Source organism: Polyodon spathula, chromosome 18, assembly GCF_017654505.1.
Source record: "Polyodon spathula isolate WHYD16114869_AA chromosome 18, ASM1765450v1, whole genome shotgun sequence".
In the NCBI taxonomy this organism is placed as follows: domain Eukaryota; kingdom Metazoa; phylum Chordata; class Actinopteri; order Acipenseriformes; family Polyodontidae; genus Polyodon; species Polyodon spathula.
This window is the reverse complement of record NC_054551.1, coordinates 28892806-29008864: the sequence shown is the minus strand read 5'-3', so window position 1 is coordinate 29008864 and position 116059 is coordinate 28892806. Positions and strand designations below refer to the sequence as shown.

General features: G+C 38.6%; 2 protein-coding genes across 8 annotated transcripts in view; one reads left to right on the top strand and one right to left on the bottom strand.

The window, feature by feature from the left end:
* Positions 1–3178: 3178 nt before the first annotated feature.
* On the bottom strand, positions 3179–69230 carry LOC121294085 (ERI1 exoribonuclease 3-like). The gene is made up of 8 exons (XM_041217639.1): positions 69197–69230; positions 68022–68260; positions 64314–64430; positions 61948–62007; positions 60992–61083; positions 55646–55718; positions 38514–38613; positions 3179–3383 (listed from the first exon to the last, which is right to left on the bottom strand). Exons 2-8 carry the CDS (start codon positions 68250–68252, stop codon positions 3295–3297), a joined length of 762 nt encoding a protein of 253 aa, XP_041073573.1. The 5' UTR covers positions 68253–68260; positions 69197–69230; the 3' UTR covers positions 3179–3294.
* Positions 69231–76017: 6787 nt separating this feature from the next.
* Positions 76018–116059, top strand: part of LOC121330749 (E3 ubiquitin-protein ligase RNF220-like) — a 127799-nt gene continuing 87757 nt past the window's right edge. For all 7 annotated transcript variants that reach the window (XM_041277474.1, XM_041277472.1, XM_041277473.1 and 4 more), the window contains exons 1-2: positions 76018–76329; positions 86842–87642. In XM_041277474.1, the coding sequence (XP_041133408.1) occupies positions 87000–87642 (643 nt within the window). In that variant the 5' untranslated portion in view covers positions 76018–76329; positions 86842–86999. The remainder of the gene's footprint in view (positions 76330–86841; positions 87643–116059) is intronic.

Genomic DNA, 116059 nt, shown 5'->3' with positions numbered 1-116059 from the left:
CATAATAAGCAATAACGAAGAGGTATCGCTATTGTAGTAACAGTTTAAAACAGAACAGGGTAGCAGTTTAACCTATTCCAAGATTCACCCTTATTAAGGCAACAGTAAAACCTGGAATGGCTCAAACTACCATGCATCAGTACATGTGCAATATATATATATTTGTATGAGCTTAACATGCAGCCTACAGCACTCAGTATTCGCAGGTGGTCTCCCATCCAAGTACTAACCAAGCCCAGCATTGCTTTGCTTAAGCATTACATGGTAAGTTCGAGTTGAAGAGTTTTTTGCCGTCAGAGACGTTGCCCAGGGGTCACTACAAGGAAGTAGCTCTTCTTGACCCCCAGTACATGTGGTAATATAATATGATTGAAAGTTATATGTACCTACCTTCAACTTAATTCACGTAATACATTTAAAACGGCAATTATATCCACAAAGTACTACTGATGTTGTCCTTGCTTAATTAAAAAAAACAAATTAAAAATGGTTACCTGTCAGGAATACATGTAAAACTTTCACCAACGTATATTTTAAAATTTAGGACGTGCTTTTGAGTATGTATTTAGTTTACATTGCAAATCCACAGGTTTGTATGTAAGAATCAACGCAGAGGCCATTCAAGTATTCAAGGGCAGGATTTCAACAATGCAGAGCACAGCTGTTCGTTCTGCTGTTCCAAGCCATTGTTCCTGGTTGGTTTTTTGTGCCGCCATCGAGGCAATTCCAAGGGACGCTTTTATGCCAGAGCCGCCTCCTTTCCTCCAGGCTGTTGGAAAAGCCTGATAAACTGTGGCCAAAGCAAGCTGTGAAATGACATGCGTCAGCAGGCCCCCGTGCCCTGTCGGGACCTGAAGATCACTCCTTCAACATACTGGCTCAGGTTTCCACCCGGCTGTCTCCTGAAGGCCTTCAAGACAAAGCAGAGGCCTTCTCTGCTATCTCACCTTTGACCCAACCCATGCTTGTCACAGTGGTCAGTACAATTCACAATCACCAAATGTCTTTATAGTTGATTTCATAAAGTGTCTGGTATATAGCACAATGAATTACTAAAGTATTGAAAGTGAAGCATAAGATAAAATATATGATTATTAATATATTAATTTTACTTATTAAAATATGCCATCTTCTCCACCTAATGAAATAAGGTTTAAGCACAGCACAATACTGAACTGAACCGAGTCTGCATCGTGTACATCCCTTTTACTCATGCGGCAGTGGTCCAAATGGGGTCCCACAGCTCAGTTGACCCACAAAATAAACAGGCTTAAATTATGTGGCTTGCATGCAAACTCATACCAGTCACTGCTTCATCTTACTAAAGTCTAAGCATAGATGTACCCTATTTACATACTATGAAAATAAGTGGCTCATTCAAGCCTGTATAATTCTTAAACAAATAAATATAGGACCTGAAAAAAAATGTGTTAAACAAAAAAAAACAATTTTCCTCTTGGAGCAGTCTCTGGGATAGGGCAGCAATTGCCATCTCTAAGTAAGATTTAGTAGCATTTGGCTGCTTGAGCCATCAATAAAATAACCCCTTCTTAAGAAACTGTTAAATAGAGGCAAATTATTTATTTTTTCTTAAATATTTTATACCAATTGCATTTCTTTCTATTCCATGTTATTTCTCATAACGGACAGTCAGGCCAATTTGTGCTGAAAACGCTCATGCTCCCCCCTCAGCCATCATCCCCTGAAGAAGATTTAAAACAAAAAGGCAGCAAGACTAAGAGTGAGAGGGATATAGATAGCAAAGCTTGTTTTCTTACCATCAGGTCCTTAATGATTATCAAGCTCCATTTTATTAGCGCAGAGCAGAGCGGTGCTAAAGGAGCCAGGTTTTAAATTAGCTGCCAGCGCCAGCATCAATAATGGAGAAAATCCACTGACATTGTGAAGTCTGCCACCCATCAGCAGTTAATGAATGGATGAAGTTAAGACAATTTGTAGTAAATGAATTACTGTATTGGGCTTGACAGGGCAGATTAATAATTGGTTTGTCAAATTTAGTTTTTCCCCCAAAATGACTAATATACCTATTGATTAGGGGCCCGTAAGTGTTGAGATAAATATTGAGAAAAATGCATGCACAAGCAAGAGGACACTAAAATCAAACGGCCATTTCTGAAGCTACCAGTGGTCACTGACACAACCGTCATGCTACACAGCCAGAGGCAGACAGACCACCCGGGTGCCACAATTAAGGAGACTGTCACTATATTTGTAATTAAGATGTTCTGTTTCCTTTCTCTCTACTTGTTTGTCATGTGTATTTACCTGAAAATAAAGAGTGACAGGATTAACGGTTCATTTTTGTCTACCTACACTTTGCTGAAACAAAAGCACCAGCAGTTGACCAAATGCTAAATCAGAGCTGAAAGAAATCAGATATTTTTTTGTATACCTATAATACCCATATCCATAATACTTTTACCACTCTTTAGAATAAGTCTATTTATTTACCTTCATGCACTTCAGATATGATTATTTTCAAATAGCACACATTGCCACCAAGTGGCTAATATTGTATGTGTACGAAGGCACTGAAACTCAAATTGGACTTTTCTGCACACCTCTAGCTCTGGGGCTTAAAGTCCACTGTACCCACTGCAATTTATTTCTTAATCTGTTCTCTTATTCTTCTGTCTTCGAGGCTACAGCCTTGTCTTCATATCACTGATAAACTTTCCTGTACAGCGCAATGAAAACACCTGCACAGCAGAAGAAAGAGCTGCAAGATCCTGAATAACAGCAGCATCCAGTCAGTCAAGCGCAACCATTCCTTTCTACTACATTTCCAATAACAGGGCTTAATAACCAGAGTTCTGTGTTTTGGGTTTGACGTGTTGTGCCGTGTCAGTGTAAAAGATTTTCAAGGAAGCCGGTAAGTAGAAAGGGTGATCCCGGTTTTGTAGACTTATACAGAATTAAGTTTTGTCTTCCCCTTGAGGCAGGGAGAAAAGTGTGGGTCGCCAGAATCGAGACTTTAACACATATAAAAGACAAGGCTTCTACTTTCAAGTCCTCCTCATTCTCACAACTGAGTGAGGTATCACTTTTAAAACATAAATGCTGTACCTTCAATGTGACTAACAGCTTTACACCAAAGCTGATAGTTAGCAGTAAAAAGTTAAAAGAATAATAAAAAAAAGACATTAGTTTTAACCTGAATTTTACTTTGTTTTCATCAATTTTTTATACAAATAAGAAACACATTTTTTTTTTTTTTTTACCATCATTCTAACAATAATTGCAAATGGACTGATCTTCTCCGTCCGGATTCCTTTAGGTCTCAATCCTGGGTGAAGTCTGCTTGAAAACAAAGCCTCGTCGGGCCATCTCCTTCATGATGTTAGCGATGTTCCTGCAATCGTCTGTCGAGAAAAAAGAGAAGGGCTGAAAACAATCCGATCCCAGTGTCCTTCGGTCGTGAATTTAGTCACAAACATGATTTTTCTATTTTTACTTTTTAAAGGTTTGTTTAAATCGTTTCTTCATGATGGTGACACTGAATCACTGTGATATTAACATAGAACTTTATTTCAGGTCACACCCTTTCTCGCTAGCTTAAGGAAGTGGAGCAGAGGGAGACTGTTAGGAGAGGGTTCCAGCAGCATGTTTCCTTGAGCAACTGAAACATTAAGACACAACTGAAACCTTTAACTACATAACAATTAGGAAAGTGGTTAATACTTCTATAAACACTGGAAGTAGGCATGAAAGTAATCAACCCTATAATAAGTGTTTCAATTGCTGTAGCATGCTGTGGCTCTAAAATTAAACAAAAAGACAGAAAATTGGCCTTTGTAAGAAAAGAGACAATGCAGACTATAAAAGCCCTGTTGTGTAAAAGGAAAGAAAAAAAAAAACAGGTAAAATTGATTCTTGGTGTCTATATTTCATGTTGAAAATTGGCTCGTAAATCCAATGTTTTTGATCTATGAGGGCCGTTGTCTTAAGAAAAAAACCTTAGTAAATGTGTAATTTCTCCCTTGACGGAACACAGGCGAAAGGCGATCCTTCTTATTCCTCTCTCACTTTCACTCTGTATCCCTCTCTCTCTTCTCGCCTGTTCTGCAGACAGCTTCGTTCTTGTCGGATTACTACCCCCCCCCCCCTTTCTTTTCATGCTCCTTGATGTCTCCATTTCATTACGGCACACCCATTTATCAACCTGTTACTATAAGGGTGACTTTGCCCATATGTAGTTTTTTGGGGTGGACTCTGTACCACACTTTTAGGGTTTTCATTTGAGAAGTGAGATGAGGGGGGCTGCATGCAGGCAAGATTAAAAAAAAAAAAAAAATCACTGCTTAGGTATTAATAAAAAAAAAAGGAAAGTCAAAATAAATGGGCTGGCCAGGGGAGCATTGCATTGCTACTGATGTGTAAATGATAAAGATGCCCCAACATCTATCTGCAGCTACTGTATAAAGAAAAAAACAGGGGAAAACATGGGAGAGCGTTTTATAATCAAGAGGTGGCGATAATAATGTGAAATTAGTTCTCTCTATCAAAGGTAGGGGAGGGAGGCCTTTTAATCATGGTTTAAAGGGTGTGAATGCTGTTTATCATAATTGAACTGTAGCCGGGCTAATTGTGGCCATATTTCACTGTCCGGGAGATGCCCGGCGACGGATGCGGGTTGCTGGAGCGGATGCTTGATCGAACGGAGATAAAGTTAAGACAGAGGATGTCTCTGCTGGGAGGTAGAAGGAGACAGGTACTAAGTGATACAGAGGGGCTTTTCAATCTTTCTGCTAAATAGTATGGATTCCTCCTTAGTTCAATCTCAGCTGGGGGTAGCGGGAGACATGCTTGCTGCGTGCGCTGTGGAACTCTCTCTTTTACTCTTCCCTCAGACGGCACTTCACTCTGAGCCCTGGTACTGAAATGTCCAGTTGTCCATTCCTAATCTGATCGTTTTTTGGTGGTAACTCTAAATGAATTCCAGTGAAACAGCTGCAGTCAGAACTTCATTTCTTTTAATGGAACTTACTTAAAAGTTACCTAACTCACACACATATACACACATGTACTGTACATCCTATACATAATATATTTAACACAGATATTCAGATGTTATTTCTATCCTATTCCATAGCCATATAAAAGTGCGGCCATTATTTAAAATGTTACTAATATTTGCAATGGCTTCTTGTATTCCAAACAACCTGAAATCAGTGTTCAGACCTGAGAAACTAGTATGTCTGCTATTTACCCCATGGGTGTTCCACATTTACATTTCATGGTTTAAAAAAGGAGACAAAAATGACTACTAGGAAAATGTTAATATTACAGCTTAAATTGTTATATTAACAGTACAACTAATGACTAACGGCTCCTTTGGAATTACAGTTAAAAGGCAGGGAATTGTCAAGCAAACAGTGTATTTTATTGGTACAACTGTCAGCTTTTTTTCAACCCAATAGTTCCTTTTTGTTTATAGAGCTGCACATTTCCTTTTATTTCCTAAAGGTCCCTCTTGCATTTATGCACATACAACTGAAAGGTTCCCTGCTTAAAACAGTCAATTTATATTGTACTCAAAGGTGTTGAGCTGTACTCTCCACAACTACTCTATTACAGTAGGTAGCCTCCATTATCTAAACTATTATATTACTTTCTTTAACTGAATAAATACAACTGTCTTCTTAACCCTGTATATGTAATGTTTATGAACAGAGTCATTTCAAAATGAACACATTTCTATTCACATTTCCTACTGGAATCTGCAAGGCTGACTTGTGTCTTTGACATGCTTTTCTTTGCAGGAGCCAACCATCAATTTATGGGAAAGAATTTAGATTTGGAACCCCGAGACTTGTAAGATTTATATATAAACATTACACAGTGCATTAATCATTAATAAAGCACGAGTAATGTGAACTAGCCACTGTTATAAATTATTGATCGCACGCCATTAATAGTTCTAAATAGCAAATATCTTATTGTGCCTGAATTAAACTATTAAATGACACCTAAAATAAGCAATTATTATTGTCAGTTGTTCAGCTTAATTTTATTTACAAAGCTAAAGCTGTTCCATGTGCACAAAAAGAAACACCACAAATATAGACCCAAGAAAAAAAGTTAAAAAGTAAACCAAATTAAAGATATTAATAGTTTGTTATATGGCTTTCTACTTAGGTGTACTTCATTTTAATCTGATCTTCCGCTTTACAATCTTTGCATTTGTTTTGTCTCTGTCCTGGGCTGTTCAGTACAGTAATTTAGTTTTGTGTAAGTCTCTATTGAGTCCACAGCTCCTATTCCGATTAAACAGCCACAAGGCCACCCTGGTCCTCTGCAGGCAGAATGAATCACTCGAGTGCTGGTCCTCTGTAGCAGCGCTGCTATAATAACTTAATGAAGAAGAATAGTGCACCGGGGCTCATTTCCACATGAAAACAAGCCCATCTCTGCTACTCCCTGTTCTTCTAAAGATCATTCTGCTTTTTATTTCCTAGCCGGTAATCAGGATTGTTTTCAAACTGTCTTTCCTGGCTGAAAAAAATAGGCCACCTAGAAGGAAAAATTTTTAATTAAACTTAAAGCTTTCCGAGTGGCCTGGAACCCACTGGCGCTGTGCGGGGAGATTTGTGGAATTCCGAGAGCCTGTGTCCCTGGGAACCGGCTCCAACCACCCCCAAGCAGGTACGAGAGGGAAGTCATTTCTGTACATTTTAGCTAAAGGACGATGTCCCCAATAACTGTCGATGGATTGAAACATGCTCCCCGAAGCCCGTACCCCTTGCAATGGTATGTTTTCTTATTAGAAAGTCTACTGAAACTTTGCAAGCACACACAGGAAGAGGATGACGTCTGATACTAATTGTGGCTACTGCAGCTGCCACTTCCATACTGCAAGGAATCGGTTTTATTTAATAGTAATTTCTTCAATTCCAAAAAATAAACAGCACACATCATCCTTTATATATATATATATATATATATATATAACCATTAAAATATACAACAACAAATCTTGTCAAAATCACTATGACATACTCACAATGCAATATAAAAAACTACAACTTTCTAAAAAGGTCAGTTACAATTTCAAGTTTTACCAGAAAATAAATAAATCAGGTACTTACTCATTGATTGGATCTATAATATATAATTTATCATAAAAAACAGACAATAGTACGCTACTATAGCCAGCAGGCAGCCTGCTCCCAACTTTCGAAGTCACACGTCTGAAGAGGGAACGATACCACAACTCGTATTAACACATTAACTGTATTATTATGAACAGTATTAAAGAGATACATATGTAACAATCTTTATTTTTATATAGAGCCTTTCATAGTGGCCCACCATCACAATGCGCTTTACAAGATACGAGACTAGGGTGTGTGAACTATGCATCAGCTGCAGAGTCACTTACAACAACGTCTCACCTGAAAGACAGAGCACAAGGAGGTTAAGTGACTTGCTCAGGGTCACACAACGAGTCAGCGGCTGAGCTGGGATTTGAACCACTGGTTACAAGCCCATTTCTTTAACCACTGGACCACACAGCCTCCTATATAACTCCATAGATTCCCAAACAGCATGTCAGCGACCCACCAAAAAGTGGTTGCAAAAAAAAGATTCAAGCTGGTAAACATAGGACAATGGTCGGTTTTGTATAAAAAAAACTACTTGAGAAATGTTACCCATTTGATTGATAAAAACTGTTAAAAGTATAATTTGCGGCATTTATCTTCTAATGCAGTTCATTTCCCTATAAAACCTATGCATGCATTAGAGTGTTAATTATGGAAGCCAGTGACCTCACTGGGAAAGCTCTGTCTCTAACCTTTCAACCAAAGCATTTAAAGTCTCATTGAAAAGTTGAGGCAGCTTGTGAAAGGCTCTTCTGTCTGAACGCAAGCAATAGGCAGGCAGTGCCCAAGAGCTGCAGAAACACACAGACCTACCCAGTACTCTAGATAAATGGAAGAAATCCCTGCAAAGCATCAACAATCCTATTAAACGTGCTCCATAAAGATGTCTGGTCAGGGGCTGTTGTCATAACTCACTTTATAACATTGATTTTATTCATCTGAAATGTAAACACGCGTATTATCATTATCAATACAGAAAATAACTTCTTAATATGCAACTACAGCCTGGCATTGATTTTTCAATGTAATCATCCCCTATTGATTTAATAACGCTGATACAGGCTGGCTTTGCTCGTGGGATATTAGAAACATAGATTTCATACATTTCAAAGACCTAACAGCTCCTTTTTTTTTTTTTTTTTTTTTTAAGGCATCATGCGATCTCTGTTTAGGGGACCATTAACAACGGAGGCCCACTAAATCAAGCTGTCTGCACCTCGTCAGAGAGCAGCTTTATACAGGCGGCAGCAGCTCCTTCAGTTCTGAGCTAACACACAGCGGGGGGTGTTTTGTGTACCCAGTCCTCCATTTCAGGTAGGAGAGAAACACATGTGCGGTTACTGGCTTCCCCACAGCTTTTACATTTGGAGCCACAACACCTTGAACTGTAACCTGATTGTTGCCAAGGAACAGCATGCTCATTGAGAGTGGGGTTTTAGGCAGTGACAATGCAGTGCTGGATTGCTGCAGGTGGCTAGTGCTGGAGACCACAATCCAAATCACGACGGAGAAACCTTTCTCCTTGATTGCTGTTATACTGGGAAAAGAGATGAACAGAGAGACCGGATCCCAGTTTTTTAAAATAATGTTTTGGGCATTTTAGTATAGTCGAGTGGTATTTACAGAAAGACATGAATAACAGAAAGACCCAGTAAAAACAACTAAACACACAGCCAGGTGAATTAAACAGACTTACTGTACAGCTGACTGTGCTAACACAGAGTGCCCCAGCAAGTTATTTGTGATCTGCCCTCATTACAGTAATATAAAATGGTTACACTGACATTTTTCAGGGGAACTTTTCATTTTCTTTATCAAGACACAGTATACTATACCATCACAAAAATAAAACTTCTTTGAAAGAAAGATGATAGGCATTGGGCACTACTCAAATAACTTGCACTTAATATAAAGAGTGTTTGAAAACGTTCCCTTAGGTTTGGGTGTGTATTAAATAGAAAAATAAACCACAAATCCCTCCTTACAAACAATACAATCAGATGAGTCAAATCAATAGCATTTAGCCATTTAAAAATACATATAATTTGGATAATTGTGAACTTTGCTGACCTGCCATCTTCTACTTGTCTTTTTGGTACAATTTTAAACCCTGCAAACTGATCAATGAACCAAATCAAATGAAGGCATGAATGTTATGAATGCGGTGAAAAGCTCTTCGCTGGCATGCAAAATAAAAAATGAACTGGACAGACCACACTAAAAGAACATCATTTTATTTGGCCTGTGTGCAGTAAGATCTAGATGTCTTGAAAGTCACCAATACATTCAGTGTCAACTCTCTTGAATAAATGAACATTGCAATAGCATGCAGAGGTGCTGGGAGATTCTGTTCATGGATAATTATTGAGGCGCCTCCCATACCCTGGTAGAGCTGGGAGGGTCGTCTTGTCTTTACTCAGAGAGAGGCTGTCCTGAAAAGCTGATGTGTTTTCTATGCACATTTTTCTTGTCAAGTTGACATGTTAAGTAGATTGATTTTCATATACATGGCTAGGTTATCAGATTACACCGGTGTCCAACACAAACATGTTACTTTATATTCAATAGGGCTCTAATGAGAACAAACTACCTTATGAAGAACTATGGATTTTCTCTGTATGAAACAGAACCCTCATATTAAAACGAGGCTGCAATGTGGTCGGACTGTGCCATCAATCCTCATACCCCTAGAAAATTGCTTATCGCTGTGGTAATAATTACCAGCTTCGGATTTAAGGGATACTCTGAGGTTACAGGACTTAAGAATAAACAAGGCATGTTGGCATTACTGTCAAAGTGAGACCTCCAGTATGAGGACCTCACTACGATCCTCCGCCTGTGAGGATTAAAAAGGTTCTGCTCATTCAATTTTCAGAAAGACAACAGTTCATTCAGTTACAGTTTAGAAATCCACACAACCACTAGATAATACAATATTCAACAAACAATTCACCAAGCTAAAGAACAACTGACAGGTACAATACAGAAACTCAACTAATATATTTTATATATATATATAGGCACCCAGTCAGGCAGAGCTCTGCTCTGTGGTTCTTTTCCATACAGGGAGATGTTCCATTATCTCCTCGCTGACACACTCCTGGCAGATCAGGCTGCTTTCTATCGACCCGTCAGGAATCATAGAGCCATCAAAGCAGTAGGGCCGCTACAAATGTGTTCATTTGCGGAGCGTGGCGTGGCACCTGCGCTCTGGGGGAAGCAGGGGGAGGGAGGGGAAGACAGATCACTGCCAGGCCCCAGCCCAGCAGGTCCATATTTAAACTGTCCCTGTGTTTTATAGCTGAGGACATGAACCAGCGGCTGGGCGCCTGGGGGCCATATATCAGTGTTAAAATGGCAGATTACTGTTAATGAATAATATTTGTGTTCACTGTGTATGTCGGACAGAAGGAATAACCACAAAAAACACGTTCCTCTCTCTCTTTCTCACATTGTCGTATTTTCTCTCCTCTCCTATTTTCACCCCCATCACTTTTTATATTTTTAAATTTGAAAAGGAAATTTCATTTAGTTCAGGGTGTTTAACTGTTCTTCATACCCCAGCTGTCGCTTTGCCTTACAGGATCAGCGGTATTATAACGTGAACACGAGTGACAGCAGTTTGTAAAGAATATGGGCTTACGCTTATTTTGGCTTTTAAGTCTTCAGCGACACTATCTCCTTCTAAAACATCTTCTCTAATAAAAATATTTCTCTCTATCTCTTCTTTTAAAAGAAAACTCTAAACTACACTCAGTCCTTAAATGTCCTGTCTGTGTATTAATATTGTGTATAATGTTCCAATTTCAGAGGTTTCTATTCTGTATAAAAATACCTGCATATTGAGTTTGGGTGGCAAAGTGGAAATGTCTAGCTGGGACACTAGCATTCTCCCTGTGGTTTGAATCTGGCTTGTGTCCAAAACTGCAGTTTCTATGTTTGGGATTTTAGCTATGCAAACAGTGCCACCAGGTGGTAAAATGTCATCACAACTACAGAAAGGCTCTTAAGGGAATAGGTTACATTTTCTCCCTTGCCCGGATGGAAACACTAGGCTTCATCAACCACAGCAAAAGATCCTCGGCAATATTTTTAAAAAGCTTGCAGCAGAGGGTGCTGCTTTTCAGCGCTAGCTTGCTGCTTTCTTCCCCTTCCTCCCATGAGCAGGCAAAAGGCCCGGGGCAGCCCTTGGCAGCCCATTAATCCAGCAGCACACCCAGCCTCCTCAGGGGTGCTCTTTATTTAATGTTTCACACAACCTGGGACGCAGGGACTGGCCGATCTATAGGAAGTGACAATACTTGGGCGCAATATGAAGAGTAAGTTACATTATTATCCAGAATTGCGTTAACGCTACTTACAGATAATTTCCTCATGAAAACAAAATGTATTATTGACTACTCCATGTCAGTGCTAGCCTCACCACTGGCTAGGTGGTGAGGATTAAGGCCAGGTCAAGCTTTCTGGCTCATTACATGTGACTAAACAGATTCCTAGTGCAAAGAGTTTTTTATTTACTGTGAACATGCTGTGGACACCCTGGGGGTCAGGGAGGGGAGCTCAGGGTGTTGGCAATTGGATCGAATACCTTTCCCTTCCAGGTCACTAGCTCATTTGTAGTCTGGCTGGTTGTTGTTAAGGGTGTGCACAGAATACCAAATGTTGCCTTTTAAAAACAGTTTCATTTTTTTCCACAGGATAGTGCTGAACAATGCATCAAGTTCTTAAAGGGGAACACACAATCCTTTCTGGCTTTACAAGCTATTAAGAGCAGGTTACTGCTTAGCTCTGGTTTTATTCGTGTTTTTTTTTTTTTTTTGTTTTTTTTTTTTAGTAGCGAGAGCAGTGACACTCATTAATGTCCACCAGGTCGTTGTTTGTGTGTAATGAGTTCTGGTGGGTCTCAGGTAATTCCCCATCTGCCAGGACTCTATACATTACAATTCAGAACACTGGACTGAAGAACATCAGCATTGAATACAAGGCAAAGCTCTATACTATAGCTGCCCATGCAGCTTAATAAAACAGTCCACCTGTACTGGTAAATCATGCAGATATGCTCACATCTGAAAGCTGTACTCAACTAAAGAGAATTGATGCACTTCCAGAACTAAAGCGCTTTTAAATCTATTTTACGGGATCACATAGCTCCAGTACAGTATGTCAGTGTATATAACTGTGTAATTGGTACTCCTCTGTAATTGTGTTGACTCTGTGTTTTATTGTTTCTTCTGCCTACTGGGACGCCTTTCCAAGAAGCAAGATGATTTAATCTCACTTTGTATATTCCCTTTTCTGGGCTTGTGTTGCGCAGTGTCCCACCCCTTTGTATATTTTGTTATGATTAGTATGATTATGATTTATGTAAATATCACAGCGAAAAGCCGTTTTGTTTAAATGTATGCGGGCGGACGAAAACCGCCCACTATTTAATATTGTGGTGATTCAGCAGGGAGAGGGTTAACTTCTTCTCCCTGCCTTCATGTGTGGAATGCAGGTAATCAGGAGATAAATGATCGGCAATTGTCTCATTAGCTCCTGGCTGCCTGCTATGTAAGATCTCGCTCTCAGAGTGTGGGGTTCTGAGATGGAGAGAGACGGGTTGCATGTAAACTGTAAAAGAACCAAAATGATTGCTACTTACTGTGAACCATCCCTAAGGTACTCGTATCTGTGGTTTGTTTGTGTTTGTTTATTTTAGCCTTCGAGCCGTTTACTTTGTGTTTTGTTCTGTTGAAACTTTTTATTTAATAAAGTACTGAGCGCCGTAGGGTCTCAGTTTCTCCGCCATTCCTTGTTTTGGTTTGTGTTTCCTGGTCTGACATCACCCTTGCAAAGCTAATCTTTCACAGCTTGTTAAATACAGTACAAGTGCTCATTTTCCAAATAACATTAAAGGAATGACACAAAAAAGTGCCATATACTTGGGACTGTGCACAAAGCCAGAACCTGATTTCTGATATCTGAATAGAGGGCTTGAGACCACTGCCAGCCAACAGCATACAAGAGATTCATCGATCTCTTTCACTGGACTTACTGGCAACTATCTTAATCTCTTTAGTAGGTATGTATGTTTATTTATTTATTTTTTATTTTTACACATAATGCACAAATAACTTACTACTGGAAAATATGAAACATGTGGCCAAGGTATAAACACATTTGTTTTGTAAACGGTAAAGTTTTGCCTCTGCTGGATCACTTAGCTGATCATTAAGTTTGCAATCCCCTTGGCAATATTATCTACCTCCATCCCAGTCTTCTGAATTCAGCACCTGTGTCCTAGTGTCTAATGGAATGTCTGCCCAGTCTGGCACTGGAGCAGGATACATCTGCCTGATTAGCAGCTGATTAGGAATTTGGGACTCACCCGTGCAGATCCCGGAACCCAGCTTGCACCTGCTTCCTTCGCAACATTCTTTTGTTGCAGCTTTATTCCAGTAAAGAGGAAAGGTGGCTTCCTTTAATCATGCATTCCTGTGGCTTGGTCTGCTAGCCTAGTGTCTTACACCATAAATGGGTAGCTAACAGTGAGCTAGCTGGCTCGCTCTTAGAGGTATTGGTTTCAGCTTAGGCAGTGCACTGGCATATTTTTTGATCCCACCTGAGATGACCTATTACTGTACATCGAAAACACCCCAAACAAAAAAAAACAGAAACATGTGTCCGTACTGAACTGTTGAACTGTAGTGGCATTTCATATGAAACAAAAGATGATGATGTACTGCCAGGGTCTGCAACATCGCCACAGTCCAGCTATTTGCTCCAACCAAGTCCTTCGTCATTAAATTGAACCAAAAACTCCATGGCCAGGTCCTAAAGCCCTTAATCATTATTTATACAAAATCAACCTGAAATGAAACAATGCATCTATCTGACAGGTTATAATGTGCTGGTATGATCTTGCAGTTGGAAATGACTAAACATTTCGGTCTTGACTCACCTAAATCTTAATTAGACTCTTACTTAATAAAGGGAAATGCGTTTTTCAGTGTTGGTTACCTGTGGGCCAGACAATGCTCCCTTAGTATGTAGATAAAATGTCAAAATGTGACACACTCTTGAAAAATGTTCTTGTTTGTTTTTGTTATAAAGTGTGCTTGGTTCCTAAAACACTGCTGAAACACTTACAGGAACCGCCTCCTTTTTTGTGGATCAGTTGAATTCTCAGGATGCGAGGTGAGCATTGTTATGAATTTCCGAAACCATGCTGCTAAATGCAGTTGAGTTCCAACTAGCTAATCCTCACAGTAATATCTACAGAACCTTAATTAAACAGAAACTCACAACAACAGTGCTGCTGAATAGTGTGTATGGTTATTGCTTTTTTTAACCCCTCTGGCACACACTTGCTGCCAAACTTGGGTAATGACTGCTAATTTGTGTGGACTAGTAAAAATGAACAGGGTTTATGCAAACATTCTCTGCTCTTTTTGTTTTTATTAAGGACAACAACAGTTTGAAATAAAAAAGAGGAATTGCAAGTCAAAGATTTGACCTTATCCAGAGTGGAGAGGCTCTGTGCACCTGGGTTTCTTTCCAGTGTGGTTAATATGGCTGGAATATGATCCCCATTTAGTAAATTGATAACAACATTCATAGGATAAGCAGGTTGATATGTGATTTAAGCACTGCATAAGACTGTGATCTGGTCAGTTGGGTTAGAAACTTCCGAGGAATATCAGGTGGCCTAAAGGACTAAGTTATGGATCACTCAGCTGATTTCTAATAGGAGCAGTGTTGATAATACAGGTTTCCAGGCCTACACACTGGTATCAACTCATTTCGTACTGAACAAAATGTAAATTTCAGGAGGCCTAGAACTCCAGCCCATGCTATTGAAACGTGTTAGGAAGGGAAGTGAATTCAACTGAATGGAACTACTGTAGCTCTGTTGTTGGGAGTCTTATGGTAGCAATAAATACCCCCCCCACCCACCCACCAAAAAAAAAAAAAAAAATTGCACGTAGCACCCAAGGTGTGTTTGTGACCTTAAAGGGGTGAATGTGGGTTTTAAGGAGCCCTTCTGTCTTTTAGTATCACTGGCTAACTTCTCACTTAGAAGTGAAGGAGCGCTCAAGCCAGCCCATCACTAAAGGCCAATTTCATCTTTATTAGCTGAAGATTTCTCCCCAGTTATGTGCAGACTTTCAAATAATTAGTGTGTTTTACGTAATAATGAAATTATGGAAATAGAGAACACTTATTCAAACAAGTCTACATTACCATATTTTTAAATATTTGACTTAATTATGCTTACGAATCAGGGAGACGAGAGCTGGAGACTTTTAAAAAAGCCTCATAAAGTCCTTATTAAGAGTGGGCCGAGGTGGACCTAATGATGTGTTTGGAAATTAAGGCAATCAAACATTTAATGCAAGGCCCTCCTGTAGGCAAAAAGCATCGAAATGAGTCAATTAGACATCCATTATCCCCTGCGCTCGGAAACAAGTGGAGGCTGATCTGCACAGCGTGTTTGTCAAGAAAGCCGTCCACTTAAAAGGAGCTAATAAAATACTAAACTAGTTAACAACAAAGACCACTAAAAAGAAGTGCAATATGTTTGGGTAGGGAGGGAAATCTAGAAATGATTTAGCAATATCTGCATAAGGTTGCATCATAAATCAAAATAATTGAGTTAACATGTAAAATGGATTTCTCAATATTCCCTTAAATTAGGCATCTGCATATTAAAACTCAAATGAGGTAAGGGTGGAATGAAAAATAGAAGGAGGGCAATAGTATAATATAATATAGTGATTCTTTCCTTTGTTAATTTTCCTTTAACCTTAAAACCCTAAAATGATTCATTAGTATGTGAATAACTCATTTACCACTAATTTAGCAATTATTCATTTTGTTTTTGAATTTGATTTTCTCTTATTTTGTTTAACGGTATTTATGTCATATACACTGTATACACATTTCCTTTCCACACTCTCTACTGAAAATGACTGCTGGTATATTTAAGGTGGTTATTTTCAACTTAAAATCCTTACAATGACGCAACAGAGCGTGAAGAACTAATTTAGTTAATTTAGCAATTCACGACATTGGCTGTCTTTTCTTCTTTTCTTCTCGTTTTCCTGGCTGGGATTTATGTCACACACACACCCCTCCCCTCTTTGCTCGTAATAGAAGGTGAGCGGGGCTTGTGCAATACAGGCCTGGAATATGATTCCTCTGCCATTTGCAAATGGTTATTAATTGCGGACTGGAATTTAACGTGCATGGGATAGTGGGGCAGTTGGCCTGGACAGCCAGATCAGACACACTCACACATAGCTCTTCATCAGCGCTCTGCCAGCAGGTCTGAAAAGACAATTACAGCCCCCTGATTGGTGTCAGATAGGGAGGGAATTTTTACAAATTAGGGGATAAATAGAATTTTCCACATGCCGAATGGCAGGGTTAGGAGAGCTGTAATGAAAACCTATACATCACAATCAGGCGGGCAATCCCATTCATACGTCAATGCATTATGCTCACTATTCATAATAATGGTGAAATGACAGAGACAGCCATTGCTGCTGTGTCTGAATAGTGACACCCCCCCCCCCCCCCCATAGCTTCTTTTACGAGGTTCTCCCCCTTATTTATCAGGACAGAGTTCGTGTACTTAGTTTTTACTAAGTAAACTGTGAAAAACATTCTAAAACTTTACTGAAAGCCTAAAATAAGCAATTCAACATAAAAAGCAGTTCATATGTTGCACAATATCTGTTGAGGTAATATTGAGTAAAATATTAATTAGTAAAATATTCCAGCTGCAGGCAGTTGTAAAATACAATATTCTACTACAGTCAGCACTCAGATATCCAACCCTATAAAATTGTGACTTCAGTGATGGTTAAACACGTGTGACGCATATCGATTGTTTCATTTTGGTTTTGTTGGTACAGTACTATATTTTCAACAGAAGTAATATTTTAATTCAGAACGATATGATTCTGAAAATATCACTTACCAAAGAGACGGCTGGACACATGAACTGTAATACAGTACATACTTTGAAATCCATACGGTATGTAAAATTTCCCATTAACGACCCAACAGCAAAATTAAATCTAAATGTTACCCATGCACAGAACTGCGTAAAACATAAAAGGCAATACAATTTAGCAAAAGCAAAAAGAAAAAACACAAGTTTCCAAAATTAACAGTATCCCAAGTCAGTATTCAAAATTGCAGAATATATTGCTCGATAAGGCACTAATGTCACCGTTCACTTGCAAATGAAAATGCACAAAAACAACAAAAGACCACAGATGGTAGTATAAGTGCATTAATTTGTTACATTATATATGTAATCATATATATATATATAAATAAAATGGGAATTGATTTTATTCTTAATACAAGGGGAGTAAAATGCGACTGACGTGTATCTGGGCAACGGGTCTCCGAATGCTGACTGTAGTTAAGTCTTGAGCTGAACAAACATAATTTGTGAATGCATTTATTTTTTATTTTTGGAACAACCAAACAAGTCCTTATGCATCAATCATGGCCTGTAACTGCTGCGCTGACAACTGCCAAATGTACATCCATGCAGAGGCATCTAGTCCTTTCCTGCTTTATGAATCGACAAGAAAAATATGTGGTATGATAGCTTTTATTAGACCCAGTACAAAACAGAAGAGGTCCACAAGTTCACACAGGAGCCCTTCTACAGGTCATAGCAATTCTAGCAAAGGACTCGAAGTAAGACATTCAATAAAGCACTGTAACATGTTCACACTATATGTTACTCCTTTGATTCTTTGAGGACCAATGTAGTTACAAACATATCTACGTATAAAAGTTTTAAGCTATTCTAACACTTAAAGCCATCTCAAAATCGAAAGACTTTTGATAGTGATATAGTCCAAACAATACTGCTAGAACATAACTTAATATTGTCGTTCCAAGACTGAAATGCAGTTTCGAAAAGAAAGTCTTTCGCAAAGTTGATATGTTTAACATTGAATTTAGAAAGTTCCTTTTAGTAGTAGAACTACTGCCAGTAGTTGTTTTATCGTTAAGAATGAAGTTCAGAATGTGTGTTAAATATGAATGAAGAACAGCATGACAAGGAAATTGTACTCTCCCAGGCCGGCACTGAAGAAGGTTTTTTGAATTGATTATACAGTTAGAAAAAAGTACTAGGTTGCACGTAGGAGTTCCTTACTGATTTATTTGTGTTTTGTTTTTTTAATATGATTTTAACTCTGTGAACATGGCCCTGATTATCGTGTATAATATCTTCACTTCCCTCAACCAAGCATGGAAACGGGGCATCTTTGTGAATGTGAAAGCCTGATTATAGCAATACGTTGTATAAATATAAGTATCTTCACTAGCCTAGACTACCCTAGCCAGGGGACCAAGCTTCATTAGGAAGGCACATGTATTGCTAAACGGCTAACCAGTATAATAATCTTCACAACAGATAAAAACAAGCTGGCTAACGACTCTTCAGGGACCTGCGGACTTCTTCTCACAGCACTTCTTGGTGGAAAGAGTTCCTGTGTCCTGACGCAAGAGCTGCCACAGACAGCAGCTTCATTAGTTCTGCTGTACAGAGATTAACAACAGCTCTGACATTTGGAGCTTTGGTGAGAAATAGTCTATAAAACCAGCAAATAAGGACAGAGGGGGAAAAAAAAAAAGAAAAATCTCAAAGCTTTATTTCAGCTCATTAAATATGTATATCTTATTACATGGCTTCTTCGAATATTGAGTCCTATTTACTGACAATAAATTCCTTCCAGCGACAAGGCCAATATATTCATCTGAAGATGAGGACTCATTAACTAGCCAGGCACATTAAAAAAAAAACAGACGAGACTGCCTTACTTCGTCACGCTCCGATCTGCCCACCTACCAGCCAATCTGAAGGTAAATGTGTGTCTGGGAAGTGAAGTAATGTCACCTAATGTCAAACTCCAATCATGCTATCAAAGCGTCGCCGCGCTCCTATATGCATACCTTGCCAGCTTTGAAATCAATCTCAAGTTTAATTTTCCGCAAGCGGCGAGCAGCTGCCAGCACGACCTGGGGTGGGAGTTTAAATCCTCCAGATTATAGTGTTTCCTTGTGTTTTACCTTCCTTACAGCAAAACAACACAACATTACTGAGAGTTTCTGGAAAGTTTGAAGAAAACCAAGAACATTTGGACTCTTCTTGCTTGATCCACCAGCCAGACCTGTGATTGAGATTAGTGAGTTGTTAACGTGGCCTAGTGGCTGGAGATGAGAGACTAGGAGAAAAACTGTGGAGTAGCAGAATTTAGGAATTGTGAGGGAGTGTAGTCTAATGGTTATAGCTGAGAGGCAGTGTGGTTAAGTGGTTGTATATATATAACAAAAGTTGTTGTATTAAAATCCACTACCATTGTACCAAATCGTTATATGTAGCAGCTCTGTATGGCGCTGCTGCTGTGTATGGAGCAGGGTATGCCAAAGCACTGGGGCGGTACCTATAGCGATTACAATGTTTCAGTAAAATATGTACTGAACACTTAATGTACAAGACAGTGTAAGAGAAGTGCTATGGCAGAATATGTTTGAAACATACAAAATATACGCTAACACTAATAATTTGAATTTCAAAAACTGAACACCGTCCGCCCCTCCCCGCTCCAGCTATATATATATATATCTATATATATATATATTATATATATATAATATATATATAGGTGCATTACAGAGTGTATGTGTCATAGACATTTTCCTTTGTATATCATCCTTCATGTACCCTCCATTTTTCACAATGCATTGACAATGTTGCGCAAGTTACAAATCACACCATACTGCAAATTCACTGGGACAAAGGCCACTCTCTATAAAGACCCCTTTAGACCCTTGAGTGGTCAGTATGAGATTTCCAGCACTAATGTCGATAGTCATTGGGAATTCCCAGCTTTAAGCGATGACTAGTTCTAATTGCACTGTGCTCAGAGCCCCGTTAAATTGTTGACTTCAGAATCCGCCATTCATAAGAAGCATGAAAGGAGATAAAATAACAAAAAAGTAACCCCTGTAATTGAACCTTTGTAGCTCCTTCCAAGTGGATTGTGCCTCTCTTCAAGTCTGCTTGTCTCCCTTTGTTCTCTGAGACCAAGAGATCAATCGCTTTAAAGGAACACAGCGGTGACCCCCCACTCCCCTACCACCAACAACCAACACAGAGATATAGAGAACCAAGACTGCAGAGCAAGGTGACAAGCGTTCAGGCGAAACAGCGATCGATGACAGGAACAGGGATCAGCGATGGAGAGAAAAAAACCAATCGTCTATCAGATTGGAACTGACTTCTCCTTGTATCTTTAGCAGGCCTGCTACAATAGATTGGCTGAGAAATCCGATGGCACGATGAGACAAAAAAAAAAGAGATTGCTAATACTCACCAGCCGCGGCATTTTAATCTGTGACAGCAAGGGGATTTGGTGAAAACCATTATCACGTACTCCCTTTCTCTGATAAGGCCCCCTCTAATCTGTTTGCTGAAGGTATTGAACTAATGCAAGTGTGAAACAAGCCCACCTCTGTCTAGGAGGGGCGGATTAAAAACAGAGCGAAAGAAAACTTTATGAGTGACATGGGCAGTGTATGGAAGGAGTGACTGACACCTGAACTAAATATGGATCATAGACAGGCACTGAATGCCACAGGCAGACACCAGCCAAATGTTAATAATTAACAATATATTAAACACAAATATTGTGAACACACTGTATAAAACAAAAACCTTTCAAGTCTTATTTGATTGGCGTTTAAGATGCCCCAATGCAGTTACATAATTTGGCCCAGCAGAAATCAACAGTCATGCAATAATATAATCAGCCACCAACCTAGACATAGAAAAAAAAAGTTTTACAATCCTAGCCTGACCACCTCAAACATCGCAAAGAATGCATCTGAAACTGTCATGCAATCTGATGGCAGTGGAATAGCCACTGGGTATTGATATTGAGGAAAGCAATAGTTAATTACGTAGGAGTTCATGTTTAACATTCCCAGATGTTTATTTTGCTTGAGGCCAGGAGATCATGCATAACCCTGGAGGGTGGGAGGAGGGGGAATAATTTGCTTGACCTTCCCGTGTCCTAATCCTACACATCTGGACAGCTAGATAGCTGGATGCAAACAGGACCCTAAACATACCCAACAGCCAGAAAACAAAATGTCCAATACCTACTACAGTGCATAATAAAACACTCAAATCATCATTCCTTTGTGACAGATGCAGACGGCTAAGAATCTGACATCATTTTACTGTTTCTACTTGGGTCTGGGTGGTCAACTATGTTCAAATATTGAGAGATTAGGAAGTTTACTATCTCCCATGCAATACAGTTATATCATAAAAAACGGTACAGTTGTACTGAATACACTGGGGTCTGTTGTCTTGGTCTTACAAGTTTGTTTTAGTAAAAAATAGGAATACAAACAAAAGAAAAGTTCCTGGTGAGTTCAGATGTTAGTGACAGTGCTGTAAGCGACTGTCGATCTACACCTTATGTCAATCTACACCCACCACAAAACACATACAGTAGCTACACATAAGGAGAGGGCTACTGAGCACTGAGCACGTTGCTGATCAACCCATTCCATTCCACTCTCACCCCCCTTCCCCTTTCCAATTGAGTCTCCCATTTGTCACACTGAGTTCTTTTAGCCCCTGGCTACTAGTTAACCTGCACTCGAAGACCCTTCTGTGAAATGCTAAAGATTGCAGAACCGTAAAAAAGAGAAGCGACATGCTGTGCAATATGTCAAACAGAAGGACATTCTCTCTCTCTCTCTCTCTCTAGGGCACAATCCACCTACATCCAATCTCTTAACCCTCATACACGTTTCCAATTCCAGGATCCCGGATTATGATTTATTTATTTATTTTTTTTTAAATTTATTTTATTTTATCGTTAAACTATTACTGTGCTGATAAGATGGAGATGGTGATGGACTGGTAAGCAGGTCCTTGACCCTTTTCTCACTACAAACCCCCCTCCTGCAGAAGAGTATGTCTCATGTAGTCAGCTGAGATGTACTGCGTTTTAAGTTAAATGTCAGTGGAGGTGAAAGGAACACCCGGGGCACAATATTCATCCCTGGCCATCGCAATCACAAGTGACAGCGAGCGCAGCACGGATATTAAAGGGCTGGTCAGGTAGGATATTCTGCAATCTATTGAGGGGGGGAGACTGAGCTCTGCAATATAGTCAACCAGTAGAGGGGGATTTTGACCACTCATGAAGTGAGTATTAGCAGTCTCATTCCTTTTAACCCTTCACTGTTACTACCTCAGTCAGTACAGAATTTGCTGCAGTATATTTACTTGGCTTGGCTTTCTCAGTTTGTGAGCCTATGCTTTTATATTTTGTTCTGTTCCTCTTGTATTGGACTCAAAAGTGCGACAGCCCCTCACAATGTCAGAAAGTGGCGAAGCTCTCCTGCCCAGCCAGGACACACACCACAGGAGTGAACAGAAACACAATGTGGACAATAAATAACACAGGGGTCTTTCCCCTATTGAACCAGGGACTGGCCGAGGGCTGCCCTCGCACTCTAGTGTGCTTTCTTCCACTCAGCAGAGTTCAAATACAGCCCGTGTCTCTTTAAATGTCGCGTTGGCCAAAGCTGGCATCACACTACCCATGCTTCATGAATAGCAACAGGCCACTTCTTCTGCTGCACTGCATGCATTACGCTAGCTTCACGGAACAAACTTTCCTTATAAATATTTTAGCAATACGGCAAATAAATAAATAAATGAAAAATCCCCACATGCTCTCTACAGGGTTACATTCCTAATTCCTATTAATTTAAACAGCGCCCGAGCAGCTATATAGCAAGGCTATTCATTATTTAGCAGCTTTTGTTTATTCATAGCTAACAGGTAGAGAAGCCGGGCACACATTGCTGGGGCCTGCCTGCAACCAGGGCTGTAAATCATTGGGGGGCTTGTTTCTAAGATGTTGTCGATTAACCTTGCTTTTTCTCTGCCCCTCTTACTCCTCTGTGCTTAATTAATAATGAGGAAAAATATTTGTTGTTCTAGGAGCTGGAGAGAAAGCTGGCCTCTCTCTCTCTTGCTCAGTATTTCAAACAGACTTATGGACTTCCACCGCTTGAGTTGAAGTGTAAAATAAATAAATAAAGGAAACAAGCAGCAGGAGCTCCAGGTGCCTCATTTATCACCCCCTGTGTACAAGATTTACTGGAGTCATTTTTTATGGAAAACTGTACAAAACAACCCCATGCTGTTTAACATAGTCCTTTAGAAATAAGCACACCAACTCCACCACGACGACAGATCCCCTTTACAGAGTCTCACTTGTAGCATTTTTGAACCCAGAGTGTAGTCCACTCTCTGCACTCGCTTTGTGCATTATGACATACAGACTGGGGAATCAGGTCTTCTTCTTGCACAGAATATATATATTCTGACTAAATATATGACTAAATTCCTGTTCTCATGCAAGTATTGCTTCCTGCTTCTGTCACATCAGGTTCAATTACTGGAATTCTCAATCTGACAGGATTCATTCCACTTCCTCTTCATTTAAAATAGAAACTGTGTCCTGTGTAAAAATCTTATACTTTCACCCCATAAATTCCATTATTTGATTTTTATTTATATTTTGGGGCAGTTTTGCTTTATCCAGGATATAAAAATGCACCTATGAACTAATGCACAGTTATTTAGTAATAACTATTGCAATAATTCTTCCCCAGAGTTTCTTTTTAATTTATTTTTTGATAAGTATAAACACCTCTAGAACCAAAATTACAATCTTTTGGATCTCGAGCCTCGTCAGAAAATCCAGACAAACAGGCCCATCAGTTTTGGTCACACAGAAATGTCTGAAGCGGTTCATTCATATTCAAAAGCACTAAATAGTTTGTTTATTCATTCTTCTTAGATGTATAATGTATAAAGCATTGCATAATGTGATTCAACTTGCCATTTTTTACACTATACCATTTCAAGGTCTGTACAATGCACTTGTAAGACCTCATCTTGAATATTGTGTGCAGTTCTGGTCACCTCGCTATAAAAAAGATATTGCTGCTCTAGAAAGAGTGCAAAGAAGAGCGACCAGAATTATTCCGGGCTTAAAAGGCATGACATATGCAGACAGGCTAAAAGAATTGAATCTGTTCAGTCTTGAACAAAGAAGACTACGTGGCGACCTAATTCAAGCATTCAAAATTCTAAAAGGTATTGACAGTGTCGACCCAAGGGACTTTTTCAGCCTGAAAAAAGAAACAAGGACCAGGGGTCACAAATGGAGTTTAGAAAAAGGGGCATTCAGAACAGAAAATAGGAGACACTTTTTTACACAGAGAATTGTGAGGGTCTGGAATCAACTCCCCAGTAATGTTGTTGAAGCTGACACCCTGGGATCCTTCAAGAAGCTGCTTGATGAGATTTTGGGATCAATAAGCTACTAACAACCAAACGAGCAAGATGGGCCGAATGGCCTCCTCTCGTTTGTAAACTTTCTTATGTTCTTAAATGAATGTGTGTGTGTGTGTGTGGTGTTTAAAATAATTAAACGAATATGCAAATAAATAAAAAAACAAACAATGAATAAAGAAATGCAACAAACACAGTGGCTGAGGTATGCTGGCGGGCGCTGGGTTGTGAGGAAGGGGGCATGGCTCTCTGGAAGCTGCCACTTCGCTAGCTCGCCGGGTGTCTTTAGGCCTTGTGTTCATCATCATGTCGGCCCGCTGAATTGATACATCCATCAGGCTGCTCAGCTCATAGATCAAGGAGCTGTGATGAACAATGTGAATCGTTCAGTGGACCGCTCAAGAAAAGAAATTCTTCCCTCAACAAGTACTTCTCTTTCTGAGATGAGGTTTTGGTAGACGACAAAGTAGTGCTACAGCATCAGTTCTAGGAAGAAAATTGACACCTACTGAATCTAACAGATTAGATGGTATTATTTAATACTGTCGCATACTGCATTTCTTTTTTATTTTTATTGTAAAGTGGGAAACCAATTTGGAATGCTGTCGTGGAAGAAGTTTGTCTAGCAAGTCAGTGCGAAAAATGTTTGTGTTACTATAGATGAACTTCAATTAATTGATTCCAATGATATGCAATCACTGACTGGGTAGTATGGTGGATGTGCATGTCTCCAGTGCAAACTTTACCTCACTTAAAAAAAAAAAATACTACTGAATGTTTCACATAAATATCAAGGTAGCTTTTACATGTAACACAGATTTTTTTTTTTTTTTTTTATGAGACAAAAAACAAAACAGAGAGGAGCAAACTTGGTGCTGATTAGCCAAGCAAACCTAACCATAAAACTTATATAAGTGCAATCTACTGTTGCTGAAAACAAAAAGGACCCCAGCCCACCTGAACTGGGAAGCCTGATGTGAGCTGCAGACAGTCAGGAGTGTCTCCAGGCAGTGTAGCCTGTTCCTGGCTGGCTGGGCCGTGATGTAATCCAGCGACCTTCCCCATGCAAGGATCAATACACCAGTGAACCGGTCTGCTGAGCCACAGCACTGGCTAATTCACTATTGATTTCTGAACATCTCCCATTCTTCTTTTTTTACTTTTCTTTTTTAGTAACTGTGCTTGTGATCTGCTTGAGTTCATCCACTTTTGAGGCAGTTGGATAATTTACTAGAATGATCTCAGATCTAAAACAAATACATAAATAAATAAATAAATAATGATGCAAACGGGTGTAAGAATACTAACAGAGATAATAGTAAGAATCTTATCTCTGGGACAGAAAACTGCTTGTGGGGGCCCAATCTATTGTGTGAGACATTCAACTGCAAAAATCAATTTACCCAGAAATGAAGATGGGACATTCCTGTCCTGTCTGTTTCTTTTTTGTGTTTCAAGTAAATAAAATATATTTTATACCTAGCTAAGTTAATAGCGACCACTCTGTTTCTGTGCTTAATTCTGCCTTGCTTCGTGCTGCCCATGTCAGGTGTAGTCTATAGTATCACTTTAACAAAAAATAAGAAAGAAAAAGGATGAATGATATGCAGGACAGGTAATCACTTGTATAAATGTGAAGCTCTATAAGCAGCCGCACATGGAATTGAGATTTACATTTTCAGTGGCTGGTATTTACAGCTCCCCAGTGGGAAACACAATATGTCTCTCCCATAACGCTCTGATGGCAATTCAGTTTATAATGCTCAGCATAAAAAAAAAAAAAAAATTAAAAAAAAAAAAAAACATTACATTACAATGAGTAATAAAAACAGAAGTTGCTAATGAAGAACTATTCTGAATAGAAATACTCTGTAAGCAACTGAATAAGTAATCGCAGAAAATGTATCTCTCTCTCTCTCTCACACACTGTCACTCCCCGGCTTATCTTTCACACCATTCAGGTGCTGAAACAACTTGTTCCAATGTTAAATAATCAAATAAACCCTGAAACAATCCTGAAGATGTGAACCTTTTTGTCTATAGCACCTCTCTGGAGCTTTGTTCAGCATGCTCAGTCCCCCCCGTCCCGTCACCCCCCGTCCCAGTGGGGGGCCAGGACTCACCCCCCGTCCCCCACCTAAGAGACAGTAACCTGATAGGTGGACAGCTCCTTCTCGCTGCTCCAAATGCCCCCCCGTCGCCGCTTCCTTGCTGCCGTCACTCCAGCCGTTAGGAAGTCTGGCTCTTCGTTTAGCCAGTAATTACAGCTCATTCTGAATCGCTGCGGCCACACGGGAGGCAACTAATTACTTAAGAAATGAACTAACATTTGTCTCTGTGCTTGTCTCTTTCTTGTCATGCATTGGTGTCTCTCCGCAAGCAGATAAACTACCACAGGCAATGTGTCATGCTGGGATACAGGATAGGACTGTATTTTTTTGTTTTTTTGTTTTGTTGTGCAGGTTTTACTCTTATTGCTGACTTTCGTGATGTGTACATCATTGTGCCATTACTGTTTCCTTTAAGGGACACCTCACTCAAAATGCAATGCTGTACATTAAACTGTATTTATTCAAAATGTTCAACATTTATAAGTTATACAAGTGGGGAATCAGTAGAACTTTTATAAAACAGGAATTCTAAGAAGCTGAAGTTTGCATACCAGGCAAATGTTTTGTGCTTACAGTATGAAAATAAAAATTGTTGATTAAATTAATTGTATTTAATTTGCAAGTTAAAATTGCCATTGTTCCCTCTTGCTGGAGAGGCCGTAGCAAGTTACAGACACAGATACGACCTAAAAAACACCAAAATCTTCCATTTAAAATTCTCAAATATCAGTACATTTAATGTGCCGTACATCTGTGTGCGGAAATGCATGAGAAATACCCAACATGGATAATGTAATAGATCTGGGTATAATCTAGGGGTTAAGGAGATGTTATGTATTTTGTCACACTGATACTGTGGATACACCCTGTCAATAGCTGCATGTAATGCTAAAGCATATACTACAGGCATAGTATTTGGTAAAATTGGAAAGAGGGCTGAAATGCTGAAAAGTGGTTGCAAGAACTGTTGGCTGATCTCTCTAAGGCAATTTGAGGTCAGGGGTAAGTTGTTCCAGCTCAACACTAAGGGGTGCTGGCAAACTAATCAATTACTGATTAGTAGCTGATTGGAAGCAAATTACATTGGTCGCAATCACAGTATAATACAAAGTAGACATTCACAAGAAATACTCTTTCTTTAAGTGTTTTCACACAAGAACTGAAATGCAGATGATCTGACTTATCATACTTTGGCATGCCTGCACAAGGACTGTGGTATGATCTTAGCTACATGATGCAACGACAGCTTACTGTCAATACATTTGATGAGTACTGATAAATGTAAAAAGTAAATTTCAAGGGAATTCACCAAGTAATAATTGACAGACGTTAATTAAAAAGACAAAAGCAATATTCAGTTTGGCCTTTTGCAGTAAGTAGCTGGACCATATGCAATGCAACAAACTTCAGATATCTTAAAAAACCCAAATGAAATCCAGTAATTAGACAGGTAATGTATTCATAACAATTAAGGAAATTGCACAGATCTCCTCCCTACACAAACAACCCGCTACAATTAACATCTCCTTAGTGTGTGTGCCGTCTCCCTCAGCCTTGACACGAGCTCAGGCTTAAAACCTAGATATCAAAGAGCAGAGAGGCGGACGCTCCCTGGACAGAACTGTGCTGATCTTTCAACCCCACATCAAATCAGCATCATTTACTCGTCTCCTGTGAACGCAGGGCACACTCCCCTCCACTAACAGGCTTGCACTGCTGCCAACTTCTCATTAGAAAACCAGGACAAGAAAAACAACTGCATCTTTTACTGGAACATGTGTGCTTTTGAGAACCTGAGGTCTGTAATTTTGATTTGGAAAGGGGGGGTGGGGGGGGGGGGGGGAGCATAAAACACAAATAGTTATCTGCGTAACTCAACTGAGTTTTTTTTACACTTCTAATACAACACAAAACCAAACAAAAAGGAAGGGGAACATTATTCAGTTAGTCAAGGCAGGGGAAATTAAACGACACCTGTACTGGAATTTGGGATAAAACCATTTTTGTGGTATATCCCAGTAAATGCTGAGCAAATTGCAGTTAAGTCTAGTGAATAGCAGGAGTCACATAGAGAAGCATGGGTATACAGTGTGGTGCAAAGCCATTGTGTAAAACTCCAAGTGCTCTGTCCAGAGTGCTGAAATTTGACTTCAATGTCAGTTTCATTTGATCGGTCCTATCAACGAATTATATCAGTTTGGATATATTTCCCTAACAGTTTAATTTCTTTACAGCTAAAATGCAGTTCTAGACTGATTACTGGCGCACTGGAGGTATTGTATAGAAACGAGATAAAGAGGGGTTCACTTTTTCAACAGTGGATATTGCTATGGGATGTGTAGAAGAATCACTCCTGAGATCTAACTCAATTGGCAGGCTCTTTGTTGTGGAAGGCATGTTAATGACCTAGACCTACTTATTAGATACTTCTTGTTAAAGTACTGTAGCTCTCTCCAGCCTTACTCGCCATCTATACTTGAACAAATGGCTTTTTTAAAATAGATTTCATGTTAAATCAGTGAAGAGGCCCTTGCTCACTCCCCATTCTGCTTAAACTTGGTGGCTTAGTAGCAATCTTTACATATATACACCACTGCCACCTGCTGGAGAGTTACCGCAACACAGCTGAATGACATTATAATATGCTAAGTGAGCTTGATCTAATCCAGGTCTGTGAGGTTCACGTAGTATGAACAGACAATGCATCTAAGAACTGTTGAAAATGACTTTTAGTAAAATGCTTTTATTTCAAGAGTCAAGTGTAAACTGAGAATAGGGCAACTGCTATGGAATCCATCACTGTTTTAAAAGGCAGAAGACCACAACGATTGAGATGATTAATATTCTAACAGCGCCTCTCTTTTTTGCTAACCATATTTAAACTTTCACCTCTGTTTTCATCCTTGGGTTGTAGACTTAAGCAATCCATGCTTTTCAAAAGTATAGTGCAATAAAAAAGGAAAGACATCCTTCCCCTTCACTAACTATCAGCCATATTCTCCTCATTAGAAAAAAAAAACCCTCTCATTTTGTTTCAATTTAACTGATATTTTAATTTGCACTTTCCATTATTCTATTATTGCCTTTATCTCTTTCTCCGGTGACTTTGTTTCTAACCTTGAACCAGCCGCCGGTCTGCTAATGACTTGCATGTATTGACGAACGAATGGGGGGTGGGGGGTTACAAGTGCAAATTAAAAGAGAGAGAGAGAGAGAAGGAATACAAGAGAAACCCTTTAAATGAGGTTCAATTATCTCCCATCTCTAGCCTTAATCCTTCTGCAGAAGCACAAATGAATCCCGGTCCATCACCTTATCTTGCTTGTCTAACAGATTGCCCCCCTTCACACGCATACACCATTATCCCATCCGCTCATGTCTTTGGGCGGCAAGTCATTTGCATAATGTTGCTGGCACAATCGCTTGGTACGGATCAAGCGGGGTCAGGCTTCGAACTGCCATTGCTGTGAGTGTTAATTCGACCCACGTTGATCTCGCCTCTGATTTCCTTGTCATTATGTCGGCTGCGCTTTTGATGGGAAAGTGGAAAGTGTTCAGGGCATATGGGGGTCTGAATTGAGATTGCACATGCAGATGGCTTTAAGTAAAAACTAATTCAAACACACTGGCAACAGGTCTTGACACTGAGATATCCTAATTATCTTATTCTTATGAACTCCTACACTCAGCAAGGGAGGGGGATCCTTGTCACCAACAGCTAATAAACCCACTATATCCCCTTTTGTGAAAAGCTAGGCCAAGGCTACAAGCTGAAAGAAAGTGTAAGCAGGTCCAAGTCTATAAAGACCCTGGGTTCAAACCTGGTGACACACAGATCAGCTAAATTAACTGAAAAAGAGAGAGAATATTAGTATCTGTACACATGTACATGTGTAGTAAAAAAGCTGATAGAGTGTAATTACATAGGTCTTATTTGCAACTGCAAATAATGCAATATGTTCCAAATGGATTAGAAATTACAAGGAGACTGTGCTTAATGATTTAAATGTAAGGCTGTTTGAGTCATTGATATGAGCCCAAGATTTGTGTGATGATGGGTCTACCCTAACACCGAGAGATGGAAAGCACTTTAAATTACTGTACTTTAAAGTTTTTGTTTTTTTAAAACAAGTTTTTTAGAAATGTAAAACATCATGATTTCATAGCGGCATGCTTTATGAAGTTAATGATAGCCATTGACTTCATACAGAAAAGCCACAAACAAGCTGGCTACTGGCAAATAATGGCGCAAGAGGTAATGAGTGTAGCTGAGCAGGTCCACGCCTTTTGATTACTGTGTTTGCGGCTGCTGAGTTTTAATGAGGAATCCAGCTATGCATAGCTATACTGGGTTACAAAATCATGTGCCCTTTCATCTACTCAAGCAAAAGCCTCTGTCATAACAAGGGCATGCAAATCGGTGCACACGAAAGTCATTTGGAAGATATTCATACAGCATTGGCATCAAAAACGTGATGTCAATAACTCGGGGTACCTTATCAAGTGCAGACAGCGAACGCACCTTACAGAGACGAGACAGTGTTTAGAATGGAGGCAGAACAAGACAAAAACAAATTTCAAAAGTCACCAAAAAATATTTCTGCTTCTTGCCTCTTTTCATGTTTCAGCCTGTTTGTCTCTATTCTATTTGTCTTTTAGTCCTGCCAGACAATGCAAACAACGTTACTGTGACTAGAGGATAGAGAAGTAGATCTGCCTCATAACAGAAACAGTGAATATTGATCTCGTCACAAGCCATTGCTTCTGGCATAGGTAGAAACTAGTAGGCACTTTAAATGTATACAGTTATTTGATTTGACATTACATCTTATATTATTAAAGAGTAGTCAATTCTGGGATATGGAATCAGCAGATACCAGGGGTTATTTTCTGCTGGTTATTGCTCTAAGGTTGCATGTACTACAACAGAACCCAGTGCTTATTGTCCTTCTTCTCCAATGTATTTTCAGCCACACAAGTATGGCTGTAAGGCAGCACTCTTCGTTTTGTAACATGTTGTTGAAAAGACAAAGGTGTTGTGACAGACATGCACTCCTGACACTGGACCAGCAGGCAGGAACAATCTCTGTGCCTGACCCTTTTAACTCAGGGGAGGGGGGGGGGGGGGGGGGGGTCAGGCAATGGTTATTGGGAACCCTTGATAGGCTCATTCTGTGAGCTCCATCCTGAGAGCAGCAGGAGAGATGGTGAAGAGCCCTGCTTAGCACTGCTCCCTGTCTCCTCAAAGGCACTCCAGCCTCGCCTGGAGCGGTCGTGGTGGGGGGGTGGTGGTTGGGGGGAGAGGGTATTAGCCAATTCAAGGTGCTGACCTCCCACTTTCAGGGTCACTAAAGGGGCCTGGATGAACTCTTTAAGTGGCTTAAAAGCCTCTTTCTTCATGTTTTTACACCAGTGAGAGACCAGAGTAGCAGTACATTGATGTTTTTTTTACTCGTTCTTCTAGGTTTATAACAGGAGCTGGAGCCCAGGCCTATTGTACAAGGAAAACCAGCTTCTGCAGTGTAGGAAGCAGTAATGCAAGACATGGGTCGCATCCTCCTTAGCACTGAGCTGGAGGTTCCACACTTCAGATAAGTGAAACAAAACTGATTAAACGTCTTACAGCCCTGGCAGACTTAATTTTTATTTACTGCTTGTTTTTAGTTTTAAAAGAATTCTAAGTGTATAGCTGTCACAAAGACGACCGGAGTGGGGGATGTCAGACCAGAAACAGGAACCCGGAAATAAACAGAGAGAGAGAGGTGGAGTTTGGTGGAGCTGAGCGAATGGTCTCGCTCAGCATTTAATGAATTAACAGAACAGTAAATACAAAGGTTGTAACAAACAAAAAACACACGATACTGCACATTCGCCAAAACAAAAGAGACAAACTTAATGGACTACACATGCAAACACGGTGAGCTTCTATTTTTTTAACTACTATTTCTTCGTATTATTATTACGTCCGTCTCCAATTCCGTTCTCCACTCACCGAACACACAACCCCGAGTGGGTGAAAACATGCAGCTTTTATGCAGCTGTTCCGGCACTCGATTGTGAATCATTCAATTGGAGTCGTGGTACAACTGCGCATGAATTAATCAAGTGCAATTCCCTTTGCTCACATATTATTACGTTTTACTTCCACGTGAAGTGCTGTGCAATCCTCGTGACAAAATATAAATATACATTTTAAACACTTGTGTTACACAGACCCGTTCATATCCCGTGTACCAATGACTATGCACCAACATTAACACACAACATATAACACAAAATACACACAGGGGTGGGCACTTTGCCACAATAGCCCTTTAAAAAAACAAAAACAAAAACAAACAACTGTTCAGTAACAAAACAGTAAAAGGGTTTTTCATCAGATGGAAGTGCATTTGTAAAGAAAAACTACAGTCTGTAAAAAAACAAACCAGAAAACAAAGTTAGACCTTCCCACAACTGGGAAGAAAAGCGATGGATTTACAAAGTTAGAAAGTGAGGTTTTGTTTCTAGGAAACACCTTATACTTTAGCATTGGTTAGCTCTAAACTGGAATACCCTTCCAGTGTTTCTTTTTTTTTTCTGTTCCAGCGAGAAAGAGAAAGCCTGACAGTGGTGTCCCTGTGCCCCTGTCTCTCTCCTTCTCTCTCTAGCCCTGACACCATGCTAGAAGCTAATTAGAATTCTGTCACTAAGTAAATGCATTGTGACCGGGCAGTGACAGGCACGCGGTCCTTACACAGGATTGGGAGACAATCAACATCAAAACACTCGGTGCGGCAGACACCCTTTTAACAGCAGCGGACTTCATCGCGCTGACCTGACACTCATTTAAATTAACTGGAGCGGGAGAGGCCAGCTAGTGCGGTGGAATAATGCACTGGCTGGCTGACTGACTGACTCGTGCTTACTAGAAGTGTTCTACTTTTACTTTTCAGTTTCTATTAACTAGTCACAGACAGTTTTCTCTGTTTAGATGTCTTCGTCCTTCTCATCTTCTTCAGTTAATCTCCTGTGGTAGGCAGTTATAGCCACCCTGTCTCTTAGAGCAGAACATTGATCACAGTCACTAAGACACCAGAACTGTTTCCCAATCACAGTACAGTGCTCCTTTTATAAGGCGGACCTTTACACTGCGGAACAGGTTATAAGGCGGTACGGTCACGGCTCCCATTTGCTCCACAATGCCATTACGCTAAACCTAGTATTCTCGTTATAAGGCAGAACACAAACAGCACAGTCTCTTAACAATGGTTCCCGACTACAGCGATATAAAGGGAGAGCACTGTATTATACACATACAGCTATAGCCAAAGGTTTTGCATTATACGTTAACAAACTGAATTACATACCGCTTTGTAGTTTTCCATATACTTAATGAAATACTGCCAAAAATGTTTAAATCTAACATTAAATACTGTATTATTATTAGGGTTTCCGGTAGACACTTGCAATATAATTTTTATAGTTTATTTGACTGCATGATGTTAAATATAAGATCTTAATTATGTTCATTATATATATACATACATACACATATATACACACACACACACACACACACATATATATATTTTTTTAATTATTCTAAAATTCTAGGTGACTATTTGGCCATAGCTGTTTACGTTGGACCTGGTTTTTGGCACGGCAGTTACCCTGGGAGGGCCATCGCAGAGCAGCTCCTAATTGAGGCTGTCATCTGATTGAGCCGTCCTTGCCATGGGGAGACAATCAGCCGAGACCCCCAATCTGACAATAGCTCATGTACACTGACATGCAGATGTCCCCGGTAATGCTGTAATTAAGGTTAAAGTCTTACTCCGGGCATCAAATAACTGTAAACACTTGGCAGAAAGAAGAGCACTTCCACAGCCTGCTAATTCCAGCCAAGTCTGAATCCTCTCCTCCCAGCAACTGTCCTCTGAGCCACCCCACCAAATCCAGCCTTGTAAATTGAACGATCAAGTTCCAAACATTGCACTGTATATAAAACATGATGAAATTAAGAGCACTTTCTTTTCCAGTTTGAGTGGCCATCTTTCTCCCAACATACGGAGTGTGTGGTGTGCGGAGGGGCAGACTGTCTCTGTCTCCATGTTAAGTTGCAGCACGGTGACAAACGCTCAGAGCGAGCGCGTTCAGGCTGTAGCACTAGAGCGCAAACTGCACTAAATTCAGCCCTGGCTCGCCTATGTCAGCGATCCTCCAGCATATACTCCTGAAAGACTCCAGTGCCACGGGGCCATACCTGCTGCTACAGACTTCTTTATTTAGCTAGGCAGGGCCCACAGAAAACAGGTTCTCGTACCAGTGATGACCTGGGGAATACAGCTTAGTGCTCTCTAGCATTTACACTGTGCTGGGGCATTGGTTGCGCTCTGGCTCAGAAGGAAGAGAGATCCCTGGTAGCTGTGCACAAATCTTCTTAGAGATCTCCTTGTATTCATATAAAAGCATATATGAACATGGGAACGTAGGAATGTGTATTTGTAACATAAGAGGCTCCAATACCTACAAACAACTAAGAATACTGGTAGCATAATGAAATTCAGGAGGAGTGTCCAAATTGACTAATGATTCATAATAGTGTTTAATAAAGAACAAAGTGCAACTGAATGCCACAGCACATTACGAGCAAATGTATGCATTCTATCACCGTCTGTCGCTCTCTCAGATTTACTCGTTTCACTGTATCATGTCATCCTTTAGGTAATTTTTGTTCTGTTTTTCAAATAGATGTTTCTAGAGATGGAGGAGGTGGCTGGAAGAGGGCAAAAAACAAACAGCCTCTTCCTTCTTTAATATTCATCAGTGTAAGTGAAGACCGGGCAAGCTAATTTACCCCCTTCTGTGTGCTTTTAGTAATTACAAGAGATGATCAATAGTCCAACTGAGCCTGATAAACACTCCCTCAGTATATAAATAAATAAACATAGGAGCAAGCCTAGGGCACTCTTTTAGAGATACCGTCTCAGCTCTTAAATTTTTTTAAAAGGCAAAGGGTTAACACTTTAAACTTAGTTGCTTTTAGAGTCCATGATTCTAGATCAATTGGGACCTAAAATCAGGGACTGTCAAGGTTGCTTACCCCCTTGTGCTATTACTTCAAAATACATGTTTAATTGGGGGCGAACAAAAAGTGAAGACCAAATGAACAAACCTTAAAGATGTTAAAACCAAAACCAAGAATATACGCTTAATACCAAGAATGATTGCTCCTGGCTGTGATTCAGTAACGGTAGGCCCCCTTTTGTCTGAAAGAATCAAAGTTCTGTGGTTGAAAACAAAACAAAACAAAAAAAACCTGCCTCCAATCCACAGATAAAGCTAGACTCCATCAATATTGTAACAGAATCCACAGTTCAGGAATAGCTAACTAATTAAAAGGTGGTTTTAAATAATTTATCTCCTTAACTTGTATTGATTTGACAGTTTGGTGGTAAGAGAGTAATGCTATAAAATGAAACAGCTTCAAACAGACACTGCTCACACGCACACATAGATTTTCTGAGTTAACTCATCGAGCTTCATGTCTGCTGACAGCTACAGCTGTACTGCACATCACATACTGCTAAGTTAACACTATTTCCATGTCTTAGAAAAACAAACAAATTGATGTTACAAAGATCAAATGCAGCTTAGTTTTTTTTTTCTTCTTTTCATTACTAGTTTTGCAATCAAAAAATACCACAAACTTAGCAATGGGGCAAATGCTTTGTGAACATGACCCACTGTCTATGCTATGGTGAAATGACCAAGCTGACAGCAGTTAACAAAAGAATGGAAATTTCAACACCTAAAAAGGTAACTAAAAAAACAATAACTTAGTTACAAACTAAATGGGTACCGTGGAATAGTAATTATGTACTTGTAAATGTACTGTACTGGCAAACGAAGAATGGCTGCTGTGTACTGTAACTCAACCTTTGGCCTCGTCTCTCATGTCACCATCCTCCTTTTGCAGGAGGAGTAGGAGCACGTGTACACACTTAACTTAACGTTAATTCCAGTAAATCCTACCTGATTTGAATTGCTATCATTTTGCATTTTTGTAGCTTGTTCTATATATTTGTTGTTTTAATGGTATTTGCTAGAAGCTACTCTGAACAAAATTTATCAATCACTCTTTCCAGGAGGTGCATTATACTCGACTTAAATACACATTTATCACAATGTGTTTCTTCTATAGGAAAATGTGAAGAGCTACAAAATGATGAGAATACACATCAGGTAAGATGCACAGGAATTATTTTGTCAACTCTGTAATTTAAGCAGAGTACAAACAGACGGACATCATATATGAAGGCTATGAGGTTTATCCATTGTGCAATACAGTAATATAACTAAAGTTCTCTGGATTACATGTTCTTTTTTTATATATAAGATCAGATCCCAAGAACTGACTTTTCTGTATTAAATTTGCTGGTGCTAAGTTATTCACTTCTATGTATCTGTTATAAATCCTCAGCCTTTAAGATCTCCAGAGTTCTGAACTCCCTCTATTGAATTTGCTGGCTCTCAGATCTACAGTTCCCCACATGCTAGTGCTGAATTCTCCATAGTTAAAATCCCACTCCATGTTTCTGAATTTGTCCCTGTGCTCTTTCTAGCTTCTTTTTAACAATACATTGCATAGTGAATAACATTTCATGAGAAACCACAGAAGAAAGCTGCACAATAAAAAATGAAACAAAGAAAGAAAGAGATACACAGCCAAGTGTCCTTATTGGGTTCACTACATCCAGTTGTATGTTTTCAACGCGTGGAACTAAAATTGCTAGGAGCAAAAATTAGAAAACTGGACTGAATGGCTAACGCAAGACAACAGTGCAGAGAGAAATGATGTGTTGCTAGGCGCCCACTGAAATGTGACAGCCCTCTAAACTGTCTGGTTCATTAGAAATAAAATGGAAAAATGGCTCTGTAGTATACGCAGGGTAGACATACATACATATATACATACATACATACATACATGATGATGCCTATATATGTGTGCAGGGTAACAAAATAATGCAGAACATCCTTAAGCTGTGTACCACCTTTTCAGAATAAGGCACTGAGATAGAGAATTGTCCACTAGGGGAAGAGCTGAGACCACTCCAACTCCTTACACCCAGCCTGTGAGTCAGACTGCTGTTGAGCTGCAGAGCCTGGTGGTCTGGGGCTAATAACAAATATGAATAAATATGACCAAGCATTTTGAGACCTCCCGTGCCTCCACTTCAGCGGTGCGATGGATAAATGAGCAGTTAAGCTGTCAGAGACGTTAAGTGTGGAAATGAATAGAGTCCTGTGGCTTTTCAATCACTGGGAAGAGAGCTAGTGCTCAAACACAAACAGAGAAAAAAAACAGGACCCAGTCCTGTCACTCGTCACACCACTCAAACAGAAGCAGTAAATGACACTTGTACTGCGCTTTAAAGAAGGTAAAACACCTGGAGGAATACATTTTAAACAAGAATGTCAGTTACATGCATCCCCCGCCATGGATTCAAATTCAAAATTAGACCAATCAGTATGATGATAAAGTTCATGAGCATGACAAATATCAACAGTTTGTACAGAACAGTAAAGAATGTGAAGAAGCAATTCTCCAAATAAATGCAAAAATGCAAGTGTGACATATACTGTAGATGGATGGATGTGTTACGGACAGACAGAAACCCCGACATACCTTCCAAAACTGATATTTCAATCAATTATAAATAATGTTAATAATACGTTTCATGATTATTTGTTAGCGGTTCTCCAGACAAATGGAAACAATGTGTGACAGACTTACTAACAGACATAAACACGCCCCTTCCTTTAGACACACGCCTTTTCCTGTATCAACGGGCCTATTTTCAGTAAGATGAGTTCACTCACCGATGCCACTGTGAAGCCTCCCCTCCTGTTTCAGGTTCAGTCCCTCCTGCATGGCAGGCAGCCCACTCTTCGGCCAGCTCCCCATCGCAAAGCTGTACGCCTGAAATGGCAAAACAGGGCAAGAATCAAGGGGAGAAAATCAAATGTTATTTTTTCACAATCCGAGAATTCAACTATACTCAGCTGACCACATCATTTAATACAGGTTGTTCGAAGGTTAAACCACTGATCTTTTGTACTTGGAACAACTTTCAACTGAAATTTTAAAAGATGAATCTGATAAACGGCAGGGATATTGGATTTCCTGATTAACACTGTTAAGCACATCCACTGGCACCTTGGCTTCAGGGCTCCACGGTCTCTTAATTCTATTCACAGCTAACCATGCGCAAATACCTTGTTAGACTTCTCTTCGTAATCCTTCACTGGAATTGTCCTTGATCTAAACAACGCCTGATCTTAGTATTGACACTCTTTAGATCATTACAAAAGAATCCTTTGTCGACCAATGTTACCAAAACAAACACTTCAAAGAGCTATGCAGAAGTCTCTAGTGTACTGAAGTACAATATGGAAAATGCCAAAGGTTTAAACAGAGGCAGGTCTTGCAAAACAACTGTTCAGATCAACTGAAAGAACCCCATCGTGTCAATGTGGCTCACCTTACATAAGTGTACATACAGGATAGATGCACAGAAGCACAGCAAGCATAGTAAAAGCAATGGCAAGGATGTATGGTTAAACATGGTACAAAAAAAAATAAAATAAAGAAATTCTTGTGAAACGGGTCAATCCTGGAGAATGCATTTTAATCAAAGTATCTCTATCTCTGACTTTCTGTTCAATCTTCACACAGCTATATGTGCTAATACTGAAGGTTCAGCACTTCTGTGTTGGGTTACTCTTCTGGAATAAGAATTATGTGACCTCTGCCACTGGCGAAAGGACTGCTTCATACTAGGCTGTTGACTAGCATTGATTATGCTGATAGTGTTTACTGTGGCACTCCAAAGTCTCATTTAAACAAGTTCAATGGTCTGTATGACTGTCTTTGTAGATTGGTTTTGACGTGCCCTCATTTGACTCACATTTGTTTAAAGTACAATACATGTTTATTAAACTTGATTGGTTACTGTTACCAGTGGGCGGCTGAATAGAGTTTAGAAGCTTTAACCACCTGTTTCAGACATTCCAATTCAATACAGTGCCATCTACACTTGTATCTTAATAAGAACTGAATGTCTGCCCTTGGTTATTCATCAGTGATGGGATTGCTCCCTAAAACAACTACAATACCAAACAACTTGAACTGCTTTAGGAGACATTCTCCAGTCTACCAGCTCACTTTTGTCATTCAGAAAGCCAACTAGAGACAATCAGAACAATAATGCAATCAGAACAATACTGACCCCTATCCTAACACACAAACACTGTGAAAAGAGCCATCTTGCCTAGACAACTCACTGAATGACATACAGACAAGCCAGTAAATACCATAATTACAATTAATACAATTACACTATGTTTAAACAGGATTAGAGGAGGAAATAAATAATGATATGTATCTGAAGGACCTTTAAAACAACATTTTTTCATAGGCATTCATCATTGCAAAATAGTACAAACTTGGCAACCAAGAATAATACAATCAAGTATTCCACTGGATGCAGGTTATATATAATCAGTTGAATACAATACACTATCTGATACTAGTGATATAATAACTGATTCTCATAGCACACACATGTCTGTGCACCCATCACACAAGGTGCCTGGCACACACTACTCTCAGTATGGAATTTCATTAATCATTCCTTCCTATCAAAGTAAAATCTTTGAGGGCCTCGATATGAGTGGCAGACAAGTCCACGTGAACACACATTAACACTCTCACACACACCCAGACGTGTCACAAGCCTGTCGCTATTACTCTCCCATCATCCCAGAAGCACACACTGGTGCAGGCAGCCCCGATACAATGGAATGGCTCAGAGAAAAGAAGCAATGAAGCTGAAGAGATGTTAAGAAAACGTGATAAATGGCAGCTTGCGCCTCGCGAAGTGCACAGCTGTACCGTGTCGACTTGGAGCTGCCAAGCTGGCTGACAGAAACCCTGTCACTTTGACTTAAGACAATCCCGCTCCCCCTTGCCAAGGCAGCAGTGCCAGATCGGGATGCTGCCACGCTGGCTTTAACTTGGGTTGAGAAATAACAAAGGACATGATACGGCAGTGACCAAAACTGTCAAGCCGATTTCAATTGTTTACAACGGGTGGACCACATGAAATGACACAATATTGGTCTCACTACAGTATGTATGACTTAACAACTCTGTGAAGCAAGGAACAGCAGTAATGTAATTGAGGCATAGACTACAACTAGTACAGTCCAGACTGGATCCTTACTGTGGCCTTTTGTAGCACAGTTAAAACTATATGTTTACTGCGGCTACTATTTGGTATCAAAGTCCAATCTGTGTACTGATCAAGGCATTTTATAGCACGGTCCTAACTGTGGTACCTATCAATCTGAACTTCATGGAATCAATTCGGAAATTTCAGAACACATTTGCTTTCCTCACCTCTGAGGAGAGGGGAAAAACAAACAGTAACATCACTAGATGGCCACAAAACGGCATGCTTAAGAGGATTCAGATAAAGAAAATAAAGCCAGCCCATCAGTGAAACATGTTAGCTGACCTTTGGATAAGGTCTAAAGGTCTCTCCCATGGGTGAATGCTGTTGGACGAGCTTGTTTCTGAAGTCTCTGTGGATAGGTGGGAGGATGGGCGAGGAAGCTCTACCACCTTTATACTCACATTCTCTGGCACCTCGGTTGACTTTAGCTCAGTGATTATCAGTTCTGACCGCACAATGTTAATTATTAGTCATTATAAAATTGACTTTTATAATGCTGCATGTTCATTTTTTTAAAATACTCAAATATTCTGAATCCCTGAACCCTGACACAGCTGTTGGTCTTGTGAGAAAAGTTTGGTTTGACGTCTAGTTACATTTTGGATGCAGGGGAAAAGAAGGAAACTGATAACTGCTGGCAGACTCTTGTGTTATAAAAACAGATGAAAATGGAGTTATGTATGCCACCATGACCTTTAACGAAAGTACAAAAAAACACAAAAATCCCTACGAACAGAACAAAGAATGGCACCGCGGATTCACGTTTGAAATGGCTTCTGTCCAGTAGCATCACTAGAGAAGTACTTGCCAAAACTTCCAGCAAATCCAGCTGCCGTTTTTCTTCCCCCTAACAAAGGAGAACAAAACATGTTTAATTATCGTGATGTATTGTATAGGCTAGAGCCAATGGGTGTAAATTACCTAGCAACGTTGCCTAGAATAAGCAGAAAGGCAGACACCACACAAATACACACCAATCATTGCATCCGCAGTATCTTAATACAGAAACTGCCCAACGCTGGATTGCAAGTGAAATTATGTCAGTCAGCGGTCACAGATCGGACAGCTCCCTGCAGAGTTATTGGGAACCGTCGTTAGAAAATCGAACGCGCTGGAGCAACATCTTGACAGAGGAAAACTCCACAGGATCGCCAAACAAAAATATAAGATCAGATGAAAGCAAACCCCCTTCCTTCACCTCAATGTCCCTCTTCTGCAACAATTGACAGTCACTTTAAGAATTGTACAGTTAATGGAAACATTAAAATTAATGTCTGCGAACACAAAATTGCAACTCAAAGAAAAATCTTACCTGAGTATCAGTAGTTCATAGGAACTATTTTCTGTTGCAGAAAGTTATCCTTCAAATTTCTGAATAAATCTTGTTTCTCTTGTATTTATTTATATTTACGTTAGTAAATCCGTTTTATAACCCCAACCCTAACATTAACCTTCGTACCTTAATGCTTTTAATAACATCTGGGGATATTCCACATTAACACAGTTAAACCAAATGAACTAGTTCTCAGGGATTAAACATTTGAGGCTGTGGCATTTGGATGGTATGAAAAGGAGAGAATGGGTGGGTCACAAGTTAGAGGAAAATAAAGACTCACTGTCATGTTATAAGACCATGACATGGGCCTAATTACAAAGGAATAGGTTCTTTAGGTCATGAACTTCACCCTCTGGAGAGGCTTGTGGATGCCTATATTAATCCTGTCACTCACTGTTCCTGTCTCAGTGTATCTATTATACTAAAGTCTGCTCAAAACAGTTTTTCTGCCACCACTGACTGTGTAGAACCATTGTGAAGCACTTCAATGGCTTGACAACTTCTGTAAAGTGGCTTATTTTTGTGGCATGATCTAACTGCATCTAATTGAACTCGTTGCCTTATTGGATATAGTGCAAATCAATGTATTGTTTACACAACAGTGTCTCTTCATTCACAAGTTCAAGACTATGATAGATGAGACAAGACCATGCTTTCCAAAATCCCTATACGGTATTCTGTTGACGATATACATTCAAATAAATAAATAAATAGCAAACAATTTTCTGAATACATATATCAGATATTTAAATGGTATTTCTGCTTTCATTCATTTTAATACCAATGTTATACTCCTTGCAGTACAAGTATTGCATTGTATGAACTTCAGCTAGCCATAGGGGTTACACAGGCTTTGAATATAAACAAGATGCTATTTTAGATTCATTGAATCAGATTGAGCATCTCAAAGTAATAATGCCTGTCAACAAGGCCCTTTAGTTCTTGTAAACACATGCCACTGAAAGTGAGAGAGCGAGGGAGCGAGAGAGACACCACTGAGGAGTCACCTGGCCCCCCTAGTTTTGAAGGTCAAGGAGAGGCTCATGCATATTCATGGCACTCGTCCGGGATCGATTGGTTTTAATTGTTTTTCCTGGGTCCTGGAAGGAAGTGCCAGGGGCTATTGATCTGCTGGAGATGAGGCCACTTACACATCAGGCTGAGAGGCAGTCGCTCGACACTCTGCAGGCAGGAGAAATGTGACAAGACAAGGTGCCGACACAAAACACAACATCAGTGTCAATCAGGGTCCGAGGGTCCCGCTGCTTGCATGCCGGCTACCGTCTCACGTTCATTGCTAGGTGGCATGACTGCTTAATGCCTACACCTCAAAGGGCCTGGGTTCAAATTGAGTTTCAAGTGAAATGAGTTTGGTGGTCTCAGCTTAGCCCTCAGTAAATAGTAGCTTGTTTTGTGCTTTTAAGCATTTTTTTTGTGTGTGTTTACTTTTATCAATATTTGTCATCATATACTACATTTTTCAGGAGAGCAAAAGCTTAAAAGAGAAGGCAGATCAGCTTTTTTCTTGTTTCCTGTATGAGTCCAACCTGAATTCCAGAGCCCGCCAACCCTCTCCACAGTTGAGACAACTACCAAACTGTGCAGTGTTTTCGTGATGCAGACATACGATTCAAACCCAGGTCAAAACCTAGTAAATGGTTCCACTTCATCACCAAGACCTTTACATTTGAACTTCCAGTCCTGGGTACTAAATTCCTCCTGCAGTGGGTTGACAGTCTAGTCTTTTATCTCTGGAGCTTGAATCACAAGTGAAATTAGTTTGATAGTCTAAACTTAGCTTTAGTAAGCAAAAGTCCGCCTCACAAAACCACTCAGTGGTTTAGCTTGATTGATTGCTATTTTAAGAAGGTTCCAGGACTAAATGGCAGTGTCATGTAAGGATTATTGGCTGAGGTTTGTTGTGGACCACTCCATACTTGTCCCTCAACTTGAACAAGCAGTAAAATTGAGTTGAAATAAATTAAACAAAATAAAATAAAAACAACAAAACCAGGCATTTCGGCAACCATGTCACGCTACAAAAACCCACGTTCTTGTCTCGACAGCGACAGTCCACACAAACAGCTAGTAGCTGAGGCATTTTAGCTTTTTTTTATTTCCTCTCTCTGGCTCTTTTCTCTTTCCCTGCCTTCTTTGCTAAAAAAGGGATAATCAGCGTTTACTCAGGCAAAGCAAAAAAACATTTAAGTGAAGGGGAAGGGAGATTGCAGGAACTACTGAAGAATAACACTGGGCTGCTTTTGCTGTCAAATCACACAATATTTTCGGTAATAGATTCTCCTCCAGACACTCAATTCGAATCAAAAGAGATCCTCCTTTATCCCAGTGCATCAAATATTTAAACACTCGTATTAGCTGCGGAGTCATCTCCTCGCCAGGAGCTTACAGTGCCAATCTCTTCTGGGTTTTTTATTTCTGTTCTCTCTTCCATCTCTGTTGTAATATCCACAATGTTATCTCTAGAAACCTCCATATACCCTCTTATCATTTTATTTTCAATACTTAAAACGGTATTAGTTTTTTTTTCTACTCCTTTCTTTCCGTCTTTCTTGCTTTCTTTTTGTCGCTCGTCAGGGTTTTCAATTTTAAGAGGCAAGGCTTAGAGATTGCGCAGAGAAGGAATAGGGAGAACCAAGAAAGAAAGACGAAAAAAAGGCACAGCAACAGCAGCGAAGTGTCTGACTGATGCCTTTCAACTGAGGCAGTCTAGCTTGTCAAATCACAGGCTGCAAAATGAATTGGCATATCTATTCAGCCTGCTGTGAGATGTCATGCAACACAGTTTCATATTCCTAGGTAAGGCACGATAAAGCAATTGCCCGGCCGACACCATCTTGTAGCTTTTCCTGGTAATATTCTCCCTTTCCCCCAGCACGGATCCTGACATGGAGAGATTTTCCAGGCTGAGGAGCTTGGGTAGTCTCCCAGCTAGGGACAAGAGGAGGTAGGAACAAATTAGGATGAATTGTGGGGCTCATGAAAGGTACAGGACTGGTAGTACTAGAGCCTAAACTATTCTGTTTCCAGTGATAGCGGGAGCTCTTAAAGTTTGCCCAGTCTGTACTGGAGACCACCCTTTTTGGGTTACAGGAAGCAGTTCAGTTTCTATGCCTATACAATTCTAGGCCTCTCTTCAGCTAAATTAAACAATGGTGCCAGATGGATACAAAATGGCATCCATTTTTGCACTGTTTTATAATCATTTTTTACTATCTTACCTTCCAGACAATAAGGTAATGTTAACTACCTTCATGGCCAGCTTAATGTCTTCTTGACAGGTACATTAAAGTAGCTGTACAACTAGTTTCAACCGGGAAAAAGAAATAACCCCAAAAACTACAAGCGATAAATTCACAATTGCCAAGATGTACGTTCTTTCAAACCATAGAATGTGAGGTCTATATAGCAAAAGGCAATCACAAGATAAAGCATATTACAATATAACATTTAATTTGAAGAATACTTTAATTTGACAATCCTATAACATATACAAAGCACACCTTTTAAAATCTTTTTAGTGCAAGAGGGCACTTTACACCTGCAGAGCAACCAATCGTACTGTTACAAAATGGAGATGTACCGTACTATTAAGAAATCAGTGAAGGGTAGGAGAGATTAGCTAAGACAGTTAGTGATAGACATAGCTCGAGACTTCCTGCAGATTGTGTTACTTCAGAATTGGCAATGATCATGAGTCATCCTACAGCACCCCAGAACAAACCTCCAGTTTGTTATACAAAATGTCAAGATTACTGCTGGAAGTGGCATGACAAGCTGCATTTCAACTCTGACCTGGAGGGACAGTCTGTTCTGATTTTTAAATTCATAGTGTCAAGTTTTGCTACTTTGAAAGCTTCTGCATTTTACAGATGTGCTGTGACCATGTTTCTGTCCTAAAAACTCAATCCACAATGACTGTTTTTTACCCATTTATCAGTCCTCTTCTCACAATTATTTCCTCTCTCTCCATCAAGTTTCCACTTTTATACTCTCTTCTCATCTTCTCTCCCATTTCTTAATAGTTTTTAAACCCTTATACTTTCCAAAAATGAATGGATTCCTTCAGCTTTGGTGTCTCTAGTTATAAGGTTTCTAGTTTTCCATATCCAGGGCACTCGCATTGCATGTTTTCTTTCTGTCATTGTGGGAACAAGTGACCTTATCCTGTATTTAAATTCAAAGGGATTTTATTACTATTACAATTTATTAGGGCTGTCAATTAATCGCAGTTAACTTCTGCGATTAACATGTTATTTAGTTTTAGATTAATATTTTTAACGCACGTTCATCGCCCTCTGAATTGACACTCTCAGCATACCGCAATTCCTTGCGACGGTTAATATATTCGAGTGCATGCAATGCAATAAGGGAAGTCGTTGTTTGACTAGAAAGTTACTTACGGAACTGCATAATGGAGCAAAGCACAAAGTGAAGGACTTATGAATAGGAGTTTTTTTTTTTTTTTTTTTAACAGTTGATTGGATAGAAAGACTGTTACTTGTATCTGTTAATTCCAGTATCACAGAATGCATCTAGTCTGCTGTACAACCTGCGTGCTGTAAACACGCCTTCACTTCACAAAATACAGCAGTTATTCAGCAACAAGCAGCAACAACAGAACAACAAATGAAACCCGCCAGTTTCAATATAGTATTTTTTTTTTTTTTTTAATTAAATTCAGGGTCTCTGCAAGCCTGTGGATCAAGCTACATCATGTCAGTACAATACAGGGTAGCCTGTAAGTGCCTCAGCTAGATGTTGGCATTCAGCCCATGTCCACGTTGGAAGTGAAATTCCGGTATTAAGGGAGTTTGTAATAATGAGGATTCTTGTACATGTCTACTGCTCCATCATGTGATTATGTATTTATTATTTATGTGTATGCTGTAATGCTTACTGGGCTTAGTAGGACACCCTGTATTACCAAAGCTGTTACAAAGTGGACAGCTACCGACTTTTAATTTTATTTCAATGACTACATTTATTAAAAATAAATGTATTTATTTATTTATGCATGATGGTAGGAGTCTGGTTGGGAGAGTTGGAGTAAGCTGATTATTGTGTGTATTCTAGAAACTGGACAAGGAACTACTGGAATGGTATCTGGGTTATGATTTGGATTACGATTTGGTTTTGGTGACGAGGTAACAGGCTTAGCCTGCCTTGTTATTAGTTAGGGAAACATTTGTTTAGCCAGTTTCTTTTTTTTTTTTTTGTTTATTTTCTTTTTTGTTGTACATAATAAACACACGCTACGGCGTTTCCTGGCATTCTGTGTCTATAACAGCAAATACTGGAGTTATTTTGTATAATTCTGTGAAAATAAATATAAAACCATAAAGTGGGGCCAACAATATGAATCCAGAAATAAGAAAAAACGTTTTTTATGATGAGCTGTTTTTTGGATACTACTACTACTAATAATAATAATATCAGTAATAAAACTAATTTGAATTAGATGTATGCATTCATTTTATCAATTAAATGTGATTAAAACCAAGATTAACAGATACAACTTTTTAATCACGATTAATTTTTTTAATCGCTTGACAGCCCTACAAATTATACAACATTGCCTAAATGACGTCTTTTCTCTTGCAGTCACCATTTTCAACCCATCCATCAAACTATATCTGCTCCATTTTTCAATAACCTTCTCTCATACTCTACCTTCTAATCCTCTCACTTCCCCTTCTCTCAGTTCAAATTCAGAAGAACTTTGCTGACATGCTAAGATATTGGTACATAAAATATAGAAAACCAAGTAAGAGGATAACAATAAGAGGATAACAAACTCTGATCAGTGTCTCTACTTTGCATTTTTGCCAAAATGACACCCTGATATTCCAAATCACCTTTCAGTGCTATGGTTTCTAGCATCCTACCAACTCTCCACAACCCCCTTCTCATCCAGTTGTTCTTCCTCACACCCCTACTTGTCCTGTCTTTCCCTTTTCATCTCTTCTCTCTCCTCTCCCCTCTGCCCCATTAGTTTAGTGACCAGCGGGCTGTGACAGTCTCCAGTAATGGTGTTCCCATGTGCACCAAGGAGCTTTTCCATTAGCACGTCTAATATTCTGACACCTAACAACACGCTATTACACTCATACACTGATCACCGGCTGGAAATTACATTGCCGGGCTGGCAGAATGGAAGAAACTGAGTGTGTCATGCCATGCACTGTCAGTCCTGTCACAAATACATACCAAAGCAGGCGTGCACATGGGGCTTAGCGTCTGAGTGTGTCACTTACTTTGCTTACAGTGTGTGTGTGTGTGTGTCCCTATGCTTGTGTTGTCATGTAGGTATGGCCTTTTCCAATGCTTGGATCCTCCAAGACCTCACTCGAATAGGATTAGAAAGATTAGTTTGGACAGAAATACCTGTTTTTCAAATTGTTGTCTGTTTAGGTTTAGTTTTTGTAAGAATGTGATTATATAGATAGCAGAAACTGTGTTGCTTCTCTTTTCTAAAATCTGAGTTTATGATTTCAAAATCTCATTATACTGTACATGAAAAAAACATAGTGAAATTGTATGAAACAAGATTAAATTTACTTTATTACTATTAGAAATGATAAAGTATTGTCTGGAAATAAATTTAGCCTACTCATAGCTTCAAGCACTCAACCAAGTTTGGACACTTCTGTTAATGCAGTTTTGTGTTCAGGGGGTATTCTTCTATGCCTGGGAGTCGACAGCAGCACAAAACAGGGAAATAACATGGGTCATAAATAGCGCTGTATTCTTTTTCAGTGGATGCATCCTGTACTTATCTCTGGTTAAATTGTATAAATTATTTTTGAGGGTGCCAAAGACCCCCCCAGACTTTTTCAAGCACACCTATGGAATTAATTAGAAACAAGAGCTAAAAATGCAGGAGTTTGTCCCAGCGTAAGGTTGAGTGGGGCAGGGTCACCTTTCTCCTTTTCTCCCCCCCCTCCCTCTCTCTCTCCGAGGCACAAAGAGCCAAGGGGCTGCTGCTGCTGCTGTTGCTTCAGTTCAGGATATTGGCAGCCAGCACGATTCTTTGTGTTCCCTGCAATTTCCTCTGCCGCTGATTATTTTTAGCCACATGCTCCCCCCCCTAGAGGGGGCTCTGATTGAATGAAACACAACTCTGAGCTCCAATAAGTGTATTTCAATTACATCTGTCATCGGGTAATAATATAATGATATATCGTGTGATATTAAATCTATGCTAATCATATTGCATTATTATTATTTTATGTTTTGGGGAGCGGGGGATTTTTGGCTTCAAATCGTGTGTTAAAGTGAGATTGTTATTGCTGCAAGAAAGTGCAGGTAATTAAGATCTGCTGGTAAACAACACATTCCCCATTCCCCTGAATGTTACTACATATGCATGAGAAAAATACTCTTTATTACGACAAACTGTTAACGTATATGCCACATGGATATGGGTCCCATGTTTTAATTTGTGAATACAGTACCTTCAGATACCATGAGCTTTTGTATTAGCTAATGTTAGTTTAATTTAAATGACAATCTTTTTTGACCAATAATTTAGAGCACTTGGTTAAGGTTAGGGTTAAACGACAAGACTTTGAAAAGAAGCAATGTGTGTCCATATGACTTTGTTAGCTAGCACATATGTATATGTATATCCAGCAGTGGATTTTACTCTACACTTTCTAACATCACTCAGCATATACATAATATAGTCTATTATTGAGTAGGTTTGCAAGTTGTACAGGATAAGACATGAAGTTCTTAAGCAATACATACTGACACATGAAAAGCCTGGAAAAAAAAAAACACAAAGAGATTCTGATGCGCAGTAAAGATGTAATTTGAAAACATCCCCGATTCCCAAAAACACCTCCTCAGCTGGGTGCTGTATCCTGGAGTGTACCAAACTGGTTCTCTGTGCTTCAGAGATCCTGGCTAGTCAAACTCACGCTGTTCCCTGTCTTAGTCCACAGTAACACTGTTTACTTGGGAGTTCTTCTTCCTACAGCTGACACTTGTTTTAATAGGTTGGCTTGGTTTCTACTAAGTTGTTTGCGCTAAAATTAATGTGTTATCTAGCAGTTTCTAAACTGGCATATTTTAACGCAGTGATGTAAAAATACATTCCGGTTTGTGTTCCAAAGTGTAAAATTGTATTTGTTCAATCTGTTGAAGCCTGTGGCTAAATCTATAGGGCTATGGACTTAACTGTTTACCATTTTCCAACCTAGCTAAAAAAAGAACCAAGCAACAACAATATGATTAATCTGCAAAGCCTCCTGTCTCTGGCAGTTTAGATCACATACAGTCATTTAGTATCAGAAAAGAGATTCCGGAAGCAGTTGAACAAACTGGAGACTTCTCTGTTAAAAATTGTTTGTTCGGATTGCAGTCTTCAATACCAGATTGTACATTTTCATAGCAGTAATGAAGAAAATGGAGTGTTACTATGAAGGAAAGCAAAGAAAGAGACAGAAAATGAAAAATGAGGAACGACAGAAAAACAGGAAAGACATAGAAAGAGAAAACGAGGTAAAGAAAGCTAAGAATATCTGACAGAAATAATAGAATCAGTAAAAGAACAATGAAAGTGAAAAAGGAAGAATAAACAAATAAAAGATGAGGTGAGATGAGAGAGCACAACACGTTCAGAGAGAAAGAGGGATGCAAAAAATGAGAACTGATAAAAAAAATGACAACAGAAAAGGAGAAAGAAAACAGATCAAATTGAAAATTTAAGTGAAAGCAAGACAGAAAGAAATACAATTGTGACTGGAAGGCTGCTGAGAGCTACAAAGATAGAAAGAGTGAGTGAGAAAGAAAGAGAGTATTATGAAGAGATAGACAGATAGATAGATACACTTTATAAGAAAGGACTCAGAAAAGCAATGAAAGTCAAAAACAAACCCTTTAAAAGTGAATTTGAGCTAGAGAGAGAGAGAGAGAGAGAGAGAGAGAGAGAGAGAGAGAGAAAGTCTGTGTGTCTCTCTCCGCTGTTCCTTTAGCTCTGTGACTGGGCCGTGCAGGGCGAGGTGTTCTGAAAGCGACGGCGGGTAGGGAAGTGCACGCCCCAGCAAACTGCCAGCCAGCGCCAGTCACTTCGCTCTGCTCCCCATTCATCAAAGAGGCACAGGCCACTGGCCAAGCGAGGACTCCTATCATTACACCTCTCACAATGAGATCCATACCACTAACCCTGCCTTCATTCGCCAGGATTAATAATATCTCTTTCAACCTTCACACTGTGATAAATAGGCAAGGGTAGAACAAAAGGAGAGAGACAGAGAGAGAGCGAGAGCGCGAGAACGAGAGAGAGAGAGGGGGAAAGTGAGAGTTATAGAGAGACTTGAGTGAGGAACTTCAGGAAGAGGAAGCTCGGCCTTCCTGGTGTCGCAGAGTACAGTACAAGACATTCATGTACTGTATATCAATTTCTCTTTGTTTCTTTTCCTTGTGTTTTGTCTTTTTTGCCAAATCATCTGGGGGTAAAAAATGAAGTTGCATATTCAGAATCTTAATAGCATCTTGATTAAGTTCCATGGTGTTGAAGTTTCACAAAATGCTTTTTAAACACAAGCTTGTTAAACTTCTAAACAGAGGGAGCTCTTTTTTCCCTTCTGTTGTTACGGTTTTGTAATTATTTAAATGTTCTGTGCTACACTTAACACTTAAATAAAACTACACTTGTAATATGATCACGATGCTTTGTATTTGAGTTTAGCGGTTCAGTAGGGTTAAACTAAACCAACACTTTCATGGAGGGTTTACTGTCTTGTTCTAATTGGTCTGATAACATTTCACAAGGTAAAAAAACAAAAGAAGCAATTAAGAAAAAATGGGGGAAGAAAAATACTGAAAACTGCATTAATTCCACCAGAACAACAGTAAACAAGACAAAAGGCAAGGGCTCTGGTTATATAATGTTTGTGTATTTCACACACGGTTCACAGCCTGCTGCTAAGACTCGAAAGATGCTTATCTTGCAATGAGGGACCACGAAGACTGGGACAAGACAAGACAAGACAAAAAAAAAAAAAGAGAAAGCCAAAAGAAAAGGAAGAGGCTGAACTGAGAACAAAAGGACATCAGAAACTAATGAAAGTTCGTTAAAGAACATCGTTCGATGCCTTTGGCCCTCCGTGTTCTCGATTCCCTCCTTCCCCCTTTTATTCCGTCTTGATTTAAGAGTTCTTCTCTTGGCTCTGACAGTAAGGTATTTCTATCCTACAGATTATAACTCACTCGCTGTGATTATTCAACTCCAAAGCCCTGGCCCCAACTGCATTTAGCCCAAACATAATATCCTTCATGCATACATTATCCATCTCCCTTATTATGTGGAATCATTTCGGAATTAAATTTCAGACCTCTAATATTGGCTCAGAGAGCCGCCTGCTTTATAGGGTAGTCAAAGGTTAAAATACCAATCAAAATAACCCTGGCGATGCAGCGAGACATTTTAATATTCAGAAAGCTGGTAATTGTAAAAGGACATTTTTTTTTCCCCTCTGATTACCCCAACGGCAACACATGTTAACAGGACAGGGAAAGAAAGGAGTGGGCAGTAAGGTTCTGATGTTAGGGACAGTACTGTGGTGGTGGTGGGTGGGTGGGGGAGGGGGTTGTATGTGGTCAGTTATCAGCTGCTTTACTTTTAGGACTGAATTCGTACAACTATTTCACCTCAGTTACAGAATATTGTCATATGCTTTCCAGTCGAATCAAACATTTTTACAAGACCAAAAAATATAACAAACAATAACAAAGTGTATGTGTTGGACTTTACAGATACAGTTGATTCTTATTACACTGCAGGTAAACTGTGAAACTAATGGAACAAAATAGCAAAAAAGATTTGAAAATTGAGACACATTCAAACGAACTACATAGACACAACGGAACTGCGAATGAAGTGAACGGTAAACACATGGTTTAAAATCTCACACTGTTTAGGTTGTGTGGCTAGGGTAATAGAAAGCTCTTGTCTACTGTTTATTTAATTACAGCTTTAGCTAATTAATGACAGCTTTGGTTTATTTATCACTTGTATATGCTGGTGAGATGACTTACAAGCTTTCAGAACCACGAAGATAAATGCTGTTTGACAAACTGTTATTAAATATAGAAAGTATCAAGGAATTTAGGAATATGTTTACACAACAGTTTCAACAAGCTGTCTTTATCAATGTCATTATATGTCATAAAAAAATACACACGGTATTGTGAGGGTATGTATTTAAAAAAATATATATCTTACGTATCAAATGCCTTAAATCCTTCATTATCAATTAAACAAAAAACACCAGAAGATCTTTATCTAACAAGAAAACCTCTCAATTAAGACATTTGCACTCACTTTTATTATTATTATTATTATTATTAATATTATTATTATTAGTCAAAAAGATAACCTGTGTGTCCAAAATGAACAATTTCAATGCACATGCTGAAGATATCTGAAGGGGCCCTTTTGTTGTTGCTACTGTAGAAAGTCAGTTAAGTACATATCAAATGTTAAAGTAACAGGAGACAGTTAAAGTATGGAAAAGAAACAGAGAACTTTTAACATAAAAACCCTGGGGACATTCTCTGCTAGCTGTGATGTAAGTGATCTGCATGATTTTAAATCGCAACAACCTGTTCTGTCTCCTGTTAGTGCTGCTGTTCACTGTGAAGGTGCTGTATGTACACAGTAGTTTGCTTGTTAAGTGGATTGTCTGCTGTCAAGGTGTGGATCAGCGGTGTTAATAGATCAATGCTACAGGAATAAATTGGCTTACCTTCCAGGTGAGAAGTAAACTGGCTTATCATAAGTTACAAAAGCTTCAAGGGACTCACTGCCCCCTGTCTGACAGACAATACTGTTCCCTTAAACTCTCTCTGCTGAGCCGTCAACATACAGTACAAGGTGCAGGGCTTGAAAATGCAAGGAGTTTTTTTAATTTTCTTTTAAAGTGTAAATCCTCATTTTAGTGACCCCACAGTGTTTTTTTTCTCTCTCAACTTGCTGTCTACATAATGATATTACCATATACCCATACCGGTTCTTTACATTTTATGCTGCAAATGATACACACATTGATCACTAGCCCGATGTCACCTGCTGGACACTGATATGTGTAATGTATCAGAATTTTAAGATTTTCTACATAGTAAATGAGCCCATGTTGAAAATATTAGCACTGTCAGTGTACCCAATAAAACAAGTTCTGAGTAAAACAACACCACCAAAGTCTGCCTCCTTTTCAAATTTCGAGGCAAGACAAACGTTTCTCCTAAAGTCTTAATCAGTGACTTGAACTATAACACATTGTCTTATACGATAGAGGCATTTGTCTAGTCCACTTGACTGGTTTCTTATTTTTACATCAGTATTTTTGATCAAGTGTTTATTGTGTTTATATTTTAGGATTTTTTAAAAATAATAGATCTATTAATCTCATCTACCTGAGGCATCACAAAAACAGTGAGCAAAAAAAAAAAAATGGGTACTTCTAAAGATCTTGGCTAACCTCCAATTACATGCAAGCAAATATTTTCAAACTGTAAATGACATGCAAGTAAATATATGTATATTAAACAATAGCTGTCAATATGAAACATTAGCAGTAAATAGCATTATGTTAGTACTTTGTATTACTTGGAATTGTCTTTCAATATAATTTCTTGTCACTAGCAGTTATGAGTAATTGATTGTAGAAAATGTCACGATTAAAACCCCTAGTATATCCATCTTTAAATTTGAGGGCAGTTTTGTTTTTCTTTTTATATAAAGTCTGCGCTAAAAAGGTAAAACTGTAATCAATTTAACTCAATATTTAGTGACAATTCTGTGAGATACTTCAACACACATTTATGAAATAGCACTATGCAGTGAGAGAATACCCAGTTGTTTGTACAACAAGGCTGTGATACAAGTACAAATCTGCAACGTTTGTCAAAAAACTTCTATCAAGAAAAGAAATCGATAACAGAGAAGCCTTTTCCTGCTGAGACGCCATCATCACTGGAAAAGTGGGCTGGCTGACCCCCTTGTGTCTCTGACTCTGCAGAGTGATAAATTGTACAGTGAGCTTATCTGTGTCTGCCTTGTGATCCTGCATTGGCTCCAAATGACCTTTGAAACTCAACAGCAGCCTTGTGTCTTGGACATGTACAGCTCATTTTCAAAGCTTTCTTTCTAGATAAGGAAGTGGTATTTGTTCCATTGGTTAAATTAGTGTATGCTATCTACCAGTGACACAAAGGGAAGATCCTTACAAAAAAGAAAATAGACGGAAGATTTGCAACAGGCTTGAATGGGGGGGGGGGGGGGGGGGGGGATCAGGCGCTTACAGCATCTCAAAAACAGCGATTTTCCTTTTTGTTGTTGCTAACAAAAGTACCTTCTTGAGATTAATCCACTGCTTGAAGTAATCAGGAGCCTGCAGTCCTAAGTGCTGGCATTGTCCTGGCAGCCTATGAGGGAGAGAAATAAAGCAGGTTGATTCTATTAGCACCACTCCTGACAATACAAAACCCTCTGTTTTATTAAGCTGCTTTCAGAGTGAGCAGCAACTGCTCGGACGGTGCAGTGAAGAGATAAGGGCCTTCCACTCAATTCAACACCGCCACTCCACCTCAATCAACCCCAGCAATGACCACAGTGTTTCTTTTAACACCTTCACTATTTTCAGGTCTATTTTCCTACCCTTCATAAGCTTCATAAACTCTATTATGTCTTCTTGTCTGGGCAGAGTCACTTGCCAATAAGAGAGTGCTTTTGGAAACACTAATACTTGTGAACTAGCACTGAGGACAGAGGGTTGTTCTATTGTGCGTACCTTCAGAAATGTTTAAAAACATATTTGTAATGAAAAACTTTAAAGAAAAACATGTTCAATAGTATTCTTCCCAGCAAAACCTCTGCCCAATCGCCCATTAACTAAGGGGGTCACAGGGAGACTTGCTGAAATTTGTGCACTTTTTGCAGCCATTCATCAAATTTCAAGCCATTTAAAGAAAAGATTTATCATCATTTATCAGTATTACAGAAGCAGGTAAACGGAACAGAATTTTAAAGAAAGAAAAAAAAAATCCAACAATGTCAAAAAGAGCGTACGTCATTCTGCTTGTAACCCCCCCCCCCCCCAAAAAAAAAAAAAAAGAATCAATGTGAACTACAAATACATTAATAACTAGTGAATTTCTAACCTATCAAAGAGACTGGACTGAAGCAGTGTTATAACAAGTCAGTAACGCCCGCCTGTGCTGCTAAACAAGTCCATCAACAGCGAACAGTTAGAAATATCAGCACTGTGTGTGTGTGCGTGTGTGTTAGCTGGAAATACACAGCGTGTCAGTCAGTGCTGGGCAAATGAGACACAACAAGCACTCACACACGGAACACCACCATCTCAGAGGTTGAAGTCTCTCTCAAACATACCCGAGCATGACCACACAGTGCCACCGTACCCTTAAGCATTGAAACTGATACAAAGTCTGAATTATTTTGCTTTAACCTCAAACCACGATACATTATATAGAACAAATATACCATTTCTATGAAAATTTTACATTTCTTTAAATACTTCAACAAGACTCAGAGTCACAGTATAAAGCATAGAGTGAAATATGACACAGCTGTCTAGTCAATGAGTGTACTGTGACAGACATTTAGAACACTGGACCTCTTGATTACTTGTCCAAAGTTCATGATTCAATGTATCGTGATGCTACATTAAAACGTAATGCATTGAGAAACACCACGGAAGATCATGTGCAGTCCAGCCAGAGGTTCCAGAACAACGAATGTGTGTTACAATATTGCAGGTGCAATAAAGTGCGCATTTATAAATAAATAATATATATATAAATATATATATATATATATATATGGGCTTATACTGCCACAGCCAAGCCTTTTTCCCCCAGATATTTGCGTGGGAAAACTACACATTTAAAAGAAACAGAAAAAGAAAAGAAAGCCATTCACGCCGACTGTAAAGACACATTATCCTGCGTGAGGTAGCTTCCCTCTGCAGTCAAAGCTCTCCAGAGCCCTGGCCAATTCCCGCTATGAAAATGTAAGAGTGTCCCAGTTAATTGGCTGACCCCCTGGGGTCAAGCCAGTGACTCTCTGCTCCTCCATAAATATTGTATGAGCCCATCAAAGCAGTTCTGTCACCCTGTCATCCAATTCCACCCACCAGCCAGCCAGCACAGCCACAGAGCACATCAGCCCCTCTCCACGCAGTGTGCAGACTACTCTGTGATGCAATCCACAGCAAAGGGAGGCCATCAATATACAGCATTTTCTGTATTACCATCAACAGGACAGCATTTCAAACTGTTATTTTTAATGTAACCACAGATATTAATGATCAATTGTGGTAACAATTACAAGCTTGTGATTTTATTATCAATATTCGGTGGGTAATGAAAAATTAGTAAGTGAATAACTAACAAGGTTAAATTTGGCAAATAAAATAAATCCATTTTGAATTTTGTAATATAACTCCGTCTTGTATCAGTGACTTTGGTAAGTGTGCAAATAAAATCGATCTACCAGGGCTTTTTCTTTTTTCATATTGTTCCTAAGATTTAAAGGAAAAAAGCACTGTCAGGCTATTCGGTTTTGAATAGACAAGGGTCTCTGTAAGTTTAACATGTTGCTTTCTGTTTAAATAAATGGCTAGAAAGTGCATTCCACTCCCATTTCCATTCCACATCTCCAGTTGTAAGAGCCAATTGTTTCCTCAGGAACAGCGGGTTTAAGGACAGAGGGAGAGGGCCGGAGGGCCAGGGATGTCTGTTTACAGCAGTCAACAGAGCCAGGTGTCACTTTCCTGTGTTTACATCTCCCTGCCCGGAGGGCTTGGCTGTGTCTCCCTCTCCCTCCTTCTCCTTCTCCTTCTCTCTCTCTCTCTTGTATCTCTCTCTTTCCCTCTCGCCAGGAGATGGCAGGACCCATGCTAATCACTGGTGACACATCATTGAGGAGAGCAGGCTGTTTGCAGTCAGCAGTACGTTTTGTTAATAATTATTTTAAGAGTGTCATGTCACTGTCACCCTTTCCGCTAACAAAGAGACAGGCTGCCTGCCGGGGAGGGGAGACGCTTCCAGTGAACGCAGCTCTCTGTCTGTCACTACATCTCACCGTTAGCCACTTTGCTGCTAAAGGGGAGGACTTTTTTTTTTCTCCTCTTCCATCAAAAGCCATGTCTCTTTTCTGCTGCTGCACAGTAACACTAGAATATCGCTAGTACAACCCATTTACTATCTCTTTAAAATCGTTTAATCACACGCACACTCTTGGTTCTAAATAATAATACATTTCTAAATAATAATATGTTACTTACTGATTCACCCATTTATTTGATCCTCTTTTACAACATGTCAGATGTGACCACGTGGTGGCACTAGCGCAAGTTTAAAATTACACCCAAACAAAACGCAATTACAACATTTGACCACTAGTGGCTTTGTGTGTTTGGGTTCTTTTTCACAGTGCTATTGCCTACCTGTAGAACAACTACAGTATGTCTTGAAATACACAGATATTAGGAGACAAAACTATGTCTCTGCCTGTAATTCACCCCATTTAAATCTATTTTCTGTAATGTGAGGACTACTGCATAGCCGTTCACAGAAGAATGCCAGCCACAGAGGACTGAGCTGAGAGCATTTGCAGATGTTACGCACTTGCGGGAATAATTAATAAGTGCTAATCAATCCACGCACAATTTTGGTGTTCCAGTTACCGTAAAACTTCAAATAATTGGCGTTCTCCAATATTCACCGGGTCTCTAATAAGCGCTGGGACTTCTGGGAAATATGGTAAATAGGCGCCGGGTCTCTTTTAAACGCCTGGTTATGAATAACAATATAATGCGCGTCACACTGAATGTTTCAGCCAATACACACACGTGGCTGTACGGCGAGCTTAACAATTTGTTTTTCAACAGTGATAAAGAGTCCCTGAAGCTCAAGATGAATGACTTTAACTTATTTTAGGGTACACTTATTTTTTTTGTGATGTTATTCATTTTAAAACCAGTTGTGAAGCTTTTTTGAGCGTGCTGAAAGTGATTAAAATACAAACGTTTTCTGATATTAACAGGGTTGCATTTTAGTGCATTTGTATGTTTTTTTTTTTTTTTTTTTTGTATTAACAGTATTTAGTGCATTTCAGTCTTGCAATGAATATTCGTATTTTGCTCCTTTTCCAACGTTCTTATTTATCAATGAACACATTTTTTAGTGTGTTGTGGGTCAACAGCATGAACTTATTCTTCGCATTAACACAGTATTTCATGCGGTTGTTTTGCAATGAAGATTCACTGCTAGTTAATTTTTCATCAATTGTCCATGCTTGCCAATGTACACGTTTTGAGGATGAACAATAAATATAATATGTGTTACTAAAGATGATACTTGCTGCTTTTATTAATTTTAAAACCATGTTTGTTTTTTTATTGTGCTGCAAGCCTACCTTAATACACGCTTGTGTTCCGATATTGACAGGGATGTCTTTAGTGGATTTTACTGTTTTTATTATTATTACAATAAAAACTGTTATTACCCACTGACACTACCTTTAATGATGTTGCTGGAATGTTGTAATTTACTTATGTAATTTCTATAAGGTTGCAGTACTGTTATTTACTTACATGTATACAATCTAAGTATTTATATAGGCATATCTATATATATATGACTATCTATCTGAATTATTGGGAGATGGATTAGTGATCTTATATAAAATATATATATATTATATTTTTTTAAATGAGCATGGAGATATGGAATAAATAACAAAAAAGAGAGAAAGAAAGACTTCTGTTCTTCCTAGTTCTTTTTCTTTTTTTAGGGCTGAAGGCAGAAGCAATCAATGATTTAAACAATAATGCTGCTTTCTGTATTCCTTGTCACACTCCCAGGCTCCCAGCTGCTTTAGGGACTGTCACACACTGTCACCAACAGACAGCTCATCTTTCCTGCACTGCTACTCCATCTTCTAGCTGTCTCCCCGGCCTCCCTCTTACTACACTCTCCCAGTGTCTTATTACTACACTTGTACTACTCTTCTACTCTCTCTTGCAGTGTGTCAACTCTTTATCTTTAACTACTCTGCCTTAACTGGCCACCTCTCTGTCCTTCTTTCTACTCTCTTTATCTGTTATAAATACAGTACTTCGTAGTTTTTTTTTTTTTTTTTTTTTTTGTATTGTTGGGAGTGGGGTTTGTAACTGTTGACTTTGAAACAACTATGGATGGTTTGCTACTTTTTATTGGAATAGTATAATATTGTGTGTGATCCCTCTGGATGCTTTTCAATTAGACATTTCTACTCATTGAGTACCTGGTGACAATGTTTGACCTAATCAAACAAAACCTAGTGCCCCAGGAGCTAGCAGCAGGGATGGGAGTATAAGAGATTTAGTGCTGAGAATGCAGGGAACACAAGTCCATGTCTCTATTGAGCATTTAAGGGGAATGGAAATATTACAATCAGCCTGCAGCAACCTTGGGCCCCAACCAAGTATAAGTGTGTTTCAAATATGAATGATGATAATAGTTTTGATGTTTTGAGGAATTCACAAGGCTGAAGGTTGGGTTCTTTGAATCAAATCAACTTTATACAGAAATGCTGAAATCAGATACAAATGGAACAACCCTATCAAACTGTCTCACTTTGCCTAAGCTATCCTGGGTACCAGTACCCATCCATATGCTGTGCCCATACTTACATTGTTTTGAGATCCCAGTCTCCACAGGTTACAAACACTGAGCTGACATCTGGATTCAGCAGATTTTCCTTATCCATCCATTCAGCCACCATCTGATTGAAATAAAATAATAAGGATATAAAACAACACTAATTCCTCCAATTAACAACTTTTACAAGAACAAGGAACTGTGATGTTCAATGTGTCTTTTTTAGGGCTACAATACTATGGGAGTGTATTATTGCATACTGGATGTCCCACTATGGACAGATCTACGCAACAAATGTTTGCGTACATAAAGTATACCCACACTGTACATAACCTCAATGCAGTAATCACGCTAACTTTGTGGTATGAATGCAGATTTTTAATAAACACAGACTTGTGAATTTCTTGCTTGCAATTCTTTCATATTTATACATATTCAACACTTGAAAATGTTTCATCAAAAAATGAAATAAGATATTATATAGTCGTATAAACCTCTAGCTAACCTACTTATTTTTTCTGAGATTTGGATTGCACTTTAAAGAAGTGCTGTTCATTACTGAGTAATGCTGAGTGTTTCTTATGAATATGTTTTGAATGTGACATTGTAGATGCTTACTTCAGATGAATACAATTGGAAAATGTGTGCCAGTTTAGACATTCTGTGATTACATTTAAAACAATGACACGTATTATAAAGTGTTGCCCAGATCTGTAATGCCAGTAACAAGCCTCAGACAGGTCTAAGCTTGGGGATAGTTAAAATGTCACGATTGCTCCCTTGTCTCAGTCCCCCAGCACAAACCAAGAATACAAAATCAATTGTTCAATACACTCTGCCATGTGTCAAGGCAGTGTTGGGAAATGTTATTCTAATGAAGCGGTAATCACACAGACATCACTCAGGTCACATCAATGGTCTGTCAGGTGCTGGGGGCAGTTGAGGTCAAAGAGCAGGTGTCAGGGGTCACACACCACTGACTGTTTACCTGCAGGGCTTGCTGGAGCGTGGGCTGCCCTTCAACCATGGACTGAATGATTCCAGTCAGCTGTTGAAAACAAAGAGCAATAACATTAGACCATTAAACAATATCAAATTAGGAACAAGGGTGGCGTAACACAGAGGACTTTGGTCTGTAGTTAGTGTTGTCAATCTGGCATCTGTCACTGACACTACATAAAGAATCATTACCTAGCACACATACACGTAATACAGTGACATCAAAATTATCCACACAGTTATCCTAAGTTTTAAAAGTCAGAGTTTAAAGTTTAATTGTGTAAGTTAAAACAAAGTTCCGTTACTCAAGCTGAGTGCTTCTGCATGAAATGTTAATACTGCTTGCCATCATGCTGCAGTATACAGTAGTTCTCGTCTTGGCCATTGTAAATCAGGCACCTTTGATACTCCAGACAAGTTATTTAATTAATCTGTTTAGTTTCAAAATGTTTCCTTTAACATTCATTTAGTTATGCCATCTAACTTTTTTCTTATGCAATTAAATAAACTTGGAAAACTATTTTTTTTTTTAAATTATATTTATCATTATTATTATTATTCATCTCCTTAATATTGGTAATTTATTTTGTCCAGGAAAATTAGGCAAACTAATTGGATTTATTTTCTTTTTCCCTTTCAGTCAATAACGCCCATGTCGTCTGATGAAAATACCACGTCCTTCCAAAGAGGTCGCTAATGGCTACGCACAATATACAAAATCACCAGGAACCATTGCTCTCGAAGTGATTAAAATTCACAATTAAACTCAGATTATCCCTAATGACTCTCCGGAACTCCATGCACTAATTTAGCTTTCAGTTGGCCACCAAAACGATTTCCCCTCTCCTGTAATAAAATAATATACCTTTTAGGAAGAAATTCTCATTTCAGAGAGTTAATCTACCTTAAGGTGTTTGTGTTATTCACTTTTTCTAATTTAGATGAGTCTAATTAGTGAGTGTAGGTATTAAGGACTACTCTAATAATCTCTGGCACTGTTTTACACTCTCTGAAAGCCAATATTAAACTGTGTTTTAATTTTCTATGGGCAGCACACAGACTTAGTATTTTTACTGCTATGTGTTTTGTTCAACTGCACTTCAATACTGACCTAATGTATTAACTCTTCATGTTTGTACATGCTAATCCATTTCTTATCCACTTTAATATTATCAATTAATTCATTTCCAATTAACATATTTATTGTTCTACATCACCTAATACAAACAGAACACCAGTTGTTTACAAGGAGCCTAAAATCATGTTTGTAATATGCTTTGTAAATGGATTTAAGAGTAAAATTTCTCTAGAGCAGGTAAACATTCAGAAATCCACAAAGTTCATAATTGTTGCTTAATTTAATTTGCTGAATGTATAAGATTCTAAATATATTCAATTTCGGCAGACACAGGACAGGATTTGAACCCCAGGCTTCAGAGCAAAAGGTGCTTGCATATTAACCCGCCAGACCCTTTTTTAAAATACTACCCACCCCCCACCCCCGTGTGGACTCGAGGAGTAACCAGTAAGGACCACTCAGCTTCTCTGATCTCTATTGGCCCCCACGATTAGACAAGCATTTAAAAAACAAAATGAAAAGCAAACTCAACACCTCCTCCTCAGACGATCAAATTTGTTTGGCCTGAATGGCGACTAATAAGTTCTCTGTCAACATCAAGGCTCTTTTCTCTTCTTCAGCGAGCCTTATCTGGACACCATCGCTCTGCTACACAATGACAGTGTGCTGATAAGAGGAGAGCGCTCCAGCACTGGACAGGCAGATAATCAGGCCCTGCTTTCAGAACTCAACAAAGGGGACCAAAATACCTGCCTGTTATGTGAGACAGAGCCAGGGTGGGGGGTGTATGGGGACTTGCATTTATTTAATTGAGCTCTGCCAATGTATCTCAAAAACCTTGACCTAAAGCACACCATCCCCCTTTGCTAATCTCTGCAGAATATACCAACAATTAGGTCAAGTTGTGCTAATTTGTACAGATTTTCCGTGATGCAGACTAAATTCCTTCCACTCAAATTTCCACATTACCTCTGTGGAGAATGTGCATCTGTCTCCATGGAGAAACATGGACAAACATGAATAAAGTACATAGCACCCCAGAAATACTGCAATAATTAACAGATTTAAAAAACAAATCTATTTAACTCTGTATGGATTTCTGCAAAGGGTATCTATGTAAAGTCTGCGGATAACACTGAGAATTCGCATGCAGGTGTGGTCACTTGCAACCCAATCTGGGTGAAGGAAATCATTTGGACAGTTTGAAATAGGCTACAGTGCACCCCAATATAGAAGTATGCCCATAGAAGGAACGGGGGATCGTAAATCTGCCTTACCTGTGTACAGAAGGGTGTGAGCTGAGGGTTGTAGACTGGCTGTACGTAGGTATGAAATATCGATTCGATCTCCATAGTTTGTCCATTCAGCTTTAAGATTGGGAATTCAATAATTTCCTAATAGAAAGAGAGAGAGACAGAGAGAATGGCTTTGTCACAATATGTATAATCAGATTTTCCTCCTAAACCTTTGCTAAACAAGACATCTATATCAGGGTATCGAAATAAATACGCTTTGTAAAAAAAAAAAAAAAAAAAAAAAAAAGCATTTAGATGGCATCCATCTACCAACTTCACAAATACATAACCATGCCATCCATAACCCTAGTAACAAAACATAAGAAAGGGGAAAAGAGAAAATAAAAGGGAGCAATAAATGAAGACTCCTAGTAAAACCTGGAGTGGCTCAAATGCTAATCAATGTAGGTTCTGAAATGTATTTTAAAACTCATGCACAAGATATCAGGATGAGCTGCCTTTGAATTATTTAAATGTTGTGTGGCTCCAACCTCACCGTCATTATAAAAGATATTTTTTCCAGTCCTTTATATTTTATTCCAAATTCAAATCCTGGTAGTTATGCAAATAGAGCAGTCGAGGACTAAAGAGGCAGAGGATAGGAAATCACCATGTGAAGTTCTTATTGTGTTTTTATTGTTCCAATTCGTTTTGCAGAATATAATCAAGCACAGGATGCAGCAGCTTTTATGAGTAATTTAGCATTTTTTATTACTTTCAAGAATCATTTCTATACATTACTATAAATGTATGCATCATATATATATATATATAAAGTAAACCAAAGTGTGTTTTAAGCATTCTCAAGCTATCTGTTTCTGTTTTTGTAACATTAGCATAAAATTTTCTCTTTACAAAAAATAGGAGTTAAGTCCAAGTCACTACTCACAGTTAAAAAGATTCCATATCACTGCTCAGCGACAAGGTCTATCAAGGATTTTTGACTTGTTTTAACCTGATTAGATCGGAATTGAAAAGGAGTAACTAGTCCTGCTGTCATAGATTCATGGCCTCATTAATACGTACATACCTGTCGCAGAATGTAGATGGTTGAGGTCCTACATACGGATAAAACCTTTTTATGACTTTTTATTGTCGTTAACTGCCAAATATGCCACAAATGGGAGTTAAGGTGTTAAATTCCTCAGCTGATTTGCAGCTGAATATCTACATTTAACCTAAGAGAAGATCAAAATGTCTTCGCAGACAAAGCCAACACTCCATTCGCTTTTATTAACTTAAGAAAAGGCACAAAATATGATCCCAGTCTGTCTTTGAGCTTCACACCAAATGTAAAATACAATGCCAGGACTTGACAGTTTACACAAAATAATGTAAAGATGGCGAAAGGGGAGGGGGGGGGGGGGGGGGGGGGGTAGTTAATTCTTTAAACAAACAGTGCTGTTTTTGATTTACACCAGGGGCTGTTCCTTTAATAATTTATGGCTAGATGAATTTATTGCCCTGCCTGGAATAGCTGCGAAATTCGAATTGCCAAATAATTAGATTTTAGTGCAGAGCTTATAAATTATCCGCTGATTTGTCTGGACCTGTTTGTCAGTTGCCTTGTGCTTCAGGTCATCTGTGGCATTTGCCTGTTTGTCTTTTAATTGCTGAGTTACACTTAGACAGATGAGTCTTGATGCCTGATGTTTCATGGAGGGGTGTGTGGTGGAGGAGCCTTGGAAGTGTTTATCTGGGCTATTTATACAAAAATATATACAAATACTGCTAGCTTGGCATTAGGGTCAACTCCTTGAATAGTACTTTATTTCGCAAAGCTGCTACAATTCTCAACAGTTTTTCATATCTTTCTTGCTGACGGAATAATATATTTTTGATTCTTCCAGTGTGACTCCCAGCACCAGGAATCCTTACCAATACTGCCCCACACTTGTGTCTTCAAAACACATTAACCAAAATATTCCCTCAGTAATCTTTGAAGTTGCTATGTTGTTGTTTTTTTTCTGCTACACATACCACTAATAGCTTAGCTCCTTACTTCATAAGGCTCCCCATGGCTCTGGACCTGCCTATTGGAGTGAACTATTTGCTGGTCTGTAATTATGAGTTTAGCCAACATACATCTCATTGTAAAGAATATGATTTAAAAAAAAAAAAACAAAGTTACAGTGTATGATGCTAGTGATTTAACCTTGCCTAATGTACAGAGCTCTTTTAGTTTGTTCATAAAACCCTTTGAACAAAAATATACAGTACCAACCAGCAGAAGGCAGGAATGCCATGTTAAGGTTCACTGCACATCAGCATTGTCTGAATTGGTTTTAAAGTAAAAATCCATGAAACACAAGCCCTGCCATTATTTGTTTAAATTGATTTAGTGGAAAAGACCAGCTTGTGCAAGAAAAACAAAGACAAGCAAATTAAAATAAATCTCATGGAAAGATTCTGAAGAAGAAAAAATAAAAAAAGCAAAACGGCACAAATTAACCCTAGTAGGATGGGTAAGAGGAAGCACAGAAACTGCTGAATGTGGACACCTTTCATTTCAAAGATGATTTCCATCACTGAAAGCAGAAGAATGCAGGATTTTGACAGGGACACATAAAACATTTTGACAAGTGTACTGAAAAGCAGTTCAGAGGTAAATAAAAAATTGGGGTGGCTGGATCACAGCCACTGGTTAACAGCTGCTGCTTTTTGACATTTTATTAAACAGGCCTACTGAAACCACTAAATTGGCAACCAAGGCTCCCAATGACTGCCCTGGCTGCCAGATCACAGGGTCACGCTCAGGGATCAGAAACAGATTCATCAGGGCGCACTTCAAATTCCGAAGCTGGCTGCGGACAAAACACAGAATTGCAGACAGAGCTGTAAAGTACAGAACGCCACCTGCACTCGGCTACCTGCGGGTTACTAGGTCTGTGGCAGGAAGGTATTTTAACAGCGCAGTACTCAGCGTGCACTTCTAATCTCCACTGGCTCCTGGTGGCAAAAAGGACTGACTACAGTTTCAGTCCTGACCTGTAAGTATGGCTTTGGAGCGTAACCTAGTCAAAGTAATAGCACTGTAGCCAGTTCTTTTTGCCACCAAGAGCAGATCACAGACTCTCAGTTTCAGGGATGCAGACGCATGAACTTTCCCTATTTTCCATACATCAACCCTAGACAGTCACACTTTATTTAAGTAGATGTTCCTGCTGACAGTAACAATATCGCAATGACTTCCATAAACACTTTTAAATGTAACATTACTGTAGTTTTCCCATGCAGACAATGCATATCACTGAGTATTCCACACTTATCAACAGAAACTCTTTTTCATTTGTGATGAAACTTGGTAAAGACATTCTTAGAATAAATTATTGAGAACATAAGAATCTAGGGATGTAGATTGTGGTGCCTGTTGTGGTTTATTTATTTATTTTTTTACACGTACATACTACAGGTGCTGGTCATGGTAATCTACTGTACTTTTCCACAATCACAATGAAATGTTGCCCATTGTGAAAGGTTTATAAATGCACATGTGTTGTTACCGTATGCCTGTTTTCAAAGAGGCCCTGTCCTACACTGGAGTTTGTTTGTCTGCATTATAGGGAAAAATGTGAAAGTAAAGTGGCACAAACAATAAAAGTGTATTAAATTGCAGTTTAACTGTTCTGCATTGTTATTGTGATCTCAAACTGCATCTTTAGAAATATTAGTAGAGTGTACAATACTTACTTGGGGCTGAATGGGTTTTGTGTCACACGTAGCTTCGAAATCCAAGACTAAAAAATACTGGTATCTCTGTTGGGGGAGAGACGCCATGCCTGCCACTGATGCCCGCAGTAAGCTATTGCTGGACAGCCTGGGCCTGGCACTACCTTGGCAGAGTCCACACAAACTCTCTGTGGAGAAGACGGTTCTCTGAGGAGGCAGAAGGATCTGAACACACTTTTGTAGTAACCTCATTGGCGCTCCTTAAAAGCAGGAAAGTACAGCGTGTTAAGTATACTATGCAAGTAGGGTTCACTCTTTGCCTGCCTGGTATTCTATTTCCAAACTGTACCTTATGAGTGGTCTACATTTATATACTTACAGTGCAAACATGAAATGTAAAATACTATTTTACTTGAGCCCTGTAGTCTATGCTTCTGTTCTGTTCTGACCTGATTCATTAATTTGATTTTGAAATGAGCATTGCTTTCAATCCTCTGATAGCCCTGAAGTGCTGTAATTGTTCTTTACACAATTATCCTGTTTACAGTTCAGAATTTCCCTCTGATGATGGTACACACTGGCAATGGTTGCATTCTAGAGCCCCCTACCTTTCAATTATTCATTGAATATATTAGTTCTACAGTTCGTCATAGTTCAATTACTGTTTCCTCTCTCAAGCTGTGGACTTCTGTAGGGCGTGTTATACACTACCACTAATACTAATGAGACAGTTAGAGTGAACCTAGTCTCATTTGTCTTAAATTGCTACTTTTGGTTTCATTTCCGGATAAACAAATGCTCTGCGAGTTATTATTTTTACACGTTTAAACTAGCTTTTGAGGCCACATACTCTATGCCGTGCCGTATGATTTACGGCAAGACACAAAGCAACTATTTAAAATTACACGATACTGTATCAACAAGGGTTTAAATTCTAAGTTCTCGTTTCGGCGTTCTGACCTAAGAAAGCGCTCAATGTTAACTAGTAAAGCATTACGGCACAATGTAGACTACAGCAGGAACAACGCGCTGGAACGAAAAAAGGCAGGCGCTCACACTTCTCGTCCTCTACAGTGCACACTACTCATGAAGTACTCTAAGTATACACCCAACATTGCTGATATATTGCCCACTTTCTGTAGCTGAGCACAGTTTGGATGGGTGCACAATAAAAACATTCCAGCGTGGGCACTCACCTCGCAGCCTAAGCACTTCCTGAAACCGGTGATGATTGACAGGCTGGACAAGCCAATCGAAAGTAAGGCTTGTCAAATAGAGCCAATCAAATTCAAAACACAAGTTATTGTGTTGTCCCATGTGTCAGGTTAAAATCCTCTCAGCTCGCGTTTGCGGGAAGTGTAGTCTTTGAGAAAAGTGAAACAGGACTGATCTGGTACGTATTGTAGTTACTTTTTTATATTAATAATATAATAAGCTGATATACACAAACATACATTAATTAGACATATTATTGTATTGCAGTATTTAACTGCGGTATTTACTTTAACTGCCACTGTGCCCTATTTGTGTGTACCGAGTTAGTTCGTGCTCAGCCAAGCTCACCAAACCTAGTGTAAAGCCCATTGGTCGACATATTTCCAAGTTCCATGCAAAAAACATTTTAAGGTTGTAAAATAATATAAAGCATGATAATGACCCTAACACCTCTTTAAAAAGAATGAATGAAGCCTACTCTTTTATAAGATGCTTTAGAAATTGTTATAAAACAAAGTGTTTTTAAGTTTTCTTGTGTACTGTTCAGTATGAAAGATAAGTGACTACCAAGACTGTTAAGACCTTCAGTGTGGTAGACTGTGACCATTGCATAAATGCATTTCTGGAGGTAAAATGAACAACAGAACACTTAATACACCCTCATTTCTATATAGGTCAAGACAGCCACCAGTATTCTAACCAGGTCTCCTGGGGATTCAGACTCGATTAAGTCTACCAAGAATCTTCTGTATTATAACATCCGCCAAGTTCTAACCCACAAAATAATTGGCTCGCACTGAGATTGTGACAAATAGCTCTGACTTTTTGATGCCATTCTCTTCTTTGATAGGGGTATGATCTAAAGACTACTGCTGTCCTGATGTTTGAGAGGAAAGCAGTCCTGTGGCTGTTCTGTTCAGTGTAAAGTTCACTGAGTGCGCCCATGTAAAGCTGTATCTTGTACTTTGGCAGTCATGTAGCAGTTCACCATGCATTTTACCGTGCTTTTTTTTTTAAACATGCATTTCCAGTGCTACCAAATTGCATTTATCACAAGAAAATATGGAAGAAAAAAAAAGACACACAATAAAGAACATCTGTTTTTTTTTTTTCCACACAAAATGTTGTACATTTTGTCCTGGACTCAACAAGTATGATAAATATAGGCCAATATCCATAAATACATTTAACCAAGACCGTATCCAATCTAATAAATGTGTGCAGGGTCACTGTAGAAGAAGAGCCACCATTAATTCAGATGGTATGGGGAGCACACACATCAGTCCCAGCAATGCAGACCTGTTCAGTTGTCACAGATACCCTATCTGCCCTTGGCATTTAATGGATGTAGGGAATGGTATGAGTTCAATTTGAAAGCGTCTATATGGAGTCACATGGGCTCTGTGTATGAGCTCAAAATCAATCAGTTCATGATCTGGGTTTTATAGAACAGGTTCCACCCCCTTTTTATTTGCCTTTGATCACCAGCCACGTCTCGCTGCGACGGCTTCAATGTTCTCTGTGCGAGCCGAGCCAGAAATAAATGCCAGTGCCGGTAGGCTGTGCTGTGATAGGGTGTTTGTAGTGAGATTAAGATGAGCACTACAGTAAATTTAATTTCTTTGTGACTTATCCTGAAACCATGCTGGGTCCAAGCTACTTTAATGTAGTGGAGCCTCTAAAGTGGACTATTACCAAAGGCAGGTGGCAGATGGGGTGAGAGTAATGAGTGAATGTCCACACACCACGCTGCCCAGTCGGTCATTAGTTTCTCCTTCCTCTGCTTCTCGGGTCTTCCTGCTGTCGAGGTTTGGAATACTGATTTCAACTTTCACTTTATTTTCGATTGCTCTTGTCATAATAGAAGTGAGAGGAATAGGACATCTGCCTGGATTGATGTGATTTCTACAGGTCGATTTAATAATACAAAAAAACAACAAAAAAACTTACAACAAACTCACTTGTAAGCCCTTGTTTGAAATCACATTGAAATGTGAACGCTGATGTTCTTGCAATATAATGCACGATAATCCTTGTAAACGAGATGTCTTAAAATAAATAATTTAATGGTACAAACTGACGAGCTACACAATTAAAATTTAACACGCCAACAAGGGGAAAGCAGGGTGTGCCACATTCTAAACACTTGTAGGGCCAATTACTTTATTACATGGCAATTGGCATTGGCTCATGTGGTTACAGTGTTTTTCAAATTAGCCTACTCTGCATTGATTTCAACATATTCACAATCAACCCGATTCTGCTTGCAACACAGAAAAGGAATTGTGGTGAGCACCCGAATCCTATAAATTAACTGTATTATTCTTTTGTTTTGCCCAATAAATTGTTTTACGTGCCACTAGTTATGTATTGCTCAATGCAAAGCTCCTTTTACTAAGAGACATAACCCATGAATTGGTGAATAGATCCTGTTCTAAGCTGGGCCTAGTGAATAATGAAGATGTTCCCCCCACCCCCTTTCCCTCTGCCCCTTTGTAAATTGCACCTGTTTTGGTTGTACTGTGTTTAGTGTGTGACAGTAGAGAGTGGTCTTATCCTATATTATTTTAATGAGAATTTATTTTCTATCAAGGCATTACTTTATGTGCACAAGGAGCTAAACTAGCTGACTGCTTTTGCAGACGCTGAACTGTCTGGTCCAGTGTTAAATAAAACCAGATGCCTCTTTAACTATATTTTTTAAGTAACTATAATTAGTCAGCAGAATATATATATATATATATATATATATATATATATATATATATATATATATATATCGCTGTCGGGGAACCCACATTCCTGTCCTTTGCTTTAACCATTGACCACGCTTAATCTCTAGACACATTTTAGTGAGGAGTCTTGTGCAAGTCTTAGCCGAGGGCATTCAAAGTCATTTCAAAGTCAGGTTTACACATTCCTCTTACCACACAGACGGTTTCAAATGCCTGTTCAGCAAAGCTGGGGATGTACAGATGCAGCTCGGTCACACAACAGTCAGTTCTCTTTGCAGAATGCTGTGTACAACAAGTATGAGTATAGGGTATGGGTTTCCTTTAGCTTTGCAACAGTACAGAATTGAAAATACTGTAGCGTTGGAACAGAGCTAGCCAAGGGAACGATCCTGTGGAATTTCCGTTGGAGATGTATATGTGTTTACTGTTTATTTTAGTGTTTCTACAGGGTGGCCCTGAGGGATGCAACATCTTGTCAACAGGTTCTGATAGCAGAAACAGTGAGTTAAAAACAAATAACAACAAAGAGAGATGCACACAGTATTAAGATATAGTAGTGTTTGCAGCTTCAGTACCATCATTTTCACTTCAAAAATAACTAGGTTGTAAAAATAGTACAGATTTAGAGTAGGACTTTAGCTGCTACACATTTAAGATACCCAATATACAGGACACAGTATAAACCAGTCTAAAGTCCATTGCCAGTCAGGTTCATTTGTGTTGTTATTTTGTTATGTCTGTTTATCACTCAGAGACGGTAGGAGACAAAACTCAATTCAGTGAGGGTCAGATTTACTAAGCGTTGGCTCCTCTTCTGAAGGGTAAATGGAAGATTATTTAAATAGTAAAAGAGCAGTTCATTGGTACAAACAGATGCCACTTATTTGCAGGAACTGCAATACAGTAACAGGATAAGCTTCTGTTTGTTCTGAGCTTTCACCGTTTGTAACTGCAGTTTATGATTTTATTGTGGGCTTCCTGTAAGTGACACATGTAATACACTGAGGAGCGGGAGGAAGTTAATTAGTGTCCTATAGGTTTATGATGAAACTGTTGGTATTTCCGATGGTTATCGTCCCTAGTTAAACCACACAGTTATTGTAGTCTATGTATATCATAAAAGATGATGGACTGTAACCAGCTCTAATATAACAAAACAACAGCAGCCACTGTTGCCACTTAAACAGCAGCAAACATGAGCAACAAGATGATCACTCTTACGACCGCATAGCGTCTTATCAGAGTATGAAAGATAATAAGCAACACACTGGTAATATATGAGGCTGACTTGCCTATTTACTGTATTTGTTAAAGGCTTTCCTTACTGTTTAGTGACTCAGTTAGTTTATAAAACAGCACAGTTTTACTATGGAGCTGTAATCCTTCTACTGTAAACTTCTCTAAATATAAAGGTCAATTGACTCACAACAAAACTTAGGGATTGACATTTACAATAGTTTTAAAACTTGCATTACCATCTTGTGGCAACATAACCATTACTGTGGTTGATGCCGTGTCAGTATGTGGGTTATCATTTGATGCATTTCAGTTGTCAAAAACTCTGCAGCCTTGTTTTCCCCTGTTAGTCGTTTCTAACAACAGGTTCAGTCGTTGTCTTTTGGGACTTCCCAAGGACGCATTTCTCCTTGATTTTCCAGGATATTCTGGCTTGTCAGGCACCCGCTATCCTGTCCCTTTTTAAACTCTAACCCCTGAACTAGCTGCTCTAGAGTCTCTCCTGACAATACATGGTATATGTTTCTTGTTAGTGCCTGTGTTCATGGAGAACAAAAACAATAATAAAACACCAGTAATAAAAATAATTCATCCCGTCACTTCACCGCCCATGAGTTGGAGTTTTTTGTGGGATGCCAGAATCATCTTTGCTCGTTCAAATTCACCATTTGCTACTGTTTAGAAAGGAGGTTCCCCTCTTTACCACACAGTCCCCTCCACAGAAGGCTATCCAAGTAATTTACAAGACAATTCCACACAAACTGTTTCCAGTCGTGTGGAACATGGCCCAGCGAGGCAAAAGCTGCACAGATCACTTTGGGTGGGTTGGGTGAAATTGGTTCCTGTTTCTTAACTTAGACCTAAAATGCTTCAGTATCTGTCATAATTCAGGCATTGGTTGTCAGTTATGGCCCATCCTGGCTTGGGAGTGGAGTCAGTTGAAAAATACAGAGCTACTTGATGACCTGCATTGTCACCAGGGTTTGATAAGCTATTCATACAAACATCTGACACAGATGCTAACATTTCATTGTTTCATTATTTAAAACACTGTAGCTCTGGGGAGTTTGATTGAATGTAACCATAAAACAGGCAAATAACACAGGGTCTGTATGTATTTTATGAAAGTAATTTTTTGTTTAATTTTAAAAAGCAGTTCTGTAAATAAACAAATATAACATTGCTGGTCGGTAAGATTCTTGATCATTTTTTTAAAATGCTGTTACTGTTTGTCTTATTTTAAATGATTTTCTGGCACCCCAGGCTGATTGGAAATTGACGGTTTATCTCTGCATCCCACTGACACACAAACTCAATTAATTATCAATAAGGGGGATGTCAATATGAATGTGATTGTACTGCTTACTGTTTTTAGTTAGTTGGCTGTGAACAGATGGCACTGAGCTCAGTGTGATCCAGTCCACCACTTACAACAAAGAAACATTTAAAAGAAATGTAGTTTAATTGTTTTGAGCTGAGTATGACATTTTTGACCTAACATTTGGTTGACAGTTGTTGTAATAATAATAATAATATAATAATAATAATAATAATAACCTTCAGATAGAGTGAACTAAAACCAGGTTTTAAATCATGATCAATAGTATTCAGTGCTTTCATTTCTATTTTTAAACACAGATAGATATGTTTTCCTTTCAGAAAAAAAAAAATGTTGTAAACTTTGTACATTGGGAATTAGTAGATAAGTAAATTTGACCCTGCGTGGCTGACATACAGTATTAATCACCCAAACTCAATCTGTTTGGAGGCTTTAGCTGCCAATCCTCATGCACAGTCACAAACTGTTCCTTAGTCTAACCCTAACCCTGGCCCTCAAATGCAGGGATTTGTGTTAAACGAAAATAGCTATTGATTTCAGTGCAATCTTCATAAACAGACACCAACCACAGGTCAGCACAGAGGATATGGACACTGTTTTGGGGGCTCACATTACAGCCCAAACTCAATCCAAACCAAACATTTGATAAAGAACATTTTAGACTCTAGTATGCATGTAGTTTGGTAGAACATCTAAAGTTTTGGAGTCCTTTTCACCTCTCATACCCAACAGGTGCAATGCCTTTACTATCCAGCAGGTGGGTGTAATGTATCCGATATCCCCCAGGGAGTAGGAGATATTGAAACCAGTAAGTATGGGATGTAGAGCACAATACTGTACTCCTGTGTTATATATGAATACCAGCCATCTGCCGAATATTGATTACAAGTTTTTTTAGACTGACATTACTGCTGATTTAATTGTGGAGTCTTCCAGAATGTCTATACATTGGACCCCTGGCCCACACTTCTACCAATGTTTGATTAGCTCCGTAGATAACGAGCTGCACTGGACCACACGCAGAAACCCACATACACATTTTGTGGTGTTCAGAGCTTGGTTTTAATTCATTATAAGACAAGTTATAGAACTTTGAAGATTCCTGAGCTGTTATGCTGGGGTTTAATTATCGCCTCTTATACTCTGTGTGAGAGCTTCGTATTTATTCATACATTGCATGCAATGCAGAAAGAGATTTTAGCTGGGGGTAAAGCTAAGGATCGTAAACCCAGATAATTGTTGTTGTTCTTTTCTTTAAAAATGGATAGTTTAGTGTTTTGCTTCGGTGGTGGACTTCATTTCCCATGGTCTCCACTCCTGTGCAGTGAGAAGATAATCTATTCAACGTTCACAAAGCGACACTGAGATTCCCAAGGGAGAGTGAAAGGGAATGAGAGAGAGAGAGAGAGAGAGAGAGAGAGAGAGAGAGAGAGAGAGAGAGAGAGAGAGAGAGAGAGAGAGAGAGAGAGAGAATGTCAGTCAATGAGAAGAACTGGCGCTGAGAGGCAGCACTGCACCTTCTATAGTGGTAGACAGCACCTCAACCCCCGATACGATCTCCTTTTGCTTCTCAACACAAATTCCTTCTCATCTGTACATGCAACCGACACCATCCTCCAAACACAAGCAGAGGACAACCTCCTCCACGGCAACCTGCTTCTTCCAGCGTAGTGCTGCTACAACAGTACTTGCCTCCACGCTCCTTCACTGCCGCCGGCACCCAGTCCTTCTTCAGTTGAAAAGTGTCTGTTGTGAGGATAAAAAAAAGGCGTCTTGAATCTCCAAAGGGATTGTTTTAAACACTGTAAGTACTCCTTAAGAGGGGCTGCTCTTGAGCTACTCTTGAAGAAGGGGATGTTTTTTTTTTTTTTTTTTATCGGCTAACTTTCAAAGTGTTCCCTGTATTTTGTTAAATGTTAACGTTTATGACGCTTTCTTTCTCTCCTTGCATGTTGTTTTAGTTTTGCCGACAGTATTTATTTATTTATTTATTTATTAATTAAATAACGTTGATATAGTTACCGGTTGCATATTGTTTCAATATTAGGGTGCTGTTTTGGTTGCTTTTTAAAATCGTCAAACGCACTTTGCATCCTGTGTGAATCTGTCTATGATGGATATCCCGCAAGTACTGAAGCTTTTACTTAAGTGTAACTATGCATTCTTTGACTTTTTATTTAGAACTTTACCGAGAGCTCGTGTGTATTTCAGTTGCCGTGGATTTGATGATGTGAACCTACTTTTGTAGTTTACAGATCCCCTTGCACATTCTTTACACCTTATTTGCTTGCAACAGGCTATACTTATGTTTCTTTAACAGTACTTTTCTAAACTATTCCAAACTGTATCTCTTCCAATTGCAAATTATTTTACAAAATGATACTGGCTCGGTAGGTGTTCAATGGTTACGTACACATTTTTGTTTTGTTTTTCTAACCTCAAAACATAACGTAACATTGTTGATATCATAAGAATTTGCATAATGACATGTTATACTATGTAACGTTTCTGAGGTAAATCTCCAAATGTTGTATTATTTGTTTTGGTGTGTTACATGTGTACAATGTAAATGTACTGCATGTCTCACACACACACACACACACACACACATACATACATACATTTAGGGATACTGTGAAACATGTTATCGAAATGTTAGTTTAAAACACTGAAGTTTTTTTTCTGCTTCGTTTAACATTAACAGTTTGTTGGAAGTAATTTGACACCTATAGAAACAGCAATAATGAGGTTAAGAAAATTATTATAAGGTTATTAATTAAAGGGATAATATAGGCTCGTCTAGGTAACGTTGTAGTGTACCATATAACTAACAGTAATACACTAGGGAAACCCAACACTAGGTATTTTGGAAATATATTAAGCGTAATAAATAATAATAAAAAATCTCTACTACCTTTTTGTTGTTTAAGGCTGAAAATGTCAAATGCGAAAGCAAGGCAAAGATACGTGTGTGTCTGAGCTATCTCAAGCAGGTGTCAGTGTTTTTTTCAATTTTTATTTCATAAGAACAATGAATCTGGAACCCCAATGTTGCTTAGTGGAAAGGGAAACACCTGTTTGCCGAGTTCTCTTGAAATATAGCATCCTGCTTTAAACGAGCATTTACTGAATTTGTGGAATGCGTCCGCTTAACACTGAAAAGTTAAAATGCCACTGAAACAAAATGACGTGGCGTGCAAAGTCTTAATAGATTTACCGTGTAGCATAAAAAGCCACCAAAAACAAAACACGTGTACTAAATATGTCATCAGATAATGAAACAACAACGATCATTACATTTTTTCAAACAAACAATTTATCGTTTATTAGCTATTTGCCACTTTTTTTACGAGAGGCATTTAAATCCACTCTATGGTCCAATAAGACAATGATAGCCTACCGTTCCGCGTTTCCTGTGCGTTTGACTAAATTGTAACACCGGTTTGTCAAAGTTCATTGCCGTAGTCTCTATCATGCAACTTTATCCTCTGATTCTTGGACGGAGTTTAATTTGAAATGATTGTCCCTTTTCTTTTTTCTTTTTTGTAAACTACAGTTTTATTATATGCGCTATAATCTTCGTCCTATATAGCATCACATTGGGTAAATCTATGGTGATGCGCACATATATATATATATATATATATATATATATATATATATATATATATATATATATATATATATAATATATATATATATATATATGTGTGTGTATGTGTGTGTGTGTGTGTGTGTGTGTGTGTGTGTGTGTGTTAGTGTAAACAATTCTTTAAATTAATTCTACTTGTTTAATTGCAGTGCTTTTCTGCCTTAATTATTGTTATTTTTATTTTTTTAAAATGTGTGATACCATGATTTTTATCATGCTATAAAATGTTACAGTGGCATAGTTACACACAATTTTGCATTTCTGCCACGTTGGCTTCGGTTTTAAACAGTTAAATAGGTCAGGTTTGTAAAATAGATTTTAATTAATCAATTACAGTATTATAAGACGCACCTATTATTATTATTATTATTATTATTATTATTATTATTATTATTATTATTATTATTATTACTACTACGACTAGTACTACAATTAGTACATTGTTAAATATTTAGAAAGAAATCTTAAATACATAAATTACAATTTAAAAATAGCATTTGGATTATGGAACATTTTGCAGAGCAACACGTTTGTTTTATTAGGAACCAGGGGAGTGTTACCTGCCCAGCTTTTCTACACCAGCACAATAGATTTAAGATGCTGATGCTAAGATAGTAAAAAAAAAGTAACTCTTTTTTTCTGTTGTATTTATTTCTTTAAAAAGACAAGATGAAATACATTTGTAAAACAGATTAATTTAAAATGACTTTATATAATTTATTTCTATTTGTAGTGGTTAGTATATTTCATCTCTGGCAAATGGAAAATTGAATTATTGTCTGCAAAGACTGTGGTCACATTGAAACAAATCTGTTAATTGTGAATTATTATTGTGATTCATGGATTAATATAATGACATATAGGATAAACGGGGAAATATGAAAAGAGGCTACAAGGAGCATTATAGAATCATGAGTCAATTAGAAATGATTTGATACAGATTGAGTTTGCTTTACAGATAACCCATGGGTGGGAGACAGAAATATTTCAGGACCTGATTCTTGAAATCAAGGAAGCATTCTGTTTTATTTGCAAGTAGAATTTGTGGTTTATGTCCAGCTGTTGTGCTCATCTTTCCTGCTTTGGACGTTTATCATTGTCTTCATTATCTATTTGTACGCCGCATGTCCTGCTTCATCACACAGTTTCTTAACTACAATGTGCTTTTCCAGGATTGATTCTCCATCTATATATTTAGTGCAATAACAGACACTAACAATTTGGTTTCAAGTTGCCTGATGTGGCTTGGGGAGATAGTTAGAAAGAAAGAAAGTAGGGGAGAGAAAAGTAACAGATGATTTATATGGCAGTGTTTCGATTTTCATCCTGAATCCTTCTTTTCTATCCCTTTCAGCAGCGATGTCAGCTGTTATTGCTTCCTATTGATCTCTTTGCAAAGTGAGAAGTGAACTAAAATTAATGTCAATTCCAGTGCCTGGATCAATAGCCAGAGTTATTTTAATCTGGATTTGTGCACGGTGTGGAATTAAAAATCAGAAAGTGAGCATGCGGAATGAAACACTCACTCCTTTTTGGAGAACAATTTGGGAATTTATCAAAAAGGGAGGTGGTGGAAATAAAAAGAAAAAAATTCAAAACAGCCCCTTCAAACAATTACCACCCCAAGCCAGGAATAATAGGCAGCTATAAAATCTATGTTTTAGTTATGTCTGATACATAAACCTAGGTGATAGTTAGACTCTGAGAGTATATTAAGTATAGAGTTTCATAATTACTAAGGGTTGATGGCCCTTGATCTATATAAAAAAACAACAACTATTAGTGCGTCTAAAGAGAATTTTGAAAAACAACATTCATTAACGCTGGTGTCCTTTGTGACCTGCTAATAAACACTTCACTTAAATCAGATTTGTCATGCAGATGGTGGAAAGCAAATGTAATTAAAAAGAAACACAACTTTGCTGATATGAAGCAGTGGCATTCAGATTAGAGAAAAGTAATGTGACAGCAGTTACAGCTGCGGGGGAAAAAATAAAAAGATTTTGTACATCAGTGTTATCCTTGATCAATGTGATTGCGGCAGTCAGCTTTGTATCGCCTATAACCGTGCTAGTGTTTCAAATGCTTGAAAACCTGTCTTGCTCCGGCAGACGCAAATAGCAGTTCCACACTGGAAGGAAAGGGATGTGAGGGCATCTGCTTTACCCAGAGCAGAAATCAGTCAGGCAAATCATCTTGTTTTTTTTGTTTTTTATGTTGTCAAAAGCATATTTTGGCAGACCGCATTAAAGCCAATCCCTTTGTGCTGCATAATGTTTAAGATCAACCTGCATGACTTCTTTGTGTAGTTGTGATTGCTTTTTTAAACTGTAAAAAGCTTTGTTGCACTTTGACCGGATGTGTTTCATGGGTTAGGGTTAGGGATATTGACTATTGACGTGATCTTACCATCTGTTGAAATCATTTAACAATACAAAGAAGTAAAAACAGAATAAACACATTTTGTTAAATGCATGCAATTGAAATGAGACAGTCTGAACTTCGGTCTATGTCATTTTACTATGCAATGGGTTGAGGAGGATCATGTGTATTTTACTGTGATTGTGAATGCTTGTAGAAATATTATAACTTACCATGTTTTGTTGTACTTAAAAATAAATGTTGAATAAGGATTTCAATAAGTGTGAAATGTTTCATGACCAGATATTTATTACATATTTGTTCAATAAGAAATAATTTGCTTGTTATTATATTATATATATATATATATATATATAATATATAGAATATAGAATATATTATGAATATATATAGATATATATATATAATTACATTTGAATTTTTCTTATGATGCTGCCGATTTATTAATTTCTTTGTGTTTAATGATAAGCAATAAGAAGCTATCTGTAAATATGCAATATCTTGTTTTCAATGGCGATTTCATTATCTTATTTTCACAGGCTTGGATCCACCGGCTTTCCCCCTGTTTAGAATAGGGATCGCTGTTCGGAATTGGGAGAGGGATGCCGTAAAACACATCCTCGATTACTTTTTGAAATCTTTAGCTTTTAATTATTATTTTCATTATCATTATATTATATTTTATTATACTATGCTAAATCTAAATAGTTCAAATCGTATAACTAGCTGCAGGATTGAGATTCTTCAATTTTGGAAATTACATTTTGAATATATTCCTGAATAACTGTAGACCATGTAGAAGTATATTTGTAAATGATGATTTTCAATCTCTAAATGGTATGCAGGCTGTATTCTCCTATGATCTGGATGCTGCTCAATGCTATTTATTGTTAAACAGATGTTTTCTGACTTTTGTAATATGAGTGCTGACGATATGCCCCCTGGGAGAAAGTTGTTTAAGTGAGGCCCTTCTTATAGAAAGATTTAATAAATTAATATAATTTATGCAGGTTGGTTAAAATATATTAAGAAATGAAACCAGCTCCAGTAGCCAGCTAAAATGCCAATTCACTTTTGTTAATATATATATATAGATATATATATATATATATATATATATATATATATATATATATATATATATATATATATATATATATATTTGTTTTTTTTTTTCACAATAGCATTTTCCAGTATGACAGTTTATTTAATTAAGTTAATGTATATATCAGCACACTTTATATACATTCATTATTAATTAAGTAATTCACTTACTATTAAAGGATAATCAATTATTTTTATGCATTTGGATGTCAATCATGGTATCACACATTTAAAAATATAAAATTACATTCATGTAAAAAGGTAATTTAAAAAAACTTTTACTATGAATTAGCAAAACATTTGAACAGGCTCATAATCCTGCAGATTTTTAGCTGGGTAGAAACATTTTGTTTTTTTAATAATAGGAAGCTCATGTGATAAACGGGAGCATCCCGGGATGTATTCATTATACTTTCATATTTTTCCCTGATTAGCCGCTACTAGGGACAGCATAGACGGAACAATTGATACAAGTAGTCATGCCCTTATCTATCAGCCGGCTATAATGCCTCCTGGTAATCTACCAGGTTATTGATAGCTCAGTATGAAAAGAGTGCCCTTTTCAGGGAAACGGAAAGCGACAACGGAACATACAAATATAAATTTACTGCCAAAAAAAGATACAAAATAAAATATTACCTGAAGTTACCTAAAAAAAGAAGACTTGAAAGCAAACAGAATTAAATATGTAGAATTTCAGTGTGTGTGAATATGTGTGTGTCTTTCAATTCTACTTAGGTGTATGATATAATATAATATTTAATAGCTTGTTTACAAGGATGCAGCACATATTACCGGTAAATAAATACAACACAACATGGCTTTTCTTGCTTTTCTTCCAATCCCTGGATCAATTACTGTGGTAAAATAAAACCAGCACTGTTTCACAGTGCAAAGCAATGTTTCACAGTGCACAATTCCTCATTTCCAGGTGCAAACAGTGGGAGGAAAAGACACGATTTCTTTTAAATCTTTTTTAAAACTCTGCAAGCAAGTGAACTAGTGTGCTCCGAATGTGACAGGAGGGGGAATCACTCCAAGTGGCAGGGGCAGTGGCAGAATATGGGAGGGATGTTTTACCATAATTAGCAGACAGCCTCGGAAGCTGAAGTGGTCTGTGGTGTTTTATAAGTCTAGCAGGCCAACAAGTTGTTGTGAACAGCTGAAGGGCAGCCTGCTTCTCTTATTGTGCTTATTATCTGTTATTAAAGACCCAGTGGTTAGCCAGAAGAGCCTCCTCGCCAGTGTGATTTGCAATCTAGGGAAACCGCTTTCCCAACGACGGGAATGCAGGCTAGAAGCATGTAGAAATAAAGGGTGGAATTTCACTTTCCCTTTTTTCTCAGAAATGATCTTCCAAGACACATTGTCTGCAGCAAAGTGAAGTGGGAGATGGGCTCTGATGACTGCGTGCCAGTAGCGAAGATAGTTTGGACACTGCCTTTTGTTAGCCAGAGAGATTTCAAAGACAGTAATGGGGAAAGCCATTGGGTTCTACTGTAATACACATTTACACACAGCTTTTACAGATCTTAATATACACGTCATTAATGGCAGGGTTAACCATGTTACAGTAGGTAGCATACTCTGGTGCAAAGATGGGACCGAATGTAAAGAAATACAGCTGCAACCTCAATGTGTTACCATTTAAAAGGGTAGAGTATTAAAAAAAAAAAATGTTGTTTTGTTTTTTTCTTTTTTTTCTGTAACATCCCCTCCTTAATATTTAAATTACAGATACAGGCTTAAACTGACGTGAACTTTTTACTGCCACCTATATTAACATCTGGTTTATGTTCACAAAATAATATAAAGTGAGTGTGGAAAAACTAAATATGTTATATAACAGTAATATCATAAATATTGAACTTACAAGAAGCAGTCCTCTTTTCTCTATACATGCATGTTTTTATATGAAACATATACAATATAATAAATGTGTTCAACATATATGTGGCATGTATATCCAGTGGTATTAACCAGTCTGATTCATTAAGTCTTTTTTCCCTATATTTTACAATGCCTGCCAATGAATCACAAAATCCCAGCTGTGCATATTTGGCTTTTTCATGCGCGGCTGCAAAATAATAATAAATTGTACATTTGGCAGCAGATTTCATTCATCAAGGAGCATCTGAAAGGAATTCCCTAGGAAATGTGAAGGTTGTAGTCTTGAAATTGTAGTCTTGTACTGTATGTGTACTGCGGCTGTACTTGCAAGGGATGGTTACTTTATTTCTAGGCATATTAGCTATTCCTAGGTCTGCCCCTAAGGCAAGCAGCCATGGATTTTGTGTTTGATGTGATAACAGTGGGCATAGACATCATGTTGGTTTCAATCTGCAAAGCCTTATGCATGAACTGCATCACGTTTTACAGTTAATGACAGTGCATCAGTCACACGGCTTTAGAACTCGAAACAGAGAATTCCCGTCACAGGATTTTAAAGGAATTCCAGAGGTTAAGGTGGTAACAACTGAATGCTTTAAAGGCCTTGCAACTTTTTTTTTGTCTGTGTGTGAAAGAATTCTCTGTGGGGTCAAGTTGTTTTTAATAAAAGGGACAGGCTATCATTTTCTAAGGGGCTATTACGACAGCCTCTATAATTGGAAGTAAAGTGCATATTGACGGCTGAATTGGAAACAGCCACACAGCAGCAAGCATGTGCATTAAGTAGTCAGTCAGCGTGGCACATATATTTATTGTTATTATTATTTAGTGATAAATTCACAAAAAAGCAGGCACAAAGCAAGTGTCGTTTGTGGGCTAAAAGCTCAAAGGGAAGCCCTTGTCTTGGTTTAAAGACTGTGTTTCTCGAAATGCCTGTGTGTGTGTGTGTGTTTAGGGGGGATCAAATAACACTGTCTGGCCTGTTCCTCTAATAAAATGTAAGGGGGCACTTAACCCCTCCTTCATGGTTGTCAACAATGAGTAAATTTACTGACAGGCAATAAAAGGTACAGGAGCTCTGGGCTTGACACATTCTGTACAGACTGACTTGTTCCACATCATGGGGTGGGGGGGGACGGGGGAAACCCCCCCGTGTGCATTGCCCTTACACGTTTCGCATTATTTCTGACGGGATCGACCACCTGTTTATTTTTCGCCCCCCCCCCCCCCCCCCCCCCCCCCCCCCCGACAATTTTTTTATTTTTCCACAACATTTCCACAAAGTTTTAACTTTCCTATTTTCAAAGCTTTTTTACTCCACTTTTTCAATCAGTGTCTAGATGAACACATAGATCTTTGGTACTTACAAAAAAAATCTAGAAAATCTAGCAAAAATGAATTATACATATTTTAGCAACTTTGGGTGACTAATATTTCTTGACAATGCACTAAGAGATCTGATAAAAATAATGGCAAGCTGTCAACAAATGTTTATTATTTATCCCTCCATGATTCTTAAAAAAGATAGAAAGATGTGTTGAATATGGTTTCAAATACATTGGTTCCCTTTTTCTATATATTATGTTAGTAGCTATCTAGTATCTGCAGATGAAATGTGGCATTTATCTTCTTTGGAATTCAGGAAAACCGTAAGAAAAATAGTTATAAAATTAGACAAATGGTTTGCGGAAAACTGATTGTCTTTCAAGCAATAACCTCAAGCAAACCTCAGCTGGCTCGAGGATCTGACATAAAACAAAACAACATGCCTGTCAGTGCTCATCAAGTCCCCTACCAGGCAGATGCACAGCTATTTTCGATCGCTGTAGTGCAAAAGATTTGTGCTTGTTGATACAGAGCTGGGCATAGCCTTTGAAGGGGGAAGAAATGATTACCACATCTGTAGAACACTCAGCGTACTTAAGGTTTTCAGCAACCATAAGGGGATATCGTGTGTCATTTTATTGGATTGTCAGTTTCACATTGACTTGCTGTGTTGATGGTAATGATAATAAAATTGAAATATCCAGGCACTTATCACTGTATTGCCTTGCCTTGCAGCAGCACCTGTCTTAGTTATTTTCTTTTACTGTTTCACAAGAGAAAACAAATAGGCACAGAAGAAATATATATATTTTTATATCAAAATGGTACTGAATTTTTAATATTAAAAAAACAAGCAGATCACAGCCAATGTGTGGTATCAATCAAAATTACATTAGTTAAGCTGCACATTGTTGTGAGGTTACGAAAAAGGAAAAAGATGAGTGTGTTACTGTTTATACAACGATTAATGAAATTGCTTTTTGCACAGTTTGTAATGGAAAATATTTTCGGTTATAGCAGCTTGCTTGTTGTTTGTGGGGAAGGCTAACATGTCAGTGTTTCAGTATGCTACACTGTCATGGTCTCAAGGATCTCAAGCTTTCACCTTTCTAACAGACATATTACTTTTAGCTTTCATATACAGTTTTCTCAAGCTGTGTGTAAAGTAAGGAAAACAACATACTCTAGACAGTTTTGTACACATGTTGTACACAATTATATGAGCTTGCATGCTTAATCTAAATATAGACAACAAAAGCAATCACCCCCCCCCCCGCGCCCCCCCCGCCCCCTGGCCCCCCCCCCTCCCCCCCCCCCCCCCCCCCCCCCCCCCCCACCCACCCCCCCCCCCACACCCCCAACGTATTGGTACCCCCCCCCCCCCCCCCCCCCCCCCCCCCCCCCCCCATGGAAAAAAAAGTATATAAAAAAAAAAAAAGGATATTGACAGTGTGCATGATAGAAAGATGAAAGTTTGGGTTATTCTTTTGCTATTCATGTTTTTTTTTTGGTTTTTGTTTTTGTTTTGTTTTTTTTACTGAGTGCATAATGTTACAGTAATATGATCCCATGAGATACTCCTGACTGATGCTCAGCTGTAAGCATCTGGTACCTGGGAAGTTGGAAGGGAAGACGTTAATGCATTCAGCTATGTAGATGATGATCAGATATTAAATCTTTAGCAGCTCCTTACGGGACTCCAATTAAGTTCATGAAATCAGCATATGTGGAAAGAGATTTGGCAGATAGAACAACAGATACAGGATCCACCTGAGAATTGCTTTGGGATCTTATCTGCGGTTGGTGCATATGTGGCTTATTACAGCTGAGAACTGGGAGTCAAGAATTAGTGTTAACCTTATTTTAAATGTATCTAAAAAAAAAAAAAAAAAAACGACAAATAAACTTTCGGCATTAATTTCTTTCGGGAGATTTAACTAGATTTCTTCTTGTTCTTTCCAGGTGGTGACCCGTCAAGAAAGACCTTGCAGTGACAGCTCTCTTTGTCTAAACAACTCGAATCACTGATCGCATCTCCCCTGACCCCCTTTCCCCACCGCCACCAACCAGCTCTCTCGCTGGGCCCAGTTTCTCCCGTGAGGAAGCCGAGAAGACTCCAGATGGACTTGCACAGGGCTGCCTTCAAGATGGAGAGCTCCTCCTATCTCCCCAACCCCCTGGCCTCACCTGCACTGATGGTGCTGGCCTCCACTGCCGAAGCCAGCCGTGACGCTTCCATCCCCTGCCAGCAACCACGACCCTTCGGTGTCCCGGTCTCCATGGACAAGGAGGTCCACATTCCCTTCACCAACGGCTCCTACACCTTCGCCTCCATGTATCACCGACAAGGAGCCGTGCCAGGGGGCTTCCCCAGCCGAGACTTCCCTCCCTCCCTTCTCCACCTCCACCATCAGTTTGCACCCCCGAACCTGGACTGCTCCCCCATCAGCATGCTGAACCACAGCGGGGTGGGCGCCTTCCGGCCCTTCGCCTCTGTGCCAGACGACCGCGATGGCAGTGGCTATCAGTCTGCTTTCACTCCCGCCAAACGCCTCAAAGGCTGCCTGGAGGCTGACGCTTCCCCCCACCTACGCTACTCCGACTCTGACGGCAAGGAGTATGACTACGGGGGCGCTCAGATCTCTTCCTCCTCCCCCGGGTCGCTCAAGGCCGCTGAGGACGCTGGGAAGAAGCTCTTTGTGGTCTCGGGCCTCCTCTCTGACTGCGATACCTCCCCCAGCCCTGAGGACCGCCACGAGCGCTGTGAGTATCTTTGATTATTTTTGTTAGAATCTTCTGACTTTCATTTATTGCATGTGGATACACCTCTGTATTCTTTAAAACGCTTTTGTACAAAAACAAGAAAACTGCACAAGAACTTCATTGTATTTCCGTTCCACTTACCACCCTTATTTATTTTCATATGCAAGCGAACGCAACTGAAGTCATCAGTGTAATTTCCAGGTTGTGTGTCTGAAAAGGAGATTCTTTCTCTAAATCTGGTACCATGAATGCTGCCTAATTTTATAAATGAAAGTTCTGTTCTATTCTTATCAATTGAGCCACTTTACGATGACATGCTCTTGCACTCATGGCTTCAATTATTTTTCATATATTTTACATTGTCTGTTTGACCTGAACCTTATAAAGCAAGTAAGCTTAGTTATGTTTTAACATGTTTAGCCTAGGTGGAACTCACACAAGAACATAAGAACATAAGAAAAGTTTGTGAACGAGAAAAGGCTGTTCGGACCATCAAGGCTTGTCCCTTGTTAGCACACCTTTTACCTCTACTAATGGGATCTAGTTTAATAGGAGCTATTCCATGCGTTTATAACTGTATAAAAATACACATCACTATTTACTTTTTTACAATGTGTTCTACTGTAATGTGAGCAGCATTTTGACAGTATACTCCAGTGTGGATGAAATGAGATTTCAACAGCCCACTAACGGGCATCTCTTTACCACCACTGCGGAGAAGAAAAGGGGGGAGGGGGGTTAAAGCAATAAAACAAGCGATTTTGCTGCTAGATTTTTAAAGCAAAATGCTGAATAATAGCATTACCTTCCCTGGGAAATCGTGATGAGAAATTTGATTAGTCTGCCGATTTTGGGCCCAGCAGTTTGTGGTTCCAGCAGTACGGCTCATGACTTTTTAAAGAGCGCCCTGCCGCTGAGCTAAAGGAGCAGCTCCGCTAGCTCAGGTCTACCTTTTACTGTTACATTTGTCCTGGGATTAGGAGTGGGGAATAGAGAAGTTTCTCCGAATTCCTGCTTCACCTTTCCAGTGTAATTGTACAAGTGGAAAACCTGGATCTGCTGGGAAAAACAGATTTTAAAGGCTTGAGGTTTTTTTTTCTGTATCTAACTAGATTAAGCCCCAGGCCCACCATGGGCCCAAATGCAATTAAACTCCCAGCACTTTTATATAAGGGACTTAAATTCAGTTCCCCTTGAGTGACTACCTTACTGGAGACAGTCATGAGAGGAACACTGTGTCCTTTCTTAGAGGTATGAAAATGAATTCACTGACAGACTTACTGGTGGAAAACTGCATTGTATCTGTACATTTATGTGTTGTTTTTTCTTAGATACCATCTGTTAACCTAGTATTTGCTGAGGTGGGTGTTGTGTAATTTTGTAATATTTTAATGTTTTCCAGTTGAGGAATAACTGTAAGTTATTTTTTTGTACATATAAAAAAAAGGTTTTGCATTTTTAATGCAGATGTTTGCAATCACTACGTGACCTTGAGATGACCTTGAGATGTCCACCTAGAAATGCTTTCTACCAAGTAGCTTAACAATGCAAATAACTAGAACAGCAAATACAAAGTTGGAAAGCTGTTTAAGGTAAAACACAACGACAAAGCTACCCAGATAACCAGTCTGCAGACTTGAGATACATAGGCTTTGGTGATGTGTTTTCCAAAGGCTGTTTGATGCAGTGTTTGGGGTGGATTGAATGCCCTGTATATTTCTTTCTACTGTATTTCTTTTTTTATTACTGCAAAAAATATATGTGAATACATGTTCTTTAGAGAGCGAGAGAGAGAGAGACTCTGAGATTCTCCTATTAACAGGTGTACTGTATCTGAAAATGTGTGTCAGACTCTCTCTGTTTCTATGTGTGTGTTGGTGGGTGGTTGGCGTTTTCCTGCCACATGTCAGAAGTGAAAAGTGAGTTTTTCTGGAGTGGACAGGTCAATGACAAGTTGGACATACGAACATGATCTCTTATTGCTTTTAGTTTGAATGGAGGGTGGGGATGGAATTGAGTAAAATAAAATTAAAAAATCAGGAGGCATGATGTCAGGGAGAGGGGAGCAGATAAACAGAGAGATAAATGAAATGAAAAGGAAAGGATGAGTAATCAATGGTCTTTGAGCTGAAACGCAGACCCCAGCTTCCTTCCTGTGCAGCTGAAATAAAAAAAAAAATCCTTAAAACAACAAAACATGGACACGAGGGCTTCCTTCCTGCCGTGACCAACCTGCGAGCCGTTTCAGACTGTCTTTAAAAATTCTGATTTATGGGGGACTGGGAGCCTGGCAGATTATTCCCTGTAGGGCCAGGGACCTGCCAGGGACCCAGCCAATCGACATCATTCAATAACAAACAAAAATGAACCGTAAAAACATACCCCACCACCCCCCAAAAGAAAATATCAGTAACCTGTAACAGTGTGACTTAGGGCTTTAACCCTTTTAGAATTATCTATTATTCCTCCTGCATCAGTGACAGTCTGTTTCTGATGCACTACACTACCCCTTTTCAATCCCTTATAATGAATACATTCCATCATTAATCGGCACACAGCATGGAAGGTAAAAGCACAAGGAGTTAAAAACCCTCACTGTTAAAAGATCCCAAAATACCCCCCCCCCCCCCCCCCCCCCCCACCATCTTCACACGGTCTGGTGATGGGGTTAAGTTTAGTAAGTGTTCTAATAATTAGGCTGCTGCTTGGTGTTTGGCAATGCTTAACCAGATGTTAAAAGGCTTGTCCTCTCTCTCTCTCTCTCTCTCTCTCTCTCTCTCTCTCACCGTCTTTCACTGTAACCCCCATACAATAGGTTGCCTATTGTAAAATTCCTATTTGTATTTATAATGTATAGGCAGTGCCTCTCATAGAAATTTTTGAGCTTGGAATGCCCGGGCTTGGGACAAAATTCCCCAATGCTCCCCCCCCATGGACGGCGCTGTGTATAGGCGACTTATATATACACGTAATACTGAATTGTGCAGGAGGCTCCTCAGCTTGACAATTCTTGAATCCCTCCCTAGTTTTGTACTTCTTTGCATGGATCCTTCGGTGTTCATTTGTCGAAAATTAAATAACTTTACTTCAAATGATCTGTCCTAAAAGCAAAGGCCTGTAATGCAGCGGGCGACGCTGCAAGGTGTTTCACGTTACCAGTGCAGGTTGATGTTCCAGTGCAGTGTCAGGCTGCTTCAGTTTCCACGAATGTGTTAAAAACGCTGTTGTTGTGCTGCCGTGCAGATTGTGAATTTGTGCTTCCTGTCTGGATTTGTTGGATTGGGCACTTGGATTGGTTGAAAGCCTTGGTTATTGGAATGAATTGTAGAATCCAGTACAGTCCTGAGGCCAGGTGGTGGTCAATGTAAAGGGAAAATTAAACAGATTGATAGATAGATTGTTAGATAGTTTAAATGTACTTATTTAATTCTGCTCCTTTGCCAGTCAGAGCAGACAGGGAGGAGTTAGTGTAGATCCCTGCCTTGTTTCTGTTTTGTGTGTTTTGAGAAAGTAGGACTGGGAGTTCAGTAAATTAATACCACACTGTATCTTTAAGTATCCAAATAGAACTGACCAAACTGTGCTGTATTTCTCCAGAGAGTCTGCCTAATGTAGATGTGTTGAAAGGCCGCTTCCTAAAGCTGCAGAGCTGAGATTTGTAAATGAACTGCTTGCTAACAGGTCCTGGGGGTTGTGCATTCTGATATCTTCCAAGCAGTCCTTTTCTCTTTGGTGCACTTTTCCAAAATAACAAATGAGCTCCTTTTACTACATTCAGAGACAGGCTACCTCATTAAAGTCATAATTTATTAAAATTACAGAAGCCATATTTTATTCTCACAAAAAGTATTAAAATACTGGATAAAATGCAGCATACTGTACATTATTTTATATATATATATATATATATATATATATATATATATATATATATATATAAAGCAGCATTCAGCTTTTAAAAAGTACAACATAACAAAACCATATGCTTTTAAAAGGAAATCGTTATTTTGAGCAAACAGTACATTTTCATTGCTGACACCTATTATAAAGTGTGGCCCTCTTTCAAAGCTAATTCATTATTTATCAGTATGTATCTTCTATTTATCTATCTAATCTATCTGTCAGTTCATCTATTGATCCCATCTATCATTTTAATCTGATATCTCTACCAGACAGCAATATCTGTCTGTCTTTCTTTGATTATATTTTTTCTATATCTTAGTTTTTGTGTAAAATTCGTGTTAAGTAGTCATATTTTATAAAATAAAAAATTTAATTTAAAATTAAATACTGGAAGTCCTATAAAGTTTTTTTGACTTATTATTATTATTATTATCAATTAATTATTATTATTAATTACCATCTGTGTGGTGTTCAAACAAATACAATAATAACCTTATTTTTAATTATAATTATTGGTAAAAAGTTGAGGGAGTGTCAAATGTAAGAACTACCAAATACATTTCTTTATTACATATTTTACATTTATATATATATATATATATATATATATATATATATATATATATATATATATATATATATATATATATATATATATAAAAGATGGTTCTTGTAACAAGTATACCAAAATTCTATACTGCTCGTATGCTTATAGCAATACTTCATAGGCCTACATTACCTTGAGGGGAGCTGGAGATAAGGACCAGGGTGGTTGATAGTTTTGTGTTAGTGGTAGCGAAAGGGGGTCCTTGTTTGTTGTACAGACACAGAGGTGTGAAAGAGATAAGGGCTGGACAATTGTCCTTTAGTGGTGTGTCATTTGTAACACTGACAAGGTGTGAGGAAGGAGGTTGTGAAAAATACTACCTCCCCGCTCAAATGAAGTGCAGCTGGTGGACGACAGAAAGCTAAGGGGAACCAGACACTGCTGTTGTGCAGCAGCTAGAGATCACTACAACCAGCAGTTTCATATGATTGTAAAAAAAATCCTTTCGGGGGGAAAAGGCAATGATAGAGGAAACTGTTAAAGCAGGCACTTAACCAGTCTGCACCCTCCTCCCCTTCCATTATGACAGGCTACAGACATGCTGCAGTTGTTTTTTAATTAGCGTTTTGAAATAATTGAATAAAGTGGCCCATTTGTAAAACTGTGTATGTGCGTGTGTGTGATGTACAGGCTTTCTGTATAAGAATGTTAACATGTTTTAGATTGTGAACATTTACTAGAGAGAGAAGCAGTTAAGTGTCATGAATTCCTGTTTCCCCAGTGTGGGAAATGCATGTGAGCTGCAATCAGGAAACAGCCCGCGAGTTAATGGGAGTAATCAATATCCTTTTAAACTGGTAATTTGATAATTACAATCATTAATGTTTACTTGAGTATTCATTAACCGTAAAACATTTCTGTGAGATTACCTAATCTCTCTTTTTTAATTGCTGTATTTTATTTTTCATAACATCAAATTCACAGTATCTCAAAACATATACATTAAGAAATATTTCAATGTAAAATGAAAATACCTATACATGTTAATTGTCCGCTGTTGATCTGAATTTAGTCTGAAACATTACCTTATGTTTTTTTTTTTTTGTCCATTACAATAATTAGTAAAAATTAAAAAGGGAGCAAATACGTGATCTGTTTGTTTATTACAATACATTGAAATAACTTAAGTTTCTGTTTTTAGATTCTTTTACTTTTTATTTTTATTTCTTATGACATTTCTTTTATATTTATTTTTGTAGCACATCAGAGAAATTGTAAGTTGCACCACAGTAGGTGTGTAAAATCTTACCCCCCTCCTGAATAGTTCAAAGATACCCTTTCTGTGAAATTGGGGTCATTTTGATATTTGTCACAGTACACCATTTACCGAAGGGAGAGAAATGAAGAACACTGTAGGATGAAGGTAAATGCTGTATTTGGAAACGACTTTGAATAATGGGAAAGGGTTATTGTACCATAATAAAACAAAATGACAGAAACAGCTGACAGTGTTTCTTTTTGTTCTGTTCAAACATTTCAACTGGATGTAAGTACTGAGGTGCAATTGTTGTTTTAGGACTGAGAACCTTTGGTTCACCTTTGCTATTGCTGCTGTCGGTGTTTAGTGCTGTGTAGGTTGTTGAATATAGCATCTTACTGGGAAAATGTATGGAATTTGTTACTTGGTTATGGCGGTGGGGGGCTTAGCTGGCAAATCTGCCACTTCTCCCAGGACAAAAACCCTTACGACCTCCATTCAGAAAGACATTGATTTTTTTACTGCTCTTTTAAAAGGGAGGAAAAAAAATCTGTTGCAAACAGAGATGCTGTCTGTGGAGCATTCTGAGGATCTGCCTTGTTTTTTACACTTAACACAGCCAATCAAAGGGATCAGACAGGAATACAACCTGAACCACTCCTTTTAAAATTATGGAAAAGGGACTCAGATGATATCAGCTTCTTTTAGATTTGTAAGGCTTAGTGACTGAAGCAGGCTTTTTTATTTATATAGCTATATTTTATAAATCTGAGACCAGTTGAGTTGATTGGTGACCTTCTCAGCAGACACCCCCTTCAACACACCACAGTATACCTTGTTTTGTTTAAATCCCTCAGTTATTGAGAAAAAGGCTTCTTCTGAGATAAAGGAATAATAATAATAATAATAATAATAATAATAATAATAATAATAATAATAATAATAATAATAATAATAAATGTATTTTGCTTTTTATTAAATTGTAATACAAATGAGGTAACCATTAAAGTTCTGAACACTGTTTGGGCTATGGGATGGAAGCAGATAGATGCGAAAGTATATGCGAGGATACATTGGAATAAGTGATTCCAGAGGTAAAGGGGTTAATGCTTGGAATGAGGGCTGGCTGGATAACTGAACTCGTGTGTGGGCAGTGATGTGGCTCACACTGACTGAATGCACAGTCGCTGTCCGTTGTGGTGAATTAGCGGTCTGTTACTGTGGCAGGGTTTTGGTTTTTAAACACACACACTGCATCTTATCACTTAGGTTGTGCTGGCCTTAAAAAACACTTTGGGTGGTTGCGCATTTTAATGGGTCTTAAAAAAACATTATAATGCACGATCAACTGGGTTTTTAATACCTCCTTGTTTTAGCAAGGTCATAATAATAATAATAATAATAATAATAATAATAATAATAATGACATGCAAGATCTAGACATGAAGAAATTATTTTAGAAAATTGTTTCCCACTGATGTTAATAAATCCTACTAAAATTATTTTGAGATTTAAATGAAGGAATGGTCTTATTGTTCCTGTCTTGCTTCGAAGTACAGCGCTATAATCTGAGCGCTTTTATTGCATCTGATCAAAGCGGGCTCTAATTTAATGGAATTATAAGAATGCTATAAAATAAAAGTTATTAAAAAGTGTCACTGGTGCTGGGATCCAGGATGATTTATATTTACACTATGAAGCTTCATCATGCCTTACTCTGCCATATAGTCTTGTGATTAGACTATAGTTGTCTTTGCATTGTGAGGTTACTGAACCCCAGTTTGAGTTTTTCTTTACTAGAAGCCAGTTCAAAATTAGTATTGCATCAAAAGCTGAAGGAATCCTGTAATTTGACTGGCTAGCGAGCTGCCTCTAATCGGATTATGACCACAGAACTCTGGTATGATTCAGGGTTCAGTGGTCATTATCCAATGAGTAGGCATTGCTGCACCTAGTTCACTCTGAACAAAGCAGTGCTGAATTGTTGCTTTTAATGGACAAGGCAGACACTGTAAAGAACATAGTGTTTAACTGGGTAGTCTGGTCTCAGAACTAGACAGCCAGGGGAGACCGAGACAGAGGGAGAGCATGTGGGAGAATGAAAGGCAGCTGGGATCCTCGTGCAGGGTCTAATCACCACTGACTCACACCCTTTCCAGCCTCCCCTCAACGGGCATGTCACCTTGCTCCCCCTTAGCTTGTTTTACACACACAGCAAGCAAACTCATTTAAACAGGTTGTTAACAAACCTGCACAGAGAGCTGCATTAATCAACTCTGTACTTTTAACATACATATATTCAGTATGTATATAGCATAAAAGCCTTTAAAATATAGAGGATTTACTATGTCAGGCAGGACGTGTATTATCTTTTTGGAACAAACTCAAAGCTGTTTTAGTCCCTCCTCAGATCTATTGCCTCATCCTTCCTCACCTCTGTTATCTATGTATCTGTATATATATCCTTCTATCCTAATTATTTATTTATATATGGCATCTTCCATTTATCTGTCTAATCTGTCTATCAGATTGAGATGAGCCTGTTTTATCCATCATCCTCCACTGATATGCAGCTACAGTGACACTTTCTTATATATTATACATGTGCCTTTGTATTCATACATCTATCTATCTAAGTATCTATCTATCTACAGTATCTGTTATATATACACACATTTACATTCTTTATTTAGTGAGTGTATCTTGGTATGCTAATAGGTAGATCTAAAATGACAACCAGGCTTTAATAGCAGTCATTGTCCAGCATGAGGTGACTCCTTTCCTTGTGAATACGAAAATGAATCTCTTACCCCTGTGTTAATATTATTCTGTCAATACACCGTCTCAACTTAGTATCCTGGTGAGGGCGTCTGTCATCCATCTTCAGAAAGGTGACTGACAAGCTGTCAATAACCTGGCAAAATGCTAATCGTGGCATTTAGTGGCAGGCTGACAAATTACGGCTGGGCAGCCTAGTGAGGGTTAAAGATGTGTTCATGGCTTCCAAATTGTTTGGCATTATGGTGACAGAGCAAATTATGCAAGGATGTGTAAAGAGCAATAGAGAATCAGTCTACTCAATAGATACACATGTTCACAGGTGAACCACAGAGATAAGACTGAATAGGCTTGATTAAAATTGAGACAGACATGCAGAAAGACAGACAGACTGATGGATTGTGGATACACAGACCGGCAGATAGATAACTGTAGCATGCAAAGACTGAAATAGTTTGCCGAGTGGTCAATCCGTCAATAGGGGATAAGCACTGATTGAAAAGAGGATAATCAATATTCTTCAGGTGGGGAGCTTTCCGTAGAGGCTTTAGTACTTAATTATTATCTATTTTCTTTTCTTTTGGTAAACACACTTGAGAGGAGTTCTGGTGCTCTCAGCCCATTACCTAATAAAAACAACCATGAAGACTAACTATAGGCACCTTGATAAAAAAAAAAAAAAAACTAGAGGCTGGCATGGGTGGGAAATCCAGATCTTGGTGCTCAATTTTTTTAATTCTGCCTGTCCGTCAATACTCTTATAAATAATTCATTGCATTTTCTTTGATGCATTGTCGCCAGGGATGCTCCGTCACCTTTCCTTCTCATTCGCCACCTCGTCGCATAGCCCCCTTCGCCCCCACTCCCCATCCCAATTCACTCATATCCATACAGAAATGGAGCCCTGGAGTTACTCCCTCTCGAAAAATTTGAACAGATTTTATGATTCATTTTCTTATATACAGTAAAAGCTTGACGATGAAATGAGTTTGCATCTTACACTATCAGAAGACTTTGTAACAAATGCCTGTAATTTGAACTAATCAATACAATCTAACCTATTAGATTAATGCTTCAATCCAAGACACTGCGAACACCTATTCATATATTTATATAGAAATTTAATTAGGATCTGCAAACAGGTGCCTTATGAAGTCTGCCTAAAATCAAACCGTACAGTTTGGTAGTATTCCCCATTTCACTTTTCAAGAATATGTTGAAAAGTGAAATGGGGAATTTACGCCCATTGGCGAGTGTATGGGCATGAATGATGGTTGTCATTCGATTGTTCCTGTGGTATAGGGTTAAACAGTAAGACTTCTTAAGGTGAAAAAAAAAAACAAGAAATAAAAAACAAGTAGCAAGTGCGGTGCTGAAGCATATACAGTAAGCATGGTTTTGTATGTATGTGTGCGTGCGCGGCGGTGTTGATATGGGTGAAATGGGCTGTCTGCAGCACTCAGAGCAATCTCAGCTCATGATTAATACGCTTAAAAAAATGTCCCCTCCACTTTCCTAGCCAGCCACAAAAGTGTTATACTTTATTCAGCTGAGCCCCTGCTCCGTTAGTGCAAAATCAGCAGTGGCGCCCTGACCTATAAGAAAAAGATCAATCAGAGAGCTGGGTGATAAAGTAGAGGCATCAACAATAGGGAGGATGGGGGCATTGTGGGATTGACCCTGACATAGAGACAGGCGCATCTATTTTTTTTTTTCTTAATATACAAAATCTTCCCGTTTGGAGGTAAATGCATACTGAAAGTGAGCGCAGCATAGAATTTAGAGATGCTGTTATGTGTTGGTACACTTGTGCAATATATCAAATTCAATTTCCGGCACTCCTCTTTAGAAAATGGTGCAACCAAAACTTGGGTGGGTAATGCTCAGCCAAGGACGAATAGGATAGACGAAGATATGCTGTGTTGTTAACCCACCTTACAATAAAGAGGATAAAAAGTCAATCCAACAATTTGACAACACACATTTAAAAAGAGCTAAACAGAGCAAGGCAACCAACACATAGAATGAGGAAAAAACTACATTAGACCCAAATGGACATTGCAAAAACCATCCTCCGACACTGGATATTCAAGGGAATCTCTTGTCTCTGTCCCCAGTCCTGCTTGTTCCTTTGCCTGCCGTGGCCCTGACTGCCTTCTCCAGCCGCAGCCAGCTGGCTGTGCTCTGAATTAATTCACAGCTTTACTCTCTTGGTGCTCTTGCGATAAATTAATTGTAATGATGACGGCCTTGTTACGCGGCCTGTGCCTTGTTTGCTTGTAATCCGAACGACAGGTTTAGGACTTGTATTATTTAAGATGCCTGGTAATTACACGGGTGTTAACATATGTAGGGAGAGATATGATTAATTTGTGGAAAAAGAGCAAGAGAGAGAGAGATAGGGGGAGAGAGAGAGAGAGGAGAGAGAGACAGTAGCGGCAGTCGTTTGGCAGATAAAATAGGAGCACTGTGTTGCCACAAAATGTTCCCCTTATTATACCTCATTAAAGCAAGGGCGAGATAAGGTAACACAAGCAATGAATAAAATCTATTGCCTTGCGTTAACGGTCGCAGAACCAATATCATAGAAAGCCGTAAAAGCTGCCTCCTTCTGGAGCCTGCCTGCATGTTTGTGCCTGGCGACTGTGCTCCTGGAAGAAAAATGATGTCTCTTTTTTTCCAGCCTGCCCCCCCCCCCCCCCAAGTGTGCCTGAATGAGAGCAGATAGCACAGAACCCCCCTGCGCTAATTAGCCAAGCTTTTAAAGAGAACAAAAAAAGATTTGTACTAGAGAGCGACTGACAGGACCTGTTAATCTCCACCTATTGTTAGTGCAACAGGCTAGCCATGTTTGACAATTATCCAGGGAGCTGCTGTAAATTCAATTCGAACAGAGGGCTACTTAGCAAAAGAGAGAGAACAAGGTGCGCTGGACACTCTTTCTAGGCCTGCACCTTATATCAGCAGTGTGATACAACAGGTCAGCTTCAGTGGGGATTGGAAACCAACCTGAATGGGTCTCTGCCCAGTCAAACCTGTAGAGAATGAATAGGTGAATCTCCACAGGTATAGTAAACAGATTATATTTCTTATTTTAAATCACCTGCCTTATTAGAATTATCAGCATCAGAGTTCTTCCTTTCATTCTTCAAAAGATATTTTAGTTATTTGCTTTCCTTTCTTTTTACATGAGGGTATATCCCAAGTGGGACCTTGACCAATTTAAGGTAAATAAAACAAACGTAAGAAGCAAATAAAAGACGTTCAGCACAATAAGGGAACAAGAGAACCAGTGATAATGTTGCAGTGCTAATAAGAGGTTAGAAAATTGATAAATAAGCTGATAAAAATCCCCCTATAGTGAAGCAAATTAAGATATTTGGCAACTATATATATATATGTTATAGGAAGGTAGCTAGCTAGACATGCTGAAAGTCACCAGGGTGAATGCCGAGGATAATACTCTGCATATGTAGAAGCTGCAGCTTAATGGAAATTTGCCCCCTGCTTGTTTGAATAAACAGCAATGCTGGTGTTTACGAAGCAGCAAACGGCAGTCTTCGAGGGTGAAGCCTATTGACTGTTTGCACAATAAAAGCTGAGCCGCGTTTAGTAGATTAGCGCACAGGACTCAGTACGTAATGATGCATCCTCTTCTCAAATAAAGATCTCGCCGGACATATGATTCACTGGCAGGCCCTCCCACCGATTGGTAATTTGCTAAAATTAAAACTTAATCAAGCATACTAGCGAACTGCTTTTGAATAATTTAGTAGCAATCGGAACAGAAGGGAAAGACTGATGGGGACTCTGCTGGACTGCTGATGAGGAGCCTGGGAAAGTGTGCAAATATTTGAAGGTCTTTTTCCTGGGACCTCAAGCCACAGCTCTGATAAGTCCTAAATGAAACTGTCTATACCGCTAAAGCTATCCATACTGTCACAGTGAGGGCTATAGTGTAGCGGTTAGAAAGAGATCTTGGTTTTGAATTCCAGACAGTGCAGTTTCTCTTGCGCACTTGCTCTGTGCCTCAGTCACTCCCCAGCTGCAATGCTCAGAACAGGATCTGAGGAGCGGCATCTCCAGTTAGTTATCCTGCAAGGATCTGGAATGGACAACCCTTTTATAAGTGGTGTCAATTATTATGTAATTACAGTGATGTAACAGCATGTGATAGCTGCACAGGATCTGCACTGTAACGACACATTTACACGTGTTATTACAGAGATTATGATGAACCTGCAATCTCACTGCGGAATCACAGCCTTTCATTTTTTTCTCCTCTCCCCTTCTGTTTAAGATGGATTTTTTTTAAAATCTGATTTCAGTAGTTAGTGATCTGATTACCCAGCTTTCTCAATTTTTTATACTGATTTCCCTTTTTACTTCTTAGATTAGATCTCAATGTAAAATATTTCTTTAATACAAAGATCATTGTTCAGGTTTATTAAAGTACTTATTAGCTCTGTTTTACAGATGAATTTTTTAATCATAAGCAAAAGAGTACAAATGATAGTACTTACATCTATTTACATATACTGGCGTACTGGAAACCTTGTGTGTGTGTGCCCGTATATATATATATATATATATATATATATATATATATATATATATATATATATTCAGTCATTTTAAAAATAATCTAGCAAATCTAATTAGATAAATAAACACATAAATAAATGTAATAATAATAATAATGGCTTAGTAGCATTTTAAAGTTATTTTTGTCACTTTAACCACCTTTCAACAGTTATATCAGTTGCCATTATAGTGCTATTAGTGTCCCTTTTCTGTTTCTCAGTTTTGTAATTATAACGCAGTTCAAGTAGCAAAACGGCAGTTCCCATGCATTTTAACTGCACCCTGCTGTTACTGCTTACAGCCATGTCCTGCACTTCCACTGTATTCGAGTGCAGTGATTCAGGCAGCAGTGGGGGGCTGTGCTGAGCGAGGCTGTCGCTGTGCTGCAGCAGGCTCGTGTGGATGGGTTTCAGGGTGATGGGAGAGAATGAAGTCCCTTGGAGTTGGTTTTCTGACGGCTCAGGCCTCTCTAATGGAAATGAAGTCGCGGTGACGTGCCAGCCCTTTGTGGGATCTCACAGGCTCACATTTTATTAAGTACTCTTTAGAGAGAGAGGAAAACACAAGAGGGGAAAAGTCACTCTGCTGAATTTTAATCAGCCCGCTGGAATAGACAGCAGAAAGAGGGAGTCTGTTAAAAAAAGAAAAAAACAAGTTTGCAAAGTGTCGGGTATTTAGAAGTTTAGACGCGCAGAGAGGTCTGTTTAGTTTATGCAAAAAAAAAGATTAAACAAGCATCCCTTTTATCCTTAACTTCAGTCTCTCCTACACCCCGATCTGATGATCCTACATGACTATTCCTGCTATCAATGTGACTATTTTTGACTCTTCTTTGCAGGGAAGAAGTGCTCTCCGATTGCTTACGAGAGTGGGCCTTCATAAGCTGTTTTTGCCAAGCTCAGAAAATCTGACCCATACAATATTCCAATAAATTTGACATGTTTTTTTTTTTTTCTCCAGCTTTGATGCGTCTTTAAAAGCCAGTAAAACCCAGTATGTGATCTAGGCTCACTCATATGTGATTGAGCACCTGATCTCCATGCATTTCATGTCGTCCTCCCAGTGATGAGTTAAAGCAATAAAAGGGGATGAGAGTGAAACATTTTTGAAGAAAAATGGCAAATAACAGCATTACCTTCCCTGGGAAATCGTGATTAGAAACTGAATTAGTCTGCTGAGTTTGGGCCCAGTAGTTTGCACTGGATCCAAAAGCAATGAAAATCACCTGGATAAATTCCAGAAGTTTAGGAAATGCTATATTAGTATGCAAACCCTAAACTAGCTCATCATGGGCACCTTTGATTGCTTTTAAATCGACTGATTTTTTTTTGCTGTTGTTATTAAAAAGAAGTAAAATATCCAAGCACAAAGGATAATTGCAGTGTGCTTATTTCCAATGAATCACAGTATTTTGATGTCACTCCCATAGTATTCCATATGGGTTTACTGCCATTGTATGCAAGTGGCTGCTGGTCTGTGTCAGTGAGGGCTGTTTCTTGCCTGCAGTAAACTGCCAGGAGCTTTGAATCTTTTCAGTTTGGAGAAACAGATCTGCTGGAGTTTCCAGGGCAGGGGACAGGAAGGGGGGATACCGATTGAGTTATTACCAGAAATAAAAGATTTTACTGTATTGCAGAATAAGGGCAATTAAGCTGTCACCAGGTCCTCGTGTTTATAGTTTGGTAATACTTCTTTGTGCTGTGTTCTGTTGAGCAGATTCCGTCTGAACAAAGTGGTAACCACACTCGCTCCAGGCACAGACTCTGTGGATGCACGCACTCTCCCAGAACTTGTGACGTACTGTATGCGTGTGTGTGTATGTGCGCTTATTCAATATTGTTTAGGCCTACAGTATGTGTTCAAACATATTCTGTATGAGCATTTTACACTGTAATATATCTGCTTGTTTCCAAAATTGCGTGTGTTGCACTTGTAAAATACAGACTACATACACTTTTTAATTTCTCCAGTTTGTGCATGAAAGATATTTTGTTTTATTTATAGTCGAAAGAATTTCAATGAAATAGACGGGCAGTGCATTGGAGTGGAGTGGGAGGATAGGGATCTGTCTGGGTGGTGGTGCTGGTGGTGGTGGGGGGGTGTCGATCGATTGTTCTCCCTGACACCCCCCAGGCTGCTGGCCACCAGCCGTGAAATCAGCAATCTCTCTCCAACAAGGAGAGAGCCGTCGCGGTTAGTGTTACACAGGAGGCGAAGGGGGTGGTGAGACCTTTTCAAAATCACACTGAATGGCTTCAAGTGACTGGGGGTTCTCTTCCAGTGGTTGGCGTCAGGGTGGCAGATTGTCCTATTAACAAACCAAGCTTTTGAACTCCTAAATACCAACAAAAACCTGCTTTTCAGCTCACATATGTAAAAGTGCTCCCACCATGTTAGGACAAACCAGTCTTGTAATGGCCCCCGAGGACTACATATGGACGTTCCTGAATTAAAACCCAATTTTATACGTGAATGACACACCTACTTATTCCAGTATTAATTGCCATTGGCAAATGATTTGGGATGTGATGCATTGACAGGTGGACTTCTGCTTAAAATGAAAAGTAGCTGTATCTTTAAAGTATTCAGTGAGTGCTCTGTACTAGTGAAAAACACGAATTTTGTTATAATATTTAGTATGGCTAAAAATGGTTTGATTGAGCGTTTAAAATTATCCATAGAGTATATTCCTACAAAACAAAACAAAAAACAACAACTTTCCTCATACCTCGGGCTTAAGCATATTAGTTTCTTAAACAATGATAGTAATGATTTACCCAAACCACGATGGTGCCTCTCATATTGTGTCTATGTATGTGTGTAGGAGGCAGGGGTGTGCAGTTTTAGGGCTAGGGTGGGACAAAGACACAAGGAGGTCAAGTGACTTACCCCCTCCTAGGGTCACACAGCAAGCCAGTATCTGAGCCACCATTCAAACGCAGGAACCTTGCTCCAAATACGAGACCACGCTGCCCCTTCCTTTTTAATCTATTGAATGCATTGTTCGTAATAAGAATTTAGTGTTATACAAACTGAATCTGTCAATAAACCCTTATAGGTCCCTATAAAGCACTGGTCCTTGGTGTGTCTACTCAGGGAGTTTGCTAGATATACAATGCATAGCAAATGTGATTTACAAAAACAAAGTGGCATGATGCCTGAACTCAATATGTAAGCCTATAATTGGTTAACAGAACTCCTTGTACATTAAGTGCTCAATGCTCTCGATTCCTGAGCATTACTTGATAAATAGCTAAATGAAATGTAACATTTTATCATATTTGTGTGTGTGTGTGTGTGTGTGTGCGCGCGTGTGTAGACAAATCCCTGAACCCCGTCAGTAATTTAACAAAACATTTATTCTGTATTTATTTAGACATTCATTTATGTGTTTATACATGAATTTTACTGAGGTATTTATTTATTTTCTTTTTTTTTTATTTCTATCGTCGAGCCATTCAGAAGTTTTTTTGTTTTTATTATTACAATTTCATTGTTTTGGGAAGGCGCGATATATTATTCCTCTCAGCTTCTTTGCATGACCAATTCTATCTTATCCATTAGCTACAAAGATAAGTTTCCACAGCAAGTATAACGTGTTTATATTGCAGCGTGGATAAAGTTCAACAGGTAACTAAAGGTGCCTTTTCCTTACTGCCACAGTTCAGTATGAAATCACAGGTAAGTATGCAACACAAGGACATGCAGCTGACCAGGTCCTAAATAACAATAATGAAAATAATAATACGTATATTACTACTCCTACTCCTACTCCTACTCCTCTATTACTACTAATATACTTTATAGTTAGGTGATAGAAAGAATAATAACATAAAACCTTCAAAATACCACTAGAAATTCTTAATGCAGTGCAAACCTATTCAGTAAATGAATATTGGTATATATACACTGTAATTTTGGCATAACTTTAACTGTACAAAAATATGTCTGTTTTTTTAAGTTAACCAACCGTAGAATCAAAACAGCTTTTATGAAGCAAAACGCTAAACAAAATAAAAGAATGTATTTCACTTGAAATATTACTATCAACTACCATTAAAAGGCTTAAGACTTGCTAGGAAATGGCTTAAGAGTTACTATAGCATACCGACATTGAGTTTTCCCTGGCGCACTGATACACCCAGAGAGCTGGTTGTGAACACTCTGCAGCAGGCTGGTAGTTATCCGGAGGTCATGCCACTGAAGTTGTCAGTTGTGAGTTTATTATTTATGGGTCAGATATTCTCAAGGTAGATTTGGGGTCAGACTATTAATTCATGTGGATGAATTTGTACTGCACTTTTAGTGCCTCCGGTCCCCAATGGGGCTATGTCTGAATGATTTCATGCCCACTTTTCATGTCTTGGACAGTAAGAAGCAGAGCTTAGTTGGGCCAGAGAAAACGTGGTATTTGCCCAATATCATAAACAAAAACTCCCCAATCTCAGTGAATATAGCTGTGTTGTGGAATACTCCATTTGGAAGGCTGGCTTTGTGAATTCCGTACTATTTTTTTTTTTTTATTTAACTGGTGAGATGAGAGGAAAGTAACACACAAGTTATAGGAAAGGCACTTGTATGTACAGTTTGTCACAATTGCGACTCTCCAGAAGCACCCTTCGAGAGTGGCTTATGCATCTTTATCTGGAAGTGTAGTGGCAGGGGAGGCTTCTCTTTTGTTGTATTCAGATTGCAAAAGGGGTTAAGGAATAAACGTGACCTCTTTTGAGCAATTCCTGTTATATCAGATAGTCTTGTACCCCACATTAACTTCGACAGGAGTTACTAGTCTCAAGTACCAGTCGCCTCTCTGTAATCAAGTCTTTGTCAGATCAACCACCTATTAGTTTTTGACAAGTTTACGTTATTTGCACTTGGCCTTTCCACGAAGCTCCTGTTTCTCAGGTGCAAGTAACAGAGAAGCTCTGCATTTAGTTTTATAGCAAATGCATTTTGCATGCTTATAAAACCTTTTTTAACAAACGATTATCTAGTTAAAAATGTAAGCATTTTCAATTGTAGTGCACTCTAAATACATTGTAAATTGATTTTGAACAAGTTTATATCAAATTAATAGGTTTCAACAGTTTTATTTTAAGATCATAAAATGCTATCAGTACTTAATTAAAAGCCATTGGCTCCTCTTTCAGAAGCTGACCTTGGCTAATACTTTTTGGAATTAAACCATAAAGCACATGAAATCCAAAGTGTTTCTATATTTGATTTAACTAAGTAATTATGCTATGTCTGGAACAGGTCCAAATTTCAAATACTTTTTTTCAAAACTGATTAAAAATGTGCCATCTTTAACATAATTTACTTTTATGGCTTATGGTAACACTATGTTAAGATTAAGCACCTATATTTTGAAGAGTAGACAATGGTAGAAGTGCATTTTAAGAATGTTTCCTTTGTACTACAAGCAAATATTCTCTAGGCTTTTGTTTTAAGTAAGAAATATGGTGTATTTGTAATACTTGTGAGTCACTTATAACTAAATACATAATTGAACCTCTTATTTGTGCCCACTTGTTTTTATCATTTGTAATTACAAAAGGTTCAAATGACCTTATGTCATTTTGTAACCCTTCCAATAGGCACCAAAAAGACATGCAATTATCTAATTGCTATATGTGTGTGTATTTAATAAACCGTTGATTTAATATTAGTGAAGACTAATTGGTATTCAGGATAGTCTGTATATAACCCTTGCTATTTGCTATCTGCTTTTAATAGACACTCCGCCAATTAAAAATAACCATCTGAGTTAAACATAAAGGTAGCTCATTAACAGTTAATTAAATTACCCTGCATGCAAATTAACGACGTTTAGCTTGAACCAGCCTCAAAAGAAATATTTGGAAATTAAACAAGTTGACTGCTGCATATTTATTTAATGCTAATTGGTATTTATGAATATCTCCAGTTTTATATATATATATATATAGATATATATCTATATATATATATATATATATATATATATATATTATATATATATATTTCACACTTGTTTCCTGTCTGATTGAAATAAGTAGTTTGAAAAACATAGCGACCCAGCACCTTTGATCTGTAAAATAAAGCCGCCAAGCACCTGTAAAAGCATGACATTTCAATGCTGGAAAATGACATTTAAAACAAAGTTACGACTTTTAAAAGTATGTGGACATTTTAAATTGTAATAATTTGTCGTAGTAAACGTAGATACACTATTTTTCGCACAGTTGCTATATAAACTATTTAAAGGTAGCATCATTTTGGAAACGAACCAGTGTAGTCACCCTTTTTTTTTTTTTTTTTTTTGTAACGTGCGAACTTTTTCGTTGCCGCAGTGGTAATGCAAGTCCAGTGGTATACTTTGCAGCAAGCTATGACTTGGCTAAAATTGTATTTAAATGATTATGCGCCCTGCAGTATAGATGGATGTCACTTGCAAAATAATGCGTTTGCAATAGCATGCTTCTGTGTGGCAGAGCGCGAGTGACTGTTTCCGGAAAGTAAGAATTTCTCAAGGCGATCGATGCGAAGAGAATTTGCTAACCGGTACACGTTGACCCTTAGTAAATGTCAGCCGAATAAATGTTTAGATACTTCAATACTATTTTAGCGAAGCACAAGAATACAATGGCGTGTACCTTTCCATCATTCGTAATTCGATACATTTGCTTTGCTTTAATAACATTACCATGCCTGGATTTGAAATGTATTTTAGAAATCTACAATTATTATTTACATTAATAATAATAATAATAATAATAATAATAATAATAATAATAATAATAATAATAATAATAATAATAATAATTGTTAACGCCTTACAGTTTTCTTTTCAAATTAATTGTCAGATGAAGGCATATATTATTTTGTGGATCACCTCTCCTTCCCTGCTATATCTCAAACACAAATAAGACGCTTCAATGGTCCTTTCCCTCACCTGCAACATAAAACCTGTGGATTTAATTCAGATAGCTTTTAACATTTTTCTGTCAGTATCGAACAGTGCAGAATACGTTTTTTTTTTTTTTTACTTAAAAAAAAAAAACGTAATTAATAACCAATGTATGCTTTCGACTTCACAAGACATTATTATTTATTATTATTATTATTATTATTATTATTATTATTATTATTGCTACCCATACAGGCCTTGTTTAAACCCATACACGTTGGTTGTGTAGATGTTTTTAATGCAAACATTCCAGTGAGCGACTGGAAGTTACCTCCGATTTACTATTAGCATTTAGGCCACATAAATGAATATATAATTACATACAGTTATAAGCTGTTGTTGTAAGTTTATTTATTATTATTATTATTATTATTATTATTATTATTATTATTATTATTATTATTATTATTCTTTGACTAACTTTACCTGGCTGAAATATTTCCTTTTGATATTGTTGGCACCACATGTCGTTGATCCTTAGTCAAAGTAATCCAAATTTAGCTTAGAGTCGTATGGCTACATTGCGCTTTTCCTGTTAAACGAGTTTGTGTGTGTGTGTGTGTGTGTGTGTGTGTGTGTGTGTGCGTGCGTTTTTAGAATTTAATATGAATTTAATAAACTTTTTGCGTTTCTTGAGTATGGGCCTGGTGTGTGTTTATTATTTGTATTTGTATTATTATTGTGGGATTTTAGAGCATCTTCTTTCCTGTAAGACACGGTATAGGCTATTTGTATTCCACTGCTAGTATAGTTTTTATTCCGCCACTGGGTATGACAAGTATGTTATAACTTGTAAATGAATTTCAACGATACCTTAATGATAGAGGCCCCCAGCGTGGGTTGTCCTTAAAGCCGACTGCTAATAACTTATTATTTTGCGTTTTATTGTTTTTCTCTCCCCCCTCATCCTACAATATGTATATCGCCTCTCATCCCCCCAACAATGGCAAATTCTGATTTAGAAAAACCAACCAAACAAAAAACAACAACACAAAACACACAACACTTTCAGCACCACAGATGGCACTTTGAATGGTCGTTTCCTCTGGCGCTCCAAGAGGTGTATGGTACAGGGGTGCTGGGCAGGGGGGGGGGTGGGGGTGTGGGGAGACTCTCCTCTCTCACTATTCTTTGTGATAAACTTTATTTTCTTAGTCTGGGTTGGTGTGAATCCCTCCTTCTCTGTCCTCTTTTTTCTTAGCTTTTTTCATCTCGGTGTCTTTGCTCTTGCTGTATTCGTCAATATCTCTCTCTCTCTCTCTCTCTCTCTCTCTCTCTCTCTCTCTCTCCTCAACGCTGAACGATTATTCGTCAATAAGCAGTGATGCAATGCCGACAAATGCAACCCCCCCCCCCCCCCCCCCCCCCCCCAAAAAAAAAAAACCCTCCCTTGCTTGTACTGAGAACATGCCAAAACGGACACTAGTTTAATAAACACAGACGCACTTCAGGTATTAAATACACTTCAAATGAACCCGAGCCGTGTTTTCTTTCCTTATTAGTTCCCAGTTTAATGTAACTAAAAATCCACTTCAGTATTATTTTTCCATTCCATGCAATTAATTCGGAAATAGTTTGTAGAATAATTTCGCGTGACTTCCGTTCACAAACTTGCGACATTCAACACTGTCACGTTAATTTAGATTTGTCAATTCATTGATGGCTGCAGTGAAATTTTATGTAGGGTTTGAAATAAAGTCTTTTTCACATTATATACGACCAAGCACACTGTAGTATAAAATAACAACAACAACAACAACAACAACAACAATAATAATAATAATAATAATAATAATAATAATAATAATAATAACATTTATGTGATTTAAACCCCAAATTAATGACAACAATTTATAAAAGTATTGGTCCAGGATACATTGTTAGTATTATTCAATGACAGTAATTTATAGTAGCTGATGAAATTGAATTTCCTGTCTAATGGCAGTATTTATCAATTGAGAGCATTTATTTTTATTAACGTGCCCATACAAAAACTGTAAAACAAACGGAATGCTGATGTAATACAGTTTTAATTTTTTTAGGTCTGTTAATATAATTTGTTAGATGGCATTTTGGATATGCAAATGTTGTTATCAAAAAATATTTTCACAAATAGCTGGTCTGGTAGATGGGTATCTAATATGTGTATATGTACATGTTCTATATAAAGCATCCATTTAAAACTATTTGGTTTTATATGGAAGCCTCAGTGCTCAATTTTAAATAATGATTCTTTATATCACCTAAATAAGCAATATTGTTACCTCCAGTTTGTACATTAATCCTATCCAGTGAGTACTTGAAGATTTAAAGTATTACCTGTATTGAAAGGTCTAATGTGGTTTCCTCCTTGTGTGTCTTTTATGAGTTTAGTTTTGTTAAAAATGGGTTAAAACTTTAAAATAATGCCTGCAAATCCACACAGACTCCAAATCAGCAGGCCATTATTTTATAATGTCACATGAGCCGAGAATGTTTGATGTCATGTGTGTGTTATTTAAGAGAATTATATTTCGTGGACACTGCTGTGTGATAAATAATAAACACACAATTCTTTGCTTAGCGGTGGCAGCTTCTCGCTGTCAGTTTATTCCTCTTCTAGAGTGCTGCTTCTCCTGTTTTCAGCGTGGGATTGTTGGGGAGTGTAGCCATGTTAATGTCTTGTACCGTAAAAATTGCTGGTGCTATGGCTATTAGGTGTGGAGCTCAGGCAGAAGCCTGCCTTCAAAAGCCAGAACAGTGCCGGCCGGCATCAAATGCAACGATAATTGCTTTGCTGTGAAGGGTTAGCCTTTTCTCTTCTCTTTTTTTTTTGTGTGTGCGATTTGTCTCTTAAGCCAGCGTAACGTTTTCGACGCGGTCGCAGAATGTGGAGAGCAAATTGGAGGCAGAGCGTGAACAATGCAACATGGAACACTGCTGGGTTATTCTTTAGTTGAAATCGCCCTCTCTGAAAAAAAAAAAAAAAAAGCATAGCGAAAGAGACAGGGACAGAGGCAGAGAGAGAGGAGATTGTGCTATCCTTGGAAAGACAGCACTTAACTCTCCCTGGGTGAGTAGGGAGGAATCTTAGGGCTCCTCTCCATCACCCCTGGGTTCTGAAATGTCTGAGCCATCCTCAGTAGAATTAAGCCAACCTCCATGTTTTGAAAATGCTTAGTTTTTTGATTCTGGAAACAAGCAACAGTAATAAATATCATTCATCTTCCAAAACAGTACAGTAAATGCATTTGTTACAATGGTTGTAATGAGACCAGTAATAGAAGATTCCAGTTGTAAAAGGGCGGTAATAAAAAAGTTATGTACAGACAATTTTTTTTTTTTTTTCATTTAGGCTCCCTCAAGTCTTTTTGATCTAAGTGACACGAAAATGATTTTATGTGTATGTGTGTTTGAGTCTGTGTGTGCTTGTCAGAGCATAACCAATACATTAATAAGACTGCTTCCTTCCGTATAATTCCTACATTCCGGCTTTCAAAGCTGTTTTTAATCTAGGTTATAAATATTTATCTATATAATCTATATTCTGTTTTATACATCTTGAAGGTGCTTTGTTAATCCTTAACATGTTCCATGTATATTTATTTACCAGAAAATATGTCCCAGGATCGTAATATTGTAAATACCTGAAAGTGCTGTGTTCTGCACAAAAACAAAAAGTACAACCAGGCCTTTTTTTTTATTTTGCTTTTGTAAAAAAAAAAAGTAGCGTTAAGCTTTTGAATGTGCTGTGCTCCCCCCCTAAAAAAGTAAAAGGATTAGAAAAGAGAAAGCTTATCTAAAACAGGTAGCATTTCTTGATGTTTAAGAGCCTAATTTGATTTTTCACATCCCCTTGTTTCAGTATTTTGTCCCGTTAATCCACTTTAAAGTGGCTTCAGCTTTTATCTTAGCAGGGGGGTGGCGAAGCTGCTGTATTTTCTTTTTTATTCTTTTGCTTGAGCAGAAAGAAAGTGAGTTAAGGTAACAATCCTCTCTGCCCCCTTGCCCCCCTTTGCCTTTCTCATTTTGTAGTTAAGTACTCAAGAGGGTCTCTATAATCGCTGGGTGTCTTAAAACTGCTCAGGACGAGCTGTTAGATCCTGGTGGTGTATTAAAAAAAATAAGATTTGCCACCAGAGTTTGCAGCAAAATGACCAGCTTGCTGCTACTGGCTTAACGTGCCCTCCTCCCTGACCCTGAAAATGCACATACAAAAAAGGGATTGGCATTATCCGACCGCTTGAAAAGAAGCTCACAAAAATGAGCCTTTTGTGTTAATTCCTTCCCCAAACCATTGACTGCTGCTGTTTTTTTTTAAAAAATCTGTTCAAGACCCCAGAGAGAGTGAGAGACTGAAGGGGAGGGGAAGAGGGCCCTGTTTCGGAGAACCATCTGTGACCAAGTTTGTATTCATTGGACCAGGAAAAGAAAAAGGTGTTTGGGCCCGATTTTCCAAAGTTTATAAAAATGGTTTAGTAATGAGTAAAGGCGGCTTGTGTCCAATTTCGAATCAAGTGTTGGAAACTGATGTTCTGATTAATTAAGTCACACATATTTTAAAGTTAAACACATGTTTGTTGTGTGAAGTTGCTTTGATAATGATACTTTACTGCCTTAAGTTGTTGGTCTGGCACTGTTGGCCTAAAAGCAGCCCTGTTCCTTTAAGGCAGCTGTTAGCTGCTTCTTCCCTCTCAGCTCGGTGCTGTATCTGTGACGGATTAAGTCAGATCTAAACACAGCAGTAGTTGATAGCACTTAAACTTCACTCAGCCTACAGCAGAGGTGAGGGTGAGAAGCTCAGATGCTGTGGGTAGAGCTGAGTTATCGTCTTTGCTGCTAGGACATGGTGCAGGCATTGTCCTTGATCTGGCGGCATTGATTGGTTTGAATTCATAAAAATAACAAATATATAAAAACACTGGCTGCTAAATTTCAGGGGTATTTCAGGGCCTGATGCTGTCCAATCCTTCATCTCTCTAAGAGACTGCTAACGCAATTGCTGTACTGTGGGTTCCCAGTTTATCAATGAATTAGGAATTGGATCATTAATTTCACTTAGGACCCCATATTTTACCAAAAGCAAACAGATTCTCTTTCTCTACCCATCCAGACTGGAATTGAACTGATCAAGATGAAATCAGAATCACAGCAGCGTATACTCATTGTGCTATTGCTATAGAGACGTGCTACTGTTTTAAAAATGCATGTGTGGCTGAAGACTAAAGTTCCCTGGATGGGACCCCTGCTTTCTGCCAGGATCAGGTCACCTTCTTTTTACCTTTAATTATTGTAAAGGAGTGCTGTTGATTGCTTGAAATTGATCATCAGTGACCCAGATCACAACAAATCACTGGGCTAATCCAGGTATCTGTCCTCTTGTAGCAGAGATTATGCCACAGTAAAGCAAAGATGCTGCTTTGCATTTTGCATTGTACACTATACTGTAAAGAGGGCTTGCAAGAGAATAAATTAAAACCCACCAAGTTAACGAAGTAAAGTATCAGAAACAGCTGATCCTTAGATGTACAGGGCAATAGAAGCAGACCATGCCAGAGGTAGAAGGGTTAAGAATTTGGAGTGCAGTGCTTGTTCCTGGGAGCGGCTGGGCTGTTTGTAGCCGATGTCAGCAAGGTCTTTTTTGTTTTCGTTTGGGAAAGCATTCTGAAAAGACAGCTTTGAGAGCCGTCACTCCCTCTTTCTCTCTTGAGACGATCAGTGAGAGATAGAGGGTGACTTCACTGAGGGACCAGCGCCAGGGCTCTGTCTCAATAGGAGCTGCTTCACTTCACTGGCTTCTCTCTGCGGTGGTCCCATTACACAGACACCAATACATGTGAAGTACATCCATTCCAGTGACTGCATGAAAACATTAGCCAAAACGCTTGTCTGCTTACTTCGTTTCTTTTAGTTTTACACCTGCTGTTCTCAAATTATGATTTTAAAGTCTGTAGCGGCACTGAAACGACAATAGAGCCTGTTTTTTAAAACCTGAAAGCCAGGCTTTGTATGGAATAAGTTAGGAAAAGTATTAATTTTATTTATATGTGTGCAAGTTTTCCTAACAGCACAATGTAACTTTTCAGTGGCTGACTTCAGAATCCAGTCAGAGACTTACCAAGTGTCAGGGTCTGGGAGGAAGCACGCCCTTTTCCTTAAGAATGTTTGTCCATTTCCAAAGTGACCCTGTGAATATACTGCATCTAAGCAATGCGTTAGATATATAGAAACAATCCCTGGCAAAGCATGGTAATTCTTTCCCAAATAAATTCTGGCTTCTCCTCATCATACCCGGAACTTGATCCGTTTCTCTAATTTAAGAGGCATGCATTCCTTTATATTTGCTTTAGTACCATTGTCGGATGAGCTTTTAATCTTTGAAGCCAACTGTACTCACCTCCATGTTGGTTTCTTGTGCCATAGGTATATTCCCTATGCCGTTGGCTTCTAAGAGACTTTAATTGTACGAAGAAAATGTACCAGGATGTTGAAGGTAGTTTTTTCAATCTGTAGCGTTTTAAAAGGAGGTTGTCATGTTAACTCTCATTCCCTAAACCAAGAAGGGCTTTAAAGGCATCCTTCCCCTGGCATGACTAGTACCATATAGTAGTAGCTGGGTCAAAAATAGAAAAATGTAAAATGTAAAAGGTACTGCTTTTATTCTAAATGAATAGCTGTTTTCTTGTCTATTCAACACACACACGCACATATCACATGCTCCTTGAAAAGCCTGTCACCTCTTTGAAGGCCCGGCCGGAGCGGTTGGAAAATATGCTGCCGGCAACTTGGCATTCAGCTCCCCAGTTTGACGGGCAAAAAGGGAGCAAATTTAACAATTTGCCTCCTTTTCTTGGCCTGATGGAGCAAAAGCGAAAGCAGATTATAGGGCTGGGAGAGAGGGCGTGTGGTAATACGAGGAGAGGCAGTGACATGATGGGCGCCTAATGGTAATAATTGCCCTAGGCTTTGACAGGGCCTATATGATAGCTCACAATAAACACCCTGTGTTTTTAAAGCGAAATTGACACAAAATTACACAGTGTCGACGAAACCGTCTGTTTCTCCCTTCATCTCAGGCTCATGTCTGCTCTTTGATTTACTCAATCAAAGCTCGCTTTTTTATTACAGATAAACACTGCAGATATGCAGTTTAGAGGCTTGACAGGTGTAAAGGGGATCGTTAAACAGAGACCTCTGCTTTTTCTCTCTCTTTCATCTCCTGTGCTACAAAATGAATAAAAATAATTTGTTTTGAAAATTCCAAGATAGAGGAAGACTTCTGATACCTACTTTTCACAAAACGTTCATGTTAATTAAGGCCCTCTGCCTTAGTTAAAACCTCAGCCTACCTCTTTTTAGTTCTATGTATAAGTATGTACATAATATGTACTAGGCATGTAATTGCGATGGAAAGGGATAAATAGCTCTAATGCATTTGAAAGGGATGGGGGATGCGTTATTAAAACAACAGACCGCTTAAAAGGAGACGATCCCTGCACCTGATCGACCCACATCATGTGTGCCAAAATGGTTTGCTCTGATCTCCGTTCAAAGACAGCAGGGAAGAGACTCAAAGCATTTGGGGTGAAGGGGGAGGAGGGGGTTGGTGCTTGTTGGCTGACTACAAAACGGCGCATCCATGTTCCCTAGAGCCTACAAATCATTCAAGAAAATACTGACTGGGGACAGTGAGTTCTAAACCTCATTTGAAAAAGGCTTACCCTGTGCTGGTGCTGCTGCCAGTGGAGGCTCAGCACTGGTAACATGTTTTTAATTAACTCATTTGGAACCCGGGTTTTGTAAACATCCTGTGGTGCCACACAGCACGTATGTTGTGTGTGTGTGTGTGTGTGTGTGTGTGTGTGTGTGTGTGTGTGTGTGTGTGTGTGTGTGTGTGTTTGTAGGGTGCTGCTGGTGGCATATCAAAGACTTGTCTTGACACAAAAACAAATAACAGCAGAAAGAACGTTTTTGTTTCCCAGTGGTACTGTACCTGTCTTTTTTAATTACGAACAAAGACTTAACGAAACCAGTGACGATAACGAAGACTTCTTTAACCATTTTGAAAATTGTCATTACGTTAGAAATAACATAACTTGTGTAACCGAGTGTAACTAACAGGTGAAAAATCTTGATTTTTTTATGACGATATAAGTGAAAGAATTTCAGATAGCGAAGTTTGAATGATGTCTGAACTAATATGGTTTAGCTTCCTATGAGGTAGCTAAATGGCTCAGCCAGCTAAACTTGACCTGAATCTAATGAGAGAAAAAGCCATTTCTCCCTAATTATACAACACAGCTATTACCACAGACGCTGTAGGAACAAGCTCTGTCTCTCTCCATTTCTCTGGAGAAAGCCTTTGAACGCAGAGAGAGGACAGTGGGAGTCTGTCTGATGACAGCGGGTTGTCCATAAG

Bases quoted from the DNA above. Each gene is read 5' to 3' on its own strand.
- LOC121294085 (XM_041217639.1), bottom strand. From the start codon at position 68,252: ATGAGGTTACTACAAAAGTGTGTTCAGATCCTTCTGCCTCCTCAGAGA. The intron at 61,084-61,947 runs GTAAACAGTCAG...TATTTCAATCAG, and splicing joins CGCTCCAGCAAGCCCTGCAG to ATGGTGGCTGAATGGATGGA. The intron at 38,614-55,645 runs GTACTTTTGTTA...TTGCCATTTCAG, and splicing joins AGTGGATTAATCTCAAGAAG to GCGTACAGCTTTGCGATGGG.